The sequence below is a fragment of the Choristoneura fumiferana genome, chromosome Z, assembly GCF_025370935.1.
Source record: "Choristoneura fumiferana chromosome Z, NRCan_CFum_1, whole genome shotgun sequence".
NCBI classification, from domain to species: domain Eukaryota; kingdom Metazoa; phylum Arthropoda; class Insecta; order Lepidoptera; family Tortricidae; genus Choristoneura; species Choristoneura fumiferana.
Genome location: NC_133472.1, coordinates 28,668,614 through 28,812,792, shown reverse-complemented (window position 1 = coordinate 28,812,792; position 144,179 = coordinate 28,668,614). Strand labels below are relative to the sequence as shown.

Below are 144,179 nucleotides of genomic sequence, written 5' to 3'. Positions count from 1 at the left end.
TTATTTTAAATCGCCCTATCTGAATAAGAATATACTAGGTAATAAACAGCCCGGAATTCTCGAAGCACTTTTGAGTTGTCATAGGGATTTCTCGTTTATCGACTTCCGATATACATATGTATATAAAATACATATGTATAATAAATACAGAATACAATATGTAAAATATGATATCTACTAGAAGTAAGCAACATGCAGTCTTATCGCGAATGAGCGATCTCTTCGAGATAACCATTGGATACCACCTTGTAGGAAATTATAAATATAAATTAAAATAATAATATTTTATATATAAGCCGTGGTGGCCTAGTGGTTTTCCCTATCGCCTCTCAAGCAGAGGGTCGTGGGTTCAAACCCCGGCTCGCACCTCTGAGTTTTTCGAAATTCATGTGCGGAATTACATTTTAAATTTACCACGAGCTTTGCGGTGAAGGAAAACATCGTGAGGAAACCTGCACAAACCTTCGAAGCAATTCAATGGTGCGTGTGAAGTTCCCGATCCGCACTGGGCCCGCGTGGGAACTATGGCCCAAGCCCTCTTGTTCTGAGAGGAGGCCTGTGCCCAGCAGTGGGACGTATATAGGCTGGGATGGATGGAAGGCAAATGAGTCTGAGCCCTGCATTGAAACTTAAAAAGTTACATTATTATAGCTTTTATATTCCTGTTCTGTTATCACGAACTAGCTCACGGATGTTTTAAAATGAATTCAATGCACACTGCTGGATATTGATTGCATGAATGATAGCCTCGTTCAAGTGGGCAAATCCTGACGAGTGTGCCAGACGCCTGCACACGTAAAACGAGCAAAATAAATAATATGGAGCCGAGGAAAAGCGAGACAACGTGGGCGTGGCCTCAGCAAGGCGGAACATTTTTCTCTCTGACTCCGCCCAGTGGAAAACTTCCCGCCCTCGCACGCCATTATGTCTGTTCCAAGCAAACCTTACAGAGTAGAGTAGACACTATAATTCGAACTATCTGATTTCACACACTCCAAACGTGCGAAGAACATAACCATAGCTAAGGGAAGCTATAAATATTTTAGGTTCTCTTGCGGGAAGAAAATGTAATCTAGTTTAATGTTAATCTTAGGCGTGTGGTCATCATCATCATCTCAGCCTATAGACGTCCCACTGCTGGGCACAGGCCTCCTCTCAGAATGAGAGGGCTTGGGTCGTAGTCCCCACGCGGGCCCAGTGCGGATTGGGAACTTCACACACACCATTCAATCGCTTCGCAGGTTTGTGTAGGTTTCCTCACGATGTTTTCCTTCACCGTAAAGCTCGTGGTAAATTTCAAACGTGACTTCGCAGTTGAATTTCGTAAAAACTCAGAGGTGCGAGCCGGGGCATGAACCCACGATCCTCTGCTTGAGAGGCCATTGGTCAAACCACTCGCCACCACGGCTTAGGCGTGTGGTATTAGTGTCAAAATGCATGAAGCTGTCTCTTTTAAATCAGGTTTAAATAATACATCGTACACTTACTTACGTACATTTCCAGTAACTTGTCAGTAATAATCACAATAAGAAAGCAAGAAAGTGTATAAGCGTACTCGTATGTAACCAAATTATCTCACTTACAACTTTAATTGCTTGGCCATTTTTTTTCTTGTGTTCATACCTACTCGTAACCGTTGAACAAGGTTCTTATGAAATATGTAAACCTTAGGCAGTTCCCATTCTCAATAGACGGCCGAATCTTTTAACCATATTTTAGTAGAATCCTTCCCTCTTGCTATCATTCTATAACTGAAAGTGCGCTATAGAATTTGATAGCCATGCTTTTTTCACAAAAATAACGGTCTCAAAAGATTTGGTCTTTCCTTGCCATTGTTTAGTTAGATCAATGCCCTATATAATCAACTTGGTTATATCTATACCCATTAATTACTGATAGTTAAATTGGTCTTCACAGACGCAGAAGGATACTAATGGGATCCCATAAGGGTTCCGTTTTTCCTTTTAAGGTAAGGAAACTTAAATATGACTATATCGATTTGATGTCCCTGTGAAGATAGGTTATGCGATGCTCTATCTATGTTGTTAGAAGTCTTTCCGGTAACAAAGTCAACTTCATCAAGACTACCAAACCCTTCAGTGTGCGTGGCACGACATAGACTTGAACGTTTTTAGGGTTCCGTACCCAAATGGTAAAAACGGGACCCTTTTACTAAGACTTCGCTGTCCATCCGTCCGTCTGTCATCTCATGAACCGTGATAGTTAATCAGTTGAAATCTTTACAGATTATGTATAACTGTGGCCGCTATAACAACAAATACTAAACAGAATAAAATAAATATTTAAGGGGGCTTCCATACAACAAACGTATTTTTTTGCCGTTTTTTGAATGATATTTCGAGTAATAACGGCAACAAGTAGACGCTTGAAATATTCACAGAATATTTAGTTGTATAACCACTTTGAAAATAAATAATGAAATTAAAATAAAATTCGTATTAAAGGGGGGCTCCCATACAACAAACTTGATTATTTGCCGTTTTTTGCTAATGTCTAATATTGAGATAATACGGTGTCTAATACGGAAACCTTCGTGCGCGAGTCCGACTCGCACTTGGCCAGTTTTTTGATAGTTCTTTAGTCTAAGAAACGCCAGCCCGTGGGTAAAAATAAGATTAGGCCATACCATACGCACAGATCTGCATATTTAGCTAACTTAATAAAAAAGAGGTTATGTTTTCGACTGAAGGTATGTGATTTTTAGGGTTCCGTAGTTCTACAAGGAGCCCTTTCAGTTCCGCCATGTCCGTCCGTCGCTCAGCGGCTTAGCTTACAGACAGCTAGTGCTAAAAAACTTAAATTTTGCATAAGTAGGTAACTATATATTAGGTTAAAAAATATACCTCGTTGAGTTTCTTGCCGGATTTTTCTCAACAGAGGTTTTTCCGAACCGGTGGTATATTTTTTTTTAACATTCATAAGTGCTTGTTTTAGCCTAAATTGAATAAAGATATTATGTTGACTTTGACTTTGGCTTTGAACTGCGCGGACAGTGATAAAAGAAAATTGAAAAAAAAAACCGGCCAAGAGTGTATCGGATTCGCCCAAAATAGGGTTCCGAAGCCATTACGAAAAAATAAAGTGATATTTTTCTAAGAATTTCGTATTTTATACGGAATCTTCCATAGTTTAGGTATATTTTATACCTTAGGCTGCTATTTACTCTTAAACTACAAATAATTCTCAAGCAAACTTAACCGTTATAGTTTTCCTTGAAAGTTTGATATAAGTACTTACTACCATCCTGATTTTTTTTTAATTTTTCTACCCACCGGTTTAGATTTTAGAGGCGGGTGGGCGCTCGATTTTAATGAAAATTTTCACTTTAAAGTTGAATATTTCGCAAATACATATAGCTGAATCGAAAAATCGTCGTAGCAGACCCCTAATGGTTTTAAAGTACCTATCCAACGAAACCCCACACTATAGGGTTAGATGAGAAAAAAAAATCACCCCCACTTTACGTCTATGGGAGGTACCATAAAAAACACACATGCACGTTTTTAAGTCGAGCATTTACCTAATATTTAACAGACTTTACTCAAAATTTGCACTTAAAAAATTAATACTTACATATTTCGCAAACGAATCTCTATATCGAAAACTCGTCGTTAAAGATCTATTCAACGGTACCCCACACTATTAGGTTAGTTAGACGAGAAAAAAATCCCCCACTTTATGTCTTGGAAAAGATTTAAAAAAAAACAGTTTATTGCAGATATAGTCCATATAAGCGTTAGTATGTACATGTATATCTATCCATCTACATCTATCCATCTGTCTGTACGTCAGTCACAGCAATCATAATTTATAAGAGGTAACTAAAATAATGTATTCGCAATTTTACCTTTAATCCCATAAGTATTTAAAATTTCACAGTAGGTCACGCAGATTTCAATTCAGTTGCTCCAGTCAATTGTACATGTACATGCAAAACAGACGATGCATGAGTCCGATCCGCACTTGACCACTTTTTTCTGGGTCTCGAGCATTACCAACAGCAAAAGAGAGCTCAATGATCCTTCCTTTGGCGAAGTCCTTCGTGTATTAGAAATGTATGTCTTTACTCAAAAGTGCATATGTTAAGCTGTTATCACCGCACCTAAATACGCCTAACCAATTTAGTGCTGTCACTGAGAACGTCCTTCATCGGTAAATCGGCAAATCGTTGAGATTGATATCGTAGGCTCCTGTGCCGGACCCCATCACTCAATATCACGAGCCGCTGCTTCCGTACAGCCACAAACTGGCGAGTATGATTCTCGCACGTTATCAATGTTATCGCCTAATTAAGCATTTGTATGGAACTCGAATATCTTATATCTTCAAATAAACAATTATTTCACATCTACCTAAATATAGGTATATACTAATATTATAAAGAGAAATATTTGGATTTTTTGGATTTTTGTTACGAGTAAACTCAAAACTATAGGGTAGACCGGGGACAACTGATACGATTTGGCTTTAATCGCCTGTAACTTTTTTATTTTTATGGTTAGAAAGATGTAGACCTAAATTATTTTAAGCTTAGTTATCTGGTTCCTAAATAAGATGAACTTGAATGGTCTATCACCCATAGTTATTTGACCATAACGTAATAAAGATATTGGGGCAGAGTGGTTCAATTGACCACACATGACTGACAATTGAAACACTATGTGGGGTCAATTGAAACACCCTAATATCTTCGGCACTATTAAAGTAATTTTATCTGTTACAATCTTTTTCATCGCTACCATAGTATACAATGAGCTCATCAAAATTCCACATTCGTAAAATAAATATTTTACAATTTATGACCTTCTGAACATTTCGATTAAAAAAACGCGCATAAAAAAAAAGTATAGACTTTTAGCTGTCTTTGTTGCTGCCAATTATACATTTAACTTAATCGAAGTAGTTATGATTCAATAGTAAACAAAACAATACAGAATTAAAGTGGAAAAAGCATGTTCGTTTTTCATACAAAAGTGCTTGTTTCAATTATAACAATGTTTCAATCATAACCACTCCGTATACTTAGTATAGATAGGTACTTCCGTACCCTGTGACAACGAGTGGTGTAAAGAATTCGTAACGTCGTGATGCAAAATTAAAATAAAAGACTCAAGATATTCAGTTTAATTTTTTTTGTTCTTAAACTTTTTCTGATATATTTTAAGAGCGTTTATACCTGCTGAGCTGGCAACGTAGCATTTTTGTTAGTTTTTCTCGATTATTCCATAAAAATTTAATGAAAATAAAAAAGGGGGTCTGTTAGAACTGTTCTTAATATATAAGTTAATGTGTCTACTCCAATAATTATTCGTGATAGACTTTTATATTCTTAATAAACGAAAAAATGTTAATTAACGGTTCCTAAAGAAAATAAAAGCCTATCACGAATCATTATTGCAGCAGACACATTATATATTAACAACAGTTTTATCAGAATACATTTTTAATTTTAATTAAATTTTTACAGAATAATCGAAAAAAACTAACAAAAATGCAACGTTGCCAGCTCAGCAGGTATAAACGCTCTTAACAATAACCAACCATCTCTATTAACAATTGTAGGTACTTACCTACTAATAGTCAGTCTCGTGAAAATACTGAAGTATGTGTAGTTTATACCTAACGCCTTTAGGCGAATTTGAAAAAGGAATATTATTAATTGCACATCAAATAAATAATTGCCTATCAATTTATTCTCATCATTTATATACCTTTGTATGTATGTACATCAATTAAATTATTTCAATACAAATAAACTAAATGTTTAACAAAACTAGTAGGTACTGCAGATAATTCGAAAATATATCAACACAAACTATACAAAAATACTACAATCACATCAAAAATACTGACTCCACAGCCCACCCGGCCCCCCCTCTATATACGCCTATAAGGAGCGTTAGGTACAATTGCGACCACAACGCGACGCGCAAGCCGAGCGAGCAAAGCGAGCGCGCCGCGGCAGCGGCCGGCGAAGCGCCAGAACCTTATTTATTTGGCCCCTACTAGTGCTGGTTATGTAAAAAGTATATACATGCTAAAAATAAATTGATAGGTAATTATATATTTGATGTGCAAAAAAAGGAGCTATATTTAAAAAAAAAGTTACAAGGTTTGTATTTTTTTTTAATTAAGTACGTAATATTTTGGTGGATTTTTTGCTGTGCAATCCGTAATTTTGATTCAGATTTTTTTTTGGATAAAAAAAGTTTTTTTTAGCGGTTTTAATTTGACACTACTAAATAAAATATTTTTAACTGGGCCAAAAATAGCAGAAATGTTAGAAATGTTTGTGAACAGCATGTGCATCAAACACAGAACCTCCTTATATTTGAAATGGGTTACTTTTGGGACGATTAAAACGCGTGGACGATAGAAACGTTTCAATCGTCCACAAGCAAGTTGTTTCTACCGTCCCCACATCACATTTTTTAATTCATGGTCAAATATTACTCATCAAAGACACTCTAAAGCTGATCCATAACAGTCAAAACTCGCGTTTATTCCTTACTATAACCCTCCAATAATTTAATCAGTCAAAATACAAGAGTAAACAAAGTTATAAGAAAACAAAGTAGATCACAAATAGTTACTTTTGACTGCGAAAAATTTCGATGGCTCCTCGACAAGTCCACGCTGCTCGGTCGCTCGAGCGCTATTGGTCGGGGATTCCGCCGTGGCCGACCGCGTGTTCTGAGTGTTGCGTCATACCCGAGGTATTATAGTTTTCGAGAAATTTGACTTGTTTCAGTCATGACGTGTTTCTATTGTCCCCGGTCTACCCTACTTGACCTATTTAAAAAAAAAAAACACCATTAGAATGTTAAATTATATTCCAAAGTGCCTAAGGCTATATTTATTACCAAAAAAATTAGGGTTCCATGCTAAAACTTCAATACTGTAACTCAAAGTGTATAAAAAGTTGCCATAAAATATCTTTCATCGCATGCGCTGCGGAAACTTGATGATAGAACAAAAAATGGTTCTACGATATTAAAGAATAGATTAATATCTAGAAAAACCTTTGCCATATCATATTTCCAACTATTGTAGTTGTGTCACTATAACTTCTTTTTTTATGAGTTTAAGTTGTTAGTTAGTTAGGTTTAACTTGATAGAAATGCCGACCTAAATTAGACCAAGTTATGGTATGGTAAGTATGTGGGGGTTTTTGGGGATGACAAATCGATTTAGCTTGGTCTTATCTCTGGGAAAACGTTTATTGTCGAGTTTTAGCCCGAGCAAAGCTCGGTCGCCCAGGTACTATTTATTCTATCGGGCATCTCGGAAACGGCTCTAATGATTTCGACGAAATTTGCTATGTGAGGTGTCCGTGAAAGCTCAGAGGTCAATAATCGATCTAGCTTGGCCTTATATGTGGGAAAAAGCTTGTTTTCTAATTAAAATGAACTTGGTTTGCATTTTATATCGAAAGCTTATTCAAATACGTACCTATGTATCATCTCCAAAAAACCCGTCAAAAAAAGACCAACGAGTGAAGCTCGGTCACCCAGGTCCTGAGTGTTTGAAATAGCGTAGCAGAGTTGAAAATTTAAGAAAACTGTTTTAATTATTAAAATCTTTCAAAGATAATGGTTATCGATGCGACTGTGTTTAATGTTCTAGTTCTAATACTCCTGTCCGTTAGGCACAGGCTTAAGTTTTATATTAATTAGGGCCCACTGCTGGACTCAGGCCTCCTCTTAGAATAAGATGGTTTGGGTTTTGGCTGTAGTAGGTACCCACGCGAGCCCAGTAGTGCGAATTGGAAGAAACCCGTTTTAAAACATCAACGTCATTGTTGCCCTTTCTTTATGTCTGTGTTATGGTTAGTATGCTAGGAAAATTGTAAAGCAAACCCCTATAATTCGATTTTATTTACATTCAATAACTTTTCTCAGATATGTATCTATTCCCATAAAACAACAAATATACGCAGTCATAAAAAGCATTACTATTGCTCCTTTACCTTTACTAAAATTGATATTTCTTCCCCTGAGCCACCAGTATTAACCCGTGTTGGGGATTTTTCTGTCAACATCTGATATGTAAATTCCGTTCGACTTAAAGGTTCGGAAAATGCTCATACTTGTATTATCGTTGTTATTTATTTTCTCTGGTGAGCCGTAAAATATGGCAGTATGGAAATGTGGGGATTTGGCGCGTAGTATAGTTTGACAGGGTGACAGTTATAGGAACGGGCGAGCAGCGAGGGCGGCGGGATGTCCTGTTAACTCGTTTAGTGCTGTGTCGTATTCTCGCGTCTTATTTTATTTCGAAACACCCCTTCCATTACAATCCAGTATGCATTTCATACTTATAAATACAGAGAGATCACATTTGTTAAGACCCTACAGTACAAACATTTGGTATTTTTCGCATGTTACCTATCCAGAATTACATGTTTTTAGAAACTTTGTATCTACTTAAAATCAGAATCAGAAGAATGCAGGGGCTCAGACGTTTGAGATAGTTTTCTTTGTTCGCTCAAGCGTGTAATCAAATGCAAAGAGGTAACTTACCATTCCATCCATCCATTGCCTTATCTTATACATTCTTTTAGTCTTCAAAGACTAGCCAATGTACATGTATACATTTAAACCCTATACTAGCTACTTTAAAATATAACGTAGAGTCTACGACGTAGAGAACGTGGGGATCAAATTTATGACCTTCCTTAAACAAATTTTACTAACAAGAAAAAATTGGGGCTCACCGCCTACTCATGGCATGCTGTCCAACGCCATCTGATAAGGTGAAGCATCTGCAATGACATATGCTCAAAGATATTTATTTTGTGCAAAAAACAACCATCGAGCCCGCAAAATAAAGTTTACACTTGGCCTCCTCTCTACAGATTTAACACACGTATGAATTGCACATTTAGTTGCGAGGGTGCGAAAACTTGTTGTTATCTCGAACGAGGCCAATTTCGGCAAATGGATACTAAGTCCTAACTCTCGTATCTTTTATGTCGCGTGGAGCTCGCGCTTTAAAAATATCGAGAAACGACATATCGGCGGTGGGCTAACGTGTGAACGCCAAGCATGCAATTTGGGAAGGATTTTCTTTACTACCGCGGGGTGAACTTAACCGTGCGAGAAGGGGCCGCTCAAACTTTAAAACCTGTACCGTTAACGTTAATATCTCGCAAAAGATTGTGCTTATCCCGTAATTAATGTTGGATTATTTTGTTGGGAAGTGACAGCGATACGATACCGTCAAAATTAGTTATACTTTACATATACCTATGTACGAATAGCAAATTCGAGCATCTTCGAGCTCTTCGAGCTAAACTGCTAGTTTGAAAAATCCGAAAAAATCTTGATGATAATTTATGCAATGAATTAAAAAAAAAGAAAACAATAACAACTTAGTAGGCTTTACAAGTTGAGTATTAGACGATCCGATCCGATGCCGCGTATTAATCGGAACCCTTCACCGCGCGTGGCACGACATGCATTTGGCCGGTTTTTTTAATAGTCCTAGTGGCGAGCGGCCGGCGCCGCGCGGCACACGCCCTGGGGCTGGCACCATCGGCACGGCACAGGCTCGCGTTCGCACTTCGCGCTCGGCTAACTGCCCTTTGACGGCAACTCATGCGCGAAGTCATCCACTTATCGTCCGCGTGATCTAATGCCGACATTTTTCTCGTTTTTCCCCATCTTTTCGCTTGGCCGATTGTACTCCGAACGTGACATAATTGAATCAGCCGCTCCGAGTCGACTTTGCTACGGAATTAATTCCGACAGACGTAAATGTAACATTAGCAATCATCCCTTCTGTTTCAAACACAGTACGTCTGATGAAATGTATTAAAGATAATTAAATTATTCACTAGGAAAACTATTTGTAACATCAATAAGCAAATGAACATTTACTAAAAGAACTATATTACTATTTCACTCTGCCGATATTACTTTATTAAAAAATCTATAAATATGTACTGAACTCAAATCTGCCTATATGTATAACAATATATTCGTATTGCAAAAACTTCTCCCCTATCGCAGTTTCACCGCGTGTAACTACAAACACGAAAAGCAACTAACTAGAGACACTAAGAAGTATAAAAAATGAACACAAACTGTAATTACCTACCTACAAACGAGTGCTATCAAATAAAACGACACAGCTTCACGGGGTAAAGGAAAAAGGCTTTGAGGCGCTCGTTTCATGCCAAGTGTAATACAATTTGAAGCGAGAATCAAAGTGGCGGCGGCGGGTTGGCCTTGCTCCTCATCCCACTAATTTTATAAATGCGAAATTTTGTAAGTCTGTTTGTTTGTTTATTTGTTACCTCATCATATCTAAACCGCTGAACCGACGATGAAATTCCGTCCACAAATAGTTTGAGTCCCGGGGAAGGACATAGGATAGTTTTTATCCCGGAAAATTGCATAGTTCCCGCGGGAGAGTGATAAACGCGGACGGAGTCACGGACAACAGGCTATTAAGATTACACTTGAATTTTTAAAAATCTAGTAAAAATACGATCATGTTAAAATTAGAGATATGAACGAACAAGTAGGTACTTAATAGGTTATCGTTATCAAAAATGCAAAAGTGGTGATCTATTTGATATTAAAGATTTTTAGAAAAAAAAATAGTTGTTATAATTCGTATACCTACTAAACATGTAAACACTAATACAAAACACAATCGCCAACAAATAAAGTTCCTAGTGCAGGTAATCAAAACCTACAAAACCCAAGTGCAAGTCAGCTTCCTGCAGCATGAGCGATCCGAACAGCGCACAGTCAAGGGCAAAAATCGCAACAAAAAAAAAGTAAGTAAGCTACAAACAAATTACAAAGTTTTTTATCTAATCCTGACTCACACTAGATTGGTTTTTATTAATTTAGATTTCTATTAAGATGGAACGAAGACGTTGCGACTGTACTTAGCAGAGTTCCGTTTGTTCGGGTACGGAAACCTGCAAAAGGCAGAACAATGCTTATGCTTATGCATATTTTACACAGTTTACAAGGGAACAAACCGGTATTATGTTCCTGACAGTTCAATATTCTAACACTACCAAACAAAAATGCAGTGCAATGTTCCAAGCTATAGTAAAATTATGTATGTTTAGATGAAATCGGTGATGGCGTCAGATGCAGTTTGCGGTCAAGTAGTGCAGCGGGCGGCTAGCCGTCGCGTTTTGCTGACGGTTTTTGCAGCAGTGGCCGGCCATATCAGTGCGGGACACCCGCCTCTAACCACGTAGTTTCACTGTTACCAAATAGTGTTGGGACACGGCGCTTTCAGCAAAGTTTTGCGCACTGATATATATTCAACTTGGTTTTCATAAATATCTATTACAATATACAAGATGGGCCCTGTAACAGGAGCAAAAAATTAAACCACAGTTTCCACTCTTAATCTTGAGATAATTTAGTTCTCATCGTCAGGCCTACGCGTTTATTTCAAACAAAATTTGGCGTGTTGTTTATGCTGCATAATTTATGCACAACGTCTTTGGTGGCTGACTAGACCGATGCGAGAGCGACATGTTCGTTAATTTAGTTTTACTTTGAAAATATTAAGTGCATAAATTTTGAAAGTCGCAGAACTACACTTAGTTTCATTTGTTACAGGGCCCACCTGGTATAGAGACTTCAAGACAAGTAGGTTTACTACGAACAAAAGTACATCGCGCGGCTTAAGTGTGTACGCGCCGGTTGGCGCCGGTAGGTACGCACGCTGATAATAATAATTTAAGGAGGATTAATTTCTTTAGTCAAGGCTGCGCTGCAGTCGGTGCCGTACGGTTCGATTTTAGCTCGCTCGTCTTGCGCTCACCTTTTACGTTCGCGTACTCGTACTTACGTATTTTTTGTATTAGGTTTAGTTGTAAATTAGTAGTATATTATTATTATTATTATTTATTGTACACACACATCTATCATTATATAAGTGTAGTGTAATAGTTTCATACAAGGACACAAAAAATAATAGATACCTACCTACCTATAAACAATATAGTTATAGTATTATGTGTAGGTAAACATGAGTAGTAACATTCCGACGAATTATAAATAATATTTTTAAATTTAGTATAATAATAATAATATAAAGGGTCGAAGTGGACTTACTTATCCTCTTTTACTATGCTTTTACGACACATTTATGAGTCTATGCATTCTAATCTCTGTTTCAGGTATAACGTAAGAATCGTTCCCTATAACCTGACGGTTCAAAACACGCGGCTATACGCGGCGGCAGTTCATTCTATAAAAAAATCGGCCAAGAGCGTGTCGGACACGCACAAAATATGGTTCCGTATCCATTTCGAAAAATTAAATAATATTCCCAATGGTTTTAAAAGACCTATCCAACGATATCCCACACTATAGGGTTGGATGAAAAAAAAAAAAAAACACCCCCACTTTACGTCTATGGGAGGTATCTAACCTAAAACTTTTTTTTGATTTTTTTATTGCACCATTTTGTCGGCATAGTTTACATATATATCCGTGCAAAATTACAGCTTTCTAGCATTGATAGTCCCTGAGCAAAGCCGCGGACGGACAGACAGACAGACAGACAGACATGGCGAAACTATAAGGGTTCCGTTTTTGCCATTTTGGCTCCGGAACCCTAAAAACGAAAACAGGTGTAAGTAAAATAATATTAGGTATATGAGCGAAGATGTGATAAGCTGAAAAAAGACTTGTTAAAACGGACCCATAAGTACCTTTACACATGTTTACAGGTGTAAGTAACTTTATCAATGAATGTAAAATTTTCATTATCGCAAGCACAAGCCGGGCTGTACCTATATACCTACTCACTGCATGTTTGGTTTTGAGACCTCAAAGTTGCAAATGCAATATGGCGTGGATTAAACTGACAATATTTTTGCGTGGGATAGAGGGCACACTTTATTAAATAGCTTGGCCATAAAAATACCGATCGATATGTAGGTGTACAGTCACCATATGTTTCGGAGCGGCCGAGGTGGCCACAAATATATCGAAACATGCACTCAATTCTCAAAACATTTGAGTTTATGTTTCGATATTTTTGATGACCTTGGCCCCCGAAATATCGGATAGCGACTGTACATAGATCATTAAGTAGGTGTACATAAAGGTTTCAACAAGTTTCCATTCAGCTTCACCTGTACACAATAACAATTTTTAACACGTTATTCGCTGGGTGTGCGATGACAACGCCAACTAGCGGTTACTCCGTTACAATTACGGCGGACTTTGAAATTATCAAATGGCTGGCTGTCATTACGACAAGTAAGTAAACAAACAAATAATTTCAATAAAATATCGTAATTTACACAATATAGTATAATCTATAGTATCGATTAAAACGTTGACCTTTTTATTTCCCGTCTAAAATGGCACAATCATTTAATTTCAGGACACGGACTTTCTCATGTCTGTCTTCACGAGAAGTAATAAAATAAACAAATGTACCTAATCGAATAACGCATTTCATAATATATTGCAGACGATTATTTATGGCTGTAGTAGGTCGTTAGTAATGCAGGCTTATGTGTATTTTCAGTTAAACATGGCCAAATTAATTATAAAAACTGGATTCCGAGCACACTATACGACATCGCTTTCCAACTTGTTTTGGCTCAGTATGTCCAAGATGTAAAGAAATTAAATGTGAAGATCATAAATTCTGTAAATTCATAATGAGCTATTGAAGCTCGTGTAATTCGTTAAACTTCAGTGACATTGACAATATACAAAACCTCTGCCTTGCGAAAATTTATAGAATTTGTGATCACTGTTTTTGCCATTGTTCTTGCAGTTAACTACGCAGTAGGTTTCGTGACGCATATTTATTTATTTTTACTTAATAATACGTAAATTTCACTAGTAAATAGTGACAGTTGGTCCGCCGAATAGTTCCTTGTTTGGCCACGGCGCGCGCTACGATCGATTCGTGGTTCCCCCACCTCCTACTTTGCACCCATCGAATACTAAATTCACCTGTACCTACCTAATTAGCTATGATTGTAATGGAATCTTCCTGAGATCATTAAAATTTATCGGATTGGGTTGACTTGCATTATGAAGTAAAAGAATTTAATATATTTTATTTTTAGCGATTAGAAAGAAAAAAAGAAAGAGAGAATAAACATTTACATAAAAATTTACATTACACAAAAAAAATAGAAGAAAACTAAAAAATACGTATCAAGGTCACGAAATGACTAGCACGCATGTGTACGAGTATGAGAATGCGTTCAGGCATGAGTATGCAGATGTGGGCGGCGGCGGCTGCCAGCCCCGGTGGTGTTTTGCCGCGCCGACACGTGACGGCGTAATTAGCGCGTGACCGCCGTCACTGCGCGCCGGCGCCTGTTAGTTAACATGCGATGTTACAAATACGAAGCGGTAAATCTGGTTTAACTTTAACGCTCCACGCACTGTGTGTCTCCATTAGGACATGCATATTTTACTGATACTATGAGCCCTTTAATTAGTAGAAATGAGATGATGCTCTAAAAGTCTAAATTTCTAAGTTTCACGGCATTTTTTAGTGTCACTGAATCAGCTTTCTATTATTGGAATCTACTTATCTACTTATGGCGGAGACGTTTCGTTATTTCACGGCTGTTATGTAACTGTATATTGTAGATAAATAAAAAATATACTTACTTTTAAATTACAACAGGTTACTAAACCATCTGTAAAAAGCATTTACGGCTGTATCGCAGTGGCAAGGGTCTGACACGCTTGCCACAATCAATCCGCGGTAAATTATATAAAAAATACATTTCAAGCTTCAGCTGACTGCGAGATGGTTTCTTTATTAGTTTTCCCGGAGGCACCCGCACCCGGATCGCGGGGGACGTGTGAAAAAATCTTACCGGGATTAAGCTTCCGTTTATCGGGCTCCGAGGCGGACTTATTGCCGTAATACAATCTCTGTTATGTCGCACTCGGATTATACGTATCAGCCGGTTATACGTGAAAATGTTTTACGTTGATATTTTTGTTCTTTTGTGATACCCTCGTTTTGCGCAAAGTAATTGTGCTTTGCTGTCGTTCTGTAACTTTTGTTTATACATAATATGTAGACTTATATTTAAAAGCATAGTTTAGCGTTAGTTTAATGTACCAGCTTTTCCCACCGGAATTAAGCGATTATTGTTATTATGAATAATTTGTCCTATTTCATAAATAATATTGTACACTATTACATTTTACTACATTTGAATAAAACATATTATCATCCTTTATATAAAAGTCTTCGTAAATTTAAAGTTGCAAATCCTCGCAAATTGAAAAGGCCATTATCGAGTCTAAGCAATTTGTACGCAGCTGGTGCTACGGCTACGCGGCGCTACGAGCCGCGGCTACGCCGTAGAGCCCAACAAACCGATGGAAAGTTACAAGTGCATTACCCCACATTATCATAAACTGTTATATTATAAAGATTATTATAAACAGTGCTCTACTTGTTACCTACTTATAAATAATTTAGGAGCTTTGATCTAGTCGGATTAGATATTGAGCACTGATATTCGCAAACAGTAAAGTTACCTAATATTGACATTCAAAGAATATTTAAAGCAAAGCTTATTTTTATGCATGTATGGTTTATAATATTAATAAATATTTTATAGTCGATATTATCTATAGAGCCTATAGAGGTCAGTTAAGTAAACAAAAATATACGTGAATATATAGTGCAATGAATTCGTAAAAATTAGATATACAAACTTTTGATAATATGAAACAAACAGAAAACTTCTACAGTCCGACTCACTAAAATGCTTTTATTGCTTTTTGGTACTTAATTTCATAAGCTTCCTTAATACAAATAATGGATTTGATTGTAGCATATTATTATATCAAGCTTATTAAATAAGTATATAATTCATATTAATAGCATATTTTCCAATGCTCGCGCACGTGGCGTGATCGTTAGAGGGCGAATCGTAAATAAGTGAGATGTTGACGACAAGCTCGCGGGTAGAATTGAAAGTAGCAAAATGCGTTTCTTGCGGGTAAGCCCTTGCCCTCAAAGTCGTTAAAGGTTTTTTCTTTTTATTATAAGCAAGAAAGTGTATTTATTACTTAGTCTAACAGTATCAACTTTATTTTATAGAACCAGGAAACCTATATTTACACAAATCCACCTTTATTTCAGAAGAAACTAACAAAATTAGAAATATTTAAACTTAAAAAAAAAACATTTATTATGGGGCGTAGATGTAGGGGAACACAAAATTTAAAACTGAAATTATTTTTTTATAAAAAGATTGTTTTTGAAATGTGGCTATTTGGGATTGAGTCAGTTTCATATGCGTTGACCTGTCGCCACAACTTACAACTCGTAGCCCTGCTAAGACCCAGCGTACAAAATTTTGAGTCTAACGAAATGTCAACTTTTCTTGATTGCCAATTTTTACACGGAGTCTCAGGGGGTAGAGAAACCTGGTAGTGTTTCAGTCAAAAATGCAGCTTCTTCCATGTACAGAATTTTTTATAAAACTAGTGCATTAATAAAATAATAACTCATTTACTTAATTTGGTTAATTGATAGCTTTTGCCCAAAATCATTATCCGAATCGTTTGTCACTGATCGTCCGACGGGCGGCCGGCGTGCATGGCAACGCAATTAATTTGTCGTGATACCTCCAATTACAATAAAACAACTGCGAAAGGGTTCTCTGCCGTAACGTGCAACCCCCTTTTATCGCCAATCACTCATTGAAATAACGTTCCCAAGGAAGTTGAAGGAGACTCATAAACTAAAGCTAAATTACAACTTTACTTACAACAAATTATAATTGTGCGAAATAAAATTGCTGGTTATATTAATTTGGCTTCAAGAATTTGACAGTAATATTTTAAAACATTTTGAACCGACTTAAAAAAGGAGGTTATCCATTCAACCCGTGTTTGTGTAATTAACAGAATTGCACAGTTTCTAAACATGTGTGCTAAATTTCATAAGTGTAGTACACTTACATACTAGTTATAATACATTACATAATAGTTATATGTTTTTTCTCATATATCTGGAAACTATAAGTCGGATCACAAAACATTTTTAAGTTGGAAAATAGAGGTAGTCAAACTAAGGGAACAGTGCAAACTAATATCCCAAAAATCGGTTCAATAGTTTTTGAGACAGAGAGTTAAGTGTGTATCAGTCACTCTCGTTGGTTCAACAGCGTAGTTCTAAAATACGTCACATACGTGAAAAACATACTAGAAATAATTGAATAAAGGTACTCGAGAGAAAAAATAATTAGATACTTTAATTTTTTCCAATAAAGTCTTCTTTAGTTTTAGAAGTGAAAATTTCATTATATTATGCCTCTTATACAAAACAACGAGTTTCTTATCTGCTTAATATTAGGATAACATCTGTAAAACGGGCAGATTGACTTAATGGTGTTTTCAAAGTTACGCGGAGAAAATTTTAGTTCGCGAGAGCCACTAATGTCAGGGGGTGAAGCACGGTGCGGGGCGGGGGCGATTAGCAGCAGCTGTCATACTCATACCTAGTGAATATGTTATTTATTGAATCCATGAGCGTTGGAAGTGTTGGTACCGAATGACGGTGGTTTGGTGATTGGCGGTCGCGCGTCTGGAATTAAAGCACTAACCCAAGAGAAAAGTGGAAAAATTTCTTACTGCTCTGGACTACTTGTATGTATTTATGTAAATGCCGTGGTGGTAATCGATATAAACAATTTTATGGTACGTTTAGGAGTCCTACATGGAACGCTTATCGTTTTCCATGTCCGTTGGTCTGTGTGTTTGTCTGTCTGTCCATCCGCGCAGCTTAGCCTAGTGACTAATAGTAGGTAATACAAAGGTGTAATTGTAAGTGGAAAAACTTTTGAATAAAAGTTCTTTTAGTGCAGGTAGCTACCTACCTGGTCCCTTGCACGTAAAGTGGGGATGATTATTTTGTCTCGTTCAAACGCAAAGTGCGGGGTATCGTTGCAGTCTTTCAAAAACATCATACGTTTGCCAAGACTATTTTCTTTTACAAAGTATTAGGCTTTAAAATTCTAAACTACCTATAAGTAGGTATATTCGAAGTTTACTTTTTTTGGGGCTGTTTCACCATCCATTGATTAGTGTTAACTGGCGGTTAGGTGTGATGCCGTCTCTATTTGTTTTGTTCGAATAGACGGAGACGGCATCACATTTAACCGTCGGTTAACGCTAATCAATGGATGGTGAAACAGCCCCTTAATGTTGTTAACGATACACGTATAAAATCATGTAGTAGGTATATTATCATCATCAACATCATACATATAATGAGTTTAAAGAGATAACTATCACATATTAGTCAAATAGAATTAAAATGGTCAATCAAAGTTTTACCTATACCTATTGAATATTTGTCGCATATCAGTAAACTGCGGGTGGCCCGAGACTACTTCGCTGCTTATTTTAAAATTAAGTAAATTCTAAATTTACCATGCAAGAAAAGAAAGACGGCGAGTGGCTGGCTCCTATCAAGTTATACATAGCCAAAATACATTCCCAACATTAAAGCGATCCTACTAAACGCTTTATAAAATTGTAATTCCAAGCCCTCAAATTTTAATGTAGCATAACTATAAAATTAGGGAATTTGTATTTGCCAAAAGCAACATCACGTTGTACTCCCTCGCAGTTTGACTACCAGCCATTACTTTCGTGAACTGTGTGTCATGACCGCAACTGTCAGAATATTAGATCGGTGCTATTAATCTGCCGCCGCACGCACGACGCCCGCGCCGGCACCGCGTCACACAATCTAAAACCTCATTCGGCATAAAGTCGCGGTTTGCCATTTGCCTCTTATGTCCGGCCGTTGACTGACATCCGAAATAGGTGAGGTGAGAGGTGACCAATGTGCTTAAAGGCCATACAGTTGTTGACTCAAATGGTTACGAAGCTACAAAATATTAGAGCTCCATGACCCGGCTTCGAGGGGTGTAATATTAAAGAAAATGATACCGAATTTTCTCAGCAAGTATTCTCTGTCTCAGTTACCCACACACTTTTTCATATAGGTACAAAATTTTCCACTTTTCACACCTTTTCCTGACAATCCAAACAAAACATAAAAAATACAGTAACAGACGTCCCTATGAAGATGCATTAGCAAATTTTGACAATTGACTTTCATTTACACATGTATTCGCTTGCGGCTTCGTTTGCTAAGAATGGGTTTATAACCATTCCGCAGGAACTGCCATTATCCGGGATGAAAACTGTCGTATGACCTGGCCTACCAAATTTAATTTCGATTTAGCGGTTTAAGCACGGTTTAAGCATGACGAGGTAAAAGATAAATAGGTAGTCAGACAGCGCTAATTTTATCGTTCATCATATTATTAGCTTTTGCCCTTGGCTCTACCTACGAAGTATTCGTTTATATATCACTATATGTATATATACGCACACAGAGTTACTTTTGCACTTATAATAATAGGTTTGATGATAGCAAAGATACCTATACATTTTATGTATGAATACAGGTAAACATCATTGGTTTATATGTGTACTTACATAATGTAATGATGTAACCACGGCGCGACCTAAGAAAGTCCAGTCAATATTTTTTTCGGTTTAGCTCCATCTGTGATTTAACTACCTGCAATGCATATTATTATGCAGTCAATAAAAATATATGGTAAGTCTTTTACTAGTCAACATGCTTATGGCAACAGTTTTCTAACATCAGGAACATAATCTAGAATAAACACTGCATAATTTACCGCTTTTTACGTGATGAAATAACGAAAGAATTTTGCAAACGTCCATATAAACGCGTAACACGCAATAAGGCCTCTTTGTTATTTGTGGGGTCGAAACTTATTCATCCTGCAAATCCGCTCATGTATGAACCAAATCCTGCCCGGTCACCGCTGATTGCATTGTCATGTCTAGTGGACCGTGCCCTCGCAATTGATTTGAAACCTTATCGGGACCCTAACAAGTGCTAACGTTGAGTAACGATACGGCGACGTCACGGGAACCCACGTCGGATCGGTTTGTAAAACAAGCGAGCCAACGTGATTGGAATGTTTTATACGACCCTTGAAACATATGAGACCGTTATGATATATGTTTTATGTTTGACGTAAAATTTATTGGTACGATGAAGTAATAATTCCGTAATCGTGATTTTAATCGTTTACTTCCCAAGTAAGTAAAATATACAGTGGATATTTACTGCCGTTGTTACTACAATGAGACCCAACTAGAAACTACCTCTACAACTTTGTACGCACTTGCGTAGGTAGATGATGCGAGACATTTTTCATGAGGATCACGCAACAGGCCGGGCCGCTTATTGTCAAACTTGTACAATAATGGCACACTTCGTGTCAGGCTCTCGTCGTAGGCTTGGCAGATGTTACTCGCTCTACAAGTATTTGTTTCAGTGGCATGGAATGTTTTTACCTAAATCAATTCACTAATTAAAGTATTATTTATAAATTAAAATCATACATAATAAAGTACGCCCGTTACAAATGACTTATACATACCTATTTCTGATAATGGCTGATAAATTATTCAGATTTCTAATTTGTACTCATGAAGAAATAAGGACAAGTTACTTGTCTTATTTTAAATGAGCGTAACAGCTTAGTGATTATTCTTACAAACAAAGATAATGGTATTAAAGTTTTAAACATGAAAATTGTATAGCAAAATTTTCCGATACAATTTTTTTCCATGTACCTACATATAACTACGAAAGAAGGGGTACACTTAGACTTACAGACAAGAGCAAGACGATCTCTACCTTACACGCACTTAGACTTACTAAACCGGTTTAATTAAGACAGTTACACGTAACGCATCGTAAAATATGAAGTTGCGTTTTAACGTATGTTCACGAGGGATGTAAACACGAGGGAGCCAGTTTTAAGTCGTGCGGACGTGTTAACCCCATTATCAGCGCGGGCTTAGTGGGCTAAGCCGCGCCGACAGCGGCCGCGATTTATGCCGGCTCCGGCAATTTGCCGATTCCGATCCTGATCACTTATTGACCATTAGCTCCTGTGGCTGTATACTATAGAGACCTACGACCTCGTCCGCTGATATTCGGTAGGCAACGTATGAATTCTGAAAAAAAAAACTGAATCGAAGTTTAAAAATTACTAAGTACCTACCTACCACAGTGAAGTCACCAATGTGAAACCAGCCGGCAAATCTCTGGTTAAGGTATTTTTTCTTTTTTGCAGAAATAAGTATATACTTAACCAGGGATTAGACGGCTGATTTGGGATTGTTTAAACGTAGTTAAAGTACTTTGGTTCAAATCACTCTTAACAAAATTGATAACCAAATTAACAGGTTCCTAATCAACTTCCGCTGATTTCGTATCATGACATTAGATAATATTATGTTTAATAAGTGCGAGTGAGCCTCGCAGTGCAACGAGGCAACGCCGCCAGCGTCTTGGGTACAGTCACCAGCATTAATATCTGCCACAGCGGAGCGTGCAAAAATATCTGACACGTCCTTCCGGCCCTAGAAATAGAGTCGTATCAGATATTCATGCAGGTGCTGGTGAACGTACAATGCCCCGCGCTACACTGTCTTTGGAAGAGGAAGCCCGTTTTCGTTAATTTTGTGTTTTTATTTTTATGTAAAAATTCATTGTTTAAATAAATACTAAATAAGTACGAGGACGATGCTGTAAAAGTCATAAGATATTACTTACTGCTTCTACAGTACAGCAAAAACTTAACTATTAATAAAGCGATATTTTTTTCACTCAATGCTGTTTTATATGCTTGCTGCAGGCCGCATATTTGTACTCGTATGATCATGGTGGATGATACGTCGCCTCGCACCTCGCGCCTCGCGCCGCAGGCAACAAAGCGTCGTGGCTACAAGCCGCTGCTAATCCCTCAATCCGCGAAAGCCGCGCATTTCACGCCTCTTTATTACATTAATTTAAATGTTTGCGCGGCGGATCCCGGCCCTCCAACGCCGGGGATGAATGCTGTCAATATAAACGCACCTACATAGATAACATAAGTACATAGGTTTATCCGACTGTTTCAGTTTCTAGCACAGGTTAGTGTTTTGTAAACAAGTAAACCGTGAAAATAAAATGTAGCCACCATTAATCCTGAACAATCAAGCAGCGTTCAAATAACACGTTTTAACATTAATTAACGTGCCATGTGACAAGTGCAAAATAATACTGTGGTGTTTTCCCGAACCAAACAATGTTGATGCAGCAATGCAGCGAGGACAGGAGTCCGGATTATTCTTGGAGACACACCTGGAGCGCGCTGCCGAGCTGGTAATTAGTCACACTAAGCCTGCGCAGTGCGAGCGAATATTTACTGGAGTCATACCATTAAGTTATAGCTTCGTAATCCGATAAAGCGATCACTCGCTCCAAAATTGTGTTATCGTCGCTGTAAAGTGTTCACAAGTCGCCGCTTTACGAGGGCAGGCGTCGGGGGTATGCAAACATAAAAATTCTCTATCGGGACTAATAGGAGCGAAACAAATAAAAGGATACGTAAATAGAAGCGTCGGATAAATTCCAGTGGGGCTCGAGTGCGCGTAAATCCGCGCGATTTGTATCTGTGACAGGGAGTGCGGGCCCCTGCGCCGGCGCCCCCGCCCCGCGACCTCCGACACAATTAATTTGACAGATACTTTTGAAAAGGCCGACTAATCACGTCGCCCACTGGAACATTCATCAACATTCAATATTGCAGCGAGTATTTTACTTTTTAAGCGACTTCAAAAAAGGAGGTTCTATGTTCCAATGTTTGTATTTTTTTTAATGTACATTCACCGATTACTCAGTCAATTAAGAACCGATTTTCAAAATTCTTTTTTTATTTTAAAGAGTACTGTTCTGAGGTGGTCCCATTGTCCCCAAGTCAAGATCTGATGATGGGATCCTAGGGAAATCGAGGGCAAATCCTCAAATTTTATAGGCACACCTATGGCGATTTTGGCATTTTCGCATTAAAATAACCATTTACATTAAGAAAGTATCATTTTGTAAACTGGACCTGATGAAGAAGACCGTTGATGGCCAATGGAACTCGTGAAAGCTAAGAAATGCTCGCGCGTCTCTATACGATCATGATTAATAAACAAAGAAGAAGCTTTAAGTTAATGATTCTTTCGAAATGATCTGATGCTGAAGCCGGAAGGTAGGCAACGGAACTCTGTTGTAAAACAACGTAACTAAGCCGTGTTTGGGCTTAACGGAATCGTCGTGAGATGTACTTTGGCTACATATCACTAAAAAGTAAAAATTAAGAAAAAATTTAACAAAAAAGTGAAATCGACTCAAAAAAAAAATTAAAATGGAACCGACTACAAAACCCTTGAAAATATTTTTCTAGGTACCTACTAGCTCGAAGTCGGTGTCTCAGCACGACCCAGCAAGAGGGATGAAACCCATAGTATGTAGGTGTGGTAGACGACTATGGTTCCACTCCTGCTAGCTGGGTCGTGCTGAGGTACCAACTTCGAGCTAGTAGGTAAGGTACCTAGAAAAATATTTTTAATTTGTAGTCGGTTCTATTTTTGTTATTTTTGTTATTATTTTGGAGTCGGTTTTCAATTTAAGGCTAAGGAATATATTTTCAATTTAATAATATGTTCCTAAATCTTTTGATCCAAGCATTCTACCAGCAAACTACACACTATTCTTTGCCAGTTTGTTCCACATTAGTTTTCATTTTGATAATGGGCAGGTACGTATTAAGTCTAAGCACATAAGTACCTTAACATAAGTATCCATTTTTCTATGCAACTAGTATGAAAAAGTGGATACATAAGTTTGGGAACCGACCGTACGTAGGTGTCTACCGTGTCTACCTACATACCTATATGCTGTGCACGATTATGCAATAGTAGGTATATAATAGTAGGTAATTACATTTTATCTACTTACGAATGTAACATCCGTTCGCAAAGCCGACCGCGGGCTCCCGCGAGCGCCGTTCGGTCACGTCTATGCAAATGATATTAAATTAGGAACGCTTAATAACAACTGTGCCCGCTCTTCCTGTAAAGAGGTGCAATTACACCAATCAAATTGAAATTTAGAACACTAATTTGTGCTCGACATGTTTTATGGCTTGAGAGCGGGAGATGGAATGATCTTTGGGACACGGGTTGGTTATATTTAATTTCGTCTGCGTCATCAGAATAGAATTAACATTAGGTTGTAATGGAATACCCTGTTTAAGATGCAACTTAATTTGCTTTGCATAAACGCAACATGTCCCGTTCAAACTTCATGCTAGCGTTTGTTGGCCTCAGAAATTAGTTGTTAATCTGATCTCTAGTTATATAATTTCTGATTATATGCGTGTGGAATTCAGTCATATTAAACATTTATTTGATTATTATTGTTCTGTGTTTGATTAATTAACATCTTTTCGAAACTTGAGTCCAGTTTTTTATTCAACCCAGTTACGGCTTACTATTATGAAGCGCTTATGAAGCGATTAATAAAGTAAGTAAATAAGTATTGACATAACTTTTTATATTTTAGTTTGGATATTAAGTAGGTACCTATTCAATATATCCCCCACAAGAAAATTAGATTGTATATTATCATATTCATTAGATCGAGAATTATCTAATTTAATGATGTATATATTATATGCTTAGATGTCAAAACAAAAAATTATAAATTTAGAATGAAATTAGCCTAAACGGCTGCAATGAAAAGCGGCACATTGCTCATTATTGTTATACCATTACCAGCGAGCGGGTTCGATCGCGTAAGTAAACCATTAAGTTTGGCAGTCAAAATAAAATTTCGGGATTTACTAAATTCCCACGGAAATTCCCGAAACTGACATCTTGGGGTTCATCTACGTTATACAAAGAGAACTTCTTCAAAGTTATAAAAATATCTCTAGACTAAGCAGTTAAGGTTTTTAAATTTTGCATGGATCCGGTGGGAAAAACAGGATAAAAAGGTAGCTTGTGCGTTATTCCAAAGGTACATACGAAATTTAATTCAAATCCGTTCAACGGCCATTCTCATTCATCTGGCACCCGACTAATAACCGTTTTACTTTTTTTTACTGCAAAAACGACATCGTAATTAGACTCAGTGCACAGATCTATTCTCTCATTCATCTATGCACCAACTCTAATTACCCACCGTCTGTGCCACCGTGTTACTAGTGCCACAGAGTACATATCTAGTGCGAAAAAAAGCGGCACGGTAATTAGACTAGTTCACAAATGAATGAGAATGGCTCACAAACACAAGCACACACGCATCTACTTACAAACTTTCCAATTTATTATATTAGTAAAACCACTTTTTTTAGGGCATGGAGATTGCTGCGCTGTCAGCGCGTGATATATTCGGCTGTTAGGATCGAAGGATTCGCGTAGCGATGGCGGCGCTAAGCCGCGCCCGGTCGCACCTGTGACCGCATCGCTCGGGATTTAGCCCGCAACTTAACACCCCTGCAACGCCGATCTACATTTTGCATAACCGTGGATACGGTATAGTAAGTCGTTTGTTTTACTTATTCGGCAGGTTGTTCCATAAGAGGCTCCTTTTCTTCGTTTTAATAATTGGTAGGCAACGTACACTCTTATTACAAGAACAGATTATGATGTACAGTCACCAGCACCAATATCTGTCACAAAAAAGCGTGAATAAATATCAGATAGGATTCTATTTCTAGATAAATTTCTAGGGTAGGACGTGTTAGCTATTTTTGCACTCTCCGCTGTGGCAGATATTAATGCAGGTAACAATTTTAATAATAATTTTATTGCACATAACAAAAATACAATAGCAGATAGAAAGTAGTACAGTCAAAGGCATATCTAAATATCTTTACAGCCATAGCGTCAAACATATGTACTTATTCGTAAACCGGATGGCCAAGTGGTTAGAGAACCTGACTACGAAGCTTGAGGCCCCGGGTTCGATTCCCGGCCGGGGCAGATATTTGTATGAATAATACGAATGTTTGTTCTCAGGTCTTGGATGTTAAATTTGTATTTGAGTTTGTATTTTCTATATAAGTATGTTTCGACACCTCCTAAGTATACTGGTACAAGTGCATAATCATAAATTTACAGGAGAGCTGTTCAAAGGTTCCAAAACCTGTAACTTTCTCATTTAATGATATAACTTTTCAAAATTTTGCATTGGTTCAAAAGAAAATATTGGCTTCCTACCTGTATTCATGGAATTTTGAAATTTCTTATAGTTTTTCAGAAAATTGCAGATACACTACTATACGCGTATTTTACATCTTGTAGTTGTGCGGTATACTGAGCTAATTACCACTTGCTCCAGTATACGGCGTAATGCGTAGATTACTGATCTAACGATATTTTTATATTGTATATGAATTTTTAGATGAAATACTTATATGGCTTGCAATGAACAATAAAACAGATGCTCTTTTACCTTCATCTATTGATTTATAAACGTTTTTATCACTTGCATCAATATACGCTAACATTAGCATGCCACTTGTACCAATATACCGCTAGTAATGTTTTAAACGTGCTATACAAAATACAGAAATATACCTTTATAAAAAACCTCACTTGAAATATAAATGGTTTTTTTAAGAAAAATAATTGTATTAAGTGCTTTAAATTAATGGAAGCACATTCAATGGATTTGTATTCCTGTTCAAATGTGTACTCGTATTTTATTGTGAAAGGTTCCTCATGTGATACATATATCGCATCGCACCCATTTGTATCCACATAACGGTTTAGCTTTTTGTGCCTCTTCAGGGTTCCGTACCCAAAGGGTATAAACGGAAACCCTACTTCTATATACTACTTCGCTGTCCGTCCGTCTTTCACCAGGCTGTATCTCATGAACCATGATAGTTAGACAGTTAAAATTTTCACAGATTATGTATAACTGTAGTCGATATAATATATATATAACAAAAAATAGAACAGAATAAATATTTAAGGGGGCCCCCATACAACAAATGTAATTTTTTTGCCATTTTTTTGCTAATTCTAATGAAGTTGTATAGATGGTATGGAACCCTTCGTGCGCGAGTCTGATTAGCACTTTGCTTAAGCCAAGCTTTGACATGAAATATTGAGTCAAAGTCAAAATATCTTTATTCATTTAGATTGTAACAAGCACTTATGAATGTCAAAAAATTTACCACCGGTTCGTAAAAACCTCTGTTGAGAAGAGTCTGGCAATAAACCTAGGTATATTTTGTAAACAGATTTACAATCATATTTTAGTGATATCTATATATCACAAGTATTTAGCACAACTACATATTTAAAACAGTTCTCAATTCGCTATTTGGAGTAAGCACTCGCCAATGCGGATCGGGATTATTTCCAAATTTCCCTATCCATGATATAATCATTAATTTTAATAATACGCCTTATATATTAATGTCTTCTTGACAATAGATTTAAATTTTGTGTCTGTTTCTGAGTCTTGGGAAACTTTTATAACTTCATACGGTTTACCCGTTTTCGCCATATACATAGCCAGGTACCATTTCTTAGGTGTGTATAAAAAAATGTGTATAGGGGGTTATTAAAAACCTGTACTATACTTTAAACCACATTAGGGCTACTAATTACTAATATGATCCAAGTAGAAAAATACTGTGATTCGAAAAAAAGAAGTTTTGTATGGAAGTGGAGTCGCAAGAAGACTAGAAAGTCTTCTTACGACTCTACTTCCATCTAATAATCTTCCTTCTAATTTCGATGTTTTCCCACTTATATCGTATTAGTAATCAGTAGCCCTAATATGGGTTACAGTATAGTACAGGATTTTTTTATCAACCTGTAGGTATATTGAAATTTACTGTTCTCATTTTAATTAAAGCATGCATGCCTTCGCCTTCTTTTTGGGGATGCTCAACTACCAGAATGCAATGTAATACTGCAATGTTATATTTCTAGCACGCGTACATGTAGGTATAGCCGAGGAAACTGAATCACGTACTGGTACTGGGGTGGAACCGTTGTACTACCAATGTTATGTTGACATCCCATACATTTGCCAAAGAAATCATAGCGAAATAGATCACGAAAAGGTTTCACATTGGATTTAGTTTCCATGACTGTCTATGAGAAATACGGCTATTGTGGTCTTGCCCTCCGCAATTGTCAGACCAAAACATGTTTTTTTTTTATATATACTATCAAATTATGTGTTCGTAGAACAGTTTAAACGGTCCGCACGCAGCGACGGCTAGCGCGTACACTGAGGCAACTGCCAGTTACACTCGACTTCCCCGGCCCCGCGACAATATCAGTGCCGCGTATAGTGGTGCATGTCGGTTGCCTCAGTATACGTTGTACCGATTAGCAAAACGGTGTTAGATGCATTCATATACGTCACTTTATTTCCAAAACTACTAGGAATATCCGTGCAAATTTTTTGTGGTGGGTAAATAAGGAAATATTAATCACAAAATTGCAAAAAACTAAAAATCAGAAATTTGTCACTTGTACCAGTATACGTAGGAGGTATCGGTTTATCCGTTGCCATAGTACAAGCTTTGCTTAGTTTGGGACTATATAGGTCAATTGGTATCAAGTGTCCCATGATATTCATTTATTTATTTTATTAATTTATATCGTCCTTATGGTTGGTCGCATAAAGGTGTACCTCTTATAGATATTTTTACGCCTTGGTATCGTACCATCAGCCAAATATGTGGCCTACCCTACCACCCTAAAGTTGATACCTAATCGTTTGCTCGTCATAAAACAATAATGCCAATAGACGTGTCTATCAACTTGAAAGTTCGACTTCAGCGACATATTTATTTGATAGGAACTTGTTTAAAAATTAATAGACCACTTATTTGGCTTATGGTAGGTACATACATAATACATATATATTATGCCATTGACTGTACAAATCTGAACTTATCCGTATTAGGGGTACATTATAGAGTCCCAAAATAGTAACTAAGTAGGTACCACTCTTTTCTACTTAGTAAGGATCTCTTCCAGCTAACTTAGTAGCAAGCAGCAGGTGGTTATAGTAGTACAAGTATAGGTATTTGATGGATAGCAAACCGGCTACCAATGTGGGTTTCTGTGAGCTAGTTGGTGCTAGAATTGTGAGGTTCATTTGACAACTGTGATATTAAACGGTCAAAATAACTAAATGAGATAATAGTATCGTAATCAAGGCTGTGACGTGAAATGGTCCTCTCGCTACTACCGCGATTTTTCACCTGACAGGAAACATTTATCCACACTAATATTACGAGTTTAAATGTGAAAGTGTGTGTTTGTGTGTATTTGTATGTTTGTATGTTTATCCGTCTTTCACCACGAAACGGAGCGACGGATTGACGTGATTTTTGGCATAGCGATAGTTTATGGGCCAGAGAGTGACAAAGGCTACTTTTTATCCCGGAAAAATGCACAGTTCCCGAGGGTACAGTGCGCGATAACCAAATTCCATGCGGGCAAAGCCGCAAGCAAAAGCTAGTTTTTCATAAATTAAGTAATATACTTGGATAATTTAATTGCTATGGTGTAATTAAACTACAATTGACCCGATGGCGCTTTAGAAAAATGATAAATAATGTAGAAAAATATGGCTGAGCCGTAAGTCGAGGTCATTTTGCAATCTACACTTAAGTATTTATTTCTTCATTGACGGCAGTGATGACTCAAGAAAGTATTCGAAGTATGAAAAAAATTGAGAGAAAATGCTATATGTAGTAATTTAGGTAAAAGAGGCGCTTCTTAGTTCCGTGGTGGTGGGTTGCGCGTCCGACACGCCTCTGATCGCTTGCTATATTGTTGTTGCCATTAGATTAGCTCGGTAATGCTACTGATTCATGTCATTTATCTAATACTGACGTTTCATTATTTAATACATCATGTTAAATAAAATGCAAAGAATTCCACACCTCATGTGTTTGTGAGCTACTTAATGTGTTTTAACAATTAAGTAGCTCAAAACAAATAACATGTTAAAAGTTTTCTTTATGTACTAATAATTTTGTTACTACGAGTTTTTTTTTTCTCGCTCTGCTTTTTGTTTACTGTAGGTACTTGCACTACCTATCATCCAGCCTTCATATCCATATCAAATATCAAGTCAAGTTCAAGCTATTCAAGTCGAACCGGTTGAAAGTAAGTATAGATGAAAATTTACTTGAAAGATACACGCATATGAATGCAAACTAGGATTAAAAACCGTAAAAAATTCTGAGTTATATTAATTTATGTACAAAATAGTATAATCGTATTTGTAAATATCCACGCTATCTAAACGCAGTTAACCACCGAATTATTGCATGCTTCTTCCAAAAAATATTAACAAAAGCCTTAACAACGACCGAGCCATCGCGGTCGTTTCAAAGCGAGCAATTTAAATCCAAATAAAAGGTCGTATCACGAAGTTTTTCTTAAAGGAGTCTCATCGCAAACTACGTTAAAATGATTTAACTCCCCCTTGATAGCGCTACGGGCGGCCGTTCCCGCCGGCCGCCGCGCCGGCTAATAAACGCTTATCAACGGCCTCATTATCACACCCTTAACATCGCTTTAATGTCTTGCTCTTGAACAAAACATATTTAATCACATTTTTCGCCGGCAGGAGAGAACTTTTTTAAATTTCATAAATTTCATGCGGCGGCAAAAGGACGAGCTGAGCCCGCTGAAGGGGAGCGGGATGACGCCTCGGATTTAATCTTGGAAGAACAATTTGGTCCTTCTCACTTCCTTGGATGTTTTACAATCTGTTTTTTTAGTCAGTATTGAAATACGAAGTTGTAGCCGAAACTAAATTTTTAATGGATATTTTCTTACTAATTCTCTCATTGAACTGTTAATCAGTATTTACCTATAGTTCAATCTCATGCAGTCAGTCAATCTCGGTTTAAAGTTTCAAATTAAAATATTAACTGACAAATACACTGCAGCTATGATATTACAATACCAAATACGAAAAATGCATGTCATTACTCATTAGTTAGGAATGGAGCGATTGCGGTAGGTAGGATACAAGTAGGTAGGTTAGGTACAGTCAGCGGCAAAAGTAGAAGCAGTTGTGGTTTGTGGTGTTCAAAATGATCTTAAGACTCTTTTATTACCTTGGCAATAGAATCGTGTGTAGATCATTTTGAGCACCGTAACCGCTCATCCACTACCTACCTCCAATACCTAGACTACCTAAATACAGCATAATTTAGATGAACAGGTATACCTATGTCTACATCAATAGGGAAATTGTACATAAAAAACAGATAAAACAATAATTCTGCCCACGGTTATAATTAATAAAGATTGGGCGTTCGGGTATCATAACTCAAAGCCAAGTGGCCGATCGCCGCCCGCCTGCGACGCCTCACTGATCTTTTAAGCCCGCCCTTGCGCCTCGCGACACTAAATTATAATATAACACGTCGTAAATTTCCAAAACTATCCGTCCATGACACAGTCGACTTTAGTATCCACTTAATAATAACGACAATAACCTTCTAAATATGTAGGTAGAATGAAGGTGGAAGGTGGCTAAACTGACAATAACTAAACCCTTAAATGCTGATTATGAGTAATTTTAGAATACTAAGTAATATATTTACTATGTTGTAAAATTACATTATAATTAGGAAAAGCAATAAATACTATCTAACATCCAAGACTAAAACTATTTATAAACTAAACTATGTTACAATGTTAGATTATTGTGTTTATTTAAATGCTTATACAAACAGAACATACCTACTAATGCATTTTATTTAAACTGGACATACCTACATCTAGTTTACATACATATAAATCAAAGTTTTATTAATACGTTACTATTTACCAATTACAAAATCATAAAATAACAATAAGCATTAAATTAATAAAACTACCTATCCTAAACTTTAAATACTTACTCACATAAAATAAAACGAAAATAAACTACTTAAAGATTCAGTACCTTTGGCAAGGTACCGAAGATGCTGGCAGCGTTTCCTCTTTGAATAGCCAAGCTAATTCTTTGTCCGAGGAAGCTGCCAGCTCTAGTCCCATGTGATGTCTACTAACCTTTTCGAAATTTCTTTGAATAGTTTTAGAAGCGCTAGGACTCCACGTACCAAAGGTCTCGACACCGAATGGGACGAAGTCGTATTCGGGTCTTGACCCCTATATTTGGACATTTTTGTTTTTTTTGCCGCACCATTTGCTGCATCGATTCTGTAACAGGTTCCATGGAGATGGCAATTTATTTTAAATAATATAATATAATAATATAATTTATTTAAACTAGATGTTGCCCGCGACTTCGTACATATGTTAAGAATTGTTTATCGCATGCCCTCGAGAGCAATTATTTTTTGGGATTAAATTTATTTTCTTTATTCTGGACATCTAATGTGATGTAATGCAAAATTTCATGGCAATTGGTTCAATAGTTTAGCAGTGAAAGCAAAACAAATAAACATACAAACCCACTTTCGCATTTATAATATAGCAAGCCGTGTAAACCTCAGGTGCGTTCGTATGTTTAACCGGATTGTCGAGTATCCTTTTGAGCGAATCTCTCCCCCGTATTTAAACACAAAATGAAGAGCCTACAAGCAAACAGTATCGTAGCGCAGTAAAAAAAATAAAAAAGGGATGTCTGCGCAAAGTATCTTGCCTACCTACTCGTTACTCGTAATATCCGAAGCCATTGCGAAAGAACGAAATTGAATATTAAATGAAATAATTTATGCCATATTTATCATTTTGCAAATGAGAAGTCTCACCTTAATGAAAACGGTGTACCAAAATTTCACTGTGTTTCCAATTTGATTTCTGAATTTATAAAAAAAACTTCGCCTCTTCTTTATTTTAATACCGTAGCCCTTAGGCATTGGCCTAAGTCCTATTAAGTATTAATTAATTGTATTTACTCGTAAGTATGTGGAAAAGGAAAGACTGTATGTAGAGTCGTTAAGGTAACTAAAGTGACAATAACGTAGCGATGAGACTGCGTTACTGCGCTCAAAGCCCCAGCAACTATAAATCAGCCTGGATCACGCCTATCGGCGCCACCCGCATCACCCGGACACCTGACCACAAGATTGCCGTTTATCCCAAACTAAAAATAAACATCGAAATCAGGTGGCGCAGTTACCGCAACTCAACACACTCAGGGCCTTATTATAAAATAATATAAAATGGTTTATTAAAAGCAAAACAATTACTAAAATAGGGTTTCCGTACTTTGTTTATTTTACATTATTTTCAGTGCCTAGGTACTTTGTAGTCCTTACCAGTTATAAATGCGAAATTAAAATCTGTCTGTCAGTTACCTCTGTACGCTTGAAGCGATTTAGATGAAATTTGGTATGAAGTTAGTTTTAGACCATGGGCCCTGGAATAGGATAGTTTTTGTGCTGGAAAATTATAGTTTCCGCGGGATATTTAGTAAATAGTCAATTAAACCACGAACTCTCGAAAGATGAAGTCGCGTGCAAAATTTAGTTAGGTAGTTTGAAATAATTATTGAATTACTTCACGCAGGTCCATTCCAGAACTCTATAATAAATATAGTACTGTCAATGGAACTAGTGGAAACACACCATAAAATACATATATGTACTCTTGTGTCGACTGAGGTACTGTTTTTACCTTTAGATACAAGCTTGCCCTGAAATGTACAGTCAGCAAAAAAAGCTCGTATGAAAAATGGTTATTTTAATTAGACTAGATACTTACAATTTAGTGCGTATTTAGCTCTTGATTATATTTAATGACAAAAAATGGCCGATTGTGAATCGGACTGTTGCACCGAAGGTTCCATAAAAAATTGTACGTATCTATGAATATTTTGTTGTTGCTTCAGCTTTACACGCGGAACGAAAAGAACACTGAAATTTAAAAAGATTATTTACCGAGGTGGCTTAAGTAGAAATAAATGCAGAAATTAAATAAAACACCGGGCAGGTGAGGCGTTCTGGCGGGGGGAGGGATCTTCGTTAAGGTTTAATTAAATCGTCCTCGGCGGCCTCTCGCGCTTTAATTCCACCGTTATTAACGCTGTTAAAAAGTGAGTGGCCGGAACAGGGCCACCATGGAACACGAAATTTCGAAATTTACTCACGCTACATACTTGGACGATGATGGTATTATTTACTACAAATTGGTAGTGTCTGGGCCATTAAATTGCACATAGATAATTCAAAACCACCTTTTTAGTATTTTCCTGTAGAATTTTTAGAACAAATTAATTTTGAGTTGTGAATTATTAAATTTGTTAATTTTAAACAATTACTTTGCTTATCCGCGATCTAACGATAGCTACGCTTGTGCAACCAATGTGTGTTCAGGCAGCTCCTCCGTCTCTACGCTGTAAGAACACACACACACACACATCACATAAACCCATTACTTACCTACTACTAGATGTAGAGCAAAGTAATTGTTTATAGTTTATTAATATACACCTCTGCAACTGTACAAAGTAACGAGCCTGATTCAATAAATTAGTTCAAATATTTTTTCACCTCAGCAGCTCAAACAGGCAGGTTTTGCTTTGAGAAATCAGTGAGCAAAATCGCATTTTGCTCACTCCGTGAGACAAAGTAACTTTTTAATTATTATTTTTAAATGCTGAGTACAGTGTTGGGTCTACTTACTGAATTCCAAATATATGAACTTTACTTTGATCTGTCATTTCACTTCAACACGAAAAAAGCGAGAGATAGGATCAAATGTGTTGATTACAGTCTTAAATTAAATTTTTGATATTAAAACTATATCGATAGATACGTAATAAATTACAGGACAACGAAATATTTCCAAAATGTAAATTTTCCCGATCTTTTAATAAAGTATGCAACCTCGTTGCACGTACGCCGCTTCTCTTGTTTTTTTTATAAAATAATTCCGTATTCGTATACTGCCTCTACAGTTGGAATAGATATTTGTTAATTTGAATGAATTTTTATCAAATTTATGTTTATGTAATAGAAATTTAAATAAAATTCATACTTAAAGGTTTAATAACATTTATAATAAATTATACGTTTATTGTTCAACCTATTTAATGACTCCAAGATGAGGCTGTTTGCAAGTGTGACATACCTAGCACAAGAAGTATGAGATTTGTATTGTATCTACTCGACACTTCTTTATGATTTTAAATGTGATAATTATATTTGTCTCTTGAAAATCGGATTATATTTAAAAAAATGTGTTTGTTTTGTAAACAGGTAGGTATATGATGTTCTCGCTGCTGAGGTGAAAAATTGTATGTGTCACACGAGACCAAAGTTTTTTTGCATCTCGTGTGTTTGAATCCCTTGCTGCTCTAAGGATTCTAACCTAGAATCACTCGCTGACGCTCGTGATTCAATTATAGAATCTTTCGCTTACTCGGGATTCAAAATCAACACTCGCAACAAAAAACAACTTTGCTCTCTTGTTGCACAAATAACTATTGTCAAGTTAAGAGTTAAAATTGATTTTACTTTACAAAAACCGATTTCGAACTAATTCGCATTTGCTAAAGCTGGCATTGATATTTGGTAACTGTGGAGATTTTTCTCAAGAAACGAGTTTTTGTTTAAGTAAAGTACGTTTGTTCTTTTTAGAGATGGCTCCATATTCTTCTCATATTCGTAGTTATTTTGACCGCTCGGGTCACATGTCAATACCCTTAGACGATTATTTATTACTTATTACCACAATCAAGTCGCAACTATTTTGATCGAACGATAGTTAATTTTAGTGTCTTTCATTTTCATTGGTGTGTGTGTGTTTGTTACAAGATTTCTTTGTTATTTTTTCTTTTCCTTACTACTCGACAGTTTTCCTGAGGCGTGTGCAAGTGGCCGCGTTTCCGCACGGGGCCGCGATAAGATGCGCCGCGACCCCTTCCGCCCACCCCTGGATCTCACCAAACTGTTTGGATTTTAATTTCATCCCTAAGTGTTGTTTCCAAAGACATCTTCACTTAAGTACTAATTTGTCCCGACTCAAACGATTGAGCCATTTTTACGTTCCCATAGCAGTTACTTTCATTTCTGTTTTGTTTCGTTGATTATCGTAATTAGATGATTACAACATTTTTATTCCCTGTTACATCATTACATTGCCAGGGTGTACTGCCGTTTCGACAAAATATTTTTCGCCACATTTCACTTCACAAAAAACTTATCGCAGTAATTTCCCAAACGAATCTTTAACATATTAACATTTCGCAATTTGTTCATTTGGTCAAATTATCATTTGGCATAATTTTACATTATCAAGTTTTATTATGACAAACGTTTATTAAGCAAACGTTTTCTTTTGGCAAATATTATTTTCCAAAATAATGTTTGTTCAAAAAGACACTTCGCACACGAACCAACCACCGAAACCAACTGCTACCAGAAAAGTAGGTTAGGTTAGGTTAGAACTGCGTCCCCCACAGAAACGAACTTCTACCTGAAAAGTAGGTTATTATGCCATGCTATATTTTGGGAAGAGTGCTTTATGCCAAACGATACATTTGACTAAATAATACTTGGTAATATGAAACATGACTAAATAATAATTTGTGAAACAATAATTTGGCAAATAAAATTACTAACTGTGAAATTGCGTGAAATTGATAAATTGTTTTAGCAATGGTTTTTAGCCAAATGATAATTTGAGTGAAATATTTTGGGATGTGTGCGATACTTTGGGAAAAGTTTTTTGCCCATACATTAGTCATTCCATTTCCAGATATAATAAGACATGTGGAAAATATGTATATGCGGTGTGTATTCACTGGGCCAAGGGCATACATACTTACCCAGCTTTTGGCACAGGTGGGGCCAAGTCACTTTTTTTCTTTGTTTTACTTTTCACGAGGACAAAACCTCCTCGGGCACAAGATAGTTCAAGACAGTCTAGTCTAGTGTTTAGACCAAGGTTTGAAGGGCTCGCACCTCTGAGTTTTCCGGAATTTATGTGCGAAATTACATTTGAAATTTACCAAAAGCTAACGATGAAGGAAAATATCGTGAAGAAACCTGCACACACTTGCAAGATATTTAATGTTGTGTGTGAAAAGCCCGCGTGGCAACACGATTCCACGTGACGTCACGTGTGCGACACTTTTAGCACGGGCCCTCAATCTCGAACTTTGACGCGCTTCATCTTTGTTATTTTTAGGGTTCCATACCCAAAGGGTTCCAACGGAACCCTATTACTTACTGAGACTCCGCTGTCTGTCTGTCCGTCCGTTGGTTGGAGCTCTATCTCTTGAGACGTAATGTTAGACACTTGAAATTTTCACAGATTATGTATTACTGTTGCTGCTATAAAATAGAACAAAATAAATATTTAAGGGGCCCCAAACAAAAAATGTGTTTGTTTTGCCGTTTTTGGCTTGATATATTGTAACGGCAACAGGTAGACGCTTGACATATTCACAGAATCTTTAGTTGTATGCTTAATCACTTTCAAAATAAATAATTAAATTAAAATAAAATATTTAAGGGGGGCTCCCAAACAACAAACTTGATTTTTTTGCCGTTTCTTGCTAATGTGTAATGTTGTATAGATAATGGTACGGAACCCTTCGTGCGTGAGTCCGACTCGCACGGCCGATTTTTTTTTTTAATTTCGGTCGTAGGTGCGTGAACGAATATTCTTGTTTAGAAATGGATAGGAAGCAGTGGCGTAGCTAGGTAACCATAAGGCCCTGGGGCAAAAAATAAACTAGTGCCCCAACTAAACTATTTAAAATCGTTTGTTCCGTATTCGTCGTGTCGCGAATTCGACGTAGGTACTCCTGATTGGTCATTTACAGTTTGTAGGTCAGAGACCGAGGGGCGCCCTCAGCTTGGGGGCCCGAGGCACTGCCCGTCTAGCCCTTCGGTAGCTACGCCACTGATCGTAGGAGTTATTATGATGATTGAGGCTCACTTTGGGCAAGGATGTAGTTAGGGCTAGTTGGCAACAAATAAACAAATGTAAGGAAAAATTTAAGGCGTCAGTGGCTTACACTTAGGTACAGTCGAGTTCATAAACTTGGGAGCAAAAATTTGACCAAAGATATCTGAACACGCTTCTACACCGTTAACAATAGAGTCGTAGCACGCTTCTAGTGTTCAGATATTTTTGATCAAATTTTTGCTCACACGTTTATGAACTCGACTGTACAAGGAAAGGTACCCAACTGTCCGGCTCCGATTTGTTTTATTTTTATATACCTATGTTTAGGTAGCGTTAAAAAGCGGTCCGAAGTATGTAACTTTGAAGGGACTTTTTTTGTAAAATGTAAGTTTGAGCCGAAATAACAAAACACCGGTCCACTATTTTTTCATATCCTCCAACATTATGATCAATCTAGTAATTAACTCTCTTCATGGTCGTCACACTCTTGGCAGAGTGCTCGTGGTCATCACATCAGGGGTGGTGGCAAGCTTTACAATCCGTCGCCATTCCTCCCGTACTGCAGCCCCTCTTGTGGAGTGGACCGTTGAGTGCAGTTTTAACTTGGTCAGTCCAACGCATGGGTGACCTGCTGAGTAATAAACTAGCAATTTGCTTTCTTCATTTTCTACGGAAGTTAGAGGGTTTGTACTTTTTAGTACTTTGGGGGTCAATTTCTCTGAATAGGTTGGGCTTGGGCCAGCTAAAAAAATTACGTGTCCATTAGTTTAAGTTTAGACCAGTCTCTAACATTACCTATATAAAAATAAAACAAATCGGAGCCGGTCAGTTGGGTACCTTTCCTTGTTAGAGCGTTTCCACATTATTCGATCCGATATCGGTTTCGGACGACGATGCAATATCGGTGCAAGTTAAATGTATGAAATATGTACCTGTCTTTCACACTGTCCGGCCTGATATCGGATATCGGATCGGATAATTTGAAAACGGTCTTAAGGTGACCTCTGTCGGAACTATTATGCATCAGTTGTGTCTGATAACTACGAGAAACGCGGGGAGACCTCGCTCGGAGAGACAATAACAATAGTGACCTCTGTCGAGAAGTCAATCAAACCATGCCAATTCATGTTAAAATAATTCAAAATAATCTATTTCCAATTATATCTGAAAATTATTACGACCATACGTGTTATTTCTAATGATACTACGTATCTAAAATTTTAGTAATTTAATCATTTCAAAAATTAATCTACCTCGAGCTGTATGTATGCTCTACTAGCACAAAGCCAGTGCAACACAAATTAAAAAAAAACGATGACAAACAAAACCAACATGTCAAATATTTTGGAACTTTTACCCTATAATAGAGGAAATATGCTTGAACTAATGTGAATTATAACTACATTGGAAAAATACGTTACAGATTAGCTCCGTGTTTAAAAATAATAATAATAATTTTGGCTTTTTATTGGTTTCTCATGTAATGTTGTTTGGCGAAGTGTCAATAGTGCTGTCAAAATTGCGTGGTTATTCTTCACCTAGTGCAATATAATATTTCATAGAAAACCTCAGAAGGCGGCATGAGCGTGCATGATGCAAAACTCACAAGTAATTGCCTCCATCACATCGAGACATGCGACGATATTTGAAATACACGACTGTGGGAACCCGACTTCCAATATAAACTTCGTATTAACTTAGCCCAACGTTCGTATGAAGTTGACTAGAACTTAATATAAACGTTAACCAAGTGATCACTCAGAGATCACATCATGGCCGGAGCCTCCTTACCTGAGCGTGTGGCTCAAATTTACTACACATATGGTTTGTTTTGTTCATCATATCCCATTGCAGTAATAGGCTTTGCACTATCAATTGTGCTGTTATGCTGGTGAGTACACTAACTAGTATTGGAGTCATATTCACAGTACAAATGTTTTGCTAAAAAGCACTATCTTTACAGTTACCCATTGTTGAATGTTCCTCTACCTGGAAACATACCAACGGTTGTTAATATACCTCTACTAGATGCCACGGAGCTGAGTAAAATAGATTGTAGCACCAACAGCTGTCTTCCTAAAGGTAAGTTATGATAGGATATACTACAATGATTTGACTCTTCATTTAAGTACTCAAAAGACCATTCAATTAAGACAATTTTGCCAACTTTCATTCTCCCTACCCCATGTATGTAAGAGCATATAAGATTTCTTTCTCACCCTTCTTACATATGATTTTATCTGGATTCAGAAACGGATCAATTGCACTAAAACTCATAATTTAAAGTGTCCATTTTTAAAATTTAATTTAAGCTATTATATTATAAGACAAGCTGCTATTATTGGCACAGCAAATCTTATGTAACAATGGGTTACCCCCAGTGCCTCTGCGATACGGAAAATTAGAGTTTCAATAATAGCCATAATAAAATTTAGAACCTACTACTTCTTTTAAATTGTTTAGAAATACCTCTATTCCAGCAACTTGGCAAATTAAATTACCCTCCTTTTCTTTTCCTAACTATGTGACTCTTTCTACTGTAAACCAATGCTTGCTTATGATCATGTGGCAAACAATGACTTTAATATATTAAAATGAAAAGAGGTAGATAGTCATTAGCATGCCGAAATAAAGCCATACAACAGACACCCATGCGGCCATAGGTGTCTGTAGCTCTTGGATAGTAGACAATATGAATGCGCTTGATATTTAATTATAATCAAGTAAATGGTGTCAAAATGCAGTTGTGTGTGTTGTGTAAATGCACTAGGTAGGATAAATAAAGAACAAACAAAACTCACAGAACCACATATCACAAGAATGTAGGTTTAACCATTTGTCATTAATGTCTAATGATGTATGTGGTTGCCATGCTAACATAATGTCAGAGAAAAAGACAAATATTTATTCATTTCATAATAGCAAACAGGTCATTAAGCATGTAGGTATGTGTGTGTGCTGATGCTGCAATGGGAAGCATATTTTTCGGTTGTTCTGTAAGCATATGATATATCGCATTACTTAAAAATTGATGGAGTCAAGTATATTAATCATATTAAGCATTTTATAAGGCTTTCACTGCTCATGCATTATTTTCCTGTTTCGGACATAATAATATATATATGTGCATAACATGTATTGCACTAGTTATGTTCAGTAACCTTAATGTCAGCAGTTAAGGTAATTTGACTGCAAATTATTTGTAAATATAGGTTGGCAAATTACCTTGGGGCAGTCAGTCAAAATATCTTTATTCAATTTAGTCTATGACAAGCACTTATGAATGTCAAAAAAATCCACCACCAGTTCGGAAAAACCTATGTTGAGAAGAATCCGGCAAGAAACTCAATGAGTTATATATTTTTTAAAACAGATATAAAATGTTGAATAAAGATTACAAGTATTTAGCACAACTAGGTAAGTACTTTTTTTAACACAGTAGATTTGCCAGTGGAAGTACAGGATTCCTAATGTGGATCGGATTTATTTCCAAATATTGCTGTTGATGATATATTCATTAAATTTATAATACACCTTAGATATTAATGTATTCTTGACAATAGATTTCAATTTTATATCTCTGTTTGATAAGCTATATTTTTCGGAGTTTTATTGTAAAATCGTATGCAATTTCCCAGGAACAACTTTTTTGTTTTAGCCAGTCTGTATGATGGAACTTTAAGCTTCCCTGTGTTTTAGTAGACTTCGGCTTATCGACGTTTATGGGAAAATCACATATATTTTTCCTAACATACATAATTATTTCAAATACATACAACGACGGCAGGGTTAGGATACCCGTTTCCTTAATAAAAGATCTTAAAGATTCTCGCGTCTTCACATTATAGATTGCTCTAATGAGGGCTATCGCGTATAAATTCGCCGCTGGCGACGCTAGTGTAGCGTGAGGTCTCCGAAATGTCAAATCTCAGTTTTTGGGTGAGCTATGCAGTTTATTTATAATTAGAATAATTTTGTGTATATTTTGCATTATCTAAAATTAATTATGGCAATTACGCGATAAGGGGCAATGAATGTCTATGTTTTGAGACAGTTTTGTCTTTCAAAAACTTTTGTCCTCCCTTTTTTCCGAACAAAACCAGACTACGCAAGACTATGGTTGCTCGATATTTTTATGGTACGGTTTTAAGATGTATTAAATATGATTTTAATCTAAACTTTGTTTTCATACCCATAATAACACTTTGAAAGCCATACTTAAAAACCTCACGCAACAGTGGTGCCATCTAGTAAGACAAAAAACGATAGCCCTCTGTGCGTTCTTTTGCAAGATTAAAATTGACTCAATGTCTGCAGTAGATCCCCATAAAATAAGGCAACATGATGCTATTACAGTAAGCAAAGTACAACAACCGTGCCGTCGCCACATCGGTTAGCTGCCATATTTTTCCAACTGCAAAAGCAGCAGAGCTCAACCTACTCGCGACGCGATTACTGTGACGTGAGGTCCCCACTATAGTTTTGAGTCTAGCTAGTAGTTTAGAATCTAGTGAAAGTGTTACTGGTTTAATAAATGAATGTTTTCCATTTTGATCAGTTAGCTCAGATGCTTTATTATTATTTTTTATTATTTTTTTTTTCAGGTATACCTCATACCTTAGAGCTTGTTTTCAATGAAACACATAAATTACCATATATCTGGGCTAAGGATAAACCCCTACTTTATGTGCAACAAATAATAATGAAAATAGGTAAATATTATTACCCTAATATCCCTTGTCATTTGTAATTAGTTGTGATTAATTTAAAATGTTATTATTTAGGTGTATCGCCATGGAATACTAATTTGCGCATGTGGGATGCATTCAGAGCGCCCCTCCAAGAAGTCTTCAGATTGGTGGAAACAATAAAAAATCATGAAGACCCAGAAACGTGAGTCTAATATGAATAAATATTCCATACTAGCTGTTGCCCGTTGCTTCGCAATCAACTCAATGGGTTTTTTCCAAATGCAAATGTTTTACTAGATTGGGTATGGTACTCACCAGTCACCACCTTATATCCTATTGTTTTAGCAAAAGCAGTTTATCACAGTACTGCTACCAAATTGATGGCATGAATCAACGGAACAGTAAAGCAAGTTTGGAGCGAGTTCTGCCGGAATACAGCTGCTTATTGCTCTCCCCTGCTAACCTGTGGCAGCAAAACCTTCAGACGTTTTCAATGGATGTCAATGTTGTTAATACAATTCACTCTTACCAAGTAAGTGCTTTTTTTTTGCCTTGTATTTGTATAGATATTATATCTATTTTAATGGACAAACTAGGCTAATATTGCTATTAACATTAATAATAATTGTGTTAGACAATATTTCGTTAATTTTTCATGTTCAATCACTGGCAAGAACACCTGATAGGGTGAACCATTAATTTTTTTCTAACACAACACTATTCATGTAGCTGAAAGAATGTATTAATTATGTTTTTACGAGCACTTTGACCCATTCAGTCGTATGTATGTGTGCATAAGATATTTGTTTTTCATCTCTCCTGTTCGGAAAGTTTAATTTTCATGGGTAGATAGATAGCCGGGTGGAAAGTATTTTTTTTTTAATTTTTCGATTAGCCACGGAGTCGAAGATAATTGAGTTACGTCCATGACACTTTTTTTTCACGTTTCGGCATGGCCATCTAGATGCGCGTCGTGACCAAGGAGCTTATATACAACACTGGAGGTTGAACGCTGAACATCCGTTTGAAACAAGAAATTTGATCTTTATTATGTCACAAACATATTCCATCTCTTTCTTTAGTTAGATCAGACAGAGATGGAAGTCATTCGTGAAATGTGAAACAAAGTAATGGAATATATAAATAAGTACTAATAAAGGACAAACTTCTTCATTCGGCGTTCAACCTCCAGTTTTATATAGAAGCTCCTTGGTCGTGACCAACTCGATTTTTTTAATAGTCGGCCGTTGCAAGTGGCCAGGTCGAAAAGGTTCCGTTGGGGGTTGGATATAAGTAAATTCAATTTATTATTATTCTCATTTTTTTTTGTAGTATTTTACTTACCTCAGTCGAAATGAAAAGTAGAATGTCTAACTCGGGTGAAATTACCCATTTCCCCTCGAACTATTGGCGCTCTCAGTTCGTTCGAGCGCCAGAAATATCTCGGGTTAAATGGGTCACTTTCCACCCTTGGTTATCAATCTACTATTGCAAACAAGACTTCGACCACCTCTGGACTTCTTGTGTTATCTATCTTATCACTTATCAGATTGACTTGGAATTGGCATGGATATGTAGCTTAGATGAATGATTGGTCTCGCGCGCTCGCTCGACTAGATACCGCGCTACCTAAAAACAAAAGGTTCGTGAATGCGGCAACTCAATATTGTAGTGTGCGTAAGAACGGTGTAAGACAATTTGCAAGGATGCTAGTGTGCGTGACGAATTGTGTTGCCAGCTGCTCCACTGTTACCCGAATTATTGGGAAAATAAATTATTCTGTAGTCTATTAAGTTACTGGTTACAAAATGTCTCTTGGGAAATACTTAGAAATTAAGAAGTAATTAAGAGTGAATGTATTAATATGTTTGTGTATAGGTTAGGCGTAGGTTTCTTCTTTAAAAAAATGGAAGTTATGATGTAGGTATATCAATGATCAGGCCTCACTTTTAATTAAAAATATATATATTTAAGGACATTCAATATTTACAAATTATTACTAAAAATTCATGGGCTGAGTCACCAACTAAGAAGTTTTGCGTAGTTAAGATAACACGTTCCACCTATAGTTAAACCTAATATAATGTACAGGTTAATTAAGACCAAAATAAATAAAAAAAAATTACAAAATATACATACATACATGCATATACATACTTATATACATACGCTTGAAAAACATAACCCTCCTTCGGGCACTAGGGTAAAAAGTTAACATTTCAGAAAAATGGGTAGAAATACGAAAAAAAAATTTTTTTCGTTTCCCGTAATACCTAAGTAAATCAGCTGATTGGGCTTTTTGAATGGGAAAACGAAAAACATTTTTAATTTTAGACACATTCACCCCTTAATTAAATAGTGTCGGGTAACAATTTATACACCTTCAGTGGATATATCACCAAGATAAACATTAAATAATATAGAACTAGGTTATGTATATATAATAATTACGTTAGATACTTAAATAAAATAAGTTATTAAAATTTATCATCATTTAATGATGATAACAATAAAATTCAATTTATTAAAATCTCAACCACGGGGAATTTGATTCTTGTGTACGCGGCAACACAGAATGGCGTTTAGGGTTCATGTTATTTTATTTTGTAATTTCGAAATTATACGATATTTACTGATAGCATGTGATCCCAGTGTCCTTCTTATTTCATGTAGTATTATTTTTACACAATTTCACTGCGAAAACTGGCATTTTACTTCGGTTTATGACCAAAATTTAACAAAAAATTCGGTACATGCACCTTACGCACAGTTTGCAACGCGACTGACTCGCCTCGGGCTCGGGTACGCCGAATTCGGCGTACTATTTGCTGCCGCATTTGACAAGTACGCCGGCGTTATCTAGTAGAGCGAGCACGCGAGACCAATCATTCATCTAAGATATGTAGTATGGATGAAAATGCGGATACAGCCAACAAAAGATGTACAATTAGAAAAAAGGATTGTTTTAAAAATTATATTGATAATAAAAACTTATTTAATCAAAAACTGGTTTAACCTTTTTAGATGGAACTTTACACATAGTTTTTATTATATTAGACTTTGAAATGGAAATGTTGAGAGTTTATCAACTATGATGCCATCAATTGTCGTTCTTTGAACTAATTACTTATTTCTGTAAGATTATTTGATACTTGTTTTACTTTACCCTTCAACATCGATTCGGCTGTTTCGCAGAATCTACCAAAGAACAAAGTGTCGATCGCAGAAATGGCATTTGGCATGCAGCTGCGCGACTGCGGCATCAAGCGATATCCGCTGCGTGCGCGACCGCGTGTTTTACAGTATGCCGTCTCTGTGTTCTACCAGCACGCGGAACCCAGGTGAGCTCCTCTAACTAAGTTCGAGCCTGGTCACCCATGAAAAGCTTACACGTTGGGCCCCGGCAACGATCCACTAAGGTCTTACGCTAAGCCTACGCATATCCCACAGCAGTCACTTCTATGCCAGTGATACGTATACGTGTCACAGACGTAATACATTCCGGTGCCAGTGACACGCATGTCATGTCAAAATAATTCGTACCTCCTAAAGGAACGTTGCTGAAGCCAAATGTGACGATCCACTAAGCTCTTACGCTAGGCATAGCGCATATTCCACAGCAGTCACAAATAAGTACGTGTCAGTGGCATAGGAGTAAGAACTAAAAGGTCACAGACGTTGTGTCACTGAGGCCGAACGTGTTAACCATCTATCTATATATATAAAAGAAGAAACTGACTGACTGACTGACTGACTGACTTATAGATCAACGCACAGCCCAAACCGCTGGGCCTAGAAACTTGAAATTTGGAATATATATTCCTTAGTAGATGTAGACGCCCACTAAGAAAGGATTTTTCGAAATTCCCACGGGATAGGAAATAAATGGGATTTATATTTTCACTTCAAAATGGCCCTATTTCTGTAAATATAATTATTAGAAACTGCACATTTGGCATGCAAGTAGGTAATACTAACAGCTAAAAACAATTTTCAGGATTTTTCAAAATTCCCACGGGATAGTGAATAAATGGGATTTGTATTTTTACTTCCAATAAATGACCCTCTTTCAGTCACTATATTTATTAGAGACTTTACATTTGGCATGCAAGTAGGTAATACTAACAGCTAAAAACAGTTTTCAGGGTTTTTCGAAATTCCCACGGGATAGTGAATAAATTGGATTTTTATTTTCACTTCCAATAAATGACCCTCTTTCCGTCACCATATTTATTAGAGACTTAACATTTGGCATGCAAGTTGGTAATACTAACAGCTAAAAACATATTTCATTTTTTGTCAAAATTCCCACGGGATAGGGAATAAATGTGATTTATATTTTCGCTTAAAAGTGGCCCTAACTCCGTTATTATAAATATTAGAGACTCCAAATTCGGCATGCAAGTAGGTAATACTAACTGCTAAAAACAGTTTTCAGGGTTTTTCGAAATTCCCACGGGATAAAACGAATAAAGAGGATTTTATTTGAATCAGAAAACGCACAAGCTAAACTAATAAAACTAGGGACTGGAGATTTGGCAAACTGGTGTAAATCTGGTTACAATACAATAATTTAGCAGTGGCATCCTGGCCAGGATCGTCCCCGTAGAAGGGAACTCCTCAAAAGTTGATGGCACACACAAAAGACTACATGATTGTTAAATTTCAATAACAATGCGTTTATATGAATACACCACCTGAGGGTGCAGCCAGGGTCGTCTACTGATGACGGAACTCCTCAAGGGTGATAGCACAGATACGAATTTTACAATATATAAGTGAATTCAATTTCGGGCCAAATTTTCAAAATTCATTCAATAATAGAAAGCTACAATGTGTCTCTACTCGAAAATTAAGAATATTCAAATAGATCATAACAGTTATCCATGTCCCGCGGGAACTTTACAATTTCTAGGGATATAATCCTATATCGTGTATAAAGTCGCGGGCAAAAGAAATGCGTAGTACTTTAACGTTTTCTAAAATTCCACCCCCGAATCAGCGAAACAGGGTTTCAAAGTTGGTTATGATTAATTACGTATGTAGAATGATTTTTGAATTCTAAAATTTGCATCCTTTGTCTAAAACAACGTCTGTCTGTATTTGTATTTCCATGCAATCCTCTGAAAAATCATCAAAACACGAATAAATTATGGTGGAAAGTAAATGTATGTTACCCCAAATTTAACGCGAGCGAAGCCGCGGGCAAAAGCTAGTTGTATTATAGCCCGAAAGTTAGTAGACATTTTAGATTAGCCATGACCGGAAGTAGAGACTTGCGCATCACTTCATTTATGATATCTAAATACAAAACATTGACCTGACTGAGGATAAGTAAGGCTTAAACGTCTTATCGTCGGGCCTAATAACTTAGCCAGATAATTTCAAAATTATACCCAACTATTTCCAGAAAAACTTAGGACGGTTGAAATTTTAACATAATTTTAAAGCGACGTATTTGAAAACAAATATTTTACCCGTAAGATAATGGAGAATGTTAATGTTACATATTAGATGTTCTGCATAGTTATCCCGTTTAGCCCCACTAACCATCAGCAAGGTTTTTTTAAAAGTGATTTTCATACAAAATACGCACGGCTTAATATAGGCCGTGACCGTTATTGACAATGATAAAATGGCATTGAAAAAAAAAGTAATTTAAAACAATTGCAATTGCAATGACATAGGATGTCGCCCAAACTTTATGCATATTTTATATGATAACATGGAAATTCTAATACTTGTCGTATCCGTTTTGTGCATAAGTACCTAGAAAGAAAACGCGATTACCTACGACAAAAGTAAACAATAATAAAAACGGAGAGAAAAAGTCACGTTTTTTATTGTTATGTTTGATGGATAAAAAGTGATTCATTAAATCGCTGTAACGTTTCAACTTATCTTACTCATCGTTTTATTTTCATTATCTACTGCGATTAACAAAATGTATCATTTAATTATTTACTTTTAATAACGATAAAAACCCTTATCCGTTTCAGATTTATCAATTCTCTGACAAAAAAGTTGAAAACCATGTATCCTCTATACCAAGACAAGCCCTACGAACATACAGGCGAAGTCACCCTAGTCTACTATCCCGGACAATTTAACTACCATGAACTTGTGCCTTTAATGATAACCTTTGTGGGAATATTTTTGTATGTTTATTTCTCTGTGAGGAAAATAGAATACATAAGATCAAAATTAGGGCTGGCTGCGTGCGCTACGGTCACAATAGCAGGCAGTCTCTCCATGTCCATGGGAATATGCTTCTATTTCGGTTTCTCATTAAGTCTACAAGGCAAAGAGATCTTTCCCTACTTGGTAATAATAGTTGGACTGGAGAACGTTCTTGTGTTGACTAAGAGCGTCACTTCGACAGATTCGAGACTTGATGTCAAAATCCGTCTCGCGCAGGGCCTGAGCAAAGAAGGTTGGTCCATCACGAAAAACCTACTCACAGAAATAACTATATTGACAGTCAGCTTTTTTACATTCGTTCCCTTCATTCAAGAGTTCTCAATTTTCATGATAGTTAGTTTGATTTCGGATTACTTTGTACAAATGGTGTTCTTTGCCACCTTCCTTGGAATCGATGTCAGACGCATGGAGTACTTCCAAGATCAAAACAAGCTTCACCTGAAAGAATATTTTAATGCCAATAACGCGTTGAATTGGCGTTTTAATAAAAGTTATTCAGAAGAAAACTCGTCTCCTCTGCGGATGACCAAGTCGAAATCACATCCGAGGTTAAATGGCTTGGCTCAAAACAGTCCCACAGACGTGTTAGCGAAGAGAAACGCTAGTCCACAGTTACAGGAGCAGAAGGTGCCTAAGCGGATACGTTTGGTGAACATGTGGGCAAGGACTCGATTTTTCCAGCGCGCGTTTATGGTGTGGATGCTTGTGTGGGTCTCCATGATAGTGTACAATTCGGGCATCGTCGAGTATTTCTTGACTAACCTTGAAAAGCCCGATGGAAACGGACATGCGGACAGAAAGAACTATGAAAGAAATGCACCCAAACAGAGCATGTACACGTTTTACGATAATAGCGACAGCAGCCCGATGGTCTTTTCACCACTTTTGGACATGGATACAGATAAAGGAGTTGAAGATGCAAACGAGACAATACTGTTAAAGCACTCAATGCATTCCCGTCCTTGGTCTAGGTAAGTACCTACAACCATCTGCTTCAGTTGTATATCCCTATTTTTGAATGCATTTTTCAGCGATCGTGCCCCCGACTTCACAATTGTTCCCAGTGTATAACGCCACTAGCGAAAATTGTCGCATCGTATATCGTATAATCGCAATGATAAACATAGGAACTGTCTATACAAAGTGCCTTTAAATTAATTCGGAATAAGTCAGCAGGTTAAGAGTAGGCTAAACAGTTTTAAAACCACGATTTAAATACACCCTAACCCTTGCAGACAGTGTGCTCACGCACATACGTGATTGACGGTCGATCAGACAGACTCATCCAGTGCCTAGGAATATTTTATTTATCCCAAGACAGTTTTGAACATTTCAATATTGGCATATTACTACTGAGTCAAAACATCAAAGTCTAGAGATGATGAGTATTCCAAGACTTTTTTGATGTGTGTATTTTTGAGCACCTAGACTCCGGTGTTTATGATGGTACTTTAAGTACGATGTAAGAGGCTTATTAAAGCTTAAATTGAACAAAGTTAGTTTGAGGTTGACTTTGACTTTGATCGTGCGTCGTGTGGCACAGATTGTCGCCGTACCACTGGTCGTCGATCCTCGGGCAGTACAACGAGTCGGTGGCGGGGCGGGTGGTGGCGGTGCTGCCGCCGCTGCTGCTGAGCCAGCGCGTGGGCCCCGAGCGCGCGGCCGCGCTGCGCCACCCCGACGAGCGCGACCCGCCGCCGCTGCGCTGGCAGGCGCTCGCCGCCGCGCTCGACCCCATTGACACTCTGCCGGGTAAGCGCTAGTGCTAGCGGCCACAGTCCCGCCGGGCTCCATCCCCAGTCGGGGTAGATATTTGTATAGGAATACGAACGTGAACGTTTTAAAATTGCCGCATCCAGTTATTTTCTAATTCTGTTTACGTATAAATCGCTGGCGCATAGATCTGCGATGCCGACTTGTGCTAATCATCTTACCTACATAGCTTAAGTTTAATGTACCCACTTTTGTTTTATTTATTTTAATTTTTTAAGTGGATATCTGCTACTGTACGCTATTAATTCTTTATGAGAATAAAGTTCTTAAACCAGAAACCAGGAATACGAACGTGGGCACGCAACTACCATAAGTCACGCCTCCATTATTCCAAATTATTCGGAAAGGCGTGCCTACCCTAGCTGACGCGGTTTGCACGGAGCGGGTGGATGCCTATTGAAAAATAGTATGAGCAGCGCTAACTTCACGCGTCGCGTGCGACGGATTATAATTGTACCCGCACCCGCAGGCGTGCGCCCGCGCGGTACACCCGCGTCAGCTAGCGTAAGCCCTTTGAAATTATTAGCTAACTAACTGACCCCGCAGGCGTTGTCCTGCCCTGAAGAGCAGCACTACATTAAATAAGACCCATACCAACAGCATCCAAAATTTCGGTAACTTCTATCAATTTTGAACAGGGATTGAAACTTTCCGTTTTTTAAAATTTAAATTTCCTATGTTTCTTGTGAAAATTTCCAGAAATTTCCAAGAACTTTTCCAACTTTTTGAAACTTTGCACAACTTGCACTGCACATTTGTACACCTACCGGATTCAATTATATTTTTAAACCATCGAGGAACCTCTTGAAATATACACATTAATTTTCATCCGAATCGATCCAGCCGTTTAGGAAGAGTTAAGTGACAAACACGCGTACACAATCGTAACATGTATACAATCATTGGTACTATACTATCATGGCTAAACTGTACCGATACAGATCCAATCATCCAATCTATTCTTGCGTCATTTATCTGTCACTACATTTTACCAAAATGAATATTTGAATACGCTGTTCCGTGAGTACCGAATATTATATATACGAGTATACAAGGAACAAAGTAAATTAACTTCGCAAAGAACGTTAGATATTATTAACTTAATCCTCCAATTGAAGTTTTGGAAAAAAAATATAGATTTTGTTTTTTTCCTTGGTCAGAGTTTGAGATGATTGATGGCAAGAGTCAGCAACACCAGTGGCGCAAGGCGACCGAGCTGCCCATTTACCCGACTACGCCGATGGAGATTCTATTGCTGGCCATACTTTGCACCATCAGTGTTGCAGTCATCGCTTACATGATGGTCGTGCTGTACAGGTGAACAATGCAAAGCCTTTACTCGCCCGAGTGGGGAAATACTACAGTTTACTTCCAATTAGCATTCCAATTAACACTTTATCTTCATTCAGTGATATCTTATCTTCGTGTCGCGATCTTTTAACTGCTCTATGTGATTCGTTTTCTAGTGAAATCATGAAGCGCGCTAAATTCGGCTGCAACTGAACACCTGGCGGTTCAATGTACTACCTACTCCTATTGTTATTGTCCTTACCTTATTAAATCTAATTAGATCATTTTCATCAAAATGTTCCCATAATCGTCCTCACTTGCATGCACTTGATGTTGTGTGTTATGTCAAACTCATTGATGATTGTACTTTCGAGCAGATGTGTGTGTTCCCGCAACTATGCTGAATGGCGCGCCTCCTGGAACGACGAAGATGAATATCGGAAAATAATTGCAAAACAACCGGCAGTGCAGGTAACTTGATGCCAATGCCGCGTACACACGTGTATTTAATAACTTATTGAATTATTGAATTCATTTCTTGTATTATTGTCGTTGCTGTAAAAAAAATAGTCGCTAACATAGACGAGTCCATAAGTCAGTACATGACGAGACACCCTAACGACACAGTGTGTGCACGCCGCATTAGATTTGCTTAGGTGCACTTTTATACTAACTTTGAAATGGTTTCATTGCGATTTCTTATTTTCACGTTGCGGGAAGTTTGTATATGTGTGTGTATGTATGTTTGTTACTCCTTCACGCTAAAACGGCTGGACGGATTTGGATGAAATTTGGTATGTAAATAGCTGGACATCTGGAATAACACATAGGGTACGTTTTATCCCGATATTCCCACGGGATAGGGATAAAATCTCGAATTAACAACCTCTGGGCTTAGTCATAAAATTTCGCATAGTTGTTTTGAATTCGATGTCAACCACGATGTAATTTTAGGGAATTCCCACGGGAATTTTGTAAACACTAGTGTTTAAATAATAATAATAATACCTAGCCGTTTTCGGCTACAGTGACTTGAGTCTGCGTATCGCGTTTATGGGCTGGGATGTTTAGCCCTTACATGGCTAACGTAGCCGATCTTTGCAGAGAACGTCCTTTTGCAAGCAGCACAGGTTAAAGTACGGTCAAGGACTTTAAGTCATAACATGAGCCACCATGGTACCTTTTCAAAGGAAAACTCATTACGATTTTCCTTGTTAATTGATGCGATGTCACTATGACGTTTACTGTGAAATGGTTCCATGGTGGCTCATGATCGTACCATGGTTATAGTCCATTCAGGATAACATTGTACTCTAGAAGGTCACAGAAGAAGGGGTTCTAAACATTTTTGTGAAGTCGTAAAAATGATGATGATGATAAATAAAAGAAGTAATAAGATGAAGTCATCATTTTTTGTTTACTTTGTAAGTAGCTTAATATGTAATGTCACCACTATTCCGATGTAATGACAATATTAATACCGACCTACGTAATTTGCTACATAACATTAATTCGATTTATATTTTTACACAATTGGGTTTCGAGGACTCATCCGCTCTCATTCCCTGTTTGAAAATATTCCACTCGAAGTTTCTGCTATAAGTTAATCTCACTAATATTAATTATAGTTGCGAAAGTTTGTAAGTCTGTATGTTTGTTTGTTACCTCTTCACGCCTTAACAGCTAAACTGAATTAGATGAAATTCGGTATACAGATAGTAGGTACAAGTTCCGGGGAAGGACAGAATAGTTTTTATCCCGAAAAATTGCATAGTTCCCGTTGGATAGCAATACACATATTCTACGAGAACGGAGTCGCGGGCAACAGTTAGTTAATGAATAATTGAAACTATTATTGAAGTCTTCGATGTTTTAATTAGAATTAAGTTTAGACCGTACCTATATTAAAAAATTGCAATTTATTAAATGACTTCCTAAAGCGTGCATTATAAAGAGCCTATTTTCCTTCTGTCCATTCCAATATTGAACAGACTGTAGGTTAGGTTAGGATCGACACTGGCGTATGTCGTGCTTTGTCTGATACCTGCACATAGGCGGCATAGGGAGTGGCCGCTCCTGTACTGTATCGGGGTCACAGTGCGGGTCGGTTGCACCCTTAGCGACAAAGCAGTATCTAAATATCGAGGTAAATAAATAAGTTGTTGATGGTCGCAGTTGGTGATGGAGGCGGTGCCGCTGGTGGTGGCCGGGCACAGCCAGGAGGTGGAGTGCCTGGTGACGGACGGCGAGCAGGTGGTCAGCTCCTGCCTGCAGGGCCACATCAAGGTCTGGGACTCGCAGAACGGAGAGATCGTCACCAACATCGACCGGGGAGCGTAAGACAATCAGCTTTTATACTAGCACCATGGATTGCGCTGTTGCCGTCTCCAAGTCATGGGTGACACTATTTACCGGCCTGTATAGTACTGAAATGGAAATACCGACTCGATATTTCGTGTACACGCCCATAGAAACTCGTGCCCGTTTGACATGAGTTTGTATAGGCGTGTAAACGAAATATTGGGTCGGTATTTCCATGTCGTTATTATCCGGGCCCGTAAATGTTGTCACCCCAGGTCATCGCTCATGCTAGTACAGGGCGATTCGCGAGAACTGAATGAATGAGTGAATGAAGGTATCTATGTATGTGTTACCTATTTGAATACACTTCACACAAATATGAAAATGTCATGCATCAGTCATTTACCTACATAAATGTCTAATAGTACATTACTGCAGAGTCCGCGAAATAGGGGGTTGCCGGCCGAGTATTGACAGATACGAGGCTGATAATCCCTGTTCGCGGACAAGGCTTGTATAGTGCTTTTCTCAAATAAATCCAAGGAAATAATACCATGTCACTTGATGATGAACTCATATCGGAAACAATAACACTTATTTGAATAAAAAAAATGTTTTTTTTTCTATACCCGCCAAAATATGTACTCTTTTTCAGCTATTTTTTATAAGCTGTTCGAGTTGATGTTTTTTCCATCAAATCTTGTGATGATTTTATGTATAAAATATAATGAGGATACTTTATTAATTGGTTCATGGTTCATTGGTTTTGCAGGTGGTAGGACCTTGTGCAAGGTCCGCCCGGATTGCTACCACCATCTTGCTCGCTAATCCTGCCGTGAAGCAGCAGTGCTTGCACTGTTGTGTTTCGTTGTGGAGAGTAAGACAGCCGGTGAAATTACTGGCACTTGAGGTATCCCATCTTAGGCCTCTAGGTTGGCAACGCATCTGCAATCCCCCTGGTGTTGCAGGTGTCTATGGGCGGTGGTGATCTCTTACCATCAGGAGACCCACTTGCTCGTTTGCTACACAGTCGAATAATAATAAAAAAACATTCAAGACAACAGCAAGATAGTGGTAGCAATCCGGGCGGACCTTGCACAAGGTCCTACCACCTGCTTGTATGAAATTCCATTACTATCCTCTAATTTGCAACAAAAGGTAATCTCTTTGCTGGCCTTGGCCGGCAATGTTGTATGAAATTCCATTATTATTAGAACGAACCTTCAATAAGTGCTATACAATGAAATGACGTACTTGGCGTTCTATGGTCACGAAGATAAGGACGACATTTCCTTGAATGTTTGAGAAAGTAACATTAAATATAATGACCCGGATAACTCACGTCTTAAATCGAGTTTAGCTCGACATGTTTCGGGCTAATCCGTAGCCCTTCGTCTTCGGAGCAACGCGACTCAGCGGCTGCTGCAACACGCGCACTGCGCGCCGCCGCTCTGCTCGCGCGACTACCCGACGAAACTGACATACCCGCGTTTCATCATCATTACAACTGTCAAATGTAGGGTAGCACACAACACTAACAATATCGCTCCGTAAAGGTACGTTCACACACACCGATGACGCAACACGAGTATTTAACACCGTTTTCCAACTCGGAGGTACCGTCCAACCACTATCCCGGTGAAACATGTCGAGCTAAACTCGATTTAAGACGTGAGTTATCCGGGTCATTATATTTAATATGAGTGAGTCTCACGGTAGTTTCATGTTCAGAAAATAACATTATTTTCGTTCAATCCATTCGTGCCACCTTCGTGCGGGCTACTACGAAATTCGAAAATCGATGTTCGTGTCGTTTCGTCCCTCTGACGCTAATACTATTTAATACGAGAGTGATAGGGACGGTACGATACGAACTTCGAATTTCGGAGCTCTTGTGAATCTATCTGTAACGACGTAAGAAACGAATTTTTAAAATCACATCACTCGAAAGTATGTATGTATATTTATATAAAACTACTGGCCAAATACCTACGATTCTTGACTAATTCACTAGATTAATCAGAACAATTTTTTTATATTCGTTCTTACATTTCACACTGCATAACTTTCAACACTTTGGGTATGTTATTTCGGAATGATATTATGATTTCAAAAATTTGGTTGACGTATCCTCTTAACGCCCAAGTCAAATATTTGATTTATGAACATCAAACTTTGTCATTTATGATAGATTTTGATGTTCAATTTACAGTAAGCATTTATAAATGACTGTGGGCGTTTGGAGGATACCAGAGTACGGTAAAATGTATGAGAACCGAGCGTGTTAATTATACAATTATTCATTCAAATTCTAGTTTTTTTTTTTTTATAAGGTCGAATGGCGTCATCCACTTGAATACGTGAATTTGGCTAATACGCCAAGTGAAGTGCAAGCATTGCATTACATTGACACAGTTTTGAATTGCTGATATTAGATAAATAAATATACTGAGCGGCAAAAAATTGACCCTCAAATGTATGCAGTAATAATTTTGTATGTAGAGTGGGCCAAATTTTTTGCTGCTGAGTAGGTATATTAGTTATAACAGAACTGAACTCAATGTCTTCATAATGGTATTTTTCTTGTTTCAGATTCTTTAAATTACAAAAAGAACTTACAGAAAAAGTCGCTAAAAAATGCGAGCCAGCAATTTCCTCCCAGCCAGGTTAGTGGCAATTTCATAAATTAACAAAGTCACAATATTTCTAGCTGTAGCGTAAAATAACTAATGTAATTACTTCTTTTTTAGCGTTCCAACCGATTACAACGACGAAACAACCCGAGGTGAGACCTGTATTTTATTTAGTTTCGAAAGAAAACAAAAAATCCATAAAATTAAATCCTAAATACAGTTAAAATTACATAATTGGAAAATTAATGTTTGTCTATGCAAAATAGGCTTGCGCTTGACTGTAGTAACACACAATCGAGTGACATTTATATTCCTCTTATTATAACTGTGATATTTGACGTGGGGTTTGAATAGTTAACAACGACACTGAAAGTGCCTTTCCGCACGTGCCGGTTGCCGGGTAGGCGGCGCCGGAGGTGACGTGATGGGCGTGCCGGATAATGTACAGGTGCACGTGAAAACTACTATTACTTGCCCAGTTACAGTTATAGTTCATAATGTAAGGTATTTCCATCGGAAAAAGTCGAATCTCAAACGCAATACAACGGCACCCGATTGTCAATTAATTATTTGACAAGTTAAAAGTGACATTTTCATATCTATAGCGCGGCTAAAAAAAATCTGTCAGCGCGGTTCATTCGCGGGAAATTTGGCGGACTTCGTATGTTGTGTAATTAAATAATAAGAAGCTCGACTAGTGTGAATAAATTTTAAACTGTATTATACAGATTTTTTACTTAGACAGATTTTTTAGTGTAATGACAATAATAGGTAAACATAGTGATTACTACGGTGTGGATTTGGCGAGCGCTTTATCAAAGTTTGCTTAATTGAGGTTTGTGGTTCATAAATTGCTTTATTAATTTTACACAAAAACAAATAAACCACACAATCAGACTGTCACTATATTATATTATGGAAGCTTTTATAAAACATCATTAAAATCGCAAACTTAAAGGTAAATATTCAAACGACATAGCTAGCCGTTGCTAGGCGACTCGGTTGGAATTCTATTAATATCAGATTTTTAAGAGCATAAATTAATTTTTAAAAATGACAGTTTTCTTTACCGCCAAATTACGATAGTCCGGTCGGTTACGGGTTGTTCCATAGCCCAGAACAAAAAACTGTTTTTCATGTTCTCACCCATAGAAACTCATGTCACTGTGAACTGTCAAAAAGAACTAGTCAAAGACACATAATTTTTATTTTTATATTTGGTCTGGGCTATGGAACACGTAACCGACCGGACTATCGTAATTTGGCGGTAAAGAAAACTTTAATTTTTTAAAATTAATTGATGCTACTTAAAAATCTGTTTTTTATTCTGTTAATTAGAAAGGTTATTCCTATTTATAAAAAAAGATTCAAGCATTTCTAAATTTTTCATCCATTCCCCATTATTAAAATTATTAGGAATAATATTCAGAAGAAAAAAATCATAAAGACTCGTGGCAATTTTATAAAATGGAGTTAAAAGTTTTCTTTGTAATGATTTACGAGGTCTTGGAGATACGAGGTCTGACACTTTAGCCGACGAAAAACTAATTCAAAGAGCAAGATAAATAGATACGAACTTTCCCGATAAAATAAGATGGAAAACCATTACAGTACTGTACTCTCACCACCGGGTACGGCACCGACAAGGGTGCAACTGTACAGCGTATCGGTTGTGTGTTGCAGAGCATGCTGCCGCTGCGCAAGGGGCTGAGCCACCACCTGCGCGGGCTGCGGCTGCGCGCGGGGCCGCGCCGCACCCCGCCGCACCTCTCACCCGCGGAGACCACGCGTTACGACTTCGCCAAGACCTACAGGTAACACTCATTTAATTATATTCAACACTAGCTTTTGCCCGCAACTTCGCTCGCGCAGAAATAGTACGTAGTTTAAACCTTTGTTAATCCCACAGGAACCATACGTTATTTTGGGATAAAAGTAGCCTGTGTGTGTGTGTGTCATATTAAGGTATATATTATCTGTATGCCAAATTTCATGGCAATCCGTTCAGTAGTTTTTGCGTGAAAGAGTAACAAACATTCATCCATACAAACTTTCGCGTTTATAATATTAGTGGGATAGTGAGGTGGGACATTAGTGGGATTTATTCAGGCTTCAAGCTCGAATCGCTTCAGTCCATTGTTAACTTAACATGTACACAAAGAAATCAATGTCCTTCTGTTTCCACTACCGTCCAGCGGAGAGTTAGTTAAAGGTTTGATCGAACATTTAGGGGCTGTTTCACCATCCATTGATTAGCGTTAACCGACGGTTAAATGTGATGCCGTCTCCGTCTATTCGAACAAAACAAATAGAGACGCCATCACACCTAACCGCCAGTTAACACTAAACAATGGATGGTGAAACAGCCCCTTAAGCTGTTAATTCATGCGTAATATTTGCCATTCACATAAACATAAGAAGTATTTTCAAGTAAAACACTTGACGTATGATCCCTTGACGTTGTTAATTGTTTTTATTATGCAGTGAGTAGGCTATGTTTAATCTTGTGATATTATTTCGCAGAGAGCTATATTGTAGCGATCAACACGACGACATCTACAATTTCGAAGCAAAAGAGAATGTGGACATTAGTAATTTAAGTAAAGATAAAACATTAAGTGTAAATAGTGCGAATGACAGTGATGAGTACAATTGTGTGAGTAAAACTAGTGACGAGACTCCTGTGAGTGGATTGCGGAATAGGCATAAGGGTAAGGCGACGAGCGGCGCGTCGCCGGCGGCGGGCGCGCGCGACGAGCACTGGCGCGGCCGCGCGGTCAAAGATTCGCCCATTTGGTGCATGGACTTTAGTAACGATCTAATCATATTGGGGTGCGCCGATGGAAGACTGGAGTTCTGGGAAGCCAGTTCGGGCAAGTTAATGGTGAGTGTTTTTGTGTCTCTTATTGTTAGTAAAGAACGCGCCTGAAATTTTCCACTGATTTTCTTCATGAACGAAAACCGATCTTGTTCATGCCTCAATTATTTGTACTAAACTACTCGCTAAGTTGATCAAGGTGTGTGGGTCGACGCACCACAAGTCGTCAAGACAACAGCAATCATTGCAAGAGGCCCCTATTTCACCAACGTGACAATTATCGGTAACACGTGTCGAGCGATAATCTATTCCTCCTCTGACACTTACACTATTTCATACGAGAGCGAGAGGGACGGTACGATACGAACTTCGAGTTTCGAGTTTCGTAGTAGCCCTGCTGCCGCCTACGGTATAGCATACCTTAATCTATATCCTCAGTCGCCTCTTACGACGTCCACGGAAGAAATGGAGAGGTGTAATTCTAACCCGACACCACACGGGTAAGCCTAGTAACAGGTTATAAAAAAAACACTATTTGGACATTTATAATTTTTATTTGAAAATAAGAACGAAATCAAAATGTATGTATAAATGTATGTTAGAAATAGTCAGTGCGCACGGCGCTCACTCGACTCGGTCGCATTGACACGCGACGCTCCTGGGTCAATGTCGCACAGTTTGGGAAGCCCTGCGCTGTGGTGTAGCAGAGGCTACAAGATATTTTGCTGAAAATTATTGTTTACGCCCAGTGTATGTGGTGGGGGTTGGAGGCGGGCGGCGGCGTAACGCACGTGCGGGCGCTGGCGGGCGCGCGGCGCGTGGCGGCGGCCTCGCTGGGCGGCCAGCTGGCGCTGCTGCGGCTCGAGGCGTACAACGCCAGCTCGGGCGCGCACGTCGACTGGCGCTTCAGCACCGCACACCGCCGCAGTAAGTGTTGGTGGAGATATCTGACTAGCTCTACCAGCCCTAGATATAGAGTCGTATCAGATATTTATGAACGCTTTGTCGTGTCAGATATTGGTGCTGGTGACTGTGCCAAGAAAAAGAGTTATACCTTCTTTAAAGGCCGGCAACAGATTAACAACTCTCCTTGAGATGTTGGTACTCGTGGGCGCTGGTGATCATTTCCCATCAGATGACCCGCATGATCATTTTCATTTCTCCCGTTTGGAAAGTTTAATTTTCATGGGTAGATAGCCGGGTGGAAAATTGCGTTTTCATCTCTAGGGAGGAAAGTAACTTTTTTTAAAAATTTCGATTAGCCACGGAGTCGAAGATAATTGAGTTACGTCAGACACTTTTTTTTCACGTTTCGGCATGGCCATCTAGATGCACGTCGTGACGTGACCAAGGAGCTTAATACAACACTTGGAGGTTGAACGCAGAACATCCGTTTGAAACAAGAAATTTGATATTTATTACGTCACGAACATATTCCATCTCTTTCTTTAGTTAGGTAAAAAAAGAGATGGAAGTCATTCGTGAATTGTGAAAGAAAGAGATGGAATATATAAATAAGTAATAAAGGTCAAGAGACCCACTTGCTCGTTTGCCATCCAGTCGAATAAAAAAAAAAGAAAAAAAAAACTTCTTCGTGCGGCGTTCAACCTCCAGTTTTTTATAGTCGGCCGTGGTAAGTGGTCTGGTCGAAAATGTACCGTTTGAAGTAGGATATAAGTAAATTTAATTTATTATTATTCTCATTTTTTGTAGTATTTTACTTTCCTCACAGTCGAAAGGAAAAGTAGAGTGTCTAACTCGGGTGAAATTACCATTTCCCCTCGAACTATTGGCGCTCTCACTTCGTTCGAGCGCCTGAAATATCTCGGGTGAAATGGGTCACTATCCACCCTTGGTTATCAATCTGCTATTGCCTCCCTCTGATAATAAATAAACCATTTGTTTAAATGACTTTTTCATCACTTGCTCGTCAATGATGTTATTCCATGCCTGTATACTACGAGTAAAGGACAATGGCCTCAATTGTTCCCGGGGGAATTATGGATTTACATATAGTTTTTTCTTCTCAAGGGAGTTATGACTTTAGTTTTATAAAGTAAGTAGGTACGTCATTTCAGACTAAAGAGGTTTCAAGTCAGCCAACGTTTTATTTACATCTTTAAAACTTAGCTATAACCCAATTTGACACCATATAAATTTCCACGCATCATGAAACTTCGTTATTTTTTTATTTTTTATTTATATCAAATTGTTTTGCAATAATTTTTGTTAATATTTTTTTAACATGGAATAATTAGCTTAGCATTATCTATGGTAGACGACTCAAAAAAAGTGACAGGGGGCATCGTTTTGCTAACACAAATATTATTTAATACGAGAGTGAGAGGGACGGCACGATACGAACTTCGATTTTCGAATTTTGTTGTAGCGCCCTGTATTGGCGGGTAGCCATTATTTTATTCAGTTGCTTTCTTAGCGTCTTTGTTTTGCCGAGCTGTGAAGTGTTTAGACAAAAAATAATTTCATTTTTTGCATTTTTTCCTCGCAATGTGATGAAAATCATTGTGTATCACGGGCCGTAAGGGGATTACAAACTCGAGTCATTAAAAGCCTCTCATTAGTAATCCCCTTCTTACGCTCCTTAATGCACAATATACTATTACCAGTCACAGGACTTAGTGTCATGTAGGTAAAATCCTGCATTTTGAAACTACAAAGTTCCCTGGGAGCGGAAATCCACGCAACAGTTAATTAACATTTATACCTGACCTGTGAGAACGAGAGAATTTTGGTGTGGAGCAAAAATAGTATAAAATAATAACAGTGTGATTGTTCATATTAAATGATATTGTATCGGATAACTTACGTCTTACTTAAATCGATTTAAGCTCGACATGTTATTATAAGCCCGAAACAGTCGAGCTAAACTCGATTTAAGATGTGAGGTCTGTCGGTAGTTTCGTGTTCAAAAAAGTGTGATTGTTCAGCCCACAAGCGCACGGGGTCGGCGGGGTCGCTGCGCGGCGCGGGCGGCGGGGGCGGCGGGGCGGCGCGGGCGACGACGGCGGCGGGGGCGGCGCGGGCGACGAGGGCGCGCGCGCGCGCCTCAGCTTCTCCTACGACTCCGAGCTCAGTGACGCAGAAGGTGAGTTAGTATATCCTACTATTCTCCGGTATACCTTAGTCACAGTTTTACAATCCATACAGTTAGGAAACAAATGTACCTACTTGCGTAGAGCAACGTCAGGGCAAATGCTAAAACTATAGAAAGCAAGAATATTTGTAAAATCTCGTGAGACTTGAGGCAATTTTTAGAATACCAAATTAATGGTTCATGAATTTCATGATATAAGCATATTATATTCTTTTTCTACGGCAGGTGAAAAAACGATCATTGAAGAAGTATATATTTTCCCGATGCACTTTTTTATCATTTGCTCTTAGTACAAATTTTCAAAGTACGGGCTCACTCAAGACAACAAAACTTGTATCATGTTTTAAAATGACATTGAGAGATACATGCGAAAGGTTGCCCATAATTATTTTTTTCGCCTGGCGTAGAAACAGAGTATAACTGTTTCCAGCGTATTGTCTCTCGTTCTGAGATTAGTATCTCTTATATTGATAACTGAACTGCATTAAAATTAAATTTTAAATTAATTTGAACTCATCTCATCACCTTGTCCATTTTGGGTCTCTAAATCTTGACTCGAATGTTGACCAACCTGTTACTGTACTGCGTCCCGACAGAGGTGGTGTGTAACCGCATCGCGCAGTGCCGGCCGCACCAGCAGCCCATCACGGAAATGCACTCGGAGGGCGGCCGCATCCTCACCGGCGGGCAAGACCACGTGCTCAAGGTAAATACGAGTACGAGGGAGTGATACCTATACGAGTACTTTCAATAATAACTGACCAGTTGTTCGCTTCATCCGCAGAACTAACCGATTAAATTTTGTGTACTACTCGTATTAAAGAAAATTATGAACGTAGCTCGGTCACTATCCTTAATGCGTTAGATATTTTTAAAAAATTTAGTTTTCATTTTGGATTCAAATTAAAAAAAATGCAAGAAATAAGTTCCAATACTTATAATACCCAATTATTTTCATACCCAAGTTCAAAAGAATGCAGTGTTGACCATGTAAGTATGTTCACTGTTCAGTATTTTGTTTACCCTGTGGACGGTTTTTATGATCGATGACTAAATGGCCTGAGTTTCACCACTAAGTGATAAATTTTATATGACAGCTATGATGCCGGCTCTGTTTGTGTTGTCCGAATAAATAAACAGACGGTATCATATTTTCTATCCCACAAAGTGTATTAAATTAAGTGGTGCAACAGGACCTTAATGTTATGTTTCAGGTGTTCACAAGCGGGGAACTGAGCCCGCTTTTCACTCTGCACGGGCACTGTGGGCCCATCACGAGTTGCTTCATCGACCACGCCACGCCCACTATCGCCGGCAGCGGCTCGCAGGACGGCTTGCTCTGCGTTTGGGATCTCCACACCGGTAAAACTAACTTTTTATACCTGGCGAAAAAGGTCCCTACTGTCCTGATTACAACTGCTACAAAAACATTCAAGAAGAATTGCAGTGGAAAAGGCATGGATATACTGGGCATAGTTTGTGACAGGACTTGGACCTGCGGAAAAATACACTATAGCTTGTGACATTAGTTCGTCCTTGTGGTTTATCACCTCTTTCCCCCGAACCAAACTCGCTTGAAACCAGGGCACGTCGCTCGTTATACATAAACTTTTCATGAAATAAATATCTTATAATTGATGGTGAAAATTTGCATTTTTCCGGGATAAAAGTAGCCTATGTCACTCTCTATCCCATATAAACTATCTCTATGCCAAAAATTACGTCGATCTGTCGCTCCGTTTCGACGTGAAAGACGGACAAACATACAAACACGCACAGTTTCGCATTTATAATATTAGTATGGATTATTCTAGGGATATTGTATTGATTCGTTGTGATTGTGTGCAGGCGCGTGTCTGTACAGCATGCAGGCGCACGACGGCGCGGTGACGTCGCTAGCGCATACGGCCTCCTACGTGGTCTCGGCGGGCGCCGACGAACGGCTCTGCATTTGGGATCGCTTCCAGGGGCACATGCTCAACTCTATACACATAGTAAGTGAGCCTTCGTGTTCAATTATCTTCCCACCGTTTCCAGATCTGAAGCGATAGTGATTAATGCCCATGTAATAATAACCCTCTTATTCTGAGAGGAGGCCTGTGCCCAACAGTGGGACGTGTATATAGGCTGGGATAATGGGATGATGGTAAGAATAGCATTTAACCTCTGAGATCCTGAACTCAAAGTTACATTTATATGAGAATTCGGTGGAATGTGGCAACAAGGGGGCAAATTTAGATATTTACTAGCTGTTGCCCGCGTCTCCGTCCGCGTAGAATTCGTTTATCGCTATCCCGCGGGAATTATGGATTTTTCCGGGATAACCTTCCCGGGACTAAAAAAATAGAAAACTATCTGAATACCGAATTTCATCTATATCAGTTGGTTCAGTATCAAAACGACTGACTCTACGAAATGACCTGGGGTCTTATTGCCTAATACACTTGGAGAGTAATGTTTCACAACTTCTTTCTGTCATGTGGTATAACGAGGGTAGAAAGAGATAGTGAATGCAATCGCGAACGTCAGCTCGTTAAACAATATGGCCCCGTTCTGCGATGAAAATAGAAAAATTATATTAATCTCCCTTAAATCAGTTCGCTATTGGAATCATAGTTGGCGCTTGCATCTTTAAAACGCGCTATCGTTGTGCCCCTATAATGAGGGTTTCCACAGAGGCGGAATATCGCTAGATGGTGTTAGTATCGTGAGGTCCGTTTGACGTTTGCTTGTGATTGGCTAAATAACTAAATGACCCAATCCTCCGATCAACGATTAGTACTAGATTCAACCTGAAAGCTCTGAAAACGGCCAGAGAAATAAGAGCACAAAATAAATGTGTGCTCTTATTTCTGACAGTACGCGCCAACCACAGCCAACGTGAGGACGTGATAAAATGCCTCAATGTGCGTTTAAAAATTGCGAAAGCAGCCACCGTAACACTAAGGTTTTGGAAGGAATATCCTTCTTTAGGTAAGTACAAGTCAGTATTTCACTTAAAGTACGTAAAAATTAGCATTTTACATTTAAAAATCAATAATCTATTGTTTGGCCAACATTTGGCCAACCATTTGGCCAATAATCGGTGGTTCTGGAACAAATTCATGGAGTGGCTCTCATTTTAAAATAATATATTATATACTTATATATTTTTTGGAGATTTTCTAGTGATCCTTTTTGCTGTGCGGAATGGATGTCGCTGTCGCGAAAGAAAGAAAAGATGAACTTTATAGGCCTTACAAAAATTCGACTATGTTAGATTAATTTAGACAAATTTGACATAACTGGAAATAGCCAGACGTAGATTACAGAAAATGGCGATTCCCAATTCGCAGGTATAGTTACTGCTCTGAAAGACTGCTATATAACTATGCTATTAATATGCTGATTGGGAACTTCACACCCATTTTTTTTTCGAAAACTCAATTTCCCACTGTACGGCAGAATAGAACAAATTCTATTGTCTCATTGTTTAAAAAAAGTCGATCTCACATCGTTTTGACATTGACAAGTGACAGCGTTGGTCTGACTGACCTGACATCTGTCATAAGACTTAATTTTTTGAATTATTAGTCTATAGAATTTGCTTTTGTTGTGTCGTATAGTTTGAGTTATCCCTTTTTAGAATAAGTAAGTTTTAATCAATTAAAAACCCTAGCTAAAACACATAAATATTGGCGTCTACCTCTTTTCACAGGGAATATAATGGATGAATCCTATCATGTATGTGTTGGTCTTCATTTATTTATATTTCATGTATTGTTTGTAGTGTCCACTCTTGTTTCTGATGTCCTTTCAATCGTTCAAAGGTTAACTGGTAGAGGTCCCTTTAAGGGATAAGTTCGCCTTTGTACCATCAGCCAAATGAGTGGTCTATCAATTTTTCAACTGGTTCCTATCAAATGAATATGTCGCTAAAGTCGGAACTTTCAAGTTGACAGACACGTCTATTGGCATTATTGTTTTATGACATGCAAACGAACGATTATCAACTTTAGGGTGGTTGACCACATATTTGGCTGATGGTACATCTTTTTCTCGTGTTAAAAGTTATTTCATATATTTTATGTAAAATAAAGAGTTATACATACATACATACATAGTGTTAGAAATTTAAAATGTTGTCAATTATGCATTTACTAATTACTTAACTTAATTTAGTTAATTATCTATAAGTACATTTTATTTCATGTCAATATTGTAAATTTGTTTGTGTTATATCTCTGTCAAATAAAAAAAATCTGTCTTATGTAATTGCGACTCCATTATTACCCTGTTCCCAAAATAGAATGACATATTTTTGAAACAAAGAAAGTTCTTTTGTTTATCGAACGCTTTTGCTCGTCTTGTGACGAAACGTCGTAAGTATTATATACAATTGTTATTATTTGGATCTTTGTTGCTGAGATTAAGGTACATTTTAAGTTAATTTACGAGGTAAAACAGATATAGTTATCTATAAGTATAAGCAACACGACCACTTTTTCGCTTTGATTTTGTATGGGATCTGTAATCTAGTACTATTCGTTGATCGGAGACCCAATCGCAAGAAAACGTTAAAGGTCAAACGGACCTCACGATACTAACGCCATCTAGCGATATTCCGCCTCTGTGAAAACCCTCATTCAGCTATAACGTAAAATTCAAACGTAATCATTCATGGGATTTCCGCTGGTACCATGTATGTACATATTAACTATTTTTTGAAAACATATCCTTATGAATATCAGTAGGGGTATGTTAAACTAATATCCATGGTCAGTAGTGTATTGAAGTCGCTAGATAATAATCATTTTGTTGTCTTAATTTTGAATTATTAATAAAATAAATAATTCATCTTTTCTTCGGCCTTTATTCATCCGACTCATCGTACAGCTGGGCACAAGTCTTCTCCCAGAGAAAGAAGGCTTCGTCTGTAGTTCACACGCGGGTCCAGTGCTGATTGGGGATTCATATAATCATTTAGAATTCGTTTTTTACAATTCATAAAAACTAGCTGGTGCCCGCACGTTTGTGTATGTGTATCTGTAAAATGTATAAAAATAAAGCCAAAAAATGAATGTTGATATAAGAACGCATTTGTCGCGTTATTTTATTACTTACTAGTTTACCCGCGGCTTCGCACGCGTTAACTGTTCGATTTGGTAGTTACAATTGAAATTCCGGGATTTTATAAAATTCTCCTGGGAATTCCCAAATTTTATATCGTGGTCTTCATTGACGTTGCATTAAAACAACCATGCAAAATTTCATGAATCTAAGCCCAGTGGTTGTTATTTCGAGATTTTATACCTATCCCGTGGGAATATGGGGATAAAAAGTAGCCAGTATGTGTTGTTTCAGATGTCTAGCTATCTACATACCAAACAAACACACACACACACACACACACACACACACACACACACACACACACACACACACACATAATATACATACAAATACAAACTCTCGCATTTATAATATTAGTAGGATAAATGTGTTCTATTCGAACTGAAAAGGCGAACTCAACTGTTCAAACTGACCTTCATTGCTCAAAAAATAATAACTAATGTTACTCGGCTTGGATCAGAATTTGTTACCTTTTCATTGCTTAGTCCATTTTTTCAGTTTACCATAACACATGATTTTGTGTCCTCGTGTACCGCCAGGGTCTAAACTACATGAGCCGAATGCTGCCGCTGACACACACGTTGCTGCTGATGGGCGACCGCAGCGGACTCGCAGCCTACGACCTAAGTACCGGGGACGTCATACGACGAGTATTATTAGGTACGTACATTACTACCACAGTATGACGTAAACAGGCTAATTCCACTTGTCCGCGCCACTTTGTTTGCACTATGAACAAGTGAAGAAACTCACCAGTTCGTACTATAACGACGAGTTAGCAGAACGGAAAAGTGAGGGAATAAATACTAATCATTGATCGACTCGACTCTTGGTTATATTATGAGACGGGAACGGCCTGACTGATTGTGGTCGTCTCGAAAAACGTTTTAATTGTGTGCGTGCGCGCTGCACATGAGCAGAGACAGGGAAGATATAATCGTGAGATGAGTCATTAATTTTTAGTTATTATATTACTAGCTGTTGCCCGCGACTCCGTCCGCGTAGAAGTATGAAAAATAGTTTACATCCTATTCTCAGACCTACCGAATATACGTAAAAAAAAAACATAAAAAGCGGTCAAGCTGTTTCGGAAGAGTTTGGTCACAAACATTGTGACACGACGATTTTATATATTAGAAGATAACTCTTTCGAATCGGCTTGCCCGATTTTTATGATTTTTTTGTGTATATTCGCTAGCTCTGAGTATAGGATGTAAACTATTTTTCATACTAAGCGGATGGAGTCGCGGGCAACATCTAGTATTAGATAAAATCCCGCTATTTTATAGTGAAAACATAATGGTGCAGTGCAGACGCCTGCGTAAGCTTAAAGGAGCGTTTCCACCGATAATGTGCGAGGAATGTGTTTTTCATTAACTAATAGAAACGCTTCATTTACCTCGCCTGGCTCCGCTCAGCTGATTCCACCAGAGATCTGCGGTACGAGGATTTCTATTATAAAAACACATTCCTCGCCCAGTATTGGTGAAAACGCTGCTTACAAGCTGTTATCATCTGCATGTTTCCGTATATCGACGACCCTATAAATAAATAAAACCGGCCAAGAGCGTGTCGGACACGCCCAGGATAGGGTTCCGTAGCCATTACGAAAAAATACGCTCGATTTAAATTAAAATTTGCACTTTAAAGTTGAATATTCCGCAAACAGATCACTGAATAGAAAAAAGACCCGTCCAACGATACCCCACACTATAGCCGCGGAAGAACAGATGGCGAAACTATAAGGATTTAAAGAGTTCCTAGTTGACTACGGAACCTTAAAAAAAGAACGAGCTTGGGGTCAAGAGTTAATTGACGTTTCTGTGTAGTCAATAAATTGTTATTTACATACAGTGTATTAAAAGACGTGTTATATTTAATAAGTGTCCTTACTGTTCAGGTCAAAGCGACGGCTGCATCTTCGTGCGACAGATCCTGCCTCTGAAGGACGCGATCGTATGCGACTACGCCAACCAGCTGCGTATCGTACGGTTCCCGCTCGTGTCGCGCCTGTCCGACATGAAAAGCGAGTGACCTAATCATGCCCTATCACTATAACAAACCACGACAATCATTTGCAATTGCCTTCAAACGTTCTACGTTTCCACGGAATAATGTTGACTAGTTCAGTCCTCTCGTACGACTTTTGTGACCAATTGCAAATGTATTAAGTTGCCACCACATTACCATCACATTAATGAACAATCAAAATGACAGACTTATTTAGTGTCTTATTAATTTACTTATTTATGGTAAGGATTGCCTAATTGTATTTAAGAATAATTAAAAATATATGTAGGCTTAATATGAAAATATGTTGACCGTCTAATTTTAAATCATAACATGAATTTTAGTCCGAATAGAAATTTGAAAACTGGATGATAAAGAAAAGAATTGTTCATTCGAAATCTTTTAATTTTTTGAAAAAATGATGCCTAGAATTATCTACCTTTTGTCAGACGGCGGATTTTTTCTTAATTTATGCTTTCGTATTTTCAAACTTTTGACCCAAATTAGGGTCTGATCGTTTCGAGCGCGAAAGGTTATTATTTCCTTCTGTTCACTACTACTTTCTTTGAGAAATGAAAATGTATTATGCAGAATGACAATATTGCAATCTTTTAATAACATGCATTTTTTATTGCTTCACTCGTATGTTATTAACTTATTTAGTATGTAAACAAATCTAGGAAATCGCTTTAAATTATTATATTTGTATGTGTTGTTTTTATATCCCATTTTTTTGATATTGCTATTCAAACAAAGTGGTGATAAGAACGTGACATACTTCCTGGCGGTGACATGGTGTCGCATGGAATTCAAACTCACTTACGACACATAAGAACTGAAAAGCTCCTCGTGAAACTAAAAACTGAACATATTTTATTTAATTAAACCTCTTAAGGTTCTAATTTAATTTAAAAAAGCTTTGCGGTGTAGGAAAACATCGTGAGGAAACCTGCACAAACCTGCGAAGCGATTCAATGGTGCGTGCGAAGTTCCCAATCCGCACTGGGCCCGCGTGGGAACTATGGCCCAAGCCCTCTTGTTCTGAGAGGAGGCCTGTGCCCAGCAGTGGGACGTAAATAGGCTGGGATGATGATGATGATGATTAAGGTTCTAGATATTTACAAAATAACGAGTCTACTGTTACCAAAAGGCCTGTGTTTAATTAGAGACCAGTCGATTATCTGGTGCCGATTCAGTGGAGGAGAACTTTTGGCGCATCATGAAAGGTCCTGCTACAATGAACGAGAACGACTAACCTAAGCTTATTCGTCATTAATTGCTACACGTTTGTTACCCTCTCAAAGTGTGTTAGGTTACCTTACTACTCTAACTTAACAATCGACGTCAAGCTCGTCCTGCTGACGTTCTTTGATGTACGCTAAGGTAGGCAAGCTACCCCGACTGCCATACTTCAAAATTAGGTTTTGTTCAGGAATTTAACGGGTTCTTGAGAGGCGAAATACTAGATGAAGTTAGTAAGTATCCAGAGGTTCTTATAATTAATCACAAACGTGACTCAAATGTCGAAGTTATCAAACTGACCTCACGATACCAGCACTAAGTAGCCTATCACAGAAACCTCTCATTGTTTAGCATCCCAATTTATATTATTAACATACTTTTATTTATTTAAACTCCATATTTCACTTTCGTCTCTAAAATTTGTGTGCAATTTATTACTTACTGAACTTTGTAGCTTGATAGGAATGATAAAAAGATCTGCCCGTGTACAAAAAATAAAATTTGAAAAATAAATGGCAATAGTTCTTTCTTCTTCGAATATCGAAGTTCGGATAGTGTTATGCTTTTGTTGTACAATTTATAATATTTGTGGTAAGACAAGAAAACTTGTCTTAGGCGTGCCTAAAAAAGTAGCTTTCTATAATATTACGTATTTTATTGATAAAGGAGTTGTTTGTAATACGCGGATTGTGTGCGCATCTTGCATTCTGAGCACTTCACTTTCATGACACGAATAAAAAGTTAGCTATAGTTTTCATGCTATAATTAAATAAGTTGCCTGTTAGCCTAGAGTTCCTACAATTTTATTTTTACCATTTGTAAAGATGATTCATTTTATAAGGCATGACTGGAATGAAAAATTGTACGAAAATATTTGTCATCAGGGTAAAAGTAAACCCTAAATAAAATAACCATTTACTATTTCATGTAATAAAAACACATAGGTCAGACTTATTACCCCTCACTGCCTATATTTCGCTTAGGAAGGGGGTTCTGCTCACACAGGATAGGTACTCATTACTCCACGTTATTATATTACCATTAAAAAGTCTGACTTATGACATCTAATCATAACAAAATATTATCGGTGTTTTCAGAAGGATGTCAATCAATTTATTTCAAAACTGCTGTATAAAATCAACTTTCGTGCATAAGTAATCGTCATAGGCACTTCGTAGCTATGTCTCAACCGTGTATCCGATCTGTGTCTCAAACTGAGCTGATACGATTTATGAAGGTCGCTGTCTATTTGAGCCATTATGGTTTTATCCTATGTACTTGTTTAATTATCTAAATCCTAAAACATTTATCCATATTTTAGCAGAAACTTAAACCACACGTCCATTTATATTCAACGGCACAAAAATTGGCCCACTCTTCGTACAAAAATACCTACTATTGTATACGAGTACATTTGAAGACCAGATACCAGATAGATTTTTTGCCGCTCAGTATATTTAATGTATATTATACAGAATGTCCAATGAAACAGCGTCAAGCTAACACCCAGAAGAAGAGCACTTCAATGGGGCATCCGAATCATCCCCATGGATGTTTCGCAATTTTTGGTAGTGTAGTAGGAATTACGAGTTTTTTTGCATTTTATACTTAACTGTGACTGCAAATATAACTAGGGTAATTGGCTGATTTTAGTGTGTAGCTTAATATTATTAATAAGCCCAGTCCATGGGACACATCGCAATTTAGAAGAGCCTATGACTCCTAAACCAGTTTATAATCACCACCACCAGTTTATAACCAGTTTGTAAACTACTTGAAATTGCGTAACATTACTATGTTCATTCTCATTATGTGTTCCTAATCACTCTCATTAGAGATTCGGATGCATCTTAAGGTGTTCTATCTTTTTACTTTTGCTTGACACTATTTCCTGGAAAACACTAGGCTTTTCAGTATTTATTTATATTAAATTATTTAAAAATATATATTTGCGACAACACTCATTCAAGCCACTTGCCTCATGTCATGAGGTATGGCCCATAGCAAAGAAAAGATTCCAATCATGGACTTTGATTCTGAATATGTATTTTCGCCTTATACTAATTCCTTATTAGTTTTAAAAAACAATAAAATAAAAACTTATAATCATTTTGAGAAATTTACTCGACAATATGAATATTAATAGTACCAATCAACCGACGTACTTTTTACGAGAGCTCGTTATTTGTTTTAAAAGCAACTTGAATCTAATTTGACAGTCAATTAAAGTTTTCTGACAAGTACAATTTCGCTACATTGCTGTAGTATCGTGAGAATCGTAAAACGTTAGTCTTGCTTGTGGTTGAACTCGTTTAGTAAGCTTATTTATAAATTAATCGACCTGAAACAAATGTCAAAGTTATCAAAGGGACTTCACGATAGTACTGCTAACCGTCCTAAAAACCCTCATTAAAAGTTAATCTGGCTATCAAGGCTAAAGTAGTGTTTTAGCCTTATTCCCGGTACATAACCAGCTCTGAAAAAGGCCATAATATCTCCTAATTGAAACAGATTTTAATAATTAAATTTGTCACTTTTACCGTTAATTTAGGTATCGGAAAATTTGGTACGAACGACGAGCATAGCAATTACGACCACCAAACGCGCGAGCCGAGAAAGCCTAACTTATTTAGGAAATATGTAATATGGGCCTTATCAGTGCTGGTTATGTACGGTCAACAAGGAGTTTTTTACTAGTCTTGTTTAATAGTATCCTCTACCCTATTATATTATAAATTAAATCTAATATTTAATGCTTTTTTGAATAATATTTTGGCAAAAAATATCGATCTGTACTGTACCTATTACAATATTTTACCAGCTTACACTGCAGATAAAAATAATTGGAGATTGTAAACATATTTTGTTGTGGTTTGAGGTTGTATTGTAAATAAATATTTTAGTAGGTATTGAAATCTGGAAAGTATTCTGTATATTGGTATGATGGCGAGATATTGTTATTTTTTGGTGAATACAAAATTAAGCTATATCTAATACTTAAGCCTTAATAGCCACTTGTTTATTATAGTTCACGGGCGAAATGGTTTTAAGATGGAAAGAACCGTTCTTTTGGACCAAATTTGTATTTCGTTAACAGTAAATCTTATCAAAAAACGATAGTATATAATTATGTACTAAAAAGAATACAACAACATTTAGTGCATGTTAACAGTACATACTAAACAAATTGTAACGTTGAGTAGGCCAAGGATTTTATATTGACTGCCATTCCAATAGAGGGATCGGATTTGCATAAAAAGAAAATAATACATGTATTGGTGAATTTATGTGTAAATGATGCATTTTAATAAAGAAATGAAGTTCCGGTAATATTAAGTATTCATTATTTTTTTTGCGGACAAAGTCTGTGTTCATTTTATCACGAAAATATAATACTCCATAATGCAGCCAAAACCTGGGTCTTTCATTAGTTATTTTTTTTAAGTAGTTTGTTTTATAAAAAATAGATGATTTGATAATCTATCTAAGTAAACAAAGCAGAATAACTTAATTATTTTAATGCCATACTCTCACTGGATTGATTATTCCGGAGTAGCATCTTCACAAATTGCGTCTGAAGTTATTATAATCATATTTTTAATGTGTTCGGTCGGATTAATTAGAAATTGTATACATACAGAGGACTGGCAATAAACAGCCTGTTATCCCTTTAAGAAGCTGAAGTAGAGTTAATTTGTAACAATTTATTATAAAAACGTATTCAACATTTTATGTATTTCCAATTGATGAAATACATATTTTTGTAGATAAACGCTTTCCTTCTCGCCAAGATATTAGAACTATTTAATAACTAATGAACTATATAGTCCATTGTTTAAAGACCGCCAAGTGCATGTCGAGCGAGCCACGCGCAGGATAGGGACCGTACTGATTTGTGCCAAATCAAATCAAATCAAATTATTAGGAAGGGTGGACACTTGACACTAATAAAAAAATGTACTTTTATCTACATGCATATCATAACTTCCCTATTATATGTTCAGAAACGACTATCAAATGGCCTTTGTTAAGAAACCTGGTATCTGCGGGTGCATCTTAATGTTCACATTAAAGTACAGTGCATCTTAATGTTTACATTAAAGTATCGGTAATACTTTTTTTAACAATGCATATCTGTACATATTGTAGAAAACTTATGACATGCATGTAGATAATAATAATTATTCAGTCAGTCAAAGTTAGTCAAAGTCAAAGTCAAAATACAGGCCATATCTGAACATATTATAGAAAACTTCTGATATGCATGTAGATAAAGTTATGTATGCGGATATACATAATTAGGCATTAAAACACTCGTGTGATCTTATTATGAAACTCGCCTTCGGCTCGTTTCATAAAACCACACTCGTACTTTAATGCCTCTCATTATGCACCAGCCACATAAATAACTATTATAAGATTGATACACAGCCCAAGTATATAAAAATAAGCTTTTCTCACTTTAACTATACGGTATCCATCGTGTGCAAGTTCCAAAATCCCTCACTTTTTTTTAATCATGCAAAGATGATTTTCTAGAAATTATGACCTTTGATATTTGCCGAAATTCTATGGCATTCTGGTCCACGAAATTTTTCCTTTTTGGAAAGAAATGATTTATTACAAAAATGAAACAATTTAAATACTTATATTATTGATGTGTTACTTTGCGAGGTCCACATCAAAGAACTTCAATATCTTTATTTATGTTGCTTATCTACTACTACGTGGACGGATTTGGATGTTTGGTAGGTAAGCTGGACATAGTGGACATCTGGAATAACACTTAAGCTATTTTTATAACGATTTCCCTACGGGTAATACAACACCACACCACTTACAAAGCCGCAGGCAGAAACGCGAGTGATCCTATAGGAGTTCCATTTTTAGGGTTCTGGAGCCAAAATGGCAAAAACGGAACCCTTATAGTTTCGTCAAGTCCGTCTGTCTGTCTGTCTGTCTGTCCGTCCGTCCGTATGTCACAGGCATTTTACTCGTAAACTACAAGATGTATATCAATGAAATTTGGAGTAAAGATGTCTTGTCAAAGCCGCTATTTAGTTTTGTAGTTAAAATACAAAAAAAAAATTTAGAGAAATTGTAAAAAAAAAATTTTTAACGCATCAACGTGTGGCACATAGTTAGACAGCTCTTTTCAAAAGATAGTAAGGTTTCTCAAAAACTTTATCATTAACCCTTTACCAGGCCCCTTAGAACTAGCGTGTCTTCATACGTACTTTATATACTGTTAAAACCGTATTTAACGCCTTGTAAAAAATGTATTTACGAAAGTCGGAGATGTTCCTTTAATCCAGAAATAAAAATGTGGGTTACGGTATTCCCATCGCCTGTCTAAGTAATTAACTGTCATACTCGATTTTGTCTTATTATATTCTTGATCAGGCGAAGGGATATATTCCTCCCACATCTTATTCTTCAGGGAAAGTCTTTAAAAGGAGATTTTACAGCTAGGTACATGAATTCGCTCTAGGTTGAACACAAAAACAGTTTTATTACTTACGCGAGTTTTTATGACACGACAAGACAATTTACCGGGCCATGGGAAGAATAGCTCCCGCACAGTTAAACTCTAATAAGGCCATAGGATAATGTCAACCCACATCCTAATTTTGGTCATACACAAAAATGCATGAATATTTAGCAATGTTTAAGATTACATTACCTTTCAACACTCAAAATCTATAAAATATCAAAAAATTGTTCGATCTATATACTTCTGTTTCATAGAAATTAAGGAAAGTGTTCCAATTTCTCCGTAGTTTACTGAAATTAGAGTTCAAGTGAATCTAAACGGCTGCCAAAGATATATTACGCGATTTAGAAGCGTGTAGTGAATGAAGATATTATAATACTATTTTCAGGGATCGACAAAATATTTTATAGGAGGTTTGAAGTTAAAACCTGACTACGGTAACCGGTAAAGGGTTAAGTGAAGATTTCCGAAAATCTAAAACCGTTTGTCCAAAAAATATAGAAAGGTAACGCTTAATATAAATACTTTCAACGAAAATTGGTTTCAACATGATCGGATATACCGTTTTTGAGTTATTGCCGAAAAACTGCGCTTCTCAACAAAAAGACGTAAGTGCCGTAAAGATACGCTCTTTTTCTGGCTCTTTTCCATACTATCCATACTAATATTATAAATGCGAAAGTAACTGTCTGTCTGTCTGTTCCGCTTTCACGCCAAAACCGCTGAACCGATTTTGATGAAATTTTGTACAGAGAGAATAGACCTTGGGAAAGAACATAGGCTATCTTTTATCGCGAAAAAGAGTCTTTAAGGGGTTGAAATAGGGGGTGAAAGTTTATATGGTGGAAGTTCGTCACTGTCCAAGATAAAACCATGAAAATTGCCATTTAAGCACTTAATAAGAAATGTCGGTATTTGTTTGATTATTTTTGAAAATTCGACCTGTGAGGGGATGAAAGTTTATATGGAAGGTCGTCGTTATCGAAGATAAATCGATGTTTCTTTATGAAACTTGGCATTTGGGCACGTGATAAGAAATAAATAGATCACGCGTTTTTTAAAATTCTTCCTGTGGGGTGAAATAGGGGATGAAAGTTTATACATGGAAGATCGTCATTGTCGAAGATAAATCGATGGTTCTTTATGAAACATGGCATTTGGACACTTGATAAGAGATAAATAGATATTTGTTCGCGCGTTTTTTTTAATTCTTCCTGTGTAGGGGTGAAAGAGGGGATGAAAGTTTATATGAAGGTCGTCATTGTCGAAGATAAATCGATGGTTCTTTATGAAATTTGGCATTTGGGCACTTATAAAAATAAATCGATATTTGTTCAAGTGTTTCTGAAAATTTTACCTGCGATGGGATGAAATAGGGGATGAAAATGTATATGAAATGTCCTCATTATCGCAGATAAATCGATGAATCTTTGTTTAGGGTTTTAATTTCAACTCGATACATACTCCGCGCGTTTACGGGATAAAGAGTCTTGACAGACAGATGGACGGACGGACAGCAAAGTGATCCTATAAGGGTTCCTTTTTTTCATTTTGCGGTGCGGAACCCTAAAAAACATTTGTTCTGGCTCTTTTCACATTTAGACATTTTTCATACTTGAAAATATTGGGATGAAAGTTCGTAAGGAATTTCAAAAAAAATTACTATGTATATTCATCGGGAATATGTGTAAGCTATGCTTAGTAAGAATGCCGTCTTAATTATAATCCTACCCTCCTAATTAACTTACGATAAAGGACGTAAGAGTTCACTATGAAGAATTAGTCCTTTTGTGTTGGTGGGGTAGAATACACGTCGTATTGCTAAAATGTGGCTACCCGCAAAATATTTATGTTTTAACAAAGAATGGAAGAACAAAAAAAAATTAGTTTAGATATAAAGCAATGTATTAAAATAGGTTATTTTCAGTAAACCGTAGAAGTTTCTATGTGCTATTATTGGCAGAATAGGTACCCTAAATAAATTAAATAGGTACTTTCCAAAGTTACTATTCCACACGGACGAAGTCGCGGGCAAAAGCTAGTTGTGTTATATAACGCACATAATATTACTTGATTTTTTTCGTAATGGCTACGGAACCCTATCTTGGGCGTGTCCGACACGCTCTTGGCCGGTTTTTTTTCTTTTGATATACGGAACTCTAATAGAGATGGAGAAATAAAACAAGACTATCAAAGGCGGTAAATTCCTATTTTTCAGCTACTTTTCCCTAAAGGTACACCCGCGCTCAGTCAGGGCGCTTCGCTAGCTATAGTAAAAAAAATATATATATACCTACTCAGCGGCACAAAATTTGGCCCACTCTACATATGAACAAAATTATCCATTCTGCATACATGTCAGGGCCAGATTTTTTGCCGGTCAGTATATTATATTTAATAAACATTCTAACTATGAAAAATTATCAAACTGACGGTGGAAACTATAGGTAATTTATGGTACTAAATTATGTAGTAATAATAAAGAAAACTACATTAAAATCCATTGCGCAGTTTAAAATATCCAACCGTTACATACAGAGAAGGACAGTTAGGAAGCGAGTTTAATGTATGTTTCTTTTTACAAACCTTTATTTCATTATGTTTGGAGATGACAGTATATTTATTTTATTGGAGCTCAATATTTCAAAGTTTTCAAACTTTTAAATAGTCTTCTAATAAGGTACTACACTAAGGGCCTGTTTCACCATCCATTGATTAGTGTTAACTGGCGGTTACGTGTGATGCAGTCTCTATTTGTTTTGTTCGAATATACGGAGACGGCATCACATTTAACCGTCGGTTAACGCTAATCAATGGATGGCGAAACAGCCCCTAAGTTTCTAAGAATGTTTTGTATGAATCTGGTTTATTGAATAAAACTGGGCTTTAGCGCTTGATAGGCTTTGTGCCCTCTATGCTTCAAAAATTGAAGCGAATCTTAAGGCAGACATAGGTATACCAACACGCGATGCCACTTTCACCCGACACCCGATGCGCACCGTGCACATATATATTGACACGCCACGCGAGGCTACAACAGCCTTCGACTTAATTAATGTCCTGTCCTTAGATGAATGATTGGTCTCGCGCGCTCGCTCGACTAGATACCGCCGGCGTACTTGTCAAATGCGGCAACAAAATGTACGCCGAATTCTGCGTACCCGAGCCCGAGTCGAATCAGTCGCGTTGCAAACTGCGTAAGGTGCATGTACCGAATATTTTGTTAAATTTTGGTCATAAACCGAAGTAAAATACCAGTTTGCGCAGTGAAACTGTGTAAAAATAATACTACAAGAAATAAGAAGGACACTGGGATCACATACCATCAGTAAATATCGTATAATTTCGAAATTACAAAATAAAATAACATGAACCCTAAACGCCATTCTGTGTTGCCGCGTACACAAGAATCAAATTCCCCGTGGTTGAGATTTTAATAAATTGAATTTTATTGTTATTAATATCATTAAATATGATGATAAATTTGAATAATTTATTTTATTTAAGTATCTAACGTAATTATTATATATAAATAACCTAGTTCTATATTATTTAATGTTTATCTTTGTGATACATACACTGAAGGTGTGAAGGTGTATAAATTGTTACCAGACACTATTTAATTAAGGGGTGAATGGTTTAACTATAGGTGCAACGTGTTATCTTAACTACGCAAAACTTTTTAGTTGGTGACTCAGTCCATGAATTTTTAGTAATAATTTGTAAACATTGAATGTCCTTAAATATATATATTTTTAATTAAAAGTGAGGCCTGATCATTGATATACCTACATCATACTTACCATTTTTTAAAGAAGAAACCTACGCCTAACCTATACACAAACATATTAATTAATACATTCACTCTTAATTACTTGTTCATTTCTAAGTATTTCCTAAAATAAAATACATTTTGAAACCAGTAACTTAATAGACCACAGCATAATTTATTTTCCCAATAATTCGGGTAACAGTGGAGCAGCTGGCAACACAATTCGTCACGCACACTAGCATCCTTGCAAATTGTCTTACTCCGTTCTTACGCACACTACAATATTGAGTTGCCGCATTCATGAACCTTTTGTTTTTACTAAAAACTTTTTAGGTAGCGCGGTATCTAGTCGAACGAGCGCGCGAGACCAATCATTCATCTAAGGTCCTGTCTGTATTGAAAAAAACACTTTTATTATAAATATGATGTCACAAAGATGGGTTCTTTGTGACACTGTGATGAACAAAATAAATGGAATAAGAAAATTGAAAAACTTTACCCGTAGTATGCAATTGTTCTGCAATTTCTTCCCAAGCGTTATTTCTAATGATATTGTCCCGGCATTGTTTGAATCTTATTTCATCTACAAACAACGCTGAGTATCTTTTTACTAACTCAATACTCGTCAGACTTTTATCGGCTGATGGTACGAAAAACTGACGCGTAGAGTCGGATGTTAATAGAAACACACTGCGTACAAGCATCGGGTCGGGTGGCCCATTCGACAACACGCCAACCTGGATTAATTGGATTTTTTCGCGCGGGAACGTGTGTCGTCACGCGGCGTGGCTTATTATCTGCACCTGGCCTTGGTAAATGTTGGGATTGATTTGTACTGACACGTCTAGTGGCATTGCGTGTTGGTTTAAATGACTAGTGCACAGTCGGTAGCGGAGAAGCGAAGTAAAAATATGGTAGATTATTTATAAAATTAAGTTAAAAAAGTAGAGTTCCTAAATTCCATAATTTTAGTACTAAAACGTCGTAACTTCCAAAAAAAAGATCTTTTGTGTGAAATTATTTGCAGTAGTAGGTTTAACTTTCTTAAAACCATTAGATTCGCTCAACCGGGTAACTAGTTCATTAATACCCCTAGTTAATAGGGTTATGCGATTCGCCAATAATTGGGAAAATGAAGACTCCAGAACAAACCTATACTTGGTTAGGATAGGTATTCAACTAAATGTAAACAAATTCTAGCTGCCAGATTTGGTACATTCAAGGATTTTAAACATTTTACTTATCTATCATTGTAATACAAACTAGACATGTATTTCAATACAGAAATTTAAATGTTTAGACAGTTTAATGGGGTATTTTCAATATTTAAGACACCAATTGACGTTGTTTTGTTTACATTTAGTTAAATACCTATCCAAATTAAGTATAGGAAGGAATGACGAAGGGTCATTTATTCTATTTATTTATTCTTCTTTGAGTATTTATCTAGATCTACCTACTTTCTCTCATTTTACCCATTTTCTTTCAACGGATGAGCTCCACGGAGAGGGACGATCCTTTTTTTCGATAAACACTAGCTGGTTACTGGAGTAGGTAGATTTGCTTTTATTGTAACCTAATAAACCATCAGGATGTAAATTAAAGCAGAAGTTAAAAATATCTTAATATTAAGAAGGTACACTTTAACAATGCTAAGCAGAGGAAACTGAATGGTGCGGTGCACCCTTTTGTTTATTATTCACAATACATCTCATAATGACTGGCATGGAATGGTCATTATGAAAATTACGAAATGGTTCCAAGGTTTTCGATAAATGTTGACTGGACATTTAAAAAAAAAATCTTAACGAAAAGGTGATACATAAAATATAAATAGAATTCGTAGAACTTAGTCCACCGAGCTAGTACGTAAAACCTGTAAAGTAACCTTCCGAGGGCTTGATACGCTAATGCCCTATAGAAGACACTCTGCTGTCACTTCTATTACTGCAAAATTAAAGATGACAACTATTGGGACAGTGGCGAGCTCTCGTAGGTTGACCTTATTTATTTATTCCTGAAGTTTTCGAACATTAATTGTTTTCTTATCTCAACAAATATGTACATTAATTAAACAAAATTTTTGGATAGTTGTTCATACAAAATAATACAAATTAGGAAGTACCTATCCTACAAATATTTAATATTACGCCGCAAGTTAAGGATCTCCCCTATTAGACCATCGAACTACGACCGTAACTATCCCGGCACAGACGCAACAATAGGCTCAATTCCTAAAAAAATATAACTGTTCCGTCAGTTATACCCTTACCCTAACATAATAGATAAGCCCTAACTAATAAATAGTATAGTAATTCAAAACTGAGTAGGTTTCATTGTTACGCCTTCTAGTTTGAAGCACTCAAACGATCGTGATGAAATTTGGTATGCTAATAATTTGAGACTCGTAGGAGATGGGACAAATTTTATCCCGGAAAATTAATACAGTTCCCGCGGCCCACGATAAACTAACTCTTTGCAGACCTTTGATTATAGCCATTTTAAAAATTGACCCTCAAGAGATAGGATAAGTCACTCTACTCGACAGTACTCGAAGAAACAGTGCCACAGACTTGGTTGATTTCGGATTTTTAGTGTATTCCGGGCGCAGCAACCCTAGGACTACACACACATGCCGCGATTGCCGCGTGCGCGTAAACACGAGATGCAATAAACTGAGAAGCCGAAAGTAGGCACGATTCTCATGAATAAACGTCGCTTTTGTAAGGAAAAGAAGCTTCTGTACTTGTACTTATTGTGTTACGGCTGATACGGTAATAGCTACCTACACCTCTGATAGTTTTGCATGTGTCGGACCGTTATCAATCCCAGTAATAATGCCCAATAGGCGGAATCCTTAAGCAGGGCCTATTTAGTGGCCCACAAATTCAGTGGCGTAGCTACCAAGGGGCTAGGCGGGGCAGTGCCCCGGGGCCCTCAAGCTCAGGGGGCCCTCGAAATTCTGCTTTATAGCTGATTCATAAAGTTGCTTAGCATTTTTAAAGTAGGTATTTGTATATATAATGATTTTACTTCAAAAAACCTTACCAGTTTTGATAGCAGTGGGCCCCATTTTTTTATTTGCCCCAGGGCCCTAGGTTACCTAGCTACGCCACTGCACACAATTTGTTTTCTCATCTGTTCACACTGCAGAAAATAAGACAAAAATCGCAGTGTGAACAAAGGAGTGCTTGCAATCGGAAATAACCCTTAGCGTCAAGGGAGTTTTTACTTACAAATTAAAAGCGTTATCGCCATGTTCATAGTGGGCCCGCAGACTTACAATTTTCAAGTTGGCCAACTAAATTGTACTGTATACCAATAGACCAGTAACGTAATGATAGCCCGCACATTTTATCCAACTAAATTACTACTGTATTGGTATAAAGTGCAATTTAGTTGGCCAACTTGAAATTGTAACTGCAGCAGCACCAACTCTTACACTACCTATCAGCTTACATATTTAGGATACTCTATCTTCACTTACAAACTAAACTCTATTTACATTTCTTGAAGTCTTCAGATAAACTTAGAAGTTTAAACACTTGGGCACTACCACTGTTTCTTAAATTGAATCCGTGTCTATAAACCACCTCCGCATTTAACGTGGCGTCACGTTCGTAGGCTGAAATAAATTTAAAGACTGTGTTGAGTTATCTCGGTACTCATTTATCCTTGTCTTGATTTGATAGTTCGCGTGGCATCGCTAGCTGAATATCAAAAAATAATCAATTCGCAAGTGTTCAAATCTGCAAATATTAAACTGCAATGATAAGAATTGCAATATTGCGACTTCTGTTTTGTGGTAGCGGCTTTTAGCTTTTTCCACATTTCGAGGATAAGTTAGTAGGGTTACTTAGATATTGCTCTGCTCATGTCGCTGGACAAGAAAAAAACTGACTGTACTTAACTTACTTATTCGAAATGAGAGCACGTCTGATGTTGCCAACGGCTACAGGTACAATAAATATTGTGATCTACTGATACCTATAATAATATACTAAACACCCATTGCGATAATTACAGAACCGATCGTGTAGTTTAGCGTATCATGACGGATTTTAAGAAAAAATTTAAGACTTGAAATACATCAGTATGGATCGTGTTCCTATACGCGTAGCCTTCGCCTAACGATTATAGTTTGGCTTATTATTGAAATAAATAAATAAAAATCATTTAGAGTACCTGTTGTTAGAACAACTACGGTACATCAAAAGCTGATAGGGCGAGACGCTTCGCAGGCCATCGCATCGCATGGTTCAGGTGTAAAGTATGGCACATGATCCCATCCCATTATAAATGCACACAATGACTCGATTTGTACAAGATCAAGAAGAGATTGGATGTCGTTTCTCCTATCTTCCCTTGGTGTCATGTCATTCATGATGCGACCTAATTTTGGCGAGTTTAGGTACCTAACCCCTTTGTTTAACCATAGTAAAATAGAACAAGTAGGTTCACTACGAACAAAAGTACATCGCGCGGCTTAAATGTGTGCGCGCCAGTTGGCGCCGGTACGCATGCTCCCGCCGGACGCACACACTGATAATTTAAGGAGGATTAAGTTTTCTTTAGTCAAGGCTGCGCTGCCGTCGGTGCCGTACGTATTCGATTTTAGCTCGCTCGTCTTGCGTTCGCATACTCGTACTTACGTATTTTTTCTATGAGGTATGTTGTACATTAGTAGTATATAAGTGTAGTGTGATAGTATCGTGCAAGGACACATAAAAATACTAGATACCTACCTACCTATAAATAATATAGTTATAGTATTATGTGTAGGACAGGACACATGCGCAGTATGTAATGTACACAGTCGCCATCACCACTTCGGCGAATTTCTGAATAATATTTTTAAATTTAGTATAATAATAATAGAATCTTGTTTCTTTAGACACAGATATTAGACAATTTTACGTTAACTTTCATACTAAAATTTTTTGCCGGTAGGTTATTAATTAATCTAAAATAGACATCGACAACCCTAAGCGTCCGCGCCGGAATAGGCAGTCAAGTCTCCTAAAGGGTCGGAGTGTGCATACTTGTTCTCTTTTAATAATAATAATAATAAAAGCCTTTATTCATTAATCTTACACTAAACATTTTCTTACATTTTAAGTTTCACTGGATACCGGTTCCGAGAAGATTAAGTTGCTTTTCCAGCATAGGCCTCCCCTAAAGCTTTCCACAGAGTACGATCATGTGCCTTCCTTCTCCACGTAATGCCTGCTATATTTTTGATGTCGTCCTCCCATCTACGACATTGTCTCCCTTTCTTTCTTTTTCCTTGTCTTGGACACCACTCGGTTACGTCCTTCGACCATTTGTCTTTTTTGTTCCTCATCATGTGGCCTGTCCACCTCCATTTTAGTTTTTTAATACTATACGTCACGCTTGTAACTCCAGTTTGTTTACGAATTGTTTCCAATTTTATTCTGTTTCTTAGTTTAATATTGAGCATACTCCTTTCCATACTATGTTGGCAGGTCTCTAGTTTGCGTATGTTATGATCAGTCAAACTCCACGTTTGACATCCGTAAGTCATAATTGGTAGAATACACGAGTCGAATATTTTTTCTTGGATTTAAGTGGTATCTGGGGGTTTTTCAATATTTCCTTTAAAGACCAGTATCTTTTCCAGGCCAGATTGATTCTGTTATTTATCTCTTTTGTTGTGAGGTCTTTTGGAGATATTATTTGGCCAAGGTATGTGTATTCGTCAACGTACTCTATCGCTGTTCCATTGACTGTGATAGGGATTTTCTCTACGTTTGTCATTAGTTTTGTTTTTGAGGTATTCATTGTTCTCTTTTACTATGGTTTAACTCTTGCATGTTACCACGAGGCGGTTAACTTAATACAGGCAGCTGACAGGAACTTTCATCAATGAAGTGCCGATAGTGTATTCAAAATCAACACGCTCAGTTCTTGTAACTACATTTCATTGTGCTAGTCATCTACTTCAATTATATAATTAATTATTTATGTCTAAGGCGAAAGGCATATTCTCTTGGCGCGGCAAGTAAAGAATCTGTTTAAAAAGTCCAGTTAGGACTTGCAAAAAAAAATCGTGCAAATTGTATTATAACATATCGCGAAGACAAGTTTGAAGTGGTCAATCGAGCACATCAAAGTAATGCTACTTGCACGATTTTTTTTGCAGGTCCAAACTGGGTTTAAGATATCTGTCCTAGTCTTTGAGGCGTAAATAACTGATTGTTGGCAAGTACCTAGTTGCAGTACTTCATCTCATATTTAAGCGCACTTATAATGGGATAGGTTTCACGCGAGTCATCTAACGCACTAGATACTAAATATCTTTACCGAATAGACTCCCCGTTTCACAATTAGGTTTGAGTTTGAAAATAAGGGCAGCTATAAACAAACATCAGATAAGCATTTATTTTTACTTTAATTAAGATATCAATATCACATGATAAATATAGGAAAATCATATTCTTAATTAGGTAGTCAGGTACATTGGCATTCGCTAAGCAGGAGCAGCATCTTAACATTATAACACGGTATACACTGATTACGATTAGGAATCGTATATAGGTAGGTATAAATATATGTATTTACATTTTCAAGTATTTCTCTCTACCGCTGAAAGTCGCACACATTATTCATTACATTTATATACAAAATAGAATCAAAAAAAGTAACCTGTATAGTGGGTTACTGGTTTGTTTAGTATTAATATTCAGTCAACCTCTTAAATAATCTAACCCTGTTGATAATACTAAGTTGGTATTTTTAAGTTAGGTACATGAAGGTGATTTTAGGGTTTTGGTATAATTTATAGCTATGAATTCGAGAAATATTACAAAGAGCGTACACATTGTGCACACAAACGTAAAACTTTTGAATAAAAAATCTGTAGCCACTGCCAGTGTCATAATTTTGCCACTATTTTCGTTAAACTAATCAAGCTCAGTCTCATAACGTTTGTCATCTTCGCCTTATTTTATTACATTCTTTAATAAGGAGCAAGTAATTATGATTGCTTCAAGACCACATTGAATTACACAAGCAATGTTTTATCGAGATAAATGCAACACACCTTTTCCTTTGCTGACGACGTAATCGCTACCAGGTTAGCCAAGGGACTTTCTCTGGTAGGTACCAAAAACGCTTGCAGCTTCAATAAGCCTACCCTCTACTAACATTTTCAGCCATTATTTATATTTGTATAAAAAAGGTCATCATGAGAACTTTCCAAAAAAAGTTGATAATGGGCTAGATTCCTAAAAATATATGTTTAATTTAGTCCGCCAGTTAGATCTCCAAAAGATACCGGACACTTGTATTTTCTCTTATCAATTAAGCAAAAAAAAAAATATGGTCATTTTAGCCGGTTACAGTTCCTTGTGGCGTGACACATTTTTACTAAAGAGTTACGTCACGAGTGCTCCACTCACAGACTTTGACGCGCTTTATCTTTCGTATTTTTTTGTTTGATTGACAAAAGACAAGATACTTGTGCAATATTTTCTGTTGATCTAATATTAAATAGTCGGACTGAATAGATTTTATTCGTTACCCAGGAATCTACCATTTGAGAAAGAGTGAATCAGCGCCTCTGTCGTCGTAACGGCTTTCAAATTATTTTTCTGCATTTATTCTTGCTATAAATAACATAAAACTCTAATAACAATGGACGGAAATTCTAAGCCAGTTTATAAACTGCCTAATGGTATATTATAAATATTATACCACTTATTCTATCAGTACGATCTTAAAGATAACGATTGATTCTTAAGTTACATTTGGCGAAATATCTTTAGTCTCTTACAAGATACTTATTATGGCTTTTCTTAAATGCAAAAGATCGAGATCTGGTGTCAATCAATAACTTATGTATAAAATGTAATACGTACCTATTTGATCTAAAAGTAATCAAAATATTTTTCTAAATTGTACGTGTAGGTAATCAAGTCAGGTATTAAAAATAATTCGGCATCTTAACTGCAAAAGACACCTTGTAATACAATATTAGTATACAAAAACCAATTTTTCTTAATAGGTATATCTAGACAAAATTAAAGTCAATTATGCGGGATTACTAATGTATGGGCAAAAAACTTTTCCCAAAGTATCACATCCCAAAATATTTTACTCAAATTATCATTTGGCAAAAAATCATTTGGTAAAACAACTTATCGCAATTTCACAGTTAGTATTTTTTTTTGGCAAATTATTGTATCAAAAATAATTACTTAGTGATGTTTCATATTAAAAAGTATTATTTAGTCAAATGTAGTTTGGCATAAAACACTCTTCCCAAAATATTGCATGCATGCATGGGGGACGCAGTTCTAACCTAACCTAACCTACTTTTCTGATAGAAGCCCGTTTCTGTGGGGGACGCAGTTCTAACCTAACCTATTTTTCTGGTAGCAGTTGGTTTCTGTGGTTGGTTCGGGTGCGTAGTGTCATTTTGAACAAACATTTTTTTGGAATATAATATTAGCCAAAAGAAAACATTTGCTTAGTAAACGTTTGTCATAATAAAACTTGACAATGTAAAAATTATGCCAAATGATAATATGACTAAATGAATAAAATGCGAAATGTTAATATGCTAAAGATTCGTTTGGGAAAAAAAAACTACTGCGATAATTTTTTTGGGAAGCAAAATTCGGCGAAAAATATTTTGCCGAAACGGGAGTACACCCAATTATGCGTGATGTTATTGCCATTGACTATCGTAAGAAAAATGGGCTCATGAATACATAATATATTACATGTCACTCTTTTCGTTTAATATTTCTTACTCGTGAATTTCGCTACTGCAAGACATTAAGCGCGCCACACAGAGCTATAAGTCAACACACGCAGGTATAATTTATATTAGGTATGCCTAGGCATCATTGAAATACCCAGATATAAATATATACTACCACCGCCCGGTATATTACTAATATATTTTGGTATATTATATATATTTCACACATTTAGACAATGTTTCTTTTCTGACGCGACTTTGTGACCGATGTATTAAATTCTCCATCTGAGTCGTTTTCTGAAGAACTATCATTCTAATCGAAACCATTATAATATTTAATTAAATCCAAGACTAGAAAATTTTGAAAACCTGTACGTATTGAAATCGTGCGCTTGCCAGGACAGCAACGAGTTTAATAATGAATATAAATTTTGGTATTTTTAGAAAGACTATAATATAATGTATACTTCTGATTGTTACGGTATATTGATATCAGTGTGTGCCGCGCTTTACAGGTGAGAAAAATAAAATTATTACATTTTGATCACCAAGACGAAACAAGAGTACAGTCACCAGCAAAGAAAGGTGAACCCTCTACGATATATATATATACCGCAGTGGGGTCACGTTTCTCTGCAGCTACCTTGTGCATAAAACAAGGTGCTCCATCTTACACATATTCAAAAGTGTAAAGTTGTATTTCACAGAACGGTATAGTCGTAGTAAAAAATCAGCTAATGCCCAAAAACAGTGCAACGACTATCTTCCTTCCTTTGAGACTATATGTTTTAAAAAGACTCAAACCAGTTACAGGCACTTCCGACTGCATGTGTTTTATGCCGTTATTATTGTGATTGCAGTAACTGCCGCCATAGTTACTGAAACTTCAAAAGTAAACAACTGTAAGGTGGAGCACAATATTACATCATACATAAATATTCAAGTGAAATTCGCACAGCCTTTTTTTGGAGACATTTACCACCTTATTCATAAAAAGACACAAATCTCATAACTAAAATGCATTTGTAACCAAGACTTGCATAAGAGAGTCGTGCCGAAATGCATGTTGATTTATTCCGAAATCATTGCGAAAAAGCATGAATTTTTCGAAAAAAGCCTTAGTCAACTTAAGCTACTTAAATAATAATCAGTCAAATAATATAAAATCAGGATTAAAAATTATTAATACATTTTAGCATAACCCTCATGACTTATTTTTTTTAACTAAACCAAAATGTTTAATTAAAATAATTAAATGAAACTCCGTTAGCTTGGAGTGTAAACCTACTAATATTAAATATTCTTTCCCGGTGAAGGCGTAGGCAGAGATTCGCTTATTAACGCCTTTCTGAAAAACTGGCTTTAAAGGATAAATAGGATGGCCGTGACCAGAAGTTCTGAGACGAGCTCGAAACGCGTAACAAAATTAAGCAGGAGGTTCAATTTTTTTTAGTTGCTAACTTGCACCTGACTATCACAAACAAAATGTATCACACGAATAAAAAAAAAGTATTAAATTAAATTCAAATAAGGTTTACACTTCACGCCAACAAAGTTAAATAATTCGCCAGCTAAATTCGTGTTAATCGTCCCTACTCAACCACATACCTCTAGCAAGCTACTGATAAGGAGGAAAGTAAGGCTGCTGAGGGTACCTCCCCATATAACTATAATTTGGTGGATTCGGTTGTCCAGGCCGCAGTGCAGCTGCAGATGTAGAGGGTTGCATTCCTTGAGATGTACTAGGAGCAGGGGCTCTTTCTGTGCCATTGTACAGCATACTCGAAGCATCTACACAGAAAATATAATAATAATAAATTACTCTATTATTCGAAAAAAGTTTGCATCAACATAAGCAATTACAACAAAAAAGTAAATATAATTATGTCTATTACATTTGGCACAGAGAACAGGTACTTACTGGGCGCAATAGGACTCTGTCCGTAATAATGGCGATTTGGTGGTGGCGGGATGCCTGGGTGCCACTGTGGATACACAGTGGGTGGTGGAGGCGCCGGCGCCGGCGCGCTGCCGGAGTACCCGCTGGGACCCGCCACGGCATAATTCGGCACCGGTTGATGCATACGAGGTCCAAAATCGGGATTTTGCACACTTTGCCCAGAGTAGCCAGCGGCCACACCATATCTACCAGTTTCGGCCAAGCCTGCAGCCTGAGATTTTTGCCCATTAGCTAAATGGTTTAATCCATTCGAACGGTTATTGTTGATTCGATTCAAATCGGACGATTCATTTGCCCGTACGTCCATCGATGGAGACCTTTCAATTGCATTATCTGAGGAGAAAAAAATATCAAGCCATCAAAAACATAACTTGTAAAAAAAAACAAGTCTAGCAACGGGGTGCATCCTTTGTTCATTAGAAATTGTTCTTCTACTCTTGCAGCTCTGATTGCTTTTCTTTTTAAAAAATCTATTAAGGAAAGTCATGTTCCTATCATTTGGAAAGAAGCTTGGATAACTCCTGTACCAAAGGGTGTGTAAGTCGGGACATTGAGAAATATAAAAATAGGCCAATAGTCAAACTGCCAATTTGGCAAAATATTGGAAAGAATTGTTACCGATCACTTAAACCACTGTCGTGCAACATCATATTGTACCCAATCAACATGGTTTTTATAGGGGATGTTCGGTGAATACTAATTTACTAACATTCACCAATGTCATATTGGAGGCCATGGATGATGGATTTTCTGTAGACGCCGTGTATACTGACTTTGCCAAAGCATTTGACAAAATTGGACACTATACCTTATTATGTAAGCTTTGAGAACTCGGTATATACGGTGATTTGTTTCGTTGGATTACGTCTTACGTCGAAAATCACACGCAGTCCGTGGTGGTCTCTGGGTTTGCCTCTCGCAGTAAAATAATAAGTTCTGGTGTCCCCCATGTTATAGATATAGACATATTCAACAATACAATAGGCGCATTAAAAATGTTTTCAAGACAAAAAATAGTTAATGAACTTTACTTTGTTTAGGATGTTAATTTTAAATTAATTGAAATGGACTTCATTACAACAAGTTTAACAAATTTGTATAAGGAAGAACAAAATAAGTAGGAATGCAAGTTTTTAGGTAAGAAATAACATATTTATATAGTACACATTTTTGTTAGTGTTGTATTTAGTTGTAATTTTAAAAATATATTTGAGAATTGCGGTAATATGCTGCATTTCCCGTATTTCTTATATAGTACTTTTGGAAACTATAGGTCTGTAATAGTCACATATAAAATATTTGTAACCTTGCCTTTGTATGTTTGTTTCACAATAAATAAATTTAAAAAAAACTCAGTTCTTCTACCGTAAAAAGTTGTGAGATCCATGTAATATCAAGTCGGTTCACTTATTTAGACCCTACTTAACCTATTGAACGCCACGTCACTTTCAAGTTACTGTGCTCTGTACGCCACGAAACAAACTGTCTAGTAGATAAATAGGGATTACCTACAAGAGTAAATTTCAAAGTAATAACGACAAAGTAATATCGATTGACCTTTCCATTTTCCTTTGATTGTCCCTCAACGGTGCAACATTATAATAATCGTCGAAGCCATTGCTAATTGACAATAAGTACGTTAGACTCGATAAGGATTATTTTTTTCGAAACATCATCGATACAACACTATTCAGCAAAGCACGCCTACGTAACGTCAAACGTTGTCCTAATATCGTGACTATGGCGTACATGGCAGTGATATTTTCAAAGATAATTAGAGATGGGCGTTACATCAATTAAACATGTGTGACCTGATTTGCTAGTCCTTAATTTTTTTGATTAATTTTATGACTTTAATTACGGGCCCTAAGTAAAGCTGTAAAACATTGTGAAACGTTTATTTATTTATCCACGTATCAATCAAAAACAAAAAAAAACAAAAGCGAATCGCTACGAATGTCATAATTATTGAAAATATTAGAAAAATAAAAATACAATCTGATCAAGAAGGTATTATATTAAACCTTTTTTTTTCTTAATTGAATATAGACATTTTTTATATCGCTCAGTTTCAAGAAGAAAAAATAAAAAATATTCTATATAAAGCAATCACATCACTAGCGGTCATTCTGCCATGACACTGGCGTGCAGGGCTATGAAATATATTACGCATTTGCAAGATTGTATATTTTAACAATTTAGCATCGCAAATATACTGAGTGGTACCTATAAATCTTTATAAAAAAATAGGGAAGAAAATATTCCTAACGAAGACGAATCAAATTAAATATTAATGGAAAGATTTTTTTTCGAGTTGAATGTTGGTCATCTATAGATGACTGGCGTGTCAGGCATTTTATTGGCTGTCACGACTGGTTGACTCTGGCGTTCTTAGGGTTAAGGGTCTTTCTGTCTTAAGTTATTTTATTACATAATTAGCTAACCTAACATCTTATAGCGACCATATCAAAATCAAAAATATTTCAATTTTAAATAAATAGATTGGCTTGGCCGAGTATATTAAATTAGATTGTTTAGTGCGAAAAGACGTAAAGTGGGGTTAATTTTTTTTCTTAACTAACCCTATAGTCTGGGGTATCGTTGGATGAGTCTTTTGAAACCATGGGGGGGTCGCTAAGACGATTTTTCTATTCAGTGATCTGTTTGCGAAATATTCAACTTTAAGTGTAAATTTTCATTATAATCGAGCGTCCCCTCCCCTCTAAAATCTAAACTTTGAGGAAAATTTTGAAAAAAATCAGAATGGTAGTAAATATATAAAATTTACAAGGAAAAATTATAGCAGCTAAGATTACTTGAAAATTATTAGTAGAGTTTAAGAGTAAATAGCAGCCTAAGGTATAAAACATACCTAAACTTGGAAGATTCCGTAACACAATACGAAATCCTTAGAAACCATTTTTCTAATCCTCCATTGAATACAATTCGTAATGACTCTCGAGTTACTCATTAAAACAACGTGAAAACGTCACTTACGGTTTCGTAATCTTTCCATTACGAGGTTTATTAAATCAGGGCCTGAATTAGAGTAATTGTTAACATTGAGGCTCCTTGATAGCGATGTTAAAGATTGCAGTGTTTCATCCACACGTGATGTAGAAGGCACCTGAAAAAATTGCGTGGTATCAGTATTTAATCTAACTTATGTGTATGCGTTAAGTTAATGTCACATGCAAAATGTTAATACTGTGTCGCTGCAAATTTTGCTACATAAACAATTCGGTACTATGCGGTTTTTTAAATGGGATTACAAACTGAAACATACCGCCCCTCGTTCGAAGCGGGCGGTACGCATATGCACCAGACCCTTGTCACAAAAACACGAGCGTTTTAAAAAACAATATGTTAATTTTACTTACCGGTTCAACTACGTTCCTTTGGCCGTTAATTAACATATCAAACAGCTGCAAAATGGCATGCATGGGAAGGCTAGATGATCCCTGTAAAAGAACGTAAAATTTAAATAAATATTTTGTATTTAACGAACATCATTTTGAAAAAAAAAATGCAAATTTAACTAACTTTTCATATTGATTAACTATAACACCCAATTATCGATGAAAGTAATAATTAACTTACCGATAGGAAAGAAGTATTTGAATTGATATTAGATAAACTATCATGCGACGTTTGTGTTCCCTGTAACAAAAGATATATCAATTAAACCGATACAAAAAAGTCGCAGGCACACGTATAAGGCAATAAATCATGGGTGCCCCTTATTTCGCATAACATTAATTGTCCCGCCTTAGTCTTTTATGTTAGGATTTTTTTATACTAACCCAATAATAGATTATTATTTTCACATAGTAGTTCACTTCTCAGATCTAAATTGAATTGAGTAAATAAAACAATAATCTTTGATGTTAGGATTTTTTTATACTAACCCAATAATAGATTATTATTTTCACATATTAGTTCACTTCTCAGATCTAAATTGAATTGAGTAAATAAAACAATAATAATTTTACCTTTAGTAATAAAATTTCAGTTTATATATATTGTTTGACAAATAAAATTTACAATTACATTTTAATGATGATTATTTTAATAATCATTTTATGTTTTTACTCTTTTATACTTATGCAAAATAATGTTATGCTAATTAAATTTATGCCAACTTACCATTATGCCAATCCGCATTATGCGCATTTATATTATGCGTATTCAGTTATGTGAATGAATAATTATGCGAAATAACGTTATGCCAATTTAAATTAGGACAATTAATTTATGCGAATTAATATAGACCCAATAAATATGTATAGGCCATCCAGCGGTTCCCAATCTTTTTAATACTGCTAATGCCTTTAACGGTTGTAATTGTTGTATATAGTAATAGCGGGTAGTTGGTGTTTGGCAATATGTACTTACCCGTTTCTAAAAACATTAAACCAGTCGTTCAGCCAATAAGCTGTGTTTTACTACATGGTGGCAGCGGTTAGTTAAATAATTTATCTATACCAGTACCAGTATTATTAAATTGGTGTTAATTTGTGTAGTGGTGATAAATACGCAAGGTTTTAATAAAATATAGAGCACGCCCGTCCTCCTGCGGAGTTACGTATCGATGGGGGTGACCTGTCGTTTCGCCGAGTTTCATTACGCAGATTTTCGTTTCGCAGACAACTATTGGCAGATTTTTCTTTTGGCTGAGCAACGTTTGGTATAATTTCGTTACGCCTATTATTCGTTTCGCCGAGTAGTCGGCAGGAAGAATAGCGATAAGCAGATTTACGTTTAGTAGATTGTTTGTTTCATAATTGTTTCAGTAAACCGAGCAACTGTTCGTCGAGACACAATAAGTAGAGTTATCATATGGCATTCATATTGTTAAGTAGATTTAATGTTCAGTCGATTTTTGTTTCGTAATCTGCGTAGATAAAATCGGCCAAACGACAGGTAGGATTTTACTGAGTTGACTATATAAATATACTAGATTTTAACAAAATGAAGTTAGGTGCGACGACGAGCGTTAGCGAGGAGGAGTGTTAGGTAGAATTGCGACCAACAACGCACGAGCCGAGCGAGCGAAGCGAGCGTGCCGCGGCAGCGGCCGGCGAAGTGCCAGAACCAAACTGCTAGCATCGCAACATTGTTTGTTTAAACTCTAATACAAAATAAATACAAATGATGGTCAAAAATAAGTTTATTACTTGCGTTATATGTTTAAAACTTGTGAGGGTACATAAGAAAATCATAAAGAATGCGCGGTCAGCACGGCGTGTAAAAATGCCAATAACGCCATAGTGTAATCCACACATATTCGCGGTATTGAATGCCATTCCCCATGCGAAACGAAAAGATGCAAAAAGTTGATATGCGCATTGAATAATAGTTCAACCGTAACAAAAGCGAAATATTGTTCGACCAAATGTGCAAAATGTGTAGTGATTAATAGGCTAAACGAATTTATGTAAATAGTTGTTCGGCTTACTGACTCATATGCCAAGTAAATAGTCTGCTAAAGGTTGAGTTACGAAACGTTAGTCTGCGAAACAATACATCTGCGTACAAATTCATCGGCGTACCGTTACTCGGCGAAACGTTGTCTGCCAATCAATAATCTGCCTAAAAATAGTCGGCGAATCATTAGGTAACCATCGATGGGAGCCCGGCTACGAGAGCAGCTGCGTGGCAAAAATGGTGGAAACATTTTGAGGTGTTTTTGAAGGCGTCTGGAGTTAATACGGAGAAAGCGGACGTGCAGGCAAGCTTACTAGTGAACCTTATAGGACCAGAAGGGTATGAGATATACTCGACGTTTACCTTTGAAAAGGATGAGGAATCTGATGATCTAACATGCATCGAACTTTTTCGGAACAAATTCGAATATTACAACGGCAAGGTTTAAAATTTTCACGCGAAATCAAAATGCTGGGGAAACAATTAGTCAATATGAGACCGCGTTGAGTGTTGAGTCAAGAGTGCGAATTCGACAAACTGGTGGACGGTTTGATTAGGGACCGGGTCGTTTGTGGTATCACGAATAACTTCGTACGTGATCGCCTATTGAGAACGGAGGAGCTAACTTTGGGAAAAGCTGTACAGATATGTGAAGCGGACGAGATGTCGAAAGAAGAAAACAAAAAAATTGAAGAGACGTGTTTTCAAGTGAATGCAGTGGCCGGGGGCCGCGGGACTCGGGGGCCGGGCCGACGGCGCGGCGCGGGCGCGCGCGCCCGCGGGCCCGTCGGGAGCGCAGCGGCCGCGCGCGGCGATCGCGCGTCAACGAGCGGCGTGTGCGCGCTGCGGCAGCACGTTCTGCCGCGACGAGGAGCGTTGCCCGGCGTTGAGATCGATGTGTTTTGTGTGTGACTGTCGCGGCCACTTTGCACGAGTGTGTAGTAGCAAACCGTTTAGTAAAATTGTGGACAATGTGAGTGTTGCAGAAAATACGGACGACTCCGAAGGCGACGCGTTTTATGTGGACGTAATTGAGGAACAGAGGCTGACTTTACCTTCAGGTAACACACAGTGGATTGAATATTTGGACTTTAAGGGTAAAAGACTCAGTTTCAAATTAGATACCGGCTCGATGTTAAATATACTCTCGAAATTTGACTATGCCAGATTGTGTTTAAATTTCGAAGATCTTGTTGCATATAATAAAAGAGTTTACTCATATATCGGAAATGCTGTACCAATTATTGGACCATGTACCTTAGAATTAAAATTTAAAAATAAGTATTACATAATAAATTTTGTAGTAGCTAATATGCAATGCCAAAATATTCTCGGCTTAAACGCATGTGTCAAATTAGATTTCGTTCAAAGAGTAGACGAGCTAAATATCGATGATTATAGGGAGTTATTTAGCGGGTTAGGAAAACTGCCGGGGCGTCATAGAATTATACTAGATGAGTCCGTAAACCGGTGATATGCCCGGCGCGTAGGATCCGCATGGGCATGCGGGATAAATTACAAGAGGAATTAATTCGTATGGAAAAACTTGGGGTCATACGAAAAATAACTCATCCAACCGACTGGGTAAATCCAATCGTCATAGCAGCTAAAAAAAGCGGGGAATAAGGGTGTGTTTAGATCCTTCCGTGCTGAACACGGCGGTGAGGCGCGCGCACTTCGCGCTGCCGACCGTGAGTGAGCTGGCGGCGTGGCTGCGCGGCGCGGGCTGGTTCAGCGTGATGGACGCGCGCTGCGGGTTCTGGATGCTGCCGCTGGACGAGGCCAGCGCGGATCTGTGCACGTTCGGCACACCTTTCGGTAGGTTTCATTTTTAAGGTTGCCTTATGGGATTAATCGCGCACCGGAGGTGTTCCATGCCAAAATACGACCATATTTAGAAGACCTGGAAGGGACGGATTCGTTCATAGACGATATTATAGTTTGGGGAGCCACCAAAGAGGAGCACGACGCGCGTTTGGAGAGTTTGTTACAACGTGCTAAAGAAATAGGTATCCGATTCAACAGGGCTAAATGTAAGTTCTTTGTGCGAGAGATTGTGTACTTGGGGCACGTGTTCAACGCAGAGGGCATGCGGCCGGATGAGGCGAAGGTCAAAGCGAAAGTAGGTATGCCCGACCCAACTAACCGTAAGTCACTAGAGAGGTTTCTTGGGATGGTTAATTACCTCTCAAAATTTATTCCTAATTATTCCGAATCAGTAGCTGTGCTAAGAGGGCTCTTGAGGAAAGGCTCAGAATGGTTATGGGACCGTGAACACTCCAAAGCGGTGAAAGCACTTAAGAATAAAATTGCGTCGGCGCCGGTGTTAGCGTTATACTCGAGCGAGCAACCGGTGGTGGTGTCGGTGGACGCGAGCTCGGAGGCGCTGGGCGCCGTGCTGCTGCAGGGCGGGCGGCCGGTTGAGTTCGCCTCCGCAACTCTCACGGATGCGCAACGTCGCTACGCACAAATTGAAAAAGAAATGCTGGCGATAGTGTTCGCGTGCGAGCGTTTTCATCAATATATGTTCGGTAGGTGTAACATAACAGTACAGACGGACCACAAACCATTAGAGTCGATTTTTAAAAAGTAATTATCTAACATTCCAGCCCGTCTACAGCGTATGATGTTACGCGTTCAAGGATATGACATAAAGGTTCAGTATGTACCGGGAAAATTCATGTACATAGCAGACACGCTGTCCCGTGCAGCCTTAGCGGAGAAATTGTCCGACCGCGTGACCAAGGAAGTGGAAGCACAAACTTGTTTTTTGATCCAACATTTGCAGTTTAGCGATAAAAAACTAGATTCGGTAAAGCAAAATATCCTAAACGATGAACAATGTAAAATTTTAATCGATTACATAGAGAACGGATGGCCAAAAAATAGGCAACAAGTAGTCGCTCACTGTCGGGTGTTTTGGCCTTACAGGGATACGTTACAGTATGTCGATGGGTTGATACTGAAGGGAAATCATGTATTTATTCCTCGCGCACTGCGCGATGAGATGGTGCGGCGCGTACACGAGGGGCACCTCGGCACCGAGCGCTGCAAGCGGCGCGCGCGCGAAGTCATGTTCTGGCCAGGGCTGTCGCGCGCGGTGGAGGACGCCGTGCGCGCGTGCACCGCCTGCGCGCTCCATGCGCCGGCACCGCGCCGCGAGCCGCTGCTGCCGCATAAGGTACCGGCTCTGCCGTGGTGCAAACTAGGACCTGACATCTTTGAGTATAGGAAAAAATATTATCTGCTGCTGGTCGATTATTTCTCAAATTACATAGAAATAAACGAATTAAATAACATAAACAGCAAGGCAGTTGTTACGGCGATGAAGGAACAATTTGCTCGCCATGGAATACCGCTGCTTTCAGAAAAGATAAATAATGAACTGAATCACGCGGCAATCGAGAGGCAACAACAGAGTAGTAAATTGACGTATGATAAATCGGCGCAGACTCCCTACACTACCTCTGCACAGTAAAGTAGTGATAGCGGATGGTAACGAGCGCAGATTTATGCGAGTTGTGGGCAAGGCGTCTGCGCCGCGGTCTTACATACTGCAAGACTCAGCAAGCCGCAAATACCGCAGGAACCGCCGTCACGTTATCAGCCGCCTCGTCAAGCACGAGGCGCCCGCGCCCGGGCCCAGTGACGCCACCGCGCCCGCCGCCCCGCAGCCGCAGGCGCAGCCGGACTGCGAGCACGCAGGAGACGATAAAACAGGGGTGCGTACTCTAACCAATGACGAAGTAAAGCCTCCTCTAACCAGGAGCAAAGCCCGTATGTTAGCAGAACAGCTTAGGCCTTAAATAATACCTATCATATAGCCAGAGATAGGTATCTCAGATAACATTGTAAAATTAATATTCCTTTATACAGTTTGAGGTAGTATCAAAAATACACGCTGTATAATAGTGCATTTTAGCTTCTAATTATTGCACGCAAACTTTGTTCTGTGTCATTAGCTTTATAATACGGTATATAAATTAACGAAACGGTTAAAGACAGTTAAAACATAAGTTTTAATGAAGTGTATAGATAAAGTTATACGAGGATAATAAATTCCATACCTACTCTAAGTATAATAAGTACTAATTGTAAGTTAATAGATAGGTAGCATTTACTAATAGGTAACTTGTGTACTACTTAATGGTGGAGGGAACCTATGTATAACTCACTAAAATCTGTTTGAAAAGTATGATAATTTAGGTAAATAATAAAGTAAGGCTATTTTAATAAAATTATATAAGTAATAGTGTTAAAGAAATCTAATTGTTTGCAATCGCATTCATGTTTAAGTAGTCAAATAATTATCAGCGCCATTTGTTTACGTTTGTGCAACCTTATTGTTTTGTTTACCATAACAAGAGAGATGTTGTATATAGTAGTAGAGGGTAGTTGGTGTTTGGCAATATGTACCCGTTTCTAAAAACATTAAACCAGTCGTTCATCCAATAAGCTGTGTTTTACTACAGTAATTATTTTGCGACGTTCTTATAAAAGAAAATATAGATGTGTTGAGCTACATGTTATAATATCCCATGACTTAGGGTAAAGTTTCGCGTCAGATTGGGAACTCCTGGACTATACAAACACGTGCCACTAACCTCTATCAGGTCATCGAACAAACGGAATAATTCTGGTCCAACAAGTGTTTTCAACATTTCTCTGCCCGTTTCATATTCCCCCAATTTTTTCTTGTACATGAGGATTTGAGTTTCTTCTTCGTTATGCAAAGTTTCCATCTGCAGTTTGTAACCGTCAATCCTGAAATCGAGATTATTTTTTATATATATATTAGTTAGGAATTTAAATTGCTTTCTACATTTATAAATAATAGTAGTAATCTTTTTATCTGACTTAGAACCGAATCGACTATGTTGGTGCTTGGTAGAAGAAAAGAAATAAAAAAGAATAGCACATTTTTTACTAAATAACCTGAACAATAGAGCAAGATACGAGTCATACGATACGAGCTGAGAATCAATAGTATCATTAAAATTAGTAACAATTTCAAAGCTACACGTTTTTTGACGAATCTAACGAATTAATCTACATCTAAGTCTAAGTAGTAGCTGTAGTGATGTGTCAAAGAAGTTAGAGCAAAAATTACACGAATTAGCAAAAGATATTGTATGGACAGTCTCAAGAAATAGCAATTATATCAAATATTTATTGCCGAAGACGTTCACCCTGTCCACAGGTCCAAAAGGTTCGCAATTACAGTCCGCGTTGTTCAGCAACCGTTACCATATTACAGCATTAATAAATTTCTAAACTGAAGTCGCTGCGCTAGACTAAGAGTCGTGCCATGCGCCAGCTGCATTTTTCAGTTTGATTTCGTATCAATAAAGGTTCACAAATTCAATACACACAATAAGTATCTTTTGGGCATTTATTACTGTCCATTATTTAATTTTCTTGTTTACTGTATATTTTGTAAGAAATAAATAAACGTCATTTTTCGCTCAGCTTTTGCGTCTATTTGTGATGCTTTGATATGTGAGATATTTATTAAAAATAATATATTATAATAATAACCCATAGAGGCTAATTACAGCTTTAAAATATTTTCTTCAGGAACACTATAAATTCGCATTACATACAAAGTTAAGTTGTGACGTTATGACGTAAAACTTTAATAAAACGCGCTATGCACTATAACTAGACTATAACTGCGGTTGAGGAAATGATTTCTGCATTAGACATTAACATTATACCAGTGAAATCCTTTTCACTGGTACCCGGTCTTCGATTAACATACGCTGCAGTATGAAACATTTATTCAAGTTTGTTGAAAACATCATATAAGTTATTGCCGTATCAAAATTGTATATTTGTATAATCATGCAAACAATATTTTAAGACAAATTGCGATATGGCAAACCTTAATTCCCGCTGGACACAGCTTTCGCAGAGATTTTCTGACACTTCCGTTCCATCCGGTTTTCTTATTTTGCTCGGGCCAGCTGAGAACAGAATCGATCAGCGCCAAGCAAATGTCAAACACTTACGAGAAACAAATTATAAAAATTAAATAAAAAATCAACATGTAAAACTTTTTATTATAAAATAAGGCTCATTATAACAAGCAGTTACGAAGGAAGTTTTATGGTTTTGCAAAAGCCTTCTTATTGAAAAATCATTACTTTTAATATACTTTACTAAGCCGTAGTTTCTAGTTATCGTCATAGATTTAACATTGTTGTGTTACTAATGTTGGAATCCAGAAAATCAGGTTTATGCGTAATTTTTCTCAAAATTTCAAGTGAAAGTTCATAACAGCTACAAAATCCCTGATGTATGAGTAATTGATGATAGTCCTATTCCACCTGTAAACTGAGGAAATCCTATCAATTCAATAGACCAAATCCAGTTTTGAGGAAATCTCAGAGCATGAACAACTTACGTGAAGTATTAACAATTAGTTAAATTTGTACAACACTTCAATTTTTCAGCCTATTTTTGTGTGTAACCGTTAAGTTAGTATTTTTGCGAAAGAAATCCAGGATGTAAGGGATTTCGGATACAAACTCGAATAACGATCTCAGCAAACTTACAATGCTTTTGAAAAACCTAGCAAACGATACCCTCACCACACTATGGGTTTACGTTAAGAAAATCATTCATACTTTACGTGTAATGGAGGTACTCTAGAAAAACAAGAGGAAACAGCATGCCAACGAAACACCCTGAATATCCATTAAGTTTATACCCTGTAACAAGTATATACCTGGGCCCAATTGCATAACAAATACGGTATTTGACAACTCAATTTGCTATGTCTTATATATTACTAGCTTTTACCCGCGGCTTCGCGCGCGTAAACTATTCGGTCTGGTAGTTGCAATTGCAATTTTCGGGATTTTACAAAATTCCCCTGGAAATTTCCAAAATTTATATCGTGGTCTTCATTGAGGTTGTGTTGTGAATAACTGTACAAAATTCAAGACTAAACCCAGTGCTGTTTAAAAAATTTTCCCTATCCAAATTCAAATTCAAATCATTTACTCAGTAAATAGGCCGCAATGGGCACTTTTACACGTCATTTTTTATTAAACTACCAGCGCTTTCGGAAAGACCATCATTACCAAGAAGAATGCGCCGCAAGAAAGTTGACAGAAATCATTTTTTCAAAATAAAATAATTCCAAAAAAATACTTAAAAACTACAGTATACAATTAAAGAAAAAAATACAAAATAATAATAATAATACAGGGATGTATGGGGTCCCTTAGTTACAGAACTAACCCGTGGGAATATCGGGATAAAGAGTAGCGTATGTGTAATTCCAGACGTCCGGCTACCTGCATACCAAATTTCATGCCTCAAGCCCAGCGGTTGTTATTTTTTTTTTTTAAGAGAAAACTTAAATCGGTTGAAAATTGTATTTACAATGATTTTTTGGAAAATCTATATACCTGTCTCTTTCTCAAGCGCTCTCTAAGCAGCAAGTATGGCGCTACTTGCGTGTGACGTCACATGCAAGTATGTCTTTCTCTGTCTAATCTAGAATGTCAAACCGTTAAAACTTTGTTATTTGTAAAGATAGCTTAAAAATTGTTTCTTTATTCTATAACAGACATTGTGATGTTTTAATTTATAAAACATATAAAAAAACAAGTACCGTAATAGCTAATAGTATTAGCGATTTGTGTTGATATTCACTACTTAATACTATTTGCTTGGCTATGGTTCTGTCAATTTAAGTGTCAATTTCAATTTGACAATTCGAGTAGCATTCCGTAGTTCTTGTGGTAGTACTGTAGCACAAAGTAGGTACTGTAGTAATGTATTCAGCTTAAACTGTGTAAGAAATACAAATTCAAACTAAAAATTAAAACTTAAATCTAGATTTCTTAAAATATTCCACGGCTTTCTCTGGCAGCTTCTTGAGGTCATCTATGTGTCCATCGAACTTAGTAATCGGGCATTCCAGTACCATGTGGTGGGCCGTCTGTTCCGGGTGTCCACACTCGTAAGCCGCCGACTCGCACCAACCCCATTTAGCCGGTTGGCCAGGCACCACACTCGACGCTGCGTTTCGAAGCCCGGGGGTCTTTCGCGGGGGTTCAACTCAAACAAGTCAGGTGGCTCTCCCTTCGTCTGCCATTCGCTGAGCCAGGCGTTCCGCATTTCCCAGGCAGGGTCTCTGGAGTGTATTTTGGATATTGGTGGGTGGCAAGATTTTAACCTTTAGGTTGCCGCAGGTAAGTCTTTATTGACAGGCAAGGTTCAGTCCCTGCATATTTTGTCCAGCTCGCGATGGAGGCATTGTTCTCGGCGCAGGTGCGGCGGAGCAATGTTGCTGAGTGCAGGCAGCCAGTGTGTGGGCGTTGGGCGCATACACCCTGTTACCAGTCGCATGGTGTGGTTCAACTGCGAGTCTACTGCTGAGACATGTGCACTGTTGAGCCACACAGGTGCACAATACTCGGCTGAAGAATAGACCAGTGCGAGAGCGGTTGTTCGGAGGCACGCAGCACTGGCACTCCAGATAGTGCCCGTCAGTTTCTGCACTATATTATTGCGAGTCCTAATCTTAGCCGCAACCTCACCGAGATGGCTCTTGTAGGTTAGGCTTCGGTCGAGGGTGAAGCCAAGGTACCTGGGATTGGGGTTGTGTTTAAGCACGACCCCCCTAAGTGTGACATTCAGCTCTGCGTTCGCCAGTCTATTGCACAGATGGAAACAGCAAACCTCTGTTTTATTCGCATTGGGGCAGTCGCCAGCGAGTGAAGTAGTCGTTCATGCTACTAAGGTGCCCGTGCAGGACCTCTTCGGTCCTATTAATATCTCGGCTTTGTGTGGCTAGGGCAATGTCGTGCTTCCGTTCGGGGGAGACCATGTGTATACATATTGAACAGTAGAGGAGCCAGAACCGAACCCTGAGGAAGGCCATCGTTTAGTAGCCTGGCGTTACAAACCATGTTGCCGAGGTGTACTTGAAATACTGTTTGTCAGAGCGTCTTCCACGAGCCTAAATATTTTAAGGCACGGCACCAGTTTGAATAGTTTGTACAGGAGTCCTTGTCGCCAAACAGTATCATATGCGGCTATTAGGTCAATGAAAGCCACAGATGTCTTCTGCTTTTCCTCGAAGCCTTTCTCAACAAAGGAAGTCAGCGTAAGCACCTGGTCGCAACAGTTTCGGTTCGGTCGGAAGCCAGCCTGTTATTTAGGTATGAACGAATCTATAGTGTCCGCTATGCGGTTGTAGACAATTCTTTCAAGGAGTTAGTATATATGACACTAATTAAGGCTATGGGTCTGTAGTTGTCAGCACTATCTCCCGATTTCCCGGGCTTTAGTATGGCTATTATTTTAGCGCGCTTAAGGATTGTAGGGATTATTCCAGTATTAATAATGTGGCTGTAAAATTTAGAGAGCCACTTTCGAGTTTTGTCACCACTGTACTTAAGAAACTCCGGAAATATGTCGTCAGCAGCACCGGCCTTATTTGATCTGTTTGATCCCAGCCGATACCTCTTTTGTAGTTACTTGTCGGCTGTACTGTAGGTAGTGTTAGTTGTAATTTTTGACTTCAGATCTTTTAGTTTAATCCGGATGTCCTTGGTGTGTAGCTTGTCGCTGGGTGCCTTTGACATCTTGACCATTCTCGTGGCTACGGCGTTGGCGCTGACCCCAGGCTGGTGAGGAACATTGCCAGTGCCAGAAGTCAACCGCTTCGAAAGATGCCACGCTTTCCTGCTAGACTGTGTTTTCCCACTTAAGGCGTCGGGCTTCGTTGAGGGATTTGATGAGGTTTTGTCCACAAGTTCGGTCGCCAGTTTTATTATATTCTCGCCATGCAGTTTCGCAATCGTTGTCCCAGCCGGGGACTTATTTTTTTCGAAAGCCGCGAGGAATAAACTGCTTGGCAACTGATAATATTGGTTTTTGGAAGCGTTCACAGTTTTTCGAAAGCGGCGGTATCCACCGTACGCAATCATCGAGTTTTTCAGCGTACCCTTTCCAGTTTGCTTTTTGAAGTTCCAGCGTGGCACCGGGTATGATGTCAGACCGATTTCAATAAGGACTGGTCGATGTTGGCTATTTGGAAAGTCTGCTAATACTGTGAGCTTTATTATTAATAATAATAATAAAAATCGTTTATTGTTTTCTCCACCACCAAGTAGGTAATTACAAATAACAGTCCCAATAAAATCACAAAAGACAAAGACTCGCGTGGAGTAGACTGGTGCCCGAACTAGGAGGGCCCTGTGTGTCAGGTCACCAAAATTACTAATTATTATTGGCACAGGGTCGCCTTCTTCATCTGATGAGCCAAACACGAGGTCAGGGTTATACTCCCTACCCCAGCGGAAGGACTTGAATGTACCTTTACCCTTGAGATCCTGGACCAAGAAGGTGTTGAGGGCGTCAGCCCATTGGAGAAGTTTGTCGCCGGTCCTGTCGCAGTTGCTGTAACCCCAGGCTGTTGAAATGGCCTGCATAGACTGCCGGATGGCCAAAGTCTGGCAGGGCTGGGTCAGGCCAGGAACTGTTGGGTGGTTTGTACACGTTGCAGATCTTTATCTCACCATGCTGTATGATTGTCACTTCTACTTTCTCTGAGCCACTCGAGATACTAAGGGCTCTTGATGATGGCAGAAGTGGCGTTCGCACATATGTAGCGGTACCGTACTGGCCGTGGTAGGTAGCTCCGATCAATTGGTATCCGGGAACGTCACCTCGGCACATAGCTGGGCAGGGTCCGCAGCGTGGGTTTTTTCCAAAAAGTTTAAGGCCACTTTATTGTCATTAGCTAATCTTATCTACTTAAGCAATCAGATTTTGACGGGCTAATGCTTTCTATATTAAATGTGCAGACACAGGCAGAAGGCCCTATGTCTTTAGTCCGAGGGCACGAGGTGCCGTTTTGACATTGATTTAGCATTTCAGTTCGCAGATTCAAAGAGAACAAGGTACGCAACAAACTGGATGCAGTTTATTGCACTTTTAGCACCACCCAGGGGTCACGTGAAGGGAAGCGGTGGGTATTCTCCTACGGACGTGGTGCAACATTGACCCCCCAATGTATTCAGCTGAGAAAATCCAAACCCCTTTCGCATAGTGATCATTTTACAATACAACAAACTAGATAATTCTATCAGGTAGGCTACTTTTTTTCCTTAAGACTCCGTTTATTCGGGCTGTGACTCGGTCGATATACAGTGTGCAATGACTCCCTGCAGGCGGAATAGCGACTACTGAAACCCGAATGCAGGCTCTATGGGCATGCGTGACGAAAATCTCTCATACTCCACATGCAAGCCCTATCGACCAATGAAATTGAGCCTTTAATATCAGCTTCAGTCAGAAATTATTACTTTTTTAGAATAAATAGAAGCTACGACCAATGATCGTCATGATTTCAAAATGTATTTGCATGCTCATGAGCATTTTCAACGACACCCTGTACGGTAAAAACCAGGACTTATTGACATCTCTTGTTTTACAAGCTTTTGTTTAACTTGCCCTGTTCGTTCATTTATTTGGGTCAAATCTTGCAAGTTCAATTTGACCCACTTCCAGTAGTCTGATCGATTTGAAATTTGGTAAACTTATATGAATCTGGTGACAATACAATAATCTGATAGTGACATCCTGGTAGTCCGGCCAGGATCGTCTCCACAGGACGGAACTCTTCAACTGTTAATGGTATAGACACAGGGCGGCCACGCCATACAAAATACGCGTTCTTGAATCTACATAGGCACGACGATGTCTGTACACGCGTCAATGTGTGCGTAAGCTGCACGGGGCTGACTATTGCAAATCCTATACCTTACTATAAGTGCTACCAATGACATTTAAAGGTACTCATATGTAGGTATGGCTTAGATATGTGCAAATAAATGTAATAGTTAATCTTATCTATTTCACGAGAGGGTATTCTGGCAAAACAGAATGTGACATTTTTTTTAAAGTTACTTACACAGGCATACTCAATGATTTCTGCTTTATTTATCTAGCAAAACCATATAAAAAATAAATATTGTGCACCTATCCGGTTCTGCCAGAATATCCTCGATTTATTTAAACCTACTTAAAATGCTCTTTCTCTGTTTGCCTATTTTAAGCATTATTATTTTCAATTACAATAGATATACGTCTACAAACTTAAAATAATCATTCGGTAGTTAGTTATTTCATATATTAATCTCGTTAAATTCAGAAATCACTATTCATTTAGAAAAAGGAAGTAGGTAGGGTACCATTACGATTTCGCGAAATGATTGCTCCCGAACTTAGTGCCGTGCGGCCGACATACATCGCGTCGCGCACCCGACTGCTTTCTAGACATGGGTAATCTCAACTCCGCGAAGTGATCTGACTCACTAGATCCAGCTCCGGTGTCGGTACCGAATCCGCTTATTGAATCCGACTCCTTTATTGACTCCGGTTCTTTCGAGCGATTATTAATTTATCTATGGCCGATCCGCCCCGGCTCGGATCGGTCGGTCAGTGTCGGCACGGTACTGCGGTGCCCCACTCGCTGACTGAACTGAAGTACAGATTCGTGAGAGAGAGAAAGATTCGTTTGTTAGTCCAAGTCCGAGTACCGAACCGAACCGACCAACCAAACATAGATAATAAGATCCAAGTCCAAGATCCGATCCGCAGGGCTACTACGAAACTCCAAAATCTAAGTTCGTGTCGTGCGGTCCCTCTGACACTTATACTATTTAATACGAGAGCGAGAGGGACGGTACGATACGAACTTCGAGTTTCGTAGTAGCCCTGCCAATCCGATCCGAGCCGAGCGAGAGCGAAAGCAGGCGGACGGAGCGAGTCAGTGTGAGTGAGCGTGACGGCGATTACGAGCGAGGCGAGCCGCTCGATCCAGTCGGAGTTAGTAACTCCGGAGTCAATAAGATTTGAAAGGAGTCATTAAGGGATTCGGATCCGCTTGAGGATCTGACTCTTTTGAATCTTCAGATCCGGATTTACCCACCTCTACTGCTTTCCTGCGGTTTTTCTGCAATCTGCGCTTGAGGGGTGGGGTAACTCGAACCGGTGCGGGGCGGAGCGTGGCCATTCTGTACGTTAGTTAGTACTATTATATATTCTGTGGTATAGACTTGAAATTTGGTATTCAAAATGTAGTTTGGGTGACAAATACAAGTACAGTCAACAAAAAGTACTGTCAGCAAGAAAAAACTTGTATTAAAAAGGATTTTTTTACCAAAAACTAAACATACCCATCCACTCCATGACTTTAAGGATTGTTTTGTTAATACTCTACTTAATACTTCAGTGTGTTAAAATAGCTGTGTTAAATACTTGTGATGTATAGTATAGATATCCTACTAATCCTACTAATCCTACTAATATTATAAATGCGAAAGTTTGTGAGTGAGTGAGTGAGTGAGTGAGTGAGTATGTTTGTTACTCTTTCACGCTGAAACGGCTGGACGGATTTGGATGAAATTTGGCGAAAAGTTAGTTTATAACCTGGATTAAAACATAGGATACTTCTTATCCCGGTATTCCCACGGGATAGGGATAAAATCTCGAAATAACAACCTCTGGGCTTAGAGTCATGAAATTTGGTATGTAGGTAATTGGACGTCTGGAATAACAGATATGTGACTTTTTGACCCGATATTCCCACGGGATACCTAGGGATAAAATCTTAAAATAACAACCGCAGGGCTAAGAGCCATGAAATTTAGTATGTAGGTAGCTGGACCTCTGGAATAACACATAGGCTACTTTTTATCCCGATATTCCCCCGGGATAGGGATAAAATCTTGAAATAATAACCACTGGGCGTAGAGTCATAAAATTTGGTATGTAGGTAGTTGAACGTCTGGAATAACACGTAAGGGACTTTTTGACTCGATATTCCTACGGGATACCTAGGGATAAAATCTCGAAATAACAACCACTGGGTTTAGAGCCATGAATTTTGGTATGTAGGTAGCTGGACCTCTGGAATAACACATAGGTTATTTTTTACCCCGATATTCCCACGGGATAGGGATAAAATTTTGAAATACTAACCGCTGGGCTTACAGTCATGAAATTTGGTATGTAGGTAGCTGGACCTCTGGAATAACACATAAGCGACTTTTTGACCCGATATTCCCACAGGATACCTAGGGATAAAATCTCGAAATAACAACCACTGGGCTTAGAGCCATGAAATTTGGTATGTAGGTAGCTGGACCTCTGGAATAACACATAATCTATTTTTACCCCGATATTCCCACGCGATAGGGATAAAATCTTGAAATATTAACCGCTGAGCTTAGAGTCATGAAATTTGGTATGTAGGATGTCTAGAAAAACACATAGACGACTTTTTGACCCGATATTACCACGGGATACCTAGGAATAAAATGTCGAAATAACAACCGCTAGGCTTAGAAGCATGAAATTTGGATGTAGGTAGCCGTATGTCTGGAATAACACATAAGTACGCTACTTTTTATCTCGATATTCCCACGGTATAGTTTTGTAACTAAGGGACCCCATACATCCCTGTATTATTATTATTATTATTATTTCGTATTTTTTTCTTTAATTGTATACTGTAGTTTTTAAGTATTTTATTTGTAATTTTATTTTGAAAAAATTACTTTCTGCCAAGTTTCTTGCGACGCATTCTTCTTGGCAATGATGGTCTTTCCGAAAGCGCTGGTAGTATAAAAAATGACGTGTAAAAGTGCCCTATTTACTGAGTAAATGATTTGAATTTGAATTTTGCATTTGAATTTGGATAGGGAAAAATTTTGAAACTTCAGCACTGGGTTTAGAGTCTTGAATTTTGTACAGTTATTCACAACACAATTTTGTAAAATCCCGAAAATTTCAATTGCAGCTACCACACCGAATAGTTTACGCGTGCGAAGCCGCGGGTAAAAGCTAGTCATTTAATAATATTGTAGATCTGTTAAAAAATATTCTTCTCAACAGAGGTATTTCCGAACCGGTGGTAGTTTTTTTTTGACATTCATAAGTGCTTGTTATAGCCTAAATTGAATAAAGATATTTTGACTTTGACTGAGTCAGTTATATTTCCATTTATTTTTCTTTCATGTTTCCTTTTTCGATATTTGAGAAAAGCACAACTTGCAAGCTCATAAAATAAAAACGTTTACCCAATACTTTGCCAGCAATTGCTTACTTCTAGCAATAATGTATTTGTTTTAGGCTAAGTTCAGATGAACTCGCGGTGACGGCGGTGTTTGAGATTGTAACAAACAAATCAATGCTGTTGTTTACATGACCTGGCGTGACCATCACGTAAACAACAGCATTGATTTGTTCCAATCTCAAACCGCGCCGAGTCAACCGCGCAGTCATCTAAACTTAGCCTAATGGTATTAAACATCGCCCCTTTCGGATTAAGTCTGTATATATTATCCACTTAGGCCCAGCACATATTTACGGTGAAACGCAACTGCAACGCAACCCTTTTTAAACTATTGGTTTGAAACCAGTGTCAATCGTTTTCCACACACGCCGCAACCACAATGTGATAAAATTATTCACAATCATTTCGGTTTTGAGAACAGACGTCTACAAAATGTCTAGTTCAAGTGATGAAGAAGTTGTGGTTCTGTATTTGTACTTATCTTCGACAAAGAAGATGGCGTAAACGAAGAAGTATGTGGATACATCCCTACATTGAGAAGAATATCGACTGCCATATGTTTGTGGCTGCCAAAGAATTACAAGAAACTGATAGAAAATTCATGGATTATTATCGTATGAGCAAAAGTCAACTTCCAACACAAATTTAATGTTTTTATCTTCATCGTCAGCCATTTTACTGCACGAAAAAGAAGCCAAGCCGATGAAACGCAAACACGAGATTCCTGCACGCCGGTTTCAATGCGACTGATTTGCAACGCGTTTCAAACCGGTTTCAAACTGGTTGCGTCATGACGTTACGTCTCAAAGGAGTCTACCTATGGCATAAACTCAAAAGTAACTAGAAGTTGCTGTTTGGTTGCAGTTGCGTTTCACCGCGTGCTGGGCCTAACTCTTTAGGTATATCACGCAACGTTATTGATGCAATTTACACTTTACCATATACATCATCATCCCAGTTCACATACGTCCCACATAAGGTGTAATATTTTAATGCCACCTGGAAGGAAAATAGTGTAAATGCTAAAGATTTAAAAGGAAAATTCACTATTTTTAAAAAGAAACAAGACTGCTTTCGAAAAAATTTGAAAATACACTTGCAATACCTTTGAACAAACTAAAATAATATATATATATATATATATATATATATATATATATATATATATATATATATAGTTAGTTAGTTAATTATAAGGATCAAATGACAAACATCCTACTAATATGAAAAACCGGCCAAGAGCATGTCAGACACGCCCGAAATAGGGTTCCGTAGCCATTACGAAATATTTTTCTAAGGATTTCGTATTTTGTACGGAATATTCCCAGTTTAGGTATATTTTATACCTTAGGCTGCTATTTACTCTTAAACTACTAATAATTCTCAAGAAAACTTAACCGTTATAGTTTTCCTTGTAAGTTTGATATACTTACTACCATCCTGAATTTTTTCTAAATTTTCCACCCACCGGTTTAGATTTTAAAGGGGGGGGGGCTCGATTTTGATTTAACGTGTGTTTTAATTTAACGTCAATGAAGACCATGATGTAATTTTAGGGAATTCCCACGAGAATTTAATAAAATCCCGGAATTTCAATTCAACTGCTGTATCTAATGATTTACCTACGCGTGCGAAGCCGCGGGTAAACGCTAGTAAGAAATAAAAATTAAAAGAAGACCGTTTAATTAAAAGTTTCACATTATTTTAACTTATACTTTTATTAATAAATCTTTTTAAATGTTTCCTTTTAAAAAGAAGGAAGGTTTCCTAATCACAAAATTTTTGTATCTTCAGTATTGGGAGATTTGGGAGTACTCTCCACCAGATGGCGCTAAAAATATCTACCCTGTATAAAGCAAGCAATTTTATGGAAAGGGTACTGAAAACTTCCTATTAAGTTACTGGCTTTGTTATACTTATTTTTCTATCGCCTATTTTTTTCAAACTTCCACTCGTGCAAAATGCTTATAACTGATGGTCAGTTTAAAAAGCCCACTAAGTTAAACAAAAGTTAATGTCAAGTATTGTTTTTATTTCTGACTAAAACCAAACGTCAAATTTTAAGGCAAAGAGAGGCGAATCATCGTATGCAAACAAAATGACAATTACACATGTTCATAAACATGTAGCTAAAATTTGATCAATAAATATCTGAACACACTTAGTAATGTAATTTAAAAAAAAACTCTACTTGGTACTCGACTGTACCAAGGGATCTATTTTTTAAATTACATTACTCGAAAATACCATTTGAAAGTGCTTCGAAATTGCTATGTAAAACTCTAAATTTAATTTAATTTTTGAATTACTGACCAGATTAATTAGAGCTATAATTTTCTACTACACATAACCAGCACATCACCACTTTCAAACGGTTCTTTTAATTCAAGTGATCTGATTTCAGAAATCGGCATTTCACAGAAACAGCGAAATTTGCAATCACTTGAGATTCGCATTCTGACTGATCATTACATCTTGCGCTTAGTTTGTTTTATTACAAGCTTATAGTTCATTTCACCTCATATATTTATTTTTTTAAGTTAATTTTGTTTCATGTGAATATCATAAAAACAAAGTAGTTTTATTCACGATGCCAGGCCTGGCCTAAAAATTTACTACTTGCCCCAATCTCTGTGCTTGATCTTGAACCAACCAATTAGAAAGCAGCAACCGCCGAAGTAGTTTGGCGTTTTTTTTTCTATTTCAAAGAAATAACGACATTTGTATTGGTTAATTCCGCTATGGATTATAAGCCATTTTTAATGCAGTTTGCCCAAATGCGTTTTTATCATGAGCCAACAAAGTCGCACATATTTTCAGCAACAAAAAAATAAATATTGCCCCTCTTAAATTTGTAATTTTTATGCCTGATGTTCTGAAAACCAATGTTATTATAATATTCGCTAAAGCTATACTGTATGCTTATTTGTATAGTAATAGTCTTGCAATTTTTATATCGCTGAGCAAAACCATGACGATATCATTTACGTATTACTAAGAAATTATTTTAAAGTGAATACTATTTTTAAATCAAAATCAAAAGTTTTAGACACTTACCAGTGCCATTAGCTTCTATTTTTCTTTTCAACTGTTGATTTCCAGAAGACACATGTGTGGGCAGGGGAGGTGGAGGCCGTGATGCATCGAAACTGTGATAAATAATAATAATGCAATCAATTACAAGAAAACAGTTATTATATTTCATAAGCACTTGCATTTATGACTGGAGATGCAGTCTCCTCCAAATATACAGGCAAATTGTTTGTGTGACAGTTTTGTTTTCAAACATAATTCTCCCTATAAAAGTAATGTGTTAGACAAAAAATGTAGTGCAAAGATAAGTCTAGTTCGACTCCAGTCATAAGTGCTTTATGTGTTATTTCTGCATTAGCATCATGTTTTATGACTTACGGTGCAGGAGGCGGTTGAGTCAAAGGAAACATAATCGGTGCATTTTGGGTTGGCATTGCTGGAAAAGGAAAACATACATTAACAACATTATAGATAATAATGATTAAGCACCCAATTTATGACTTAGATGGGTTAGTATGGGTACATACAGTTGTGGTCATATAATTAAGAACGATTTTTTATAGAGAAGAATTTTTCAAACTGACAAGTGTTACTAACTGCATGTATATTTTTGTACTTCTTTCGGTATCTTAAAACTTTTCCGTACTAGCAGTAAATTCATTTATACATATAATTGGTTAAAAAATAAATAGATAAACTTTATACATTACATCTAAACCTAGTATTACTACTTACTGGCTGGTCATATAATTAAGAACGCTGAATAGTTTATTTTTTATTCAAATTTAAATAGAATAGCAATTTTATTCTTTATTCTTAATCCCGTTTGCTCTATTCATGTGGCTGTTTCATAACGTAACTAGTTACTTCTAAGAAGGAACCACGACTACACATGACATGATTTAGTTAAAAATAATCTGGAACTTCAAATCGTTCTTAATTACATGACCACCACTGCATGTCTGAAATTACAAGATATAGAATGACCTGAGAATCACATAAAAGTTCAGAACCATAAAAAAAAAATTCAAATAGTCCATATGTGCCTAAGTCATGTTTTAATGAATGATACAAATATTGGTCACTTCTTACCAGGATAAGTTGTGGGAGAGGGACGAATCTGCTGGATGCTGACTGGCACAGGTGCAGGCGTTGGAGCCGGCGGCGGTGGTGGTTGCTGGTTTTGCGGGATAGGATGGAGTGCGGCATGGCGCGGCGGCGACACGGGCGGCGGCGGCGGCGGTGCCGTTGCCACGGGCGGCAACGCGGCTGGCGGTGGAGGCAAGGGTGGCCAAGGCGCTGGCGGGGGTTGAGTCATATATGACTCACTTATAAACATGGCTATTTGAGGAATAGTCTCAGCGTTAGTAGTAATGTTAGTTGCAGCTGCTGCCATAGCTGCGTGCCGTTCTGCTAGTACTCTAGGTACCTGCCCTGTGGCAAGAAATAAATTTTGCTCTTCTTTTGTAGCGTGTAGGTATTTACAGTTCTCCCTAGTACATCCGTTTCTATTCTGATAATCGTGGCAGAACTGTAAAATATCTTTCATCATCTCAATATCCAGCTCGTGACGAAAGATGCACTGTGTACTTTTTGTACATGTACCCCAAATATACCTTCGACAAATTTCGTCCCCACTCGGGGAATTAGCTTGCCCTGGATCTGATGATGTTGATTGTGGTTGCCGTGGGATCATGGAGTAGCTAAAACAATAATTGTTGGATGATTTAATGATTTTTCACCATTTGATACTATATTATTGAGTATTGAAATAAAAATCTGAATATGTTTTGGTGTAAATTTTGTACAGATCCAATCATTTACTTAAAAAATCAGTACGGAACAAAGAAATTATCCTGCATAAGGAGAAAATAATCTACCCTTATTGTTTGCTTTACTGTCGTGATTTCATTTTGAGAAAACCAAATCTAGAAACGCAAATTAACCAAGAAAATGATAATAAATTATGTTTAAGGTCATAGAGCAACTACACTACTAAACTTAATTAATATTTTTAAAGGAGTAGACATAGATAATCGTGCAGGTAGAACTTCACTTAGGTACCCGCAAACCGGACGAGAGGTGCTTAGAGCCAATAGCGGAAAAGAAAAATCACTCATGAATGTTGATTATTTTACATTAAATTCTATACTAAATACATTCGTACAAAACTTACCAAGTACATTCAATCTTATATGCCACCAGGGCCACTACGACACTACCCCCAACAATGTCCTGAGTACTTGGGGCACAGTTTCAACATGTCCTCAACTTTCTTAAGCCAATATTTAAAATTTTCCATTATTTATTTAGGCCATTGTCACCCTCTCCAGTTTTCATCACTCCTCCTATCCCAGCAAGACCAACATTGTCCAAAATAAACAATTAAATAAATAACACACGGATTACACCGAAAACCTAGACCAGTCCAGTGTCAGCAACAAAATGGCGGGTGACGGGTGGCGGATCGAGAAATTCGTTCGCCCGCGGCGCGTCGTACTATAAGAGCGTTTTCACATTATCCGATCCGATATCGGTATCGGACGACGATATGATATCGGGGCAAGTAAAATGAGGGCTATCGTTTTTTGTCTCACTAGATGGCGCACTGTTGCGTGAGGTTTTTAAGTATGGCTTTCAAAGTCTGTTTCAAAATCATATTTAATACAACTTAAAACCGTACCATAAAAATATCGAGCATGCCACAGTGTTCCATAGTCCCCGTTTTGTTCGAAAAAAAGGGAGGACAAAGGTTTCCGAAAGACAAAACTGTTTCAAAACACATACATTCATTGCCCCGGAACGCATATTTGCCATAATTAATTTCAGATATTGCAAAATATTCACAAAATTATTCTAATTATAAATAAACCCGCGTAACTCACCGAAAAACTATGAGATTTGACATTTCGGAGACCTCACGCTACACTAGCGCCTCTAGTGGCGAATTCATACGCGATAGCCCTCATTTATGAAATTATATGTACCTGTCTTTCACATTGTCCGGCCCGATATCGGATATCGGAGCCGACACCGATATGTTCACTCACTGCACGGCACCATCGGTCGGACGCCCGTAGGCTAGGCTGTAGCACAGAATATATAATAGTACTGACGTGCTGTAGGTAGTAGGACGATAAAGTTTGTATGTGTGCTATGCGTGTATCTTAATTAAATTGTCTCTGTGTGCGCAAAACCCGATGCGGGGCGGCCATTTTGAGTCGGCCGTATCGGAACGATTTTGTCGGAAATATGTGAAAGCAGCAGGGCTACTACGAAACTCGAAGTTCGTATCTTGCCGTCCCTCTCGCTCTCGTATTAAATAGTATAAGTGTCAGAGGGACCGCACGACACGAACTTCGAGTTTCGAGTTTCGTAGTAGCCCTGCTGCTGCACATGGTGTCGGCCGTGTCGGCCAGCGTTGCCAACCATGCGATAATTTTAAGTATGTCTTATACGATATGAAATAATAACATGGTATCGCACGACAATTTTACTGTTTTATACGATATTTTTTTAAATATTACGATATTTTTGAGAACTTAATGTGGAGTGAACAATGTGAGCATAAAAGGGAACGCACCATTCATCGATTGCTACGAAAAAGAAGAACAAGAGGGCTTATTATTTGCACACTTTTTTAAATGAAACATCGAATATATTTAAAATTGTGTGAACTTCTATACTAAAAACATAATAAATAACGCTAATAAATGTACATGAAGGTATTTTTAGTCCATTTGTGTTCGAAATATCGAGAAACGTGTGTTACAATTTGACCGTTAATTCAAACCTTAAATTAAACGGAGTATAGTGGTCTGCGGGTGGAAGACATAAAACGTAGTGGTTATATACTCTTTGACATAAACATACAAATTTAAGTAGTAGTCTTTATAAATAGTTTATTTTTAATAATAATATTTTAGGCATTCCATTCTTAACTTCGTTATTCTTTACTTCCGTCTTCCTTTTTACAAGCTTTTATTTAGATTCACCTGTCCCGTTGTCTGTTTGTCTGTAGTCAAATCTTGTAAATTAAATTTGACCAAATTCTAGTAGTCAGATTGACTTGAAATTTGGAATACTTATGTAAATCGCGTGACAATACAATAATCAAGTAGTCACATCCTGGTAGTCCAGCCAGGATCGTCTCCGCCGGATGGAACTCTACAAAAGTTAATAACATCGACTTGAAATTTGGTACGCAAATGTAGTTTGGGTGACAATGCAAGTACAGTCAACAAAAAGTACAGTCGGCAAAAAAGCTTGTATTAAAAATGTTTTTGTTATGGATAGGTTTTTCTTTATTTTTTCATAATCATAATAAAGTGTTACAAAGGAAATATACGAAAGAAGTGAACAAAAACCATTCGTGGTGTATCTGTCGCTACGTCGCTTAATATTATTTCACGTGCCCCACAGAGGCACAAGACCACTAGCATCTCATGCTGACTCAATAGATTAGTTTCTTCTATACTCAAAATAATAGGCAATCCTAAATAAACCCTACCTTTTCATATATTACATGAATACATGTACTAATGTATGTCATATATTACATAATGTATGTCATATATTACATGAATAAATGTACTGAATAAAATACGATAATTTTGTTTGTGATTTGGGTTAATTTTGGATTTGCATATTGACAGCACTGGTGTTGGCTATCGGATGTTGTCTATCGTCGTCCAATACCGATAATGGATCGGATAATGTGAAAACGCTCTAAAAATGTATTCTGTGGTCGTACTTAGAGTTGAGGTTGCCAGTACTATAAAGAGAGAGGTTCAAAGACGGTCAAGGTCAAGTCGCTTGGCTGGCTGGGCCTGAGGGACTACTACGAAATACATAAATCGAAGTTCATGTCTTACCGTCCCACTGACACTAATACCTATTCTTTAATACGAGAGTGAGAGGTACGATAAGAGCTTCGATTTTAGAAATTTCGTAGTAGCCCTTCTGGCCCTTTACTACGAAGTGCAAAATTCAAACTTCGTGTCTTGCCTTGCACCCCGCTGACGCTTATACTATTTAGAACGAAAGTGAAAGGGATGGTGTGATACGAACTTTGATTTTTGGAATTTTGTAGTAGGTCCTCTGGTAAGGCAAGATTGAACGGAATCTCTAAACTATATAGAAACGGAGCTAGTCCTAGCAGTAACATTATTCATAATCTAATTAATCAATCAGCCATTGAGACATTCATGCGTATCTATTATGACATTCGACTTCGTTCGGCTCATGTGATAAACTCGCACTCGTGTTCGATGGCCCTTATTATGATACAGTTGAACTATTTTATTCATAGCCACATTGATTAGTGAACAAACCGCGCGCAAACCACGTTGGGGGTCAATGAGGGCTATGGCGAATGAATTCGCCACTAGAGGCGCTAGTGTAGCGTGAGGTCTCCGAAATGTCAAATCTCATAGTTTTTGGGTGAGCTACGCGGGTTTATTTATAAATAGAATAATTTTGTGAATATTTTGCAATACCTGAAATTAATTATGGCAAATATGCGTTCCGGGGCAATGAATGTCTGTGTTTTGAGACAGTTTTGTCTTTCGGAAACCTTTGTCCTCCCTTTTTCCGAACAAAACAGGGACTATGCAACACTGTGGCATGCTCAATATTTTTATGGTACGGTTTTAAGGTGTATTAAATATGATTTTAATCTAAACTTTGTTTTCACGCCCGTAATAACAGACTTTGAAAGCCATACTTAAAAACCTCACGCAACAGTGCGCCATCTAGTGAGACAAAAAACGATAGCCCTCATTGGGTGGGAGTAGTCAAACGTATGGTTATATGCTCTTTGGGAGTAGTTTAAAAATCGTGACACGCATGACACTTCTGACATTCAATGAGTGATCGTGTTGCTTTGAAGTGCTGATCGGTTGGCGCAATACTTCAGCTTATTTCATTAAATTTGATTAAAAGTTTAGTACAGAAATGGCCGAGTAAGTTCTTCATTATTATTTCTTATGTAGATGTACTAAATCAACAAGTTAAGCTTGCCGGTACTTTATACTAAAGTTACATCTTTTTTCAATTGAATTCAAAGCATGACTTGGACTTTAATATCTAAAGGAATATCTACATCTACACCTTTCTTCCTTAAATTAACGGCTTGTAGTTGTTTAGTTTAACTGTGTAACATGAAGCTCGGAAGATATATATCTGCGTTATTTCGACAAAAACAAAGTAGATCTTCAAAATTTCCATTTTTACGTTTTTATCCATTTCAGGATGCTCATCAGCATTTAATGCGGTATATTTCTTGATTAATGTACTCATTTATAAAACAAACATTGACAGAAAGTTGTATCTAACTTAAATGTAGCTTAATAAGTAGAGCATTAACTTAGGCTGTTGAGCAAGGTTATTTGAAGGTGACTCTTAGGAAAATGACTAAACTAATATATTGTAATTATTGGTTATGGGCATGGTATGAGCAATACTTTTGTATATCAAACGTTACTAAATAAATTAAATAATTATAAAGTAGTGGTAATAGGCCAGAATTTTGGCAAATATCCTGAAAGGAGTACTTTTGGCTTTAAATGGAAGGATATCTTTGGATGTGCCTGTATACTTTTTTTGGTACCTTGCAGACCTAAAGCTGACATTGCCCTCATTGGGCTGGCTGTGATGGGTCAGAACCTTATCCTGAACATGGATTCAAAAGGATTTGTAGTGTGTGCATTTAACAGAACAGTAGCAAAGGTATGTTTCTCTTAAGTGATTAATAGCCTAACAGTTATTTAGTTCATTAACTTAATTTATTTATTAGTAAAGATAATAATAATATGTCTTTTTAACAATGAACAACAATTGTGATATCAATTTTCATAAGCATTTATTTGCTTAAAATAGGCTCCTTTTAAGGAAAATCATTCATTGCTTTTTCTCCTTAGTTTAAGTAATTTTTCTGTAGGTAGTTTTATATTCAGTTTTATAATAAGTATTATACTTTACAGGTTGATGAATTTCTTGCTAATGAAGCCAAAGGCACTAAAATTATTGGTGCAAAATCATTGGAAGATATGGTAGCCAAGTTAAAAAAGCCCAGAAAAGTTGTTATCTTAGTAAAAGGTAAAACAAAATCATAAAAATATAACAATATCTTTTTTCAATTAATTTGGTAACAAATTTACTTATTACAATATTAATTTGAAAAGTTTTTTTAAAGCTAGTTTTGGTGTCTCATCATAAAACAATATCTTACAAATTTACAAGATTTTATTTAACTTCACCATTATTTGTTCATTTAAAATTTTGCAAGTTAATTTTGACTCAGATTTAGTGGTCGAAATGACTTGAAATTAAGTACAATATTGTAAGTTAGATGACAAATCAAGTACCTACAGTCAGCAAAAAAGTATTAAAAATGTTCTTTTACTTTATTTCCAGCTGGTTCAGCAGTAGATGCCTTTATTTCAAACTTGGTGCCCTTGCTTGAAAAGGGTGATATAATCATTGATGGTGGCAACTCCCAGTATATGGACACTCAGCGTTGGTGCAAGGAGCTTAAACCCACTGGCATTCATTTTGTGGGCATGGGTGTAAGCGAAGTTTGAATTACTATATGCTTTCTTAGTAATGTACAGTCACCAGCATTAATATCTGCCACAGCGGAGCATGCAAAAATATCTGACACATCCTTCCGGCCCTAGAAATAGAGTCATATCAGATATTTATGCACGCTTGTTGTGTCAGATATTGGTGCTGGTGACTGTACCATCAGCCAAATAAGTGGTCTATCAATTTGTAAACCAGTTCCTACCTATCAAATGAATATGTCGCTAAAGTTAATCTTTCAAGTTGACAGACACATCTATTGGCATTATTATTTTATGACATGCAAATGATTATCAAGCCTACTATCAAACCTTATTCAAATATCTACTTGTTTCTTATTAAGTGCCTAAATGCCAAGTGTCATGGTTTCATCTTCGACAATGACGAACTTCCACTATATAAACTTTCATTCCCAACCCCTTCAAGTCATTTTTTCGAGATAAAAGATAGCCTATGTTCTTCCCAAGGTCTAGTCTATGTCTGTGCCAAATTTCATTAAAATCGGTTTAGGAGTGAAAGCGTAACAGACTGACAGACAAGAGTTACTTTCGCCTTTATATGGATTATTTTTTAAGGTCTTCCGTATAATGTATGTACTTACAGCAATTGGTTCAGTAGTTAAGGCGGGAAAGCTGAACAAAAAAAGAAACTCACTTTCGCATTTATAATATTAGCAAGGGTAGTGATTAATGTGATTATATTACATTTTATACTTCAAACCTACTGATACACATTAAGTGATGTAAATTTTGATTTGATGTAAATAGATACTGCTATAATGTAATACTTTATGACAGGTGAGCGGAGGCGAAGACGGCGCACGTTATGGGCCATCACTGATGCCGGGCGGGCATCCAGAAGCGTGGCCACACCTGAAACCCATCTTCCAGGTAGGTATATTAGCCATTCGAGAACCAAAAATTAATAAAAAAAAGTTTTTTTTTTTTAATATATTGCGGTTGTTTTCAGGCTATTTGCGCTAAAGCAAACGACGAGCCGTGCTGCGATTGGGTCGGGGAGGATGGAGCGGGACATTTCGTTAAAATGGTACATAATGGTATCGAATATGGAGACATGCAGCTCATCTGTGAAGCATATCACCTGATGAAAGATGTTCTAGGTTATTATATCTACACTATATCTGCTTCTTTATCATGCTGACCTAATCGTTACCTTACTTACACCTGGTGTACATTGCACTGTATTAACAATTTATTTTCGTTTTTCAGGAATGGAACAAGATGAAATGGCGCGTGTCTTTGAGGAATGGAACAAGGGAGAGCTTGATTCATTTCTGATTGAAATTACCAGAGACATATTGAAGTTTAAGGATGCAGATGGTAAGTGTTTGCCAAGCTTAAGGCAGATAAAGTTATTGCTGAGTAATGTTACTGACAGATAATAATTTATTCCTCCATTTTATATCTGTTTTGCTGCCTATCTATATATTACCTGTACATGTGTTATGTGTACCTTTGCAATCAGACATTTCATTGGCATTACTCAGCAATAAAAATATTGAACTTAAAACCTACAAATAACCAGTGAATGTTACTTTTATCAGTGATGCTATCATTGATTGATTTTTATATCCAGGTAAATACCTTCTGCCCAAGATACGTGACTCGGCAGGACAAAAGGGTACCGGCAAGTGGACGGGTATCAGCGCCCTCGAGTACGGAGTACCAGTCACGCTAATAGGCGAGGCTGTTTTCGCACGATGCCTCTCTGCTCTCAAAGGTCTGTTGCTACTTATATTTGTATAAATGTATTACACTTATTTTACCTCTGCAGCAACTCATAGTTAATATGTTGCAGAGGAGCGCGTCAGAGCAAGCAACACCCTGCCGGGATCATCAAAGAAGTTCAGTGGTGACAAGAAAGCATTTCTCGAACAACTGCGGCAAGCTCTCTTCGCCAGCAAAATCATTTCCTATGCACAAGGATTCATGCTACTCAGAGAGGCGGCCAAGGTATACTTTACAAATTATATTTTTTATAATGTAGTTACTCATTATATAGCTATGAAGATTTATGGATCATTTGTTTAATTCTTGTCTAGGTTCATCAGTGGAACTTGAACTACGGCAGCATTGCTCTAATGTGGCGTGGTGGCTGCATCATCAGGAGCGTGTTTTTGGGAAACATCAAGGTACGAGTATATCATTTTTTAACTGCCTTAAAAATGGAGGCGGTTATCAGTTAGTTTCGTCATATGTTTAGATTCTATTGATATAATTGAGTTTTACGGCACTTTGGTTTTTTACTGTATTGCTGTAATTTTTTTATTGGTTAATAATACATTAATAAATAAATTCCACTGCCTAAAGGCCTTGGTCGTTCTGACCCGCCACTGCCCGCCGCCCGCTGCGTCTATATGCTGTGATCGTCCAATGTTTGGGAGCGGTCGTTCTCGCCCGCCACGTGCGACGTCCACCAGCCGCCCGTGACTGCCGCCCGCTGCACGCGGCGTCTTTAGTTATTTTTCATCACACTGCAGGCTACCTTGGTTGCAACCCCCCAAATAAAACCCTCGACCTTAATGTGCTTGTCATGAAACCCGTGGTCGGTAAATGAGTCATTGCCCGTACTACTTTTCATGTCATGAAGCCCAAGGTCGGTAAATGAGTCAGTGCCCGTACTGATGGTGCTGCGCGCGCTCTTGCTGCTGGACTACATGGACCACCACATGCACACGCACGTTGCGGCGCATGCCGAGGGAGGGGGAGGGCGACGTTGCCAAGAGCACAGCCTAAGGTATCGCCAATATTTGGAAGAATGATATTTTTTCTATTACAAATATAAAATTTTACTCGCAAATGTGATGAAAAACATTGTATGTCGCACGGGCGGTACTAGAATTACGAACATCGACTCTAATAGACTCTCGTTCGAAATACCTTATTTAGCGCCCTTAAGACACAATGTACTATTGCAGAATTGCGGCGGGCTGGACGCTAGCGTTCAATATGGGAAAAAATACCAAAGTGATAGACGAACTTAACTTAAACATATTGTTCTTCTTTTTCTTTTGTTTTATTTATTTATTTATTTATTAAGGATCACCAACAGATAATACATCATACAAAAACATAAATATCGAGTAGAAGACCTTCCAGGTAGATGTTTATCTAATTATAGGTAACCACAACTAACTTCTGTTTCATCGAACATGCAAAGAAATGTTGTTGAAAGAAATGCAAAGAATTGTTTTTACCCCCGACGCAAAAAGAGGTGTGTTTATAAGCTTGACCGCTATGTGTGTCTGTCTGTGGCACCGTAGCTCTTAAACGGGTGGACCTAGTTGAATGCGGTTTTTTTCTATTTGAAACAGGTTTTTTAGCGATGGTTCTTAGACATGTTTTTCAAAATCGGTTTGGCCGTTTTCAAGATATTGAACTTTGGAAGTGACAATGTAAAAGAGGGGTGTTATAAGTTTGTCTGTGTGTCTGTATGTCTGTGTGTCTGTCTGTATGTCTGTCTGTGGCACCGTAGCTCTTAACGGGTGGACCGATTTGACTGCGGTTTTTTTATTTGAAAGCAGGTTTTCCAGCGATGGTTCTTAGACATGTTTTATCAAAATCGGTGCAGCTGTTTTTGAGATATTGAACTTTGAACTTTGTTGGTTAGGTAACAGCTTCAACATTATATAAACCCTCATCTTCTTCCTCCTGAAGCAATAAAAATGCTAGTGTTTTTTTCCATTTCACGTACACACAAGTCTCTTTGAAAACACAAAAGCTCGGAAACTGCCGCCGTTTTCAAAAAATCAAAAAAGGGCGGCGGGTCAGAGCGACCAAGGCCTTGGAGCTATATTCATGACATACCTACTCAATGTCACATAAATAAACTTTGTAAATTTTCATTGTTTAGTTCGACTTATTATTATTATTATCACGACGAAAGGAAAAAACAAACAAATTGGAAATTCCCACTTTCAAATTTGTTTGTTCTACCCCTGTGACTTCTAAATCTGTGATATCTAGAGCCTATTTACAATAAATAAAGCTAGTTCATAAACACTTGGTTCTTAAGTAGGTACTTATTTTTGAATATGTCACATCGATTCTTCCTGACGTATACTATCTGTGATTGTTATCAGACTGAAATCATTACAACTGCAAGTACTTTTTGAAAGTGATTCAGCATTAAAGTTATCATATTATTAGTATTTTAACTCTCTGAAATATAACAACATAATAAGAAATGATGTGGTACATTGTGAAAGAAATGGTGACATCTAAATGTCAAAATTACCCCTTTTATTTTACGTAAAAATAAATAAAATAAAAATAAATAAATATCACGGGACAATTCACACCAATTGACCTAGTCCCAAAGTAAGCTTAGCAAAGCTTGTGTTATGGGTACTAAGCAACGGATAAATATAATTATATAGATATAGATACATACTTAAATACATATTAAACACCCAAGACCCGAGAACAAAAATTCGTATTTTTCATACAAATATCTGCCCCGACACGGGAATCGAACCCGGGACCTGAAGCTTCGTAGTCAGGTTCTCTAACCACTAGGCCATCTGGTCGTCTAAAGAAACGTAGAAAGTGATCATAGTCTGACGGCTTCTCTACTGAATTACCTGTGCCTACTGACCAGTTATGCAACTCAATTTCAATATCATTGCATGTGACCCTAATGACATTGGCATTGTGATAACGAGGTTGTCGTACTAATCTACAATGTCAAAGTTAAATTAATGCTATCACGTGCTATTTTTTAAAGTACAGATCGTAAACTATGTTTTCTGCTTGGTTTTTATTTTTCTTACCTAACACCCAACTATTAACTTCTTATTTTTAACCTTTGATGCAAGAAGAGGGGTGTTATAAGTTTGACCGCTACATGTGTCTGTCTGTCTGTCTGTGGCACCGTAGCCCTTAAGCGGGTGGACCGATTTGAATGCAGTTTTTTATGTGAAATCAAGTTTTCTAGCGATGGTTCGTAGACATGTTTCATCAAAATCGGTTCTGCCGTTTTGAGATATTGAACTTTGAAGTGACAAAGTCGGGGTTTTCCAACTTTTTGTTGGTTAGGTTAGGTTATAGCATAAACATATTGAAATGAATTTTTACACGGACATTCTTTATACAACGTACCTAAATGAAAGGAAAAAATTTAATTATTACGAATCCCTATGAACATTTGGTTAAATCCTTAACAGGTGAAATTGTTCACGCGAGTCCATGAGCACATACCCCCTGGAGACCTAATACATGCGGATTTGAATGAAAACGATTCGGTCAACTCAACTAGAGGTGCGGGCGGGGGGAGTTGCCATCGGTTCGAAGTGCTCCGAAGTATTTCGAACCTGATCGCTAGGGTGTGCATTGTAATGACTTTATGCTTTCTATTGATATCGATAAAAAGATTTGCAAAAAGGTTTTTAAAGCAGTTGGTCTCTCAGGTAAAATATAAATGCCAACTTTGAATCTTTTTTAAGCTTAAACTAAACAAGTTAAAAAGTATAATTTTAATGGTTTGTTGAAGTTTAGTAGTATGCTTATTTTGTTATTGATTTTTAAAATGAGTTAATTTTGTATATATCTTCATCTAACTGCACGTCTTTCTTCCAATTTTTGTTTTTTAAATACTTAAATAATTTAAATGTATATTATGTAAACTCTTTATTGTACAAAAAAGAGTAACAAACAGAATTAACCGACATTGAGAAGTATGTACAAAGGTGAACTTATCCCTTTAAGAGATCTCCACCAGTCAACATTCATCATCCTCGTCATCCTCGTGTCAATTTCTTTTCTCGGCAAGAACAGCGTTGGTACAGTCACCAGCACCAATATCTGGCACAACAATAAATATTTGATACGACTCTATTTCTTGGGCCGGAAGGACGTGTCAGATATGTTTGCACGCTCCGCTGTGGCAGATAATAATGCTGGTGACTGTACTGCACACTTCATTAGCCGCCACTTCTTGTTTGTCTTCAAAAAACAATCCTCAGTAAAATGTTTCGAGCACATGACGCTATATTTTGACGGAAACCAATTTTCGGTTTTTGCAACGTTTATCCATTTGTTTTTCATATTACCGTCTTTGTTAAATCTATAGGGAAAAATATAACATGGTTTAAATTCAATTACGTTATGCCTATCCAATACAGATACCCAAATAATGAATTATAATTAACTAGCTTTTGCCCGCGGCTTCGCCCGCGTCGAATTCCCTCGGGAACTGCATTTTTCCGGGATAAAAAGCAGCCTTATGTCACTCTCTGGCTCATAAACTATCTCTATGCCAAAAATCACGTCGATCCGTCGCTCCGTTTCGTTTGATGTGAAAAACGGACAAACACATGTGTGTTGCATTTATAATATTAGTATGGATATCATGGAATATTATATTACTAATAGTAATAAAAAAAATAGCATCCACGAAAAAAATCGGATATCAATACATACAATAATCATTTAGTGGATTATTATTATCGAAAATACGAAATAAATGCACCGCACCAGACTAGTCATTGGCGTCACGAGACTAATTACGATAATGAGAGATAGACATATACATGATTGCAGTGAGAATCAAAAAGATGGGGGCTGGACACGAGACGGACCCGTCAAGTCTAACTTGACCCGCGTTGCAACTTATGAAATTTTTGTAAATATTGTGGTTAAATAAAGAAATGGACTTACCGATGAAAAGTAATATTGTTTGTTGTTGCATTATAATTTTACTATTGTTTCCGCACCAAAGCGGTAACGTTTCGTGTGCTCTGCCCCTATTTGGGGATAGGCATGGGTCATTACGTGATTTGAGCGAAACGAAACGAAAGAATCACGTCACTGGTTACTAAAACCAGTGATTTTAGTAACCAGTTTCTTACGTACGCGGTGCGGTGACGCGTTTTGTGACGGTCACTGTAACTGAGTATTTAACGTACCTACTAATAACGGAAGCTATTGAGCTATGACGTTATTTATCACAAGCGTGATTTTTGGCTCTAGTCATATGAATTACTTCATGATGGCTAATTTAAACTTTGAGTTCTGTAACTGTAACTGATACTTTATAATATTTATTAATTAATATAGTAGGATTCTTCCTTCAACCTAATTTATACCTTACTGCAATACAAATAATATTTAAATTCATGTAAGGCGCCAACCAAACTCTTACAGCGGTAAGGGTAAGCCGCTATAATTTTTACTCCATTCCATGCTATTCGTTCCGTTCGTTACGTCTATAACGCTGAAACGAAAATCGCATCACCACAAACAAAGTAACTCGTTATTAAAATCACCACTTGTCGCAAGAGTGAAACGTGAAACCATGCCATTCGTTTCGTTCCGTTCGTGACGTCTATGAGGTTGAAACGAAACTCGTATCACCGCAAAAGAAGCTCGTTACAAAAATCACCACTTTGTCGCTTGACGTGAAACCAGTGATTCGGTGACTCGTCGCGTCACTGGTTACTGTAACTGGTGACGTTAAATAATGTCCACCTCTATTTGGCGATACAGGCGTGCGTGCGTGCGTGCGTGCGTGCGTGCGTGTGTGCGTGTGTGTTTGCAAACTTAAATCGTTAGTTGTGAACTCGCACATGACATGTCGTCAGATTTATAATCAAACTAGCTTTTGCCCGCGGTTTCGCTCGCGTTAAGTTTGGGGTAACATAATCTATGTTCTACGAATCTTTTTTTCGTGTTTTGATTGATTTTTCGGAGGATTACCTATATGGAAATACAAATACACACAGACGTTTCAGACAGATGGTGCAAATTTTCGTATTAAAAATCCACCTACATAATCATAATTCATACCAACTTTGAACTCCTGTTTCACAGATTCAGGAGTATAATTCTGGTAAAAACGTTAAAGTGCCTATATAATATACGAATTCCCGCTAGATAAGAATTAGTAACTACTATAGAAAGCTACACTCTCAGAATACACTGTTTTTAATTATTATTATTTTCACCTTTATAGCTATTTCAGTCTTATAAAAAATCACGTATCAAAGCTATCAACCTATCAGGAGTTCCCTCATGAGCAGACGACCTTGGCTATAGCATCAGGTGGTGTCTATCATATAAGTAAATGAATTGTCATAGAAAGAAATTGAATAATCTTGCGAAGTTTCTTGTGTGTGCCATTAACTTTTGAGTTCGTTCCTGCTGAGACGATTCTAGTCGGACTACCTGCATGTCACTGCCAGATTATTGTATTGTCACCGTCATTAGGTTTATTAGTTTAGCTTGTGTTTTTAAAATACTCTTTAAACGTTTTATCCCGTGGGAATGTTGGAAAATCTTGAAACAGTTTTTACCCGTTAGTGTTACTCACCTGCATGCCAAATTTGTGGTCTCATATTTATAATTACGGAGTTAAGGCCGCTTTGAAGCGAAAATATAAGTCCCAATTATTGCCTATCCCGTCGGAATTTCGAAAAATCCTTTTTTAGTGTACCTACCTCTAAGATTCTCTAGAAATATATTTTTCAAATATCAAGTCCCTAAATCAGCTTGTTTGCTTTATTCCTTATCTCGTGGGAATATCGGTAAATTCTGAAAATCGTTTTTAGCTGTTAGTATTAGCTACTTGCATGCCAAATTTGAAGTCTCTTGTAATAATAGTTACGGAAATAGCGCCATTTTAAAGTGAAAATGTAAATCCCATTTATTCCCTATCCCGTGGGAATTTTGAAAAATCCCTTAGTGTATCTCTATTTCACTTAAGGTATATATGTATGCCAAATTTCAAGCATTTAACTTCAGCGGTTTGGGCTGTGCGTTGATATATCAGTCAGTCAGGACTTTGAATTTTAATTATATATATATAGATAAATTAAATGAAAAATTTAGTACTATAATAAAACAGTAGAAAGAAAAATAAGTCTACAATACACATTTGACAAAACTACTCTTAACATTATACTTTGTAGAATGTTTTGCCCGTCCATCTGTTTTGCCACGCTATCTGGGAAAATTCTGAACGGATTTTCATGTCGGTATCAATCTACTTAGATTTAAACTTAGCCTTGAGCAACATGTGGAACAAGACAAACTTCCTATGGAAACTGGAAAGTATGTTGACCTATGCAAAGAGGCACTTTCCAGGCATGTGCGACAAGACATACACGCGCTACAATAAAATTGCGCAAACGCAATTTGTCTCAATCCACGACATCATTTTTGAGAATTCCCTTGAGAACTTTGTAAAATCCCGATATTTCAAACTCAACTTGTGGATGTACCTAATTGTTTACGTGTACAAAGTACATACATTAGTGCTTATGAAATTTTTGTTCAGGATGCTTTCACGAAGAACCCTCAGCTGGCGAACCTGCTTCTGGACCCTTACTTCACGAAGCACATCGGTGCAGCGCAGGAGTCGCTGCGGCAGGTGGTGGCGCAGACGGCGCTCGTGGGCGTCCCCGCGCCGGCCTTCAGCGCCGCGCTTGCTTTCTATGACGGTTACCGCTCTGCCGTGCTTCCCGCCAACCTACTACAGGTAAAATTCGAGACTACTAAGAGAATTTGCTTCTGATTGGTTATTTGACGCAAAGTATTTCGTTATCTGGTGCTTCTCTTTGTCGTCCTATTTAAATTTGATCGAGATCTGATCTTATGAGTTATCCTCAGTAATACGAACAGTTGCCATTACGCTATTGGCTATATTAGTTACTTCACTGAAAATCGAGAAAAAAAAACCTAACAAAAAATTAAAAAGATTCCAAAAAAAAAAAACCACTTTCATGTCGGTACCTCAGCATGAGCCAGCAGAATTTATAGAATCTTAATGTATAATCTGTTCAATTTTCTGTTATATTTTTTTACGTATAAGATCCGTGTCAGATACAGAAAAAAGACCAGAAAATAATCGTGGGTCAAATATATCGAAATTCATTAATTAATTAGACATGTTACTTAGAATGACGTGCCTATTACCAAAAACTCAATTAATTAAAAAGTCTCATTGTTAAATATAACCCTGTACAATTTAATAACTCGTTTCTAAATGTTATTTCAGGCCCAAAGAGACTACTTCGGCGCTCACACTTATGAGCTGGCATCCAAACCGGGCGAGTACATCCACACCAACTGGACCGGCCACGGCGGCAATGTCTCCGCTTCCACCTACACCACGTAAATGAGGCAACCACAAAATGCTTCAATAACATAACACTCTTCTCTACTTCATTAGTTCCTCCACGTTGAATATAATATATCGGTAAACACTTCAGGCTAAAAAAAGTTATTTATTTTTTATAGCATGTATGTAGGTTGATTTATAGCATGTATGTAGGTAAGTACAATGTAATTTAATCCATGTTTGCAGATTTTTATTGTATTTTGATAATTTTTTGCAAGTACTTATGTACTTAAATATCATCATCTGAGGCATTACAGCCGCGTGTGGGCCTTAGCCTGGTCCAGTAAATCTAAATATACTAATATACCTACTTAAATATACCTGTTATTTAATTAAGATAAGAATCAAAAATCGTAATCAAACATTTTTTATAAGGATATACTATAAAGAAGAGTTCTCAAATTTGTATTTAGTACAATTATTTTTTCTAACTACCACACCCAACCAACAGTCGTCTTTAATATTAAATAAGCTAATTGATTTATCTGAATATGGCAGTTAGAGTGTGAGTGTTGCATTAATTACATACCCACTGTGTAGGTATATTAAATAAATACCATTCCCATTGAACATTCCGCTGTGTCACAATTCTGGCACGTTACGAGGTGATTGGTCGGTATTACTTGATGTTAAATAAAATCACGGTGATTGATATTTTTTTTAAAGTTGTATTTTTAAATTATTGAGTTATTAGCTTAAAAAGTGATATGGTGCTTTCTATATTTGCATGTTTTTGAATAAATATATTTTATTATTATATAAAAGTTTTATTAAAGCCTTATAGCCAGTAAAGATTAGTGTTATACGGAAAAAATATTCTTATTTTCTCATTTAAAGCCGATCCACAGGTTTCAACATTTTCACATTGAAAATGATTTGGATCCGAAACAGCAGATATTTTTGCCAAAGAAGAAATACCTGCTACGTTTCGAATCCACATCATCAAAATGACTAATTTAAATTTAATAATGAGGTCTTATTTTCTAACGCACTCTGAATCACATTCGTTTTTACTACTTCTTCTGTCACATTGTGTATGATGTGGGTAGAAAGAGATATTATAATAAATACGATCAGTAGCGCTCACGCGTTACGCTGCGGCTCCACTGAGGCGGAGACGGAGTGGAGCAGAGCTGTGAAAAGAGTTGTGATTCCTTACACACGTCTCCTCTCCGCTCCGCTCGTCTCATCTTGACTGTTTCCATTGAAGCGGTGTGGAGACTATGTGGATTTCAACCAATATGATTGGTCGATTCCTACACGTCTCCTCTACGCTTCGCTCGTCTCCTCTTAACTGTTTCCATTGAAATGGTGCGGAGACGAGATGTGGATTTGAACGAATATGATTGGTTGATCCCTACACGTCTCCTCTCCGCTCCGCTCGTCTCCGCCTCAGTGGAGCCGCAGCCTTAGAAAACACGGACTCTGGAAACACGTATACTACCTCTTTTAATTTTATTTAAATCGTAAAAAATCTATACCTATCAGATAGTACCTACATAAACAATGTAGAATTTTTGCTTGTGTCAAATAACGTCTGCCTGTCACGATGACTGAATTTAAAACAACTCTTCGATTTTGATTCCATGAAATAAAATGAAAATTTTGTGTTTTCTTCGTGTTGAAAGCTGTGCTTGGCACAGTTTATAACCATCGTGGAGTTATATCGTGAATATGAACACAGTTTTTACGAGGCAAGTATGTAATTTATAACCTTGTTGGATTTAGTTCGATAGATGTTGCGAGTCATGCTCTTGTAGCCTCAGTAATATACCTAGTGCCATCCACGAAGCCGCGTGATTTTGTCAAAATTAGACATAATGACAATCAGAACCACCTTCACGCGTCATCGTGTGTGACTACCTATAATGGTAACTAGCAGTTGGTCGCGACTTCGTTTGCGTATTTCATAATAAATATGGGCTATATTCCACTGCACCATGAACTCGACTTCTGTATGCTTTTCAATGTGTCTGCTAGTCACAGATAGTAGCCTCCCTGGATCAGATCGCGACGATGTGGCAGCGGAAGCATATGAAGTGAATTATCTATTTGTTTACAGGCTCTCCAGTCGTCGGATGGGCTAAAATGGTATATGGATTAATTCTAGTGACAGTGCTCTTAGTGATGTGGGCTCCCTGCATCAGACAGGGGATGTGGACTAATCCGACGCCGGTGTATGCCAGAGACCGCAAAAACAGACTATTTCGAATAACACCAACAGGATACTGTTGTGATAACCGATGCATGAATTATTAGGTTGTAGTTATCCATCCATACAGCAATGTATTTGTCTTCGTCATTATAGAATAAAATCGTTAAGATGTGATTAGTTGCCTACATAGATGTATTATTTTACTTTGCAAACATGGTGTGAAAATTCCAGTCGAACTATCACTTACCTACCATTCGATAAATTTACAGACGAGTTTATAAACTTGTGAGCAAAATTTTGATCAAAAATATCTGAACACGACTATTGTTAACGTCGTAGAAGCGTGTTCAGATATTTTTGATCAAAGTTTTGCTCACAAGCTTATGAACTCGATTACGCCACTAGTTACGTAGGTACAATTGAAGAAACAGAATGACGTAGGTACGAGGGTCGAGGGTATATTATATGTATTAAACGAGGTAGATTATGTGTTTATTAGTCCACCGAAAATGAAGCGTAAAAAAAGGCACCGAATTGGAGTCCAGCAGCTTCATGCGACGTCGATGAAAATGAAAACCGTGTTTTTCATGACGGGAGCAAAAAAGACAGTGTCGTATACTTACTGCCGCGTTGGGTGGGAGCATGATTTTAGGTTGTTAAGTGAGCATTTTCGCTGCAAATCCATATTAACGCTCATGCATCTGCCGATAATATGCGGTTAATTTCATCGACTTATGATAGTGCAACATTTAAGGCCGTCCCACTTCAACGCCACCGCACAAATCTACTTATCTAAAGGTGCGTACCGACTTCACGCGGCCGCCGCGCGAGCAGTGTTGAACCGCGGCAAACCTGTGTTTTGTTCGAGCTGCCGAGCGCGGTGGTACCACAATACAAGTAACAGGCAGTAGACTGACTCGGCCGTATTCTTGAAATTTATACCTACGGCTGCGCGGATCGCTAGGGTTGTCAACTACAAAAAGTAAAACAGACGTGTGTAGATTTTTATTGTATGTGCGTAGTATGCCGCGGATGGACAGACATACAGACAGGGTATATAAGGGTTCCGTTTTTGCCATTTTGGCTACGGAACCCTAAAAACCTACTATAGATTATTGTATTGTCACGCGATTTACATAAGTATTCCAAATTTCAAGTCAATCTGACTACTGGAAGTTGATCAAATTTGACTTGAAAGATTTGACTACAAACAGACAGACAAAGGGACAGGTGAAACTAAATAAAAGCTTTTCATAATAAAAAATGACAATGTTGGTTTTATCAGCGTCGAATTTAGGCACCCGTAAACACTGCACTGCAATACACACGTTCTCGTGCACTCACTCGACCAGCGCAGCGACCGCGCGCAGGGTTAGCGGCTGTGTAAGACGCTCCGCTGAGTGCGTGCGTCGATTTTGGCCCTCTAGTATAAAGTCGAATTACTGCCTATATGACTTGTATTGTGGTGGTACGTTATCCATAGTGCAGTGCCCGGCTGCCGCGCGAGCCATTGTTCGATCGATAGTCGTTACAGCTTAATATCATAGAGGTTAAGGCTATAATTAGTATTTTCTTCTCCGTGCTGAACCGTGAGAAGTACCCAAGTTACAATTCTTACAATACCTTACAGATGTAAGGGACAGACTACTTGATGAATAGATCTTAAGAGAAAGATTGCTATAGATAGGTACCTACTTACTAACTAGACGTTAAACGATTCTATTTTTTTTACATACCTATTTAATCATTTATGAAAACCTATCTGATGAAAACACACGGCAACATCTGCGAAAGTTTTTTTAATTCTAAGTATAATACATACTTACTCTTAGTTTTTTTCGACGTAGGTATAGTTGTTGTTCCAGCATACGTAATGAACCTTAAAACATCCGGGTCCCGGGCACATAGCGAATCGATTGACTGCTCATTTGGGTAGTTCTACGAGCTCTGCAGTATCTGAACATGACTCTATTGTTAACGGCGTAGATGCGTGTTCAGATATTTTTGATCAAATTTTTGCTCACAAGTTTATAAACTCGACTGTACCTTAATATCTCACAACGATTTAAACGGTATTGTTCGGAGTACGGATGTTTAAACTCATCTAATGTAATATAATAAAACGTACCTATCTAATGAAGTTATTTAATTTAATTAACAGAATGCGAATTTTTTATACTCTTAAACTCAACAATAAAGCTTTTCGCACACCCCAGAAGAGGCGCAAATACTTCTCCGTAGCTTATTTGTAGGTGACAAATATACATAGTGATGAAGCCAAATAACACCGTTTAAAACATAATACGTTTTGTGGTTTATTAAAATAAAGTAAAATGCATTTTTGTTAAACACTACTTAGTCCATTCCTTCCATAATTTCATAAAGCTCCTAATCCTTTAATCCCTACTTTAAATTTCATGCGACAGTATCAAATCAAAAACTGAAGAATGACAGTTAGTAGAGTAGGCAGCCCTATCGCGCGTTTGTGTACCGAGCCGGCGTAGGTAATTAATATCAAGGCAAGGACGCTGCCGAGACGGTATACTGCTCCTTTTTTGTACTGTGGTTTCGGTGGAACATACGCAAACATATACACGTAGGTATCTACTGCTAAAATCATATTAGGCACCTGGCTACTTCCTTTTAGCTTTGCTATATAGTCGTGTAAATACGTGAAAAATATGGAATCCCACCTACATCCTACTAATATTGTAAATGCGAAAGTTTGTAAGTCTGTTTGTTTCTTTGTACTTCATCACGTCTTAAAACTGCTGAACTGATTTAGATTAAATTCGGTACCCATACAGGTAGTTTGAGTGCCGGGGAAGGACATAGGATCATTTTTATTCCGGGAAATTTTATAGTTTATGCGGGATAACGATAACCGAATTCTACGCGGACGGAGTCGCAGGTAACGGCTAGTAATAATGTACTTACCTAACCTATTGTTAGTAAAATAAGAATTTGGTTAAATAACTAAATGAGCCAATCGCAAGCAAGACTAACTTCAAACGGACTTCACGATACGAGCGCGCCATCGCCATATAACGATTTTTCGCCTGTCACAAGATCGACACCTCCTACGTATACTGGTACAAGTGACAAATTTCTGATTTTTAGTTTTTTGCAATTTTGTGATTAATATTTCCTTATTTACCTACCACAAAAAATTTGGACGGATATTCCTATTAGTTTTGGAAATAAAGTGACGTATATGAATGCATCTAACACCGTTTTGCTAATCGGTACAACGTATACTGAGGCAACCGACATGCACCACTATACGCGGCACCGATATTGTCGCGGGGCCGGGGAAGTCGAGTGTAACTGGCAGTTGCCTCAGTGTACGCGCTAGCCGTCGCTGCGTGCGGACCATTTAAACTGTTCTACGAGCACATAATTTGATAGTATATATAAAAAAAACATGTTTTGGTTTGGCAAGACCACAATAGCCGTATTTCTCATAGACAGTCATGGAAACTAAATCCAATGTGAAACCTTTTCGTGATCTATTTCGCTATGATTTCTTTGGCAAATGTATGGGATGTCAACATAACATTGGTAGTACAACGGTTCCACCCCAGTACCAGTACGTGATTCAATTTCCTCGGCTATACCTACATGTACGCGTGCTAGAAATATAACATTGCAGTATTACATTGCATTTTGGTAGTTGAGCATCCCCAAAAAGAAGGCGAAGGCATGCATGCTTTAATTAAAATGAGAACAGTAAATTTCAATATACCTACAGGTTGATAAAAAAAATCCTGTACTATACTGTAACCCATATTAGGGCTACTGATTACTAATACGATATAAGTGGGAAAACATCGAAATTAGAAAGTCTTCTTGCGACTCCACTTCCATACAAAACTTTTTTTTTCGAATCACAGTATTTTTCTACTTGGATCATATTAGTAATTAGTAGCCCTAATGTGGTTTAAAGTATAGTACAGGGTTTTAATAACACCCTATACACATTTTTTATACACACCTAAGAAATGGTACCTGGCTATGTATATGGCGAAAACGGGTAAACCGTATGAAGTTATAGAAGTTTCCCAAGACTCAAAAATCTATTGTCAAGAAGACATTAATATATAAGGCGTATTATTAAAATTAATGATTATATCATGGATAAGGAAATTTGGAAATAATTCCGATCCGCATTGGCGAGTGCTTACTCCAAATAGCGAATTGAGAACTGTTTTAAATATGTAGTTGTGTTAAATACTTGTGATGTATTGATATCACTAAAATATGATTGTAAATCTGTTTACAAAATATACCTAGGTTTATTGCCAGACTCTTCTCAACAGAGGTTTTTACGAATCGGTGGTAAATTTTTTGACATTCATAAGTGCTTGTTACAATAAAAATTGAATAAAGATATTTTGACTTTGACTCAATATTTCATGTCAAAGCTTGTCTTAAGCAAAGTGCCAATCAGACTCGCGCACGAAGGGTTCCGTACCATCTATACAACTTCATTAGGATTAGCAAAAAAATTGCAAAAAAATTACATTTGTTGTATGGGGGCCCCCTTAAATATTTATTCTGATCTATTTTTTGTTATATATATATTATATCAACTACAGTTATACATAATCTGTGAAAATTTCAACTGTCTAACTATCATGGTTCATGAGATACAGCCTGGTGACAAACGGACGGACAGCGAAGTAGTATAAAGTAGTAGGGTTTCCGTTTATACCCTTTGGGTACGGAACCCTCAAGAGGCACAAAAAGCTAAACCGTTATGTGGATACAAATGGGTGCGATGCGATATATGTATCACATGAGGAACCTTTCACAATAAAATACGAGTACACATTTGAACAGGAATACGAATCCATTGAATGTGCTTCCATTAATTTAAAGCACTTAATACAATTACTTTTCTTAATAAAACCATTATATTTCAAGTGAGGTTTTTTATAAAGGTATATTTCTGTATTTTGTATAGCACGTTTAAAACATTACTAGCGGTATATTGGTACAAGTGGCATGCTAATGTTAGCGTATAATGATGCAAGTCATAAAAACGTTTATAAATCAATAGATGAAGGGAAAAGAGCATCTTTTTTATTGTTCATTGCAAGCCATATAAGTATTTCATCTAAAAATTCATATACAATATAAAAATATCGTTAGATCAGTAATCTACGCATTACGCCGTATACTGGAGCAAGTGGTAATTAGCTCAGTATACCGCACAACTACAAGATGTAAAATACGCGTATAGTAGTGTATCTGCAATTTTCTCAAAAACTATAAGAAATTTCAAAATTCTATGAATACAGGTAGAAAGCAAATATTTTCTTTGGAACCAATGCAAAATTTTGAAAAGTTATATCATCAAATGAGAAAGTTACAGGTTTTGGAACCTTTAAACAGCTCTCCTGTAAATTTATGATTATGCACTTGTACCAGTATACGTAGGAGGTGTCGAGATATCCTTATATTTTGCAACCACCCATTCCATTTGCCCCCGACTCGCTGGCCAGAACTGTACTTAACCTAGTTAGTGTTATAATATAAACAAGTGAAATAAAAACCGTAAAGTCGAACAAACTGTGCGTGTATTGTATACCAGGGTGGACTTTTTCGCTGCATACTTATGGTCTTTGCCAAATAAATTATCATGTAATTAATTGTGATTGAACCGCAATAAGATTTCACCATATTATGCGGTTCAATTTCCTCTACCATACTTTCCTCAAAAATCATTTATTCGTGGTACCTATATGTATTTGTGACAGAAAAAGCCAAGTATTTTTGTCTGGCTGTGATTCTAAAACGTGTTGCATAGTTTAATAGGATGAAAACTTAGACAGGTAGGTACTTTGATAAAACAAAACTATTAAGCTGCCTACGTAACGGTTATCTTTAAACAATCATCATTATTGGTAACATTTGAGTCATTACAACAATATTATTTATGTAATGTATTATTTAAAATTTAACACATGTAATTAAAACAACAACAATAACATCCATAACAATAATACTTTACTAAAAATGTTAAGATGTCTTTATTTTCTACATACAAAAAAGCACTAATTTCTTATTACAATACAAATGGGTACCTAGTCTGAAATATTAAACAGAAATATTGTATAAAAACAAGTTTTTCAATTAGGTACTTTTTACAAACAAAATTATAGGATAGTACAAAGTAGTAGGAAGTACAAAGGTATAAGCTGTATATGTACAAAGGTGTCCACTTGAAGATCCTAGTATAAAATCAGCAGCCACAGGTTACTATATACTGCCTTTAGTAACATATTTAAATAAAATTTATTTTCTTAGCCTACACATCTCAGATAAATGTCGTAAATTGTATAAAATAGCGTTTATAAACTTATGTAGGTACTTAAACTACAAATTCATTTTCTAACAAAAGTGTCGCTACCTACAGCTGCGAACTGATGATTAGGTACAGTCAGGAGCAGATTCGGACCAAAAATCTCAAAAATCATTTACAAATGATTATACCTACTCTCTTGACATTGACATTAGTCGTGTCAAATTGAGCTCCGAAAGAAGTAGTAGTACCTGTTGCTGACTGTACTATTTAATATTCTTTATCTAAATTACTATATTTTTACGTATACTCTCAACATTTGCGATTGATTCGCTACGAACATACAGATATATTAAGTAAACCTTTTTAATACCTGCACTAATTCATTAATAACTTAATAAGACTACTTAGTTAAGGATAACATTAATAAATTGTTATAAATTCAAATAAATTACCTTACTGTTCGTCCACTGTTTATCCCTAATGGATTCGTTCATTTAAAAAGAATTAAATCCTAATGCTAAAATTTCTTTACGCTCAGGCCAGGCCTAAAGAAATTTTATAAATAGTAGATTGTACAACGAGAGCATAAAACGAGTCATTTTACCCGAGTCGTTCATATAGCCACCCGAGCCGGTACGGCGAGGGTGGATAGACACGTCGAGGGAAAAATGGGCTTAAAATTGCGAGGAAATGAAATAGCAACAGTGGAAACAATAATTCACTTTCTATGTACTTTTTATTGTTTATGCATTATTATAATAATTATATTTTTTAATTTTACTGATTTATTTTGATTGATTCGATTGATTTTTAGTTTTATATCAATTAAAAATTCGGTTCGGAAAGATTTCCTGTTCGGAAAGTTTCATTTTCATGGGTAGGAAAGGGTGGAAAGTTTTTTTTTTTTTAATTTTTACGATCAGCCACGGAGTCGGTCACTGACACTTTTTTTTTCACGTTTCGGCATGGCCATCTAGATGCACGTCGTGACCAAGTACAACACTGGAGGTTGAACGCCAAACATCCGTTTGAAACAAGAGATGTTGATCTTTATTCCGTCACAAATATATTCCATCTCTTTCTTTAGTTAAGTTAAGAAAGAGATGGAAGTCATTCGTGAAATGTGAATGAAAGAGATGGAACATATAGATAAGTAATAAAGGTCCAACTTCTTCGTTCGGCGTTCAACCTCCAGTTTTGTAAGCTCCTTGGTCGTGAACAACTTGTTTTTTTTTTAAAGTCGGCCGTGGCAAGTGGCCAGTGCGAAAAGGTTGGAGGTTGGATATAAGTTAATTAAATTTATTATTATTCTCTTTTTTGTAGTATTTTCCTCACAGTCGAAATGAAAAGAGAGTGTCTAACTCGGGTGAAATTACCATTTCCCCTCGAACAATTGGCACTCGGGTGAAATGGGTCACTTTCCTCCCTTGGTTATCAATCTACTGTATCAGTATGTAGAAACTTTTTTGTTTGTGGCTGTTGACACCTGATTACCTTGTTCTTAATTTGGTCTTAGACGAAGATTTTATTTTATGCACTAAGAGCATAAAAAGCTATTAGTCATTTTATGCCGCTTAGGTACAGCATAAACACGAAATTTACGAGCATTAAGAAGTGAAAAAGAACTTTGTGTCCAGGAACATGAAATGTCCTACAACTATTGTTTGGATTTCATGTTAGGTAAGTTGATATTCTCACATTATACGTAGGTACTTATACAGTATTATACAGGTACCTGATTAAGTGTTGGTAAATAAAAGTACCTTGGGTGGGACAAATCATTTTATGACGGTAATTATCATTAGTTTGGCTTTAAGTACCTACTTAAATACACCACATTTTGCTGTCATTTTTCGTAGGCGGCGACGACGTGTATAACTTTTAGGATAAGTAAATTTTGACTATACTTCGTTTTTTTTAGCATTAAAAAAAGGGTAGGTAAACAATCTTGCAGAGTCTTTTTATTGAAAAACGTTTTTAAAAAACAGTAATATTACTTATGATACGAAAAGCATGTAAATGATCATAATGTCTTTGCTAATAATTGTTACATTATTTGCTGTGACTTATTTTTCAAAAGTGTTTTTCAAATTTTTAATAAAAAGACACGTCTAAATATCGCTTACCTTCTTTCTAAGGCTGCATTCAGACACGGCGGGAATCGCGCGGAAAACCACTGAACAAAAGAGCGCACTGTCTCTTTTAAGGGTAAGACAGTGTGTTAAAACCGCGCGATTCCCGCTATGTCTGAACGCAGCCTAATACTGATAAAAATCGAAGGATAGGTGTATACGCTAAGTCATATCAAAAACATGTTACATACTTTTCAGGACTGCTCGAAAATGTGGCCATAGATAACCTAAATCCAGTACCCAAAACTGCCTATGGCTGCAAACACATCGAACTATTTGACTGATAATATGCGGCAAAAAAAACCGTTTTAGGTAAGTACCAAAACCAAACCAGACTGGTCTGAGTGGAGAGCCTTGGGGAGGCCTATGTCCAGCAGTGGACGTCTTTCGGCTGACATGATGATGAATGATTAAAATTTAGCTAAGTATATTCAAGCACTTCAATAATCTCATAGTTATATAAGGTAAATGGTTCCCTCATTTACTTAATTTATTTTTTGCTATTGTCGTATTCCAAGAAAAAACTTTTCAGACATTTTCAGTTACATTATGTTTTTCGTGATATTTTGTCCCAGAGTTCGAGATACTAAAATGACAGTCTGAAATGTCAAACGTAAAAATAATGTGGCCAGCATAAAAGGAATAGTGCTGCTCCGTGATTTCGGTTTCGTAAATAACCGATAAAATGTTTATTTCACGATAGCAAAAATAACATTAATGCATTCAATATTTTACTTTCCATTTTATTTTATCATACGATAAAGTGATGAAATCTAAGCACAGGTAAAATACAGTGTTCATCACTTAGTGCCAACGTAAAAAATAATACAGATGCTACTACAAAACTAGTTCGCATGGCACCGTCCCTTTCACTCGCGTATTGAATGAGATAAGCGTCAGCGGGACGGCAACATACGAGTTTTGCATTTCGTAGTCAGGGCCAGCACGGCTACTACGAAATTCGAAAATCGAAGTTCGTGTCGTTCCGTCCTTCTGACACTACTATTTAATTTAATATGTAAGTGAGAGGGACGTTACGGTACGAACTTGATTTTCGAATTCCGGAGTAGGCCCTCAGATATCACACAACGTCATTGTTCATGTTTTTCGTATTCAAGTGGTATTCAAGCGATTTTCGTTACTTTACTCGTATTGTCATCGGATGTAATCAGTGCGTTTTCTCGTGTTTTTATTTTGATATTCATATCATAGAATAATAAATCAAATATTCATTATTCTCATATTATTTAGTTAATGTAAAACTTACTTAGAATGAAATTGAAACTTAAACATCAACATCTATAAAAAGTCGAAATATCTCGAAAA

At 37.3% G+C, this 144,179-nt stretch overlaps 3 protein-coding genes and 1 long non-coding RNA gene across 6 annotated transcripts; 3 read left to right on the top strand and 1 right to left on the bottom strand.

Moving 5' to 3' along the window:
* The first annotated feature begins 39,150 nt into the window (after positions 1–39,150).
* SCAP (SREBP cleavage activating protein) lies at positions 39,151–73,124 on the top strand. The gene is made up of 23 exons (XM_074095558.1): positions 39,151–39,720; positions 39,793–39,911; positions 42,434–42,541; positions 42,614–42,722; positions 42,866–43,052; positions 45,716–45,861; positions 48,520–49,692; positions 50,265–50,473; positions 51,655–51,811; positions 52,162–52,255; positions 53,960–54,120; positions 56,678–56,751; positions 56,836–56,870; positions 58,402–58,532; positions 59,242–59,602; positions 60,286–60,463; positions 62,485–62,530; positions 62,578–62,642; positions 63,248–63,357; positions 63,866–64,013; positions 64,500–64,645; positions 68,303–68,423; positions 69,664–73,124. The coding sequence occupies exons 1-23, from the start codon at positions 39,602–39,604 to the stop codon at positions 69,795–69,797; spliced, it is 4,131 nt and encodes a 1,376-aa protein (XP_073951659.1). The 5' UTR covers positions 39,151–39,601; the 3' UTR covers positions 69,798–73,124.
* Positions 73,122–117,005, bottom strand: LOC141433483 (uncharacterized). 2 transcript variants are annotated; one of them, XM_074095546.1, is made up of 12 exons: positions 116,712–117,005; positions 115,628–116,238; positions 114,914–114,971; positions 114,560–114,651; positions 102,281–102,362; positions 101,001–101,160; positions 94,570–94,629; positions 94,350–94,430; positions 93,967–94,096; positions 90,931–91,302; positions 90,618–90,800; positions 73,122–83,906 (listed from the first exon to the last, which is right to left on the bottom strand). In XM_074095546.1, exons 2-11 carry the CDS (start codon positions 116,229–116,231, stop codon positions 90,628–90,630), a joined length of 1,812 nt encoding a protein of 603 aa, XP_073951647.1. In that variant the 5' UTR covers positions 116,232–116,238; positions 116,712–117,005; the 3' UTR covers positions 73,122–83,906; positions 90,618–90,627. The 2 variants fall into 2 exon arrangements, with proteins under 2 accessions (XP_073951647.1, XP_073951639.1); XM_074095538.1 differs by lacking the exon at positions 73,122–83,906 and having other exon boundaries at positions 86,675–90,800; positions 116,712–117,004.
* Positions 117,006–120,367: 3,362 nt separating this feature from the next.
* Positions 120,368–133,007, top strand: Pgd (phosphogluconate dehydrogenase). Its single transcript, XM_074095527.1, has 12 exons — positions 120,368–120,498; positions 121,153–121,264; positions 121,519–121,633; positions 121,952–122,103; positions 122,917–123,009; positions 123,089–123,239; positions 123,349–123,459; positions 123,716–123,859; positions 123,938–124,092; positions 124,182–124,271; positions 131,414–131,614; positions 132,134–133,007. The coding sequence occupies exons 1-12, from the start codon at positions 120,491–120,493 to the stop codon at positions 132,251–132,253; spliced, it is 1,452 nt and encodes a 483-aa protein (XP_073951628.1). The 5' UTR covers positions 120,368–120,490; the 3' UTR covers positions 132,254–133,007.
* Positions 133,008–133,714: 707 nt separating this feature from the next.
* On the top strand, positions 133,715–134,596 carry LOC141439296 (uncharacterized). 2 transcript variants are annotated; one of them, XR_012452580.1, is made up of 2 exons: positions 133,715–133,950; positions 134,319–134,596. It is a non-coding gene; the product is annotated as an uncharacterized lncRNA (long non-coding RNA). The 2 variants fall into 2 exon arrangements; XR_012452581.1 differs by having other exon boundaries at positions 133,715–133,954.
* Positions 134,597–144,179: the final 9,583 nt, after the last annotated feature.

Coding starts and splice junctions, on each gene's coding strand:
- Pgd (XM_074095527.1), top strand. Junction 121,265..121,518: donor TTAACAGAACAGTAGCAAAG/GTATGTTTCTCT, acceptor TATACTTTACAG/GTTGATGAATTTCTTGCTAA. Junction 123,460..123,715: donor GAAGTTTAAGGATGCAGATG/GTAAGTGTTTGC, acceptor TTTTATATCCAG/GTAAATACCTTCTGCCCAAG.
- SCAP (XM_074095558.1), top strand. CDS start 39,602: ATGGCCGGAGCCTCCTTACCTGAGCGTGTGGCTCAAATTTACTACACA. Junction 43,053..45,715: donor ATACAATTCACTCTTACCAA/GTAAGTGCTTTT, acceptor GCTGTTTCGCAG/AATCTACCAAAGAACAAAGT. Junction 54,121..56,677: donor ACCAACATCGACCGGGGAGC/GTAAGACAATCA, acceptor TTCTTGTTTCAG/ATTCTTTAAATTACAAAAAG.
- LOC141433483 (XM_074095546.1), bottom strand. CDS start 116,231: ATGATCCCACGGCAACCACAATCAACATCATCAGATCCAGGGCAAGCT. Junction 114,972..115,627: donor CTCTCCCACAACTTATCCTG/GTAAGAAGTGAC, acceptor TTCCTTTTCCAG/CAATGCCAACCCAAAATGCA. Junction 94,630..101,000: donor TGTTCGATGACCTGATAGAG/GTTAGTGGCACG, acceptor CTTTTGTTACAG/GGAACACAAACGTCGCATGA.